A 144,179-nucleotide genomic window follows, 5' to 3' on the forward strand; every position below is an offset into this window, starting at 1 on the left:
TGAAGCTGGATTTTCCCTAACTAGAACAGTGTGTAATTGCCTTTGGATTCTTGCCATTGTTTTCAGTACATGCAGTAGTTATCTCACATGAGGAAACTAAAGCTCTCTATGCCATTGATCCTATTTATAAGAGTCTTGATCCTGCAGTGAAATGAATTCAGACACATACAGATCTGCAACTAAGTAGCTGGTATAAAAGCTCCTGATTAATAAGCACTGGGTTGCATTTCTGTTCCTTTACATTGTTTCTGAGATAAGTTAAAAATAGGCCAAATTGCATTCAAATGTCTACAACAAAACCAAATTACTATCCAAATTCATATCACAACACTACATTTTGTGTTTGCCACTAAGTTTAGCTTGCCTGTTACAAAGCACCCAGTTCCACTCTTTTGCACTTAAGGAGAAATGGAGCATCTCACGTTTCATTGAAACGCACACAAATGTTGGTCACACAAAATTTCCAACACCCCATTTACAGCATGTGAGATTATTTGGGCACTATGCTCAAAAAGCACAGAATATATCCTATCTCCTCCCTGTGGCATAGAGAGAAGTGATCAATCAAAAGGTGCTTGGAGTCAGACAAAATGGCCATATGGTGCTTCAGTGTTCAAATTATGTGTGTTCTTTAAAAAAATGAATGCTGGATAATGATTTGCCACACCACTATGCTACAGGTAAGTTCAAAAGCAGTCATTGTCAGTATGCTGATTGATGTAAAGCTTTCAGTCTCTGGGGGGAAGAGTATAGCACTTCCTACTGCTTGATCCATAAAGCAGCATTTACTGCAGCCCACCTTCCTGGTCTGTGCTGCATAATACATTGCCAGATTATGAGAGTTAGGGAATTAAAAGGAAAAGAAAAGAATGGATGAAAAAGCCGTGACCCCCTCCTCCACAGGTGAAATGTTTGAGTCCCTGCCTCAGGTTATTGGAAGTAGATACTAATTGCCATCCAGATACCCACTACTCAGTTGCACCTAAATATTTCCCACTTCTGGCTGATCACCCAACCTGAAATTTAATTGACAAAGTTTTCATTTAATGGTTGCATCCTGTGATGACTGGCTGGGACTGGAAGCATTCACTATCAGAACTACAGTATAAAAAGGGAGAATAGCACTATGTGAAGGAGCCCAAGTGAAAGGCAAGGAATGAGAAGAAAAAAAAATAGCTCTTCAGGATCCACACTTCAAGTTTCTCTTATTGAGAACCAACAACTTGTACTTCAAGTGGTACTTCATGTGCCAGGTACTGTGCCAGCTGTTTGATTCTGTATTTGCTACTTAGTGATTGCTATCTGGATTTTTGTAGATATTCTCTCATGGCTGTTGAACAGAAACCTGCAACACTATCCACAGACAGGAAGGTGAAAGTGTTATTGATCTGTGTCTGCTTTGATGTGCTGCTTTCTGGGAGTGAAAACCAATTCTGTTACAATCAGATGCTGCACAGCCTGAATTATATTGAGGTTCCCATCAATATATAGAATATGTGGGAGCAAATAAACAATAGCCACAAAAGAAAAACTTGACCAGATTATTAACCATCTCTGGGTGTTGAAAAAGGAAATTCACGTGGGATCCACACAGGTCTCCTTCTTAAAGACCTGTGGAGACAAAAATACAAGAAAGGAAGCATTTGATATTGGAGACCATGCAGAGAAGGCAAAGAAGAAGATTTGAGCTTTATGGAGCATTAAAGTGCCTTCTGTAATAATATCCTATTTGGAACAGAAATGCCCCATTTTAAAAGAAGGAATGAGAGCAGCTGAGATTCAGAACTTGCAGACTTTGTTGGTAGGCTTACAGATATTTTCTATATTAGAGTTCTACCCAAAAAGACATAACACAGAACACCAAAACCCAAAATCTCTGCTGCAAAGTGTTTACAATCTGAGGAAAAGAACATAAACACAAAGTGATTGTCAGAAAGGAAGATTCAAAGATGATGATTACAATCAAGAGGAACAGGATCTGAGAAACAGAAGAGTAAAGCAATTTACAGTGTTGAGACAATATTCTTTTTTACCTTAGAGCTTACTGCCTATCATGATCTGCCTATGATCCTCCATGCAGGGCAGGCAGTGAAAGGGGAATTATGGGTTACAAATGGTGACAGGTGCCAAAATGAGATTGGCCAAAGGCAGGAATGAGTGACAGTGTGGAACTTGTTCAGAAATAAAGTCCTTACAATGATTAAAAGTATAAGAATACAGATAAAACACTGATGTTTGGTTTAAAATATGTTTGCATGTGGGTATCTGCTGTTTTCATCTTCCTTGCTTCCTTAAACGTGGAAATCACCTGCAAATCAAAACAACACCAATTTTGCAGAGACATAAACAATTACATAAAGTGCAAGTGCTAGGCTTTTATGAAAAGCAACTTCCAGCTGCCTTTTCATATTATGATTTCTTGCAGCTATCCCTCTGTGAATGAAGAGATGGTAGTGCTTTTCCAAGCCAAAAGTATTTCATAGCAGTGGCATGAATGCTGAATTCACCAGCGGAGCTGCCAAAATGGCCAAATATATGTTAATGATGATGGTTGAATAGAGGCAGTATTACGTAGGCCTAAGGGAAATGTGCAAAACATTTGAGGAAAGAGTCAAATGGAGGTTAGGAGTAGATTATAGCATGACAAGTGTATGTATTAGAATGATAAAGTAATAGAAGGAAGGTCCTTTCATTTTGCTGAACTTATCTGATATGTCTTTTCAGCATGCAAAGGTACAAAACAGAGATATATCAAAACAAAGCACTAAAGGTAGGATTCAGTTGCCTAAACATGGACACTGAAATGCCTTAGAATATTTGAGAAACATTCACAGGGCTGCCAGATATGACACACAACTCACAGAGGACCCAAAACCCTGTGAAGCCAAGCAGAATAACCTAGGACATAGTAAATGGTACTTGATGCCTACACTGAGGCACCTGAACTGTTCTCAAAGAGCCAGAAAAATATTTTCTCTACAAAAGTACTGGATAAACACTCCCCCTAAACAGCAACCAACACAAGATTTCTTTAATCTTTTTATCCCACTTAACTAATTCTATTGAAATCTGTTTAGTTGGAGTTCTTAAAGAAAAAGACAGTTTTCACAGTGTCAGAGAGAAGTGAGGACCACTGGACTGACACCTGTGGACGTTGGTTCTTTCTCTTGTCAATTTAAATGGCCATGACCTGATGAATTAGATGCAGAACAATGTGCTGCATAATAAAGGCAGAAGACTCTGAAGCTGGGACTTAACTTTAATTATTTGGAGATTTTATGAGATTCTTCTGTTCTTGAGGTTTCCATTTCTCTTTGGAAGAGTAAATAAAATTAACTCAATTTCCAGCTGTGGACAGATTGTGGGCAGACAGATAATTACCCTGCCATACCCGTGGGTAGCCAACTTCCCCCACTGTTCAGTAGCATTTGAAATGTTTGCCTTATCTCTCACTGGTTTTGACTTTGTTGGGAAGGACAGAGGTGACATTTATCTCTTAACACAAACATATATTAGTAAGCCATTCTTAGAGATGTGGTTTAAGAGAAGGACTGTAATGCACACATATGGTCAGATATATTACAGCAATTTTAGTGGCAACAAAGACCAGAAATGAATTGTTAGATTTGGAGAGAGTGTGAATGAAAGTTAAAGGATAAATTCAGGTATGTGTCACTATTCTCTCAATGCTAAAAGAAAGCAGAAAAATAATGACCTGTAATTCCAACAGGGAGCAAAGAATCAGACCTTCTACAGACAATAGGGGTGTTTCACCCCATACTCCTCTTTTGATTTCTACATGAAGCCACGCGCTGAATAAGTTCCTGGCACAGTTCTGTCAAATTTCCTGTCATTGTAGCCATTTATTAAATATCTAGGTTTGACAAGAGAAGTGACAAATGAGTATTACATAAAAAGAATGCATTTTGGTATTTTTGGTAGCTTCTTGATACAGCTGCTATGAAATCAACAGGAGATGGTTTCAGCCAGATGGCAATGACTTAAGGATAAGATAACACCACTAGTAAGTAGACACCTATGTGCTACAAAGAGCAGGTGCCTGACCCCAGTCAGGAGATCCAGAACATGTTCTCCCTGGCACCAAGCCACCCTATACAATCAACATATAGAGGGAGGCTACTTTGAAGAGAGATCACAAAAGTCTAAAGTTGGCAAATAGGAAATACTAGGAACAGGGCTGTGCTGGAACTCCTGCCCCTCTCAGAAGCTCAAGTACTGCTCTCCCTTTGGGCTTCAGTCCCAGAGATGGCTGCAGCATGATTAAGCATGGCCTTTTTGTATAATAGCCTAGTGACCAGAGCAGTCAGGGAATAGAAACCTGCATTCCAGCTTCTCCTCAGCCTAAGGAGATTTGATCCCAAAACTTCCATACCCAGCAAGAGTCTCCTATTCAAACCGTAGCTAAGTGTGAAAGGAAAAGAGAGGATAGCAAGAAGATGCTATCTAGCCTTTCTTTTAAAGCTGGGTCACTGCAATCAAAAAGGCAAAAAGCTTGAAGTCAAAGGACAACACAGAAGAGAGCTCTGTGGGGAGAGGGAGAAGTGGAGTCCAGTCCCAGGCTGTTTGTTGTTGTTTTTTAAATTTATTTAATATACAGCAATCACCAGATTAAAAACAGCAACATCTTGTAAGCCTCATTTTATGCAACTAATTACCATTCTTGTAGCTTGCAATATTCTGCATTATAGAAAATGACAGAGAGAGATACATATAATTAGAAAACTGGCCAAACTGACATATTTTGGGATATTTTGGATCATAAGGAGTAACAGAAACTAGTGAGGAAAATAAAATGTGGTTTGCTTTTAAAAAAAAAAAACTGTGAAAATCATCATAAAAATTTTCAATGTTAAAACATTTTCAAAAATTGTGAAATAATACAAAGATTTCTTAATGTGCAAACCACTATGGAATGCTGCTTTAACAATTTGGGATTAGAATAGAAAGAACATATCTGACATGTTAATGCCCAGAAAATTTTGGACAAGCTCTTCTAACAGATTACATTTGATTGCAGTAGAAATTAGTAGCATTCTGTAAGTACAAGTAAAATGTTTAAAAATGTATAAAACTACGTAAAACTGCAGCATGATATCAGTACATTATTTTATTATTATTATCAAGTGATAAATAATGGGAAGGCAGTAAAAATCACTTCACTCTCAATTCTTGACAAGAATACGCAGGTAGTCAAGAAGAATGGAATGGGAAACGCTGTGGTGTCTGAGAGCTGCTTCTGACAGAACGAATTCCAGCACCAAGAGTAGCATTGTAAGTAAAATGTGGAAGACTTTATACAGATTCACAGCCAGTGCAGCAGTAATAATCCTTGACAAGCATTATTTTCTGAACCACTGCTGCCCCTATGCAATGTGTTAAGACAACGAACTTCCAAAACCAATCAGAAGATGTCACAGACGTTACCACTCCACTCCATAACGTGCAGTGCTGAATCAAGGCAGGCCTCAGGGAGACGTTAAACAAGTGGTGGAATACAGCACCCATGCAAAAGAAGCCCTCAGAGGTTTAAACTCTCCCACTTCTGCCCCTGTGACTTGGTCTGACACACAGCCAGCAAGTACTGCAGCTGCTCTTTCTCATACTGTTTGCAAACAAATATGCCCTGTGCATTTAGCGGTTTCTTGTTGCAAAAAAAAAAAAAAAAAAAATTACATTTTCCTCCTGATTAGTAAAAACCTATCCATTGCCTACATTGTAACTAGACATTTTACTTCACCAAGCTTTTTTTTTAACTGTCTTTCAGTGTTGTACACCATTTCAGATTAAAAGAAAGTGAAATTAATATATGTATGTGACATACCTGAGCTTCAGAATTTCTCTGCATTTGTTCCTACTACATAGCTTACATGGGCAACAATGATAATATAATTTACACTGCTTTTTCACCTTTCACACCCATACAGGGTTCTTTAAAGGGCTCTTAGGAACTGATTTTAACCATAAGGGCCCACAGAAAATACAAATCCACTAATCTGATTTTTTGAAAAAAATCCATTCACTTTGGTACATGAAGTTATTTTAAAAGTATTATTTACCAGAAATATGTATGTTATTATTGCAAATGATCACAGGGAATTTGAACAATACAATTTTAAGATGTCTGCTGTATGCCACTCCTGCATAGATGGAGCCAGATATTGCTCCTTGGAAATATTTAGAGTTACCATTAACATAAACATAAGTTAAATATTTTCAACCCCATTTTTTTTTCAATTCCAGAGGGATCCATTCTCCACTAGGACATGACTGCATTGCATACAAGTACATTAAAATGTTGAATGGTTGAGGATGTCAAGAGGTGAGATTCAAGTCTGCACTGAATCTGAAGGCTGAAAGCTTACATTATCTCTAATGTACACTCAGTTTCAAATACATATTTATTGTGAAAAAGGTTCCAGAGCATCATATTCTACATGTACAGTGATAACTTTTAGGATGCATTGGTTTTGTCTTAGCCGTCTTTTTGAAGACTTTGACAGTATTCCTCAACAGACAGGAGTTTGTAGAGCTTGAACCATTGTTTTGATTATAGTTGCAAAGCTTAGAGTGCCGTAATTGAAGGCCAGGAAACGCGAGACTGAGTAAAGGTCTGAATACATTTTACCAAGTGGTATCAGGCATCATTTCAATTGGGCATTTATTACACAATATTACTTATCTCTAGTGCAGTATTTCCTGTGTTTAAAGTAAGAAAATAAGAAACATTACAAACACTGTAGTAAACAAAACCACACACTACACAGACTCTGCTGTTTACATACACAACCATGTCCTAACAAATTAAATCTTTTACATTTCATTAAACCTAAACAAAAAAATTACTTCCTCAAGCAAACCTTCCTCTGCGACCTAAATTATGCAGTAGTTAAAGGCCCAGTGAGTTTACCACTCGCTGTTTCATCTGAGACTGAAAAAATAATGATCAAGTGACTCAGTCTTCTGCTGGTCTCTCTATAACTATACCTGGGAGAAACAATAAATCAGTTATATACATATTAAAAAAAAATGAACATCCTCACGGGTCCAAACCCTCCCAGCCAGCGCACATAGTAACTCTTCTGACCTATTGACTTTAATGACAGTCACAGGCCAGGGCCTAACTGAGGACGTAAACTCATGTATTTATGGTTCAGATCAATGCCATTCTTTGCTTCATAGAGTAAAATTTAGCCAGAAAGGGTTTTATTCAAAACAAATCTGATAAAAGGGAGAATGACAGGAGTGAGACATGGCTCCTCCTCCTCCTGCCACAAAGGATCCTTCCTCACTAGCAGAATCCTCCTCTCCTTCTCCCTCCCTTGGTTTGACAATCGCAGAGTGCCAAGATGTGGAAATCATCCTTCCACTGGTGACATCTGTCTCCCCAAAGAGCTCCGGAGGCAGTTACTGTGATAGCTTTGGAATCTGTCACATGATTAGGTGAATATCGAACAGTCTGGGACGCTACGTTCTCTTAATACTAGTTTCTGTGACTCACATTTTCTTGGCTGGAATTAATGCAATGTATCTTTCTGTTTTGATTCTTTTTGCTAAGAAAGGGAGGAAAAATGTTTAAATAAATTTATGCATGGGACCTGCAGGTTAGGAATGCCTTCTCTTTCATTTACTATCATATATCCATAACTAACAGACAGCAATGTCCAACTATGCATCTGCTGGAATTCATCGTGAAAAGGTTGATGCTTGTAAACATGTAAGAAAGCTTTATGTGCCATTTCTTTGCAGAGGCTTCAGAACACTCACATTAATGAACCATAAAGGAGAAAGATTTTTAAAGACAACAACTCTCCTAAAAAATGACATTTTAAAGGAGTACTGATTAATATCAGAAACAAGCCAGAAGAGTTAAAGAAGTTTTAAATATTATTCTTTTCAGTACAGCTATCAATAGGAAGCTGACAATAGTATTATTGCTATTTACATATTGGTAACACGCTGGTATGAATTTGCATAACGTATTGTGGTTCTATGCTCTAGGGAGTTGCATTGTAACATATTGGTGCTTAATGAACTCTGAAAAAATTGATTTTCCACAGAGTAAATTAAGGAATGCATTATAGCTGTTAAAGCAATCTTAAGGGAAATCTGAGGCTTCCACTGCAGCACCATGCTTAGTAAGTAATAAATTACATGTTATACTTATTTGCCTTAATTCATGCTAATTTTGTCCAATTAATGTATCACAGTAATTCAGAAGCCTGTCACAGGAGAGCTAATTATTTATTGGATTTTTGTGTTCAGCTCCCTAGGAGTCTACTAGCAAACAAACTTGTGACTGTCTTTCTGTTAGGTCCACAATGACATTCTTATGTCTTACTGTGGAAAGAAAAAGAATGCTATTATTTTCTGCTTTAAGTTATAAAAATGGATCATTATTCATGTAAGTTAGTTTTTTGTTTACAAACTGGTGTCACACAGTGACAGACTGCCATACTGTTAGGATGAGAGCCAATGTTTTTCCTCTGCCTGTAAATGCCTGAACATGACATAATTCTTATTAAGGACCATGGTGATACTTTTCAAAACCTGAAAGGTTCTGTTGAGTATGTGTGTAGATTTCAAGAAAAAAACCTTCTAATTCTTTTCATTGGAACCTATGTTTTTCAAAATGCATTGGCTTGAAAAATCAAACATAACATGCCCATAGCAATTGATATCCTTTTACAAAAAATAGATTTTTAACTGTGGCAGAATGTTAATTCACAGCAAAAAATGAATTATTTATGAGATTAATTTGTGCAATTCATACCTATAAATAATATGGCAGTTGCTAAATAATTTGCGGAGTGATGAGATGCAGACATCACAGTTAAACAATAAGAGAGCCACCAGCTGTGAAATACCCACTATCTGCTAGCATTCTGCCATGCACAAGCATTTACAGAAAATTATGTGTTGGGGGTGGAAAGTATTAGATCTGATACTCCGCTTCTTCTCATGGATAGCAGGAGAATACTTGTCAGTTGATTACTGTCTTCTACCCTATGTGAAAAGAAGTGATATTTCTTTAAATGTATAATGCAAAGTGACGTTACCAGCAGGCTACATAAAATCATGTGATGTAACCTGCCAAAATATGATGCACATGACCGACTGTGTCACAAATTTAGAGAGATTTATTCTAGAAGAACTAGTGAGAAAAAAACATATTACCCCTCCTCCTTTTCAGTCAGTTGCCACTGATCTGTGTTTGCCTATAGCCAAGTGAATACTTGGTAGTTCAATAAATGTCTCTGAGCAATATACCATCTTACACTTACTGTAGCTATTATTATCACTTAAAAAGCTTCTGTGAAGTAGTTCATAGTTTTCTACCAACATTCTTCAATCGCTTCATTTCTAACAAGCTCACGAAAACTTGACAAAAAAATTATTTTCCAATCCTTGTGTCTTGGAAAACAGTTGTTTAATTGTTTATGGCATTTAGAATTTGTTCTTTTTTCCTTTTTTCCCCTCTTGATTTATCCAGTCCAGAAAACATCGAGCATATACTTTATTTTAAGCATGTCTTAAATCCCATCAAAGTCAATAGGGGTGATGTCTGAGTATGCCCCAGAGCTTTATATTAAAACCTGGACATTCTGTTCATGGGCAGGGAAATATTAGCACCCCTTCGAAGAATAGCATTGTGTGCGGCAAATCATACCCTGCAGACGTGGTAACTGTTTTATGCACAGTTTGGAAAAAGTGGCAGCTATGCAGAAGAGTAACAAACAACAAAGAAAACCCAAGAATCAAGAAGAAAAGACCTTATGACAATGTCAGGAAATTCTTCCTGGCAGCTAATACATCAGTTTTGAAAGCCCACTTGCCTGGAAACATTGAAAACTTTTTCCACCTCCCAGTCCTTTCTTCCTGTAAGTAGTCTGCATCATTGCCTATATGGAGAAGTTTAAATAGCCTCATGTGCCAAAATCTGCACAACCTGACACCAAAAATCTTCTAAAACACTAATCATATAGAACAGCTGACAGAGGGTTTGCACTGTAAAGTTGTCACACTATGGATATACAGAATAGGAAAAAGTCTAGAAAGTTAAAACACGATTTGGAATCCCTAGTTGAAATGAATGTTTTAAAGTGCCCATGTTTACTTTCTTGTTAAGCTAATATGTTTGCTTCTGCTAGACGTAGCAGAAACTTATACGCTAACTTTTTTGTTACTCTAATATAATATAGGAACTTTAAAACAAAACAAAACAAAACAAAACTTGGAGATGGAAGCCTGGCTGTAAGGAAATGGCTGTTCATTAGAGTCTCCATTTGTAAAAGGGCCTTGACTACACTTGCTCCTTCCTTGTCCTAACCTGCACGGCTGCACAAGGAAGGTAGAGAGGAAGGAGTAATGTACTTTTCTTTCACTTCTCTCTGATTGTTTCAGCTAATAAATGCCCTCCTTTTAAATCCTCTTCTTCCCATTGAAACAGCTGTTTTTCCACTGGTTATTTCTTTGGTGTCTTCCCAAACCATTCAGAGTATGACAAAAGAAATTAAATTTCAAACACCTTTTCCTATCACTGAAATGTATGGAAATCATGAGTCATGCAGCAGTAGGTGGCAAGACTCCTATGAGCATCAACAACCCAAGATTTCATCACAGTCTCCTGTTGCACCAAACATATGTTGATGACAATTTTGGAAATACAGCTTTCCCAAAATCTGTGGTTTTCATCATTCTGTCTGATATCTGACATGTTCTGACACTCTAGGTCTTTGCAACTTGCAGACTTCTCTGCACCTTGAAGACGAGTCTTCATCTCCCTTCTTTCCCCTCCAACATCATTTCCTCCCCAGCAAAGATCAACTGGCGAAGAGTTTCACATCACCCTTTTCAGACTGATGAGATTTTACTGGTCCTTCATCTCCCAGCAAATGGAGAAAGGCCCTTTACCAAGACAGAGACATGTATTTAAGATTACATTTAAAGTGCAGATAATCTGAGTAATCAATGTTTATACAATGTTTCGTGCCATACAGAATGAAGATGATCTGTTATGACAAAAGACCTTCTTTGCCAGACCATGCAAGATATTAACATAGGTGTAATTTTAAGGTACCATTTTTGGAGTAGAGGTAGGAGAAAGATGCACAGAAATGACAGCACATTAAAAAAAAATCTTTCTTTCTTAATTCATTTTTCCTGGTTATAAGAAATAAGCTATAACAAGAATTCTCATCAGAAAAGCAGAGATGGAGCAACTTCATGATGGATGCGTATTTCAGAAGTGTAATGGACAGGACTCTAACTGGAGCGTATAAGAAGTTTAAGCCAGTTGTAACACATTTTTAATGAATTTGGGGAAAGTGCGTTGATGTCATAATCACAATAGTGATATAAAAAGAGAAACTGAGACAACATAAATAACTGAGATTGCAGAAAAAGTGACAGAGAGCAGGGTGGAATTTGAGAGAAGAAGATTCCCCCTGGTAGCAGCCTCTTCCTTCTTTCCTCCCTCAAAGAACCAACAAAAAAGCATTCTATAGATTACAAAGATTCCCAAACCTATCCTCAGAAAACAGTGCTGCTCAAATAACTGGATTCTTTTTAGTCACAGCTGGATGAATGGAGCCCACACAGGTGTCCTTCTTGCAATTCATATTATCATGAACAAAATCAGTGCAGATACCACTAATGAGAGGGAGAGAGAGAGAGAGAGAGAGAAAGATGTGGATACACTCATAAAACTGCATGCTTATACAAATAGCATTAATCTACTTACTGAGTTTAGAAATAGATTATTTGAAAAAATAGAAGGCAAAGATAGCAAGACTTTGAGATGGTAACTAAGTGGCACCTTGGCTTCAATTACATCACTAAATTAAAGCAGAAATCATATAAGGAAAAACCTGACCCATCTCAACATTTTAATTATAAAATCACAAAATCATGCAGATTGGGGAGGAGCTCCAGAGGTCATCTAGTCCAACCTCCTGCTCAAAGCAGATCCAGTTAGATCAGGCTGCTCAGCATCTTATCCAATTGAATTTCAAGTAGCTCCAAGGCAGAGAGTCCACCATCTCCCTGGGCAGCCTGTTCCAATTTTTGACAGCTGTCATGGTGAAAAAAAACATATATCTGTATATCCAATTGAAATTTCCCATGTTCCCAGTTATGTCTGTTGCCTCTTGTCCTATCGCTGTGCACCTCTGGGTAGAGTCTGAGTTCATATTCTCTATATCCTCACGTTCAGTAATTGAAAACATAAATCGTATCCTCACTGTCCCTTGTCACAACCTTTTCCCAGGAATCCCAGACTGATAGGTAATACAAGAAAGAGAGGTAAGGCAGTGGTGTCAATAAACGGTGGATGAAAAAACTGGAAGAAGCTGGTTAGTATCTGAAAAAGTGGTGAGCAAGATTTGGATGCTCTAGTGATGAATGTTCAGCCTGCTGGGGCAGAGCAGAGATTGGAAATGGACAGTCATGACGAGGAAGGAGGTCCTAAGTAGTTTGTTAGAGAGTGAATTGTAACAATAGGGAAGAAAAGGGCAAGGAAACTCCAAGTGTTCATAAAAATGAGGCAGATTATGGCTACAGATAAAAGTTGCACGTAACTACACACCTTGCCTCTTGCTCGCATTTTGTCTTACAACACGCCTGGGTTGTTCTAATGGATACACACCACAGATCTTTTTCCTGATTGACAGTGGTCAGGCAAGGCTAAAAATTCCTGTGACTGCTTCCAGGACTCACCGATGAATACTGTTTCCTCATAAGCGGGTCATAAGTTCAGCCTCATAAGTGGGTCATAAGGTCCTATAGTGTGCATGTGACACCTATATTTCTTTTCCTGCTTCCCTTCTCCCAAGCCCTACCAAAATGACTTAGAACTATTTTTCTTCAATTTGAAAGGTGACTCTCCAATTTTATCCAGAATTTGCAAACAAATAGATTTGCTGGTTGTGATATTATCTAGAAGTATGGCAGAAATAGCGAGGATAGGAAGAGATCTGCTTACTTACCAGTACCCATATTTTTGTAATTTTACTTTTTTTCCATTTAGGAATTCCGGTATATATTTACATGCTTTAGTAGGAAATGGAAAACACAGTAATTGCTTATATACTGTTTGCTGCCACATCGGCACTTGCTGACCTTCTCCAAAAACTCTGTTTCTTGAAAATGATCGTTACATATGTAAATACAGGATCTACAGTAGTCAGCTTCAAAACTTCAGCTCAACAAAATTACTTGTGAATATTCCCACTACAGAAGTTATTTTATATGATGTGTGATTGGCCAGTGGTTTATCGAGGGGTTGCCCCTCTTGTGCTGCTCACACAAATCTCCTTTGTTCAGCATACTGCTGCAGTTCACTGTTCTATTTTCTGTTTCCTATTGTTCTGCTAGGATTAACTGAGGGAGTGCTTTGAGATCTTCCACTGAAATGTATTGCAGAAATGCAAATAAACTACTACCTTACTATTAGATGTAGAGGCTGCTGTATAGCTCTTCCTAGCCATTACATTTACTTTCCATGCCTATCAGTATGCACCCAGAGATTGATAGATGATGGTTTTATAATTCTTAAATAGTTTTTGATATCCTAAACCTATAGAGCCTTCAGACATTTTGTTCAGGAGATTTGGAATACTTAGCCACTTGAAATAAAAAGAGCTTCAATTGGCAGCATTTTAAATCCAAACATTTAAGGCACTGATTTTATTTAGTTTTTCTAAAGTAACTCCTTTAGGAAATTGACTGCTACATTGCTAATTTTAACTTTATTCATTTTAAAGTGCTTCAGGATCCTAGCACAAAGGGCACTGTAAAAATTGCATTGTGCAGTATTAGGTTTGAATAGGATGAGTTACAGAACTGTTTGAGACTTTGAATTTCCAGAATTTAGTTATTACAGAGCTTATAATACTAAAGGTTTCCTAGGTGTGCATTTTATGTTTAGGATTTTTTTTTCTTATTAATCATACTTTTTAAAGAAATATCTATCTACATAATCTGTGACCATAAACTTTAAAATATTTTCTATAGCAAATAATACAGATGTACAGAAAGATTTTACAGAGTGGCTATTCACATCTATATAAATATCATTTAAAAATCAATTTTTCATCACCTTTATCACAGTGGAAATTCAGTTCTTATGCAATAACTCTTTAAAATATTTCCAATGTTAATTATTTTGCAATAGGATACTTCTTTTGCAATAGGATAAATATGCTCCCCTTGTATAGCTCTGTGTACAGAATGTAAAAATCCATGTGAGCTTTATACAGTGAGAGTAAATGGTTGGGTACTCGGAGTAACCAATGCAAAATGAAATAATTTGTATATATTTTGGATTTTAGAACATTTTTAATCTAAGCCATTTGGAGCTTCATGCCCTGCTACAGCACTATTAAACATAAAAATACCACAAAGATTGCAAACACTTTCCTTTGATGAGATTTAAAAATTATTCAGGACTATATCATTACTGAATTCTGTAAAAACTTGATTCGTAATACTTTAAATTTTAAAATAATAATACGGTTCCATGGGTGTCTTTTTCCCATAAATACCCTTTCAAAAATTAGATGGCATAAGTGCACAAATGTGAAAGATATTAAAAAGACTTTGACTTTTCCTCTATATTTTCCAATGGTTTGTCTCAGTCTCATACATAATCTAGCATTCACGGAAAGTGATAAATATCTAACACAAGCAGGCATAGAATTACTTTAAAAGCAGTAAGCAAAACTTGAAAAATATTATGAGTTGAGAGGGAAAAGTAATCAAAAGTATTCAAAAAGGTAAACATTAGCTTTGGAAGAATAAATGGAACTTTCCTTAATTGCTTTTTGAAAACCAGTGGAAAATATTCCTCACTCACCCAGTGGGGTTTTTTTCCTACTTCTCAACAAGGGATAATTTGTGAAGGGATAAGTTAGTGTAGGGAGAACAAGGTGGATGAACTTTAAGCAACATTTTAATAGATATACCACCAAACTTCAGCAGGTCATTGGGGAGGTAGATCGATAGAATGTATGTTATCGCTAACATCAAAAAGAATATATCTATCACAGAAAAAAACCAAACTATTTAAAAATTTAAAGCATTATCTATAGCATTTTTATTCAAAGCCTTTTTTTTTCTTTTTCTTTTTTTTTTTTTTTTTTTGAACAATCGTGTTTGCTTGCACGCTTCTTTGACAACAGTAAGTTTGGACTTTAATCCCACAACCCTTAGTCTCACCATCAAAGTACTGCATGGACTTTTTAAATTCCATGTGTAAATGGATTTGATATGCACTTCAGTTCTCTTTAAAATATATATGCATTAAAATAAAGATACTTTAGCTCTAAAAAAGAGGGATGAGCACAGCCACCCTAAAGCCAAACACAAGACGGAGAAGTCAAACAATAGTATACATTTTTACTCTTATGCTCTGTACATAAAAATGCATGATTATCACACACACAAAAAAAACCACTGCATAACATTTATCATATCCTATATGCCTGAGCCAGACCTAAAAGAAATTGAAATCAATAGGTATCTTCCCATTGGTCTCAATATTTCTTGGAGCAGGTCCTTTCTATATTTCCAGTGTCCTTCATTCTTATACTATAGGTCCACCTTTTTCCTTCCTCACTGAGACCAAGGAAAACAGCAGTTTTATCATCGCTCACTTGTTCAGTGCCAAAGTACAGTAGGCACTTCACTGCTGAACAGAAAGAGCAGAGTTTGTCCTAAGATACCCATTGACTTGAACAGCACAGGGCCTATAAAGACTTTTCTAGCCTGTGAGCGTATTGCAAAACAAGGCCTCTGTGCCAGAAAAAATATAGGTGAGATCAGTCAATAATAGGGAGGTAACACAAACCAAAAGCATCGCCTAAAGTTGTGAATTACTCTGTTTGTAACATTCACATCCTGGTGTTCGTCAAGAGACCATAAGACAGGGAGATGAGACATTCTGAGTGAAAAAAAAACCCTGCAAATTTGTGACAATTCTGTGATAACCACTAGAGGTAATTAAGACCTGTGATGTGTTCTACAGCTTTAACTGTATAATAGTCTGATTAATCTAAATTAACTTAATCTAATAAACTAATTAAGCTTCCAGTAGTGAAATTTGCAGTGGTTTAGAAAAGAAGAAAACTGTTTCTCCCTTCTTGTAAGCTGTACAATAGCTGCTCTTTTCATTTAATAAATTAAAATTTAAATATAAGTGAGAATGTTTTTCATACCTGTGGGGAAAATCTTTCATAAAATATAATCTTATTTTTCAATGAAAAGTCAAATTTTGTATGGGAAGCAGACACTTTGAAAATAAAATGATTTAATTGATGCCTTGATTTTTCTATCAAAATAGTTTTGGTTTAGTATATCGGGTTTTGTGTATATCAGTGTTGCTTTTCCTGCATGTATTTACACAAAACAATTAACATTTACAATAAAATCATTTATGTTCATTGCATTTAGCATTTTAAGGGTGAACTTGGCTAGAAGTTTTATTTGTCGTGGTTATTTAGGACTGGATTACAAAACTTACCATTTTTTTCCCCTTGAAGTTGGGATACAAGGTAGAATACTCTAATAAATTCATTGAAACACATTTACAATCAGAATTAGTCAGAAAATTTCTTCCATGGAAAACTTCTCAATTTGGAGGCAAAATATAAGAAATAGAACAATTTTTATATGGACATCCTGCCATGGTGTCTGCTAGGAGTTGTGCTCCAACTCTCCTTTGCTGGGGGTTGCATGCTCGAAATATTGAATGTACAATACTAGTCTTTCTCAGATAATCTGCCTAAAGAAAATCCCTGAAGGACGTAATGTAGTTAGGGAATGCAACCCATTCACTAGTAAAAAGAGATGGGGAAAAATGACTTACAGTTCTCCTAATCACCATGCCAAAAGTACCAGTATGGAAGCATTCCAGTTTTCTGATACTTGGTTTTGAAACTATTTCGTAATACAAAAAGCAGATACCTCACATGAATAAAGAAATGGGTTTAGCTCAAAACCCAGTTAGCAACTGAAAACAAAAAACAGTGGAATATGTAACTCCTGACACTCCTCTGACCCAAGATTCTCCTCTTCTAAGACACAATTCATCTAAAACAGGTCAAGTGAATTGCATCCAAAAGGCATCTGTCACTCTCCACTGATTGCCAGCAATCTTGAGGTAATTCATTGAGATGTAGATCTCTGATACTAGATGAGATCAATCCCAACCCCGGTCTTTAGTCACATATATTATAGAATATTGTTCTAGTGGCAAGGAAGAAGAAAAGGGAAAGAAAGCCTGTTGTTCCATTCTTCTAAGCTGTACAATAGTTCTCAGAAATCTTCTACAGCAGGATATGGCTCATTGCTATGCTACAGTCAGGTACAACTGATGATAGACTCCTGTTCTTGTTCTGCAGTGATAACATGCAGCTCCTGGAGCATTGCACTGACGGGTCACAGAGCATCAGCTGCAGCAGCAGCATTGTATGTGGTACAAGCCATTGATAGCTGAATGAGTTTGAGCCAGTTTAAGGTTATATTTCACATAAATTGTCAGTTCTCTCTTTAGCAAATTACTGGCATCTGTCATTTGACTAGGTGCTCAGATTTCAACTATGTCCAAAAAAAAGCACCTTAGAAATGAGGAGAGTTCTGGAAGGGCTGCAAAGAAAACAACAGCCTTTTGTGTTGCCATAGAGGAAGAGAAGCACGATAAAAGCAGTCATCAGCCAGCATTGCTTTTGTCTAACACATTTAGGTAAGACAGTGTAATCACCTTAAGTATAGACCTATTGGTGCCATTCCTTCAAGGACATAGTCAAATGAGGGGCTCCAGCTGCTACGAATTCAGATTAGGCAGTTTTTTTCCCCTCTCTCTCCTGAGCTCTTTTCATCCACACCTTGAGGCTATTTCACAGTATGACTGTTGAGTCTCCGTTAGGAGACTTTCACACTATTTTCCGAAGAATGGTGAAACAGAAATCTCCAGTCACATTTCTTCTCTGTACTTTCCTCTCCCTCCCACAAAAATTTCATCAAAGTCACGCTTACATATTATAAAAGATCACAACACAGTAGTCTTGTTCTGAATAGGATTTTTGGCTCAATATTCTTGTTCAGCTCAGTGAAGTAAATATTAATATTATGTATGTACCTTTTGATATATTCCTGTAATTCTAATTAACTAAACTGAAATTGTGAGTTTCAAAAAATATCAGCCTGTGGTCTGTATTCACATCTCAGCTACAACACTTTAAATCTACAGTGACTTCTTTGAAGTCAGTGGCTTCAGTCCAGTGTAAATGAGATCAGAGTCTACTCTGTGACCCTAAAGATTCTTCTAGCTAGAAGGACTCCATCTGTAATTGTACTTTGTGGCACATTACAGTGCAGGCATTCAATTTTGCTGCAAAAACTCGTTCTCAGAGCAGGAGTAGAACACCCACTGTTCAGGTTCTTCACACCTAAACCACTAGCATAAACTCTACTACTTTTCCCCCTGTTGAACTTTGCATTCCTTTCTTTAAACCAATATTTTAGTAAAAGAATTTAGAGATATTTTGATATCAAAATATGTAAAAAAGAGACATATGAATCAAGCTTCTGACGCACAGCAGATACTTGTAAAGACAAGCATTAGTAAATAAGTATATTTTAAACCCTTTCAACACCACCAATCAGCTGTTCTCATGCCTATACAATTCAAATCATAGAAAACAGGGCTGCAAAGACCTGGAGAGATGATTCAGTTTGTCCCTCACTACAAAGGAGAGTTCGCCTCTATATTAGACCATTTCTGACCATACCTAGGAGGATCAACCAAGACATTTAAGACAGCTTTCTTAATATAGCTTGTCTTTACCACAGCATGAAGGTATGCAGAAAGTCTCATTTTTAATATTGCCAGGAGCCCAGTCCTACCATAAAATGATAGGGTCAATAAACATATATGTGGCACATAAAATGCTAGATTTATGAATGCAAATAAAATATTAGATGCCTAAAAGATCGTGTATGTGTGCAAATTCCAGTTTGAAAATTTCTATATCTGCACATAAGGCCTGATTCAGCACCCACTGAAAGAGCAGGAATCTTCCCATTAACATTCATGGACTTTGGAGCAAGCCCTTAACCAGCCCCTGTGTGGAATAATTGTATGCACAATTGTAAGCGTGTAATATTTCATACAAATTTGAAAACATAAAGTTCATTTATTTGAAAATCTGGTCCACAAATGAACACAAACCAGCATAAATATTAGAAGAAAATTTCTCCAGCTGAATTAAACCAGCTTTCTTAAGAAACCTATTAATTAAAATCATCACTGATGAACGTAAGAGTGTTTTTCCCTCTTCTCTCACACAATTTCATTGCATAGTATTTCATACACCTGAATAACTAGCAGTTTCTTCATGCAGCTCTAATAACAGCTCTTAAGGCTACAAGGACAACTCACATAAAAAATTTAGACATCTTCAGAGAACCTCTAAAAACACTCAATCTTTGTTTTACTTGTTGTTTCTTAACCAACAACCTTTTACCATTCTGAATATTTACTGTACAATAGAGATATTATTAGTTACCCCTCAGACTCTACCTTATCTTTTACTGTAAACCTCTTAGGCAGTGCATTCACGTTTCATGTCTTTTCACAGTGCAGTTCACTTGGAGACAAAAGCAAGAGGAATTTGTTTCACTTGAGCTATTTCTTTTTAACGGACACTTTCCAGCTCACTTGCAGAAGTTGCCAAAAGAAATCAAGAGTTGAGATTAGTATTTTTTTCCAAGATCTTAAACATCAGCAAGGTTGTGGGGATTTTTAAATTTATTTATCCTTGATCAAAGTATCATTAAAATATTTGCTAATTGAGGGGCTGTGTTCAATCGGACAAACTTAATAAACACCTCTAAATCCAAGATGTCATCGTCAGACCTTAAATTTGTCCTGCTGGAAACTGCTTCCAAGTTTGACACTTATCCAACCACTGCTATTGAATTAATTCATTTGTTTTGCTAGAAAAACAATAAAAGACCAACTATGCAAGACTAATTATTGGTCTCAGGTTAGGCATTCTAGACACATAGCTGAAATTTCATCTGTTTACATGCTACCCAAATCTAGTGTTATTGCAGAGGCAACATACTATATAATATATGATTAGGAAATGTTTTATCCAAATATTTTTAAATACACTACTAAAAATATCGATGCTAAATATTTCTTTAAACCTTTCATATGTATGTTGCTTACACATAATAAAACATGAAATCCCACCCAGTCAGAATTTAACCAATTTAAAATTGTACATAGACTTTTAAGTATTTATTATACATTATATACCATATAATGCCTAAATTATACACTATCTAAAGGACTCAAAGATGATTACTGCCTTGCTATACAAAACAATGTATAAGCAGAGGTGGACCCAGTAACTGATTAAAACCTCAGTATTAGAGGCCTGTTTCATTAAGAACTTGTAATGCACCATTTGGCTGTGGCTTTCCATTACAGAACCACTGAAAACATATGACAATTATTCTATGCCTCATTCTACCCTATCTGTAGCCCTTGCACAAAATCTGGTCACAAAGGGACTTCTTGTACTCATGAAGCCCAAAGATTCAATTGTTCCTCTTGTCTCCAAATGGGGAAGAAGTGAAGGCACTCTCCAATGTAGGTCTTAGCACTGTATAAGCAGAGAACAGAAAAAGCACTGTACCAACTCCAAAGGTGGTGCTACAGCTATTTTCACAACACATTCTCCAAAGCTCCAAGAGATAATCACCTACCTCCAGGCACTCTTGTTAGCAAGAGCTGATCCACTGGCTAAAAACTGTTATCAAGGTCATAATTTGCAAAAGCACTTTGATATTTTCTGGGTTAAAACATTCTATATAAATGTACAATATTTTCAGAATTGTCAAGCAACAACAGGAGCAGAGCTAGAAAATTACTTAAAGGTCAAATACACAACCCTGTTGTGCCTCTGTCATGTTCTGTCAGAAGAGAGTGAAATAACCATTCGTTCTGCACATTTTACAGTTACTGAACCTTTCTTTCAAGAGTAAACCACTATGAACTGGTTTTGGATATATATTACTGTGAATATGTAGATCAAAAAAATTCTATAGAACATAATAGTTACAATATTTGAAAATATAATGTATTCTTTGAAAAAGAGTGTAAGTACTTAACACAATAGGTTTCCATAATTTATTTTAAGATTTGAGACCAGATTGTGCAAGATGGATTTCAGCAGTGGAAAGTATTATCACTGGCATTTCTTCCAAACTGGGATGATGGATTTTCTCTGGTAGAGGTCTGCACTGAGCAGTATTGTCAACATTCCCACCATGAAAAATACTTCCCAAACTGGCTTCGATCATCTAAGACCTACACAAGGGACAAGGCCACCTATGGGAGTTTTTACCTTAATACTGGCATTGGCCCAGGCCTTGATTTAAATTCCCAGGCAACAGATCTATTAAAGCTATATTACTAAGGTTCACACTGCCCCTGAAAGCTTTATTAAATGATTATTTGACAGCATGGAGTGAAATCTATTGAAAATTAATATGCAGCATCACACAATCCTGGCTTATAGCTGAGATATGCTCTTTATGTCAAAAAGTAGAATTTTCCAAATAAGAAAGTATAAGTGAAATTCCTCTCATTAAATTTACTCATCTAACCTGACTTCTAGGGCTATAGTCAATGCAGAGAAAGAGGCATTTCCAGAGTTGATTTCGTCTTCCTTGTATCATAAGAGAGAAGTCTTGGATAGGATGGATTGCCCTCCGGAAATGCCCTTGTGTTTCTGCTGACAATAGAAGGAACCTGGCTGACTAGCCAAAGCGGCTGAAGTTAAATAAGATGAACCCTACTTTATGCCAATGGAATTGGACTAGATGTATCCATTCGACCCATGAGATTCTGAAAGACTAAATGAGACATCTCAAGCATGTGCAGAATTTAATCAATTAGATTATTCTGTTTGAAGAAAGCAATTTAAGGCAAATAGTATCAAGTGAAACCATTCCCACAGTTATTTCATCAGAAGAATTGTTCAAAAAACAATTAATTAGCTAAAATTCTACAGTATTGCTGCAGTCATACATTTTTTTTCTATAAAAACACAATTACATGTTTTATGGAGGTGATCTTTAATGAACAGTTAAGACCTTTAAATAATTTAAAGATATAATTTAATCTTCACAAAATTTGTCACTTTTCCATTGCTAAGCAATGTAATAATTTGGATCATACAGTCCTAAAGTTATGAACGATTCAATGAATGGGCCAAGTCTCTTGCTTATTCAATTAATTTGAGAGGTTAACAGAGGAACGGCAGGAGTAGTGGCTGTTCCCCTACAGATCACCAGGTGGCATTCCACTGTTTACTGAGAATTTTCTCCTTTACTCCCCACTTCTTGATATATTTCTAGACCTGAAACTCTACTTGTGACAGTACTTGTGATAACTCATGACTACCCCAGTTCTGAAAGTCTTCTATACTTTTCCATCTGGTGAGTAACATGCATTTACTCTAGATTTTTAAAGGCAAAAATACATTCTGTAGTAAATAAGATTCCCCTTTTCTCAGAAACTCATCCATACCATCTTACTGATGCTGAAATGCCAGGGAATTTCCCTTACACAAAGCTCATTTACATTAATTAAGCAGACTTTTTCAGGTAGGCAAGACAATAACAGGCCCCAAAAGTCTGAATAATCTACAAAACCATACACAGGAAAAATCTGTCTTATCAATCTTTTATCTACTTAGTGACAAAGTATTTTGTAGAGTATTTAGCTTGGATTGGTTCAGATCTCTGCTACTCAAAATGAAGAATGACAATCTTCAGTTTCTAGATTGATAGTGGAAAAATACTGGATAGGAACAGGTTACAAAGTTTTTGAGACAGGTTGAACTAGTGTAAAATAAGTATCTCTGTTAGGAAACTTGATGGTCTGAAGGGTCAAGTTTTTGTTATGTAAGATACATAGAACATGTTACAGTCTGACAATTTGGATTGATTGTATAGCTTTCCTTCACAACCTTTTGAAGAAAAATAAATTTTGTTATACATAAAAGAAGATGCTAAGACATACACCTAATCTGTCAAACATCCATGTAAAATATCTTACTTTATTTGTTACTAATCATTCCTTCATTTTAACTAGTCTGGGGACCCATCTAATTAAGATATTTTGTTAATGAAGTAGGTTAACAAAAATGAAAAATAGAACAGTTAAAATTCGTAGCCTGCCACATAATGACAAAGTATATTTTTTCTACTATCAAAAAAGTAATTTTTATTAACAAATACAGATTTTTTCACTCAAAATTCCTGCTCATTCTAGTCTATCTAAACATGCAAGTCATTTTTATTCACTGGAGCTTTCCTAACCCAAGCAGTCACTGTTTCCAACTTGCAAAAATTTGCCCACATGTATAGAGAACTCAAAAAGTTTCTAAAACAGACCAATAATAATAATTACATAATTTACAATGTTGAATTATTGTTTATTTGGCAGTTTTGGTAAACTGCTTTATGATTTAAATTGGCATTGCCTGATTGTCTGCTTACTGAAAATAAATTTGAACTGCATCTCGCTCCCTGTTCTCAACCTAATATGACCAGCAAGGAAATTCTTGTATCTTCTCCAGAAAATACTTGATGTAGTTTTGCAGCTGAGAAAGCTGCATTTTTATAAGAGATTTTGTTACTGAAAATTGCTAGAAAACATTAAAATGTATGAATTCAGAACCTGTGACAGTATTTATGAAAGTAAAGCACTGAACAAATGCCTTTAAAAAGCAGAGCTAGTAAAAATGGTGGGAAAACTCTTTTAAATGGTGTTTTCTTTCACCAAAGAAATTCAACAGGTTTGGGCAGGGTTTGTCATGTTTATCAAGATATTAAAGCTGTTAGGTTTGCAGAAGTTTAATTTAGTAAGCAAATATTATTTTAATAAGTTATCACTAATAAACAGCTCAAACTGGAAGTAACTTCCAGTTACTTGCAAAAAAGCTAGAAGCCAGTGTCCTTCACCTTGACTGAAGAACTAAAGAAGAAAATTAGGTTTTAATTTTAAAACAGCTTAAAATATCATAACGGCAAATAAGTGAAAGAAAAGCAAAAATATGTTTAAAAAGAGGCAAGATGTAATACTGATGTAACATTGATGTTTCATGACATCTGCCTAATAAAAAGCTGATATTTGCCTACTGGAAGATAATGGATAGCAACTTACTTAATCTGAAAACCTGAAGGACCTTCAGGCCAATTTTCAGCAATGACTTACTCTTACCAATCCATGCGCTATATCCACAGAGGCTTCAAAAAGAATCTTCATAAATGGTATGGGGCATTATTCAGGTGCCCTCCTATGACAAAACACTGAAATAACTTTGAGTTATGAGAGACACTGGTTGATGACTTCCGCTTTAAACAATTTATTGACGATTAAGGTGAAATTATGTTCTATCTTTAACAATGCACAGCTTTCAACCCAGAGTGAGGGGGGCTGAAAAAGACTTTAAGACACCATACAAATGACAGAATACTAGAAAAGAAATGTCATCTCTTCTTTGATAATTAGTCTGCTGTGACTTTTGGTGAGCATCTCTTCTGCTTACCTATTGTTTGGTAAACAAACTTTTAATATACTTTTTAATAAGTATCGAACCTTCACTCTTAAACAACAAATTCTTACATCTTTATTCTTCTTTAGGAAAAACTTAAAGCATGACCAGAAAAATTGTCAGATGAACTGCCCTAAATGGAATACAACATGGAAAGCAGAAGAATTTACTAGTCTTCTACCATATGTACATTCATTTGGTTGCAGCAGATATATCAAGATTTTTAAGCTATTTTTCTGGTACACTCTTTCTAAATTCTTCTTGTATTATGATTCTCATGAGATTCTACCCAAAGTGTGCATACAAAATACTTTTATTATTACAAATTACACACAATTTGGCTGACAAAGAAACAAATAGTTTCTTCCAGAACTCTCTCACATTCATAGCAGCGGTGTTTAAAAATTATAGATGAGGTACAATTTTGCTCACAATTACCATGTTTTATTCTGTCTTGCAAATACACCTGTATTTTCAATTACATTTCAATTACATTACTCTCTTGAAAATACACCTGTATTTCCATTTCCAATGTATGCAGACTATTCTCATCTCCTTATGCTGACACTTTCATTTTTGTGACCATCTGGACAGTCATATGCCTAGAGCATCACAATCACATGACAAAGTCAGAGTTATAGTGTGATTTTCTGGGACTTTTGAGTCTTTGACTTTGTAGACTTTGCCTACCCTGTTTCGAGGAAAGATCCTTATCAGAGCTGTAAAATTACTCTCTATGCACATTTAAGTGTCGTGTTTCACTTATCTACTTTCAGGGATTGCCAGCTTTCTGTGGAGTAATTACAGTTTATCATCTTAAAAGTATAAATATCTGAGGAGCAGGTGGCATGAAAAAGACCCCAAAGTTAACTGATGTCAAAATATACATTACTTTATAAAACAGAAATCAGAAAAGCAAACATCTGCACAAATAAAAGCAATTAAAGCCAAATAGAATAGAAAAGATAGCTACTGCTGACCAAAAGAATAGGCATTTGACAAACTCTACACTAGCTAACATCAATAAGCCATTTGTAAAACAGAGCAGTCTCCCATTTCTTTAAAATCTTTTTTTCCCCCTAAACTGAAGAGTTACCATGTCTGAGTAATAATAACATGGCTTTATTCCACAGAGCCAGTCCTTTTGAGTATTCCGAACTGGATATGCTGACTTCAGTAAGGGGGAAAAAAAAGTTCTAATGCTTTTTATTGCAGCTAGACCTGCAAAACCAGCACAGCTGAGAAAGATGGATTCTCTTCCTTCTTGTTCATCTTCAGAAGAATTCTTTAAAATGCCAATGAAAAAAATGCCTACTTGTCATAGGTCATTAAGTGTAGAAGTTCCCAGGCATGAACTGTGCTAAATAAGCAGGATTCTCTGCCTGTATTGGACAGGTGCCTCGTAAATGACTTGGGAGCAAGACATACCTTCCATGAATCAAACATAGAAGGGGACACACATCATGTACTGAGAAATAGCTCACATCCTCAAAAATCACTTCAGTGGAGTTGTACACTTGGCTTTCTCAGTCCAAACCCCAGAGGCCCTGAAGCAGCTGTGGCATCCCCAAAATCATGTCTGTTATGGGCGACTCTAGGCCAGGCCTCGGTGTTCAAGCTGCTCCTTCCCATCTCCACACCATCCTGTGTCCACATCATCAGCAGTGCTGAACACGGACTCCCCTTGGTATCAGAGAGAGAGAACTGTTGACAAAACACTTTTTCCTGAGGTACATTGTTGACATGGGAAATTGCTTTCCCCACTGATTTGCCACAGCTTTGATTTGCTAGATTTCAGTATTCTCTGGGGTCATTTTTAGCACCACTCTGAGCTTCAGTTAGAGGGGTGTATATTCATTATGGATTACTGTCTATTATATTTGTTGCTGAATTTTTATCCATGGTATAAATTGAGACGATGATTATTAATGTTAAGATGGTTACGGAGCAAGCAGTGCCTGGAATGGGCACCTATTGAGATTTTTATTAATCAAAAATAAATATTTTTCAAACCACACATGCACCTCCATACAATATGTGATTTGCTCTGCCTTTTATAACATGAACTACTTACTTGTCATTTTAAAAACTTGCTTTAATTGATTTTCAGATTTCAAGCATCATCTACAAAGGCCTATTTTTATTTTATTGCTCTGGCTCCTACTTTATTGTTTCGTTTTATGTTAGTCTGTTGAGATCTCTTTATATGAGGTATTTTCTTCTTAGCCATATTTTATTGAAATGTCAACTAGCACTAGAACTCTTTCCATGTGTTTTTGAAACTTAGAAATAGCTTGGCTCTTACATAATACTTTAATAATGTTGCCAACCCTCTGATAAGTTGTTCACATCAGATATTTAGCCCCAATACCTAATGCTTGAGAATCTACATTGATTCTCTTCATGTTCTGCCTGTGCATTCCAAGACTTATGAATATTAAGTTGTGCTTGCCCCAAAGCAAAAGTATACTCACTGAGATATTTGCTGAGATCAGGAGTCTCTCTGCCTCATTTTTAAAACAAAGGCATTAATAAGGAAGTGCTATAAATTGTACAACACTGAAAAAATAGGAAAATTCAGTATTCTTAATAAAGTGAGGAAAAAAAATCCTCCGGTTCAAAGAACCCCATCTGAGCTACCCTAAATAATGCAAAAAATTAACAACTTATGACACTTGTAGAGAACTATGTCTTCTAAGAAGGGTGAATAAACCTTGAGTTCTGAAATTGTGATCCTTATTGTTAAAAACAGTAGTTACCTAGCGTAAAAAGATGATCATTCTCTATAATTTTAGCCCTTACGAACACATGAGCAGTTATAACGCGCAGCATCTACCAAGTTCAGGCAGCCACAATCATAATGGTTGTGTTGTTGCTTAGTGAGCACATGATTAACTAGTTTTCAAAGCACAAAATGCAGGAAGTAGAAGACTTATGCAGAGGGTTCTTTCCATGAGCACTGAAGATTTGTGAAATTCATCTCCAAAACTGAGTGTATAACTTTAAGGCACTATATTGAGCAACCACATGACCCAAAACAATGAATTGTTTTGAATTTTGCACCAAGCCAACAACTGTTATGAAATAAATGACCAGAGTAGTCAAGTGTGCACTGTAATCCTGAACAGGTATTTACACAGGTACATCTTTCAATGGTAAAAGTACTTTCAGAATGATTAACTGAGCTTTTTAATTTTAAATGCATGCATAAAAACATTTTATTTTAAAATTCAAAAAATGACATTTTTTAATGGTTACCTTTCTTAAACTCTATTCCAAGTGCTTTCATTTTCCTTAGATATTTGGTCCACTTTTATGCAGGTATTAAAAGAAGGCACTTATTTCAAAAAAGCTGAAATTGATACAAATGAGAAGGAAAGAAATCATAGAAAAAATATAAGTAGGGGTGGATTACTGATTTATCAACAGGTGGAATAAACATGCTATGACAAAAGCATTTCTTTGAGAGAATTACTTAACCAAAATAATACTAATCATTCATGTAGGCTTATATTAAGTTATTCAAAGCTCATGTTATAAAATGTGACTACATAATATTATTTCTGCCCCTCTGTTTGTAATTACATCACATTCAGTTTTATATATTAAATAGTCCCCTGGCTGCTCCTTAGAAAATAATAAATTGCTTAATTTTAAGAGCAGCCCCACATGGCTAAGGTAATTCAAGAGGTACAACTGAGAAATATAATTCTTTTTCTTTTTTTTTTTTTTTTTTTTTACTCAGACCTTTATAGTAAGCTAAAAATAGAGTTCTACTGTGTTTATTACAGTAAATATTCTTATTGAAATCAGTGATATATGAGATACTCCCAGCAGGTTTTGTATAGTCATTGCTGAAATATCTCATTGTGATTATATCTGAGCAATTTCTTCCTCCTGTGATGCATATTGTTATTCTATATATCCTAATACATTGTGCATGAAATACGATGTTGGTATCTCTCTGTGCAGGCTCAATATTGCTTCTATTGGACTAAAATTAAGATGGTGGAGAAACACAAAAATCCAAGGCATCCCTTGGATACAGAAAGCTCACTTTGTGTGGTAGAGACCTCACTTCACCACCAGCATCAGGGCTGACATGAGGGACATTTCAGGATAATAGTCTTTTCGCCATGCTGGCAGAAAGAAGAAACTGCCTTGTTTGAACAAGTGGCAGAGAAATTTATTCTTCTGTTTACTGGCAATAGCTATCTAGGGCATTATATGGCTTCCCTGATAGCATTAATCATTTTCTGCATTCCTCAGGCCACAGGGCTGTGATTGATTTTCACTTTCAAGATTCCTCATCCTTCACAGTGCTTTGATCATTTTCAGACTGGATTACTACATTGTAGCCTACCTATGGTAGCACTTGGAAGTTTCTGTGAGGTTTTCATGCCATACAGAACACAAACAAAATCAAAGTTCAGGTCCCTTTTTTCCCCTTTACTCTCTCTCTACAAGGATGTCACTCCCTGTTCCAATCAGCAGTCCAACCATTACAGTAGCAACCAGAAATCCTGCCCTTCCTTATTTAACGCAAAACCAAAAAACCCACCCAAAAACAAAACAAAACAAAACAAAACCCACCCTTTTTTCCAGGACCTTGTAATGTTATTTCTTATTTATATTACCCTTAAATTCTTTCTGAATATTCATGCAAATACATGTAAGTTCACTCTACACGCATTCCTGATAAAAACTGAGTCTCAAATCACCAGCCTGAATGATCAGAAACAAACTTTATCAGTCCCCAATCCCAAAACTCAGCTAATAGATGCAAAGAGGAGACAATCTGTGGTGGCCACCCCCAATCACAGAGAAACAGATACTGCCGCTGAGACCTCACACTTGTTCCTCCCTCCTTAGCATTTTTCATTTCAGTGAAACTTATAACTTGTTTAATTGTCCTCTGCCAATGTAACAAGCACACTTTCAGTTTCAAAAGATCTGTAAGAAAACAGCCATTGTGCAGAGATGCCGAAATGTAACACAAAGTGCATAAGACAGTGAATATTGTTGACAACAGTAAAATAATTTTCCCACTATCATTAGCGTAACAGACACCATATTATTCACCAATGTAAATACTAAATACAATGTAAATATTTACCAATGTAGTAAAATCATGTTAGTGAAGTGGGTGAGGGGGGCAACTGAAAAGATTTAGTGACAGTATTCTGTGCATATGCGTTTCTTATTATTCAGAAAAGAAAGAACAGAAAGTTGGAGGAAATGTATTTATGAAAATCCCTGGTGAATAATATATTAATTATCAAAAAGGGCTCAGCCAAAACACTCAGACAATTTACATAGCACATCAGACAAAATATGCCAGCTATTCAAAAACCAAGGCAGATGAGATTAGGCTTGTGCAGGTTGTCTCACTGACATGCAGCGTTCTAGACAAGCAAGCGAACATGCTACTAGACAAGCCAGTGAACATATTACACAAGAACCTACGCAAACTACAAAATGATCAAAGACTGCTTCAATATCATAATGTAAAATTGTAATGGGAAGGCAGACAGTATGATAAAAAGAAGCAGATCTCTTTGAAATGCAAGTCAAGAGAAGAAAAGTGACAGGCTCATAACATTTTCAGATGAGGATTTAAGATTATGGCACCTTCCACAAGATCAACGCAAGAAGTGAACACAAGTATACATAGCATTTAAGACAACAAGATTAGCATAATTTTGACAAACTATATTGCTTCACTACTACAGAGCTCAGCTAGTTCCAGAAAAGAAGACATCCAAGCACAGAGGGAGGTAAGGCCTAATTAAATAGAGAACAATAAGTCAGGAGTGGTTTTCTATCCCCAGTAGAGAAATTGCAGAGAAAATCTCCTATAAAATCACAAGATTGGGCTCTACTGATTTCCCAGCAGTCTTTCCAAAAGGCTGCTGCAAAAGTTCATTCTCTTTTGGTAGTTTTGTGATGAGCAGTCATTAACTCAAGTTTAAGTGAAAAGAGAGTTTCACAATTGCAAAACCAACAGCTGCAGTACCACCAGCTTTTAAAAGCCACCACTTGCAGCACTGACTGTGGGAAGTCTCATGCAAGATTAAGACTCTAGCTGCAGGAAACCATGTGTTTTTATTTAATGTTGACTACAAAACTTCTCTTACTCATTGCTGAATTACAGGTTGCGGGAAGAACAGTTTTGTCCTTCAACTGGAAAAGTATCCAAGTTCCAGTCAACTCCTGCTGGAGAGACTGGCTGACCAGCCATGCTGTGAAAAATAAAGGCAGAAGCTCTGTACGGATAGACAAGAGACAGTCATGGACAGCCACAAAGACGACAGGCCAAAACACTTCACAGTGTGATAAAGGGGGGGGGGAAGACAAATACAACAAAGAGACACAGCCAAGTTATACTGGAAAGAGCAAAATCAAACACACTGTTAAACCATCCGTGGGCAAAACACACTTTTCATATGATGGGGAAATGGTGGGTGCCCCACAAGCCTTACAATTTCTCTATTTTTGAAATAGCACCTGTCTTCTTGTCAAAAATCATCAGTAAAATCAAAGAAGAATTGGGGAAATTGTTGTATTCTCAGTTTGGCTACTGCCTACAGTACTTCTGTAATGTAAGTCTCCATTCTGAGAAGTAACAAAACACTAAGTAGCAGGTTTAAAAATGCTTCTAGAAGTATAAAGCAGTTCTCTGGTCCCACTGAGTTAAGACAGTCTAGTATATAAATACAGCACTATACACCATAAAGAGCCGTAGGTATCGTATACACCTACAAAGTCGTAGCTTCAGTATTAGGATCTGCTTAGTCCCATGGTAAGCAACAGACATTTTGAATTAAGCAGAAAACAGAAAGTGAAAAAATTACTTTATGGCCAACCTTCTGCAGATAGACTGGCAGACAGACTTCAGAGTACAAGCTTCTGCACATAGTCATTCGTGTCCACAAGCACATGATACAAATACTTCAGGATAATCCTTAGTTAGCAAGATTTTTTTTCTCAAGATGAAATATTATCTCTTTGACTCTTAGCTCCAATTCACTTTAGTGAACACTACTAGCTCAAGCCCAAAATAACTAAAACAAAAAAATCAAAGGAAGAGAAAGATTAAATATTTACAAGCATGTGCACTGATGAAGCTAAAGCGGGAGAAGAAAATAAGATGTAGCGGGTTTTCTCTTAGTACCAGCTGGTGGGATAGAGGGTGTAAGCCACATGATGAGGAAGGCCACTGAGCCCACATGAGCTCCAGCATTCACAACTCTGATTTATGGCAGGGAGCAAAACTACAAGCAAATTTAGACAAGAAGCTCAATTTAAGCCAGTCATATACCACTGCAAGCTGACTGAAAAACTGAGAAAAACAAACAAGTAGAATCTACATAGTTATTTGAAAGGAAATATTCTTTGTTTCAGGGAGAACAGAGATTTACTTCTGCTGTGTATTTGCTTTGTATGAATTTGCTAGTGCATATCGGGACGGGGGAGGGGAGGGAAGAAAAGGTGTTCAGGTTTTTAAAACGTATTTATGAGAAAATGCTTGGCTTTGGTCCAATAGCCTTTTCGTTTACTCAGCATGATCTTAATACAGTCCTAAACAAAGCTGTTCCTACAGAAGAATGTTGTATCTCTAATGGCTAAGGCTTTTGCATTTATTGTTGGGTTTTTCAGGTGAAGGGGAAGGGCTATTTGGATGATTGCGGGATCTTCATTTTTCCTCATTTTAAGCACAAGAAAGGCTCAATGTTCATAATTCTTCATTTCTGTGAAATCCTAAAAAATGCTTTTCTTCAGTTTAGCAGATATTGTGAATGATTCTTTTGCATAGCTCCACAAGCTACTCCTCTACTAGGAACAGAAGAACAAGTTAAGAAAATGATAAGAGAAGTGCCTAGGGAAGACAGCACTACACTTTACATTATAAAGATCAGAGAGAGCCCAGAAGCAGAACTAGAAAAAAATCCACTCACAACATGCACCGTAGTGCAGAAATTCCCAGAAAACTCAAATACCACCATTGACATTTTTCAAATAAAGAAAGTTGAGGGAAAAATTACAAAAGGGAACTGTTAAACTACAACATTTGACCTTAAACAACAAACACAGTAGATTTTAAGTCCGATCAAGGTACTATCAGCCCTTGAATCCAATACTTAGTCAGGAACATTCTCCATGTATGATGAACAAAGCTATTACATAAGAATATTATTTTCCTTTTGTGGAAGGAATTCAATGAAACAAAAGCATAAAAGAGCTTTAAACCTAAGCCAACAAACGGAAATTAGGTTAGGAAGAGTTTGGAGAAACATATTCTTCCCAAAATGTTTATTGTCATTGAGGAGTACATATTATGGGAGAGAAGTTAGGGATGTGTCCAAACCACAGAACATTACAGGAAACAACCCTTAATGTTTGTAAATATTAAATATAAATCCCCCTCTTGGGGGGAGAGCATTGCTCTCTTTTCTTTCACTGATATCCTTAGTTAATATAAGAAGTAATATAACATGATTTCTTGAGTTGTATATTATAGCTATGACTGTAGGAGATGGCACCAAAAACAGAAACCAAGTGATTAGTTCCTTAGAAATAGAAACCAAATTGAGAAAAATGGTATTAGTGCTTTTAATAACTAACTGGAAGAAAACATGGAACAAATAAAAAATATACCTGGAAATAGACAAAAAATAGAAATGTTCAAGAGCAGTCAGTAGATTGAATAACTTTTAAGACCATTTAGAAAACCTGAAACAGACTTCTACAATGAGCCTGGTTCTACTGTATATAAATTACTGATCAATAATCTGAGATCCAGTATGCTGAGGTTTATTTAAATTCTTCTAGGATTGCTTCAAGATGACACTCCTTTGAGCAGCATGCTGTGAGTTGGTGCAAAATTTGGTCATCAGCATACCAAGAAGAAGTAGGCCTCAGACAGTGTAAACACTACAAACGAAATAAAGATAAGCCTTTGTGCTGATGTCTGGCATATCATTGTAAGTGTCACAGTGTCTTGTATTGCTTTTTAAATGTCAGCTATTGGAATTCTTATTGGAATTCATAAGAGAGTCTTTGTTTTCTCATTTTTTCCTCTAAGTTATTTTGTTGCTGCTTTTTAAAGAAGTGTTTAGCCTATATGATTCCAAAGAAAAGCTTTAAAATAACAAAAAAAGTGTTGTCAGCCACCAAAGTACTGGTCTGGCATCCAAATTCTAAATAGTTGTAGATCACACAGCAGTAGGTCAATGACCTCCATGGGTGAAGATATTCTAAAATATAGACATTCATAAGTAAGTACATGTTAGTTTTTATTTGTCTATAAAGCAAATCTAGACATCACTCTAATTTATGATATTATGACATTAAGTTTATTTGATGAAGGAAGATGACTCAAAATCAAACATAAATTATGCTATGGCTAGGTTGAGAATTACATGGTCTGCAAGAAGGATGACGAGGCTTGTGTTTTACTGCATCACTTGGGAAGCTCACATCAGAATAGATTTTGCTCTTTCCTGGATGGTTTGACTTATGACTTTACCATCCAAAGTCCAACTTCTACATACTTACACGTGATGTTCCCTTGATGCATCCTCTTCCACTAATCTTCTAAGTGTAGAATGTGATTCCTTCTGTGTGCCAAAGCTACAGAGCAAACTGTTATCAATGTGTAATTTGACTTGATGCCCTTTGAGTTTTCCAGTACTCAGAAACAGGCAAAATTGTTAGGAGTAGCTGATTCAATCTGTCAGTAGCACAGTGTGTGACATGTGTATCAGCCCTAATTCAGCTGTAGCAGAATTGGGTGTCTCGTCAGTCATTCAGTATACTGGGTTATTCACAAGAGCACTGCAGAGTGGGATGTGAACCATGAACACTTCAAGCAAAAATATTTATTTGGAGTTATAAGGCACATCCATAGGAACCCATGCACATGCACAAATATTAATACTTACAATGAAATAAGAGTACCTTTTATAGAGATACATTCAGTGATTGACAATATTGAAGGAAAGTTCATGGGACAGGAGCTTTCCCAGATATCTCACCAGTGCTAAGCTCTAATATTGCACCACATAAAACAAAGTAATGCTTTCTGCTATCTCTACTAATGCTTTCTACTCTCTCTCATTCCTCAGAAACATCATCACATCCAGGGGAGTGGACAAAGAAAACTTACTTATACATAGTCTCCCTCCAGCTGAACTATTATGTATTGGGCATGAAGCCATCAGTCCACAGGACATCACTAGGATAAACGCTTTCTCCTCAGCAATATGAACTGCAAAAAGCACAGGAAAATTGTTCCTCGCTCTTTATTCTGTCTTCCTGTAGAGTTCAAGTTTTTTCAGACTGTATGTTGAAATCACTCAATGTCCTGGGCCCGCCAGATATTAAAAAGGAACTTTCTTCTTCAGGCATAAAAGAGCTTCATTTCTCAAGGATAAAATTCATCTGTAAAGCTTTCTAAGGAGACAAATCAATGTAGCTGAGCAAACCTTTCCAAAGGAAGCTAAGATAATGCTCTGGTCTGAGTGGAAAGCATGCTTTTCTTATCTTCTCTTCTCTGTAATGCACAGGCAGAATCTTTTACAGTCTAACACAGAAACAAAATGCTGTAAAAATAGAACATACTGAATGTACAGAATAAATTCATGTGGTAGAAGTAGTATATCTTGCCTATTTGAAAGACATTCAGGCATTATGTTGCCAAAAGCACTGTAGGAAAACAGAACAGAACAGGACATGATTGTTCATTCTAGAGTAGATGCAGACACCGGTGTCTACAAACTATATTTTAAAATACCTAGAATGTTGATTCATGAGACCTGTTTGATCAGTGAAGAAGTACCAGAAGATCTCAACTTCTGAAGAGCCACCTATCGCATTCACATAGCCTGAAATTTCTAGCAGCTTAACAAGAAGATAAACTATTATCCTGTGGCTAACAAAATTCAAACGGCTTTAGATTTTATTCATTTTGTTTTCAGTGCCTGCAGGGAGCCAGCTGGAAGACCAGGCAGAGATATGACGTTACTAACTACATTTGCTAAGAGACACATTGCTATTGACTGTATTTATTAGCAAAGTGCATCATAAGCAACCAAGAAAGTGTCTTCAGTACATTAGATACTCTGCAAACTTAAAATAGTAGATTGTCCCTGCAAGAAAAACATAGGATGAGGGGAAGGATATTAATATCAAAGCAGCATGTGCAATGCCATAGCGAATGTGAATCTCATGTCAGTTCCAAACTTTTGAGGAGAAGGTTAATTTATTTTAGAGAAGACTAGATAAATTAAAGGTAAGGAGGAAGCAACAGAGTTAAGGGAAACAGAACTGGAGAAAAAGGTAAGAGAGAAGTACAAGGAGTGAAGCTGATATACAAGTACACATGGAGGAAGAGGGGAAAAATTAGAGCTGTCAATGAAAGGACAAAGAAAGTCTGGCCAAATCAGTAGAAAGTTCTCTGATGGAAGAAAGGAATCCTCCCTTTGGCTGTTTTCAACATGTTTTTGAGTTTTCCAAGCTATTTCAGCTGGTTTCATGGGTTTTTGTTTTGTTCTTCTTTCGTTTCACTCTGGAGTTTTTTGCCCTTAAACAACCAGATAGAGGGGTGAGTGTACACCACCTGGCCAAGCACTCTGGGGTGCATTTGTGAGAAAGGAGAGATGCAGGCTCCTCTGTTTAATACTGGATTCAATCATTCAAGCTTCTTAGGCAGATCAACAAAGGCAGAAGCTTCCCATGCCATAAAACACTGCCACTCTGTTGTCAGACTTTTATATATAGTGTTAAAAATTAGTGTAACAATAGACTATTATATTGAACAACTGACTTGTATGTCCATTGCTTAATCTATTAATGTTGTAAAATAAGCATTTACAACAAATATATCTAAAAGCGAGCAGTCAGTTCAGCTGCTTATGGTTTAAAAGTCATTTAAAGCAGATTGCATATTGATAGGATACCCTTGATTCCAGGGTTTACCTGAAGGATATGGAAATACTCATAGAGGTAGGCAGAAAATGGGCCTATGCAGAGGCACATGCATATTTGTAATTCCTTTACATAAATAATAGTTTTATAAAATATAAAAATCTAGTGTTTGAGTTACATCCCAGGATCATATCTTATCTTCTGTTTGAAATATGCTGGAATACCTTTGGCTTCTATTGAAAATATAAAAATGATCTAACCTGTGAAAAAAGTCCTACATTTATTTAAACCACATACCACACTGAAGAATCTTATATCAAAGATGCAGAAGGAGTACTTACCTTTCCTATTACACTATTTCTTGAAATGTCAGGATCCTAGAGAATTACCATTAAGCCTCCAGACAGTATGTGCTTTCCCAGATCCTGTCTTTTCTATCATTTATCTGAGCTCAGAATTGGGCCCCCAGTAATTCAGACAAGGATTCAACAAGCATATTAACCCAAGCAGCACTGCCTACAGTGTTTCATGCATAATTAGAACAAAATCAAGCAGCTGTGTTACAGTCGCCACAGAAGACTGCTGAAAATACAAACTGTGCACTTCACATTTTAATTTTTATAAAAGGCTTCAAGGAGGCTCATTGTGCTTCAAAAAGTCTTTGCACTTTTGTGTAAATTGCATGCCCTTTGTGTCCTAGAATCCTTGCTGGACTGCTGCTGGCCTCCTTGTATCACCCACAGTCAACAGAATCTTTTTTTCACTGCACTGATTAACTAAGTAATGTTCACTACTGGGGAATCCCCCATGGAGCAGCAGAGTTCCTGTGCACCCAGCCATAATGCCAGTAATGACTGGATTCTGAGAGAATTTGAAAACCTTCCTCAATACTTCTTTTTCTATTTTTCAACCTATATTCAAAGCAATTCTTTGGCATTGTTATGTGATTTTTGACAGGGTTATGGTAAATTCATCATGCTAAACTGAAACATTTCTGGCAGATGTCTACTCCGCAACAATCAAACTATGGGTACAGTAATATGTGACAACCACAGTGCTACTTCTAATTGTAAAAATTACACATATAATACTTTATTAATGTTAACTGGGAACATAATTATGCAGCATATTATGTATTTTTTCCATTAGGAGTTTTTTGTTGCCAAAAGTTGCTTCAGTATTACATATGGGATTCAGTTTTAAAACTTAATCTGGAGGCAAAAGCTGTTATTAGCACAAAGAAAATAAACAAGAACCTCTGCTAATAAAATACAGTTTCTTTTAGAACTCTTTAAAAGTTTGAGATATATATTTTTTCTTAGTCCCTATCAGATAATCTTCTCAGCCCTTTCTAGTTTGCTACTGGAAAGCTACCCTGAAACAACAGATTCAAAAAGCTATTGGTGGGGGGGGGGGGGACTGAATCACTAAAGGAGAATACTATCACTATTGCAAAAACAAGCATTACAAAACAGGAGACAAAGTAGTTATTTTTAAAGCAATTTAAACTATTCACAGTTATGGAAATCATGTTTAAATCACATAAAACAACTTGTTCCATGAGTAGTGGAATTAATTAAACCTCGTTTCATTTCATTTGTATGATTTGAGTCTCTCAGTTTGATGCCCTTATGTTTAATAAAGTGTGAGCTTCAACTGTAGGTTTTTCCACAATTAGACTCTTTTAGGAAGTCTCCCTTGTGTGAATTCTCTGACAGCTTATAAGAGCTGAGCAAATTCTGCAAACTATACCTCAGTGGGGTAATAATGGGCCTTTTCTTTATCTTGTTATGTTTGTTTATGAAACGTGCAAATTTTTTTGTTGTTGCTGTCATTTTTCATTTGGTTGAAATTGGCCAACAGGCTTAAAATATATTAGCTGGAATAGGAAAATGGATGAACAAACACACAAACATACAAACATACACAGCACAGTAGATCATTAAGCCCTTTTCTCTCAGGAAACCAGCCCAAGAATAGGGGCAAAAATATTTTTGTCATTGAAGAAATTCCCATATGTTTCAAAATATGGTCTAACAAACTACTTATGATTTCCATAGGGGTCAGTTTTCATTTTCTCATTTGACTCACTCACAGAACACCACAGAACCAAAGAAGAGCCTGAGGGGCGGGAAAAAAAAAAAAAAAAGAAAAAGAAAAAAGTTAATTGCATAGTTTTCAAGTTAACTTTCTCCTGGAGTAGGGGAATGTTAAACTATTGTTGTATCAACGTAACACAGCATTGTACTAACCTCTAACTGAGGAGCAGGGAAGTGAAATACGCAGGAGAGTCTCCACACACTCCTAACCTTTCCACCCTCTCTATAATTTCCTGCATGGCACCGTGTGGAAGGAGAACTCACAAAAAAGCCAGGAGTCACCTTTCACCCGCTTCTTTTATGGGCCCATAGGCATTGGACCTTCTAGCTCCATAGTTTTATAATATTTCAGAGTAGATTTGTAACAGTTACGATAAACCTACTGACAGCTCGCAGCACCCAGACCCCAGTGGTCCTCTGTTTAATACACTGGACTGTATTTTGTTTTGCAAATTTTTAATAAACTTCTACAGAATAAATTAACTTTCACATTTTATTTCAGTGCGAGTGGACTATTTATCTTAACACTGCTGCTCCTCTTCCTTTCACAGCCCATTTTATTAACTTTTTTATATTAAGTAAATTCACTTTTTATCTATGATGTTTGTTTTACAGGTAATTCATCTAATTTAAAGTATTTTCTTAGGGACTTCAATTTAGCTTTGCCCTTGAAATTAACATTTAATGTGTTTTACATTTTTGCAATAGAAATTAATCTTTATTTGAATTATTAGTCCAGAACTATAACCTACACTCTCCATATTTGAATATTGGTATTGAAAACACCCGTGACCACCCTGTTATCCCAGACAGCCGCAAGAAAGGACATATGTCTTTGTGTTGTGGTGATCATACACTAGAGGAAAAAGCACCGTTTCAAGTCTATTTCAATATATTATTAATCCTTATTATAATAATAATCAACAATACTATTACTTTTATTATTAGACCTAGAATACAGAGAAATATTATGCCCATGAAAGTTTAATGGAATTCTGAAGAATTCTACAAAATCCATTCAAATAATCAAAATATATTTTTCAGTGCTGCTAGACAACAAATTTACGATGTGCTACTTTATTACCTCATTTAAACACTTGACTATCAAAGGAAACTCAATTCCATCCAATTCACCTTTTACTGATTACACATATAAAGTTCTATTTTCTATACATAGTATATATTTTTATATATGTATATTCACACACACACACATTTAAAGGCAAGCATACCTTTCAGAAAGGTATTCAGCCTTGACTTAAGAACATCAGGAGATGGATAATCCAATGCTGATTTTGGTAGTTTGTTCTGCTCACTACTACCTTCACAGTTAAATTTGGGTAAGGAACTGGACACCAATTTTTCTGTGCTTTCAAATTTTAGCTCTTTTTGCATCTTTCTGGTAGAATAAGAAAAGTAGTAGTACACATTATTTTTTTTCCTGTGAAGATACCTGTATAGTGTAACGAAGTAACATCTCAATCTTCTGTTTGATAAACTGAACAGATTAAGCTCTGCAATTCTCTCCTTTTAAAGCAATTTTGTGGTTCCAAATCATTCCAATGGCTCTTTTTTGGACTATGTCCGTTTTTCAAAACACAAACTTCAGAAAGCAGTGTTCTGAAACCGGTTTCCTAAGCACACATTCTTCCCTGCTTCCATTCATTGCATTACCCATTTAAAAATTTAAAGGTCACTATTAAAGGCCACAGCATTTCAACTGAAAATCATTGTTCAGTTCCTTCTTCATCATGATCCTCAAGTCTTTTCAAAGCATTTAAAATAATTCCTCTTTCTATAAAGTAAATCCTAAATTCTTCCTTTCCCTTTCAAAGCATGGAAATATGTTTTCTTAGAATAGGCTCAGCTTACCATATCCAGATAATACTAAATAAAGTGCCTTACAGCAAAGCATGTATTTAATTTACTCGTCTGCCAACTACTGTTCCATCTACAAATTCTACTAGCAGTGTTTCAGAACTCTGATGAAAACATAGGATAGTCAGGCACAGTACTAGTTTCTCAAGAACCTCTCTACAGTCATGCTATTCAACAATGATTTCCCTTTGACAACTATTTTTTGAGACCATCAGTTACTCAGTCTACAGCATCTGCACGTACTACAGTCAAATCTTGCAGTTCAGGATATCACATGGGCTCTAAGTCAGATACCTGAAGATCTCAAGTAAATTATGGATATACAATTAACTTCTATCAGCCAAACTTTTAATCAGGGAATTATAACAAAGCGGTTTTTCCCAAAAAACATTAGTACTTTTTCCATAATTAATTTGCCATGATTTCCAGATTAAGCTTAGCATTGTTTTGCTTGGGAATGGAATTAGCTTTCCTCAAATTCTCTTAATTATAATTTGTGAACACTGAAAGGCAGCATTAGTCTTTTGAACTGCAACTTCTTCATGTTAAAATACACGCTCAAGTAAAAGGTTGCTGAACAGAAATGGCAAGAAGCTCAATGTTGAGACTAAGCAAAAACACAAGCGACAAATGTGGACAAGCTGGAAGGATATGCTAGATTCATTTTCTCCTTTCCTTTGCTGAGACAACACTGTAGGTCTTTGTCCTGGAAATTTCAAAATTTTCTACGAAGCTCATGAAAATCTTTCAAGAGCTGTATGTAGAAAATCATAATGTTATTGATTCTTTGGATTATTTCTTTTATCGAAGTTAAGGTCCAATTGAAGTACTGTCAGATTTCTTGCCACAGACAGCTATGCATGTTAGGAATCCATGCATGTAAGGAATATATTCCTTACTTCAACACAGAGTGCAACACCTACACTTCTCATCACCAGAAGAAGCCCCTGCACAATTCCTTTTCTCAGGCTTGTGATACTTTGAAATAAGAAGCACAATTCATACCATATATATTGCCTGAAATGAATGTCGTGCTCAAGAAGAAAGGCTGAAGAAGCTGCACTGTAATTCTTTGGACAAGGTAAGAGAAAACTAGGCAGGAGCACACAGCCTTCAAATATATGAAAGGTTATGCCAAGAGAATGGTGATTGGTTCTACACGTCTACTGGGAAAAGAACATGAATAGATCAGTCTTACTTGCAAAAATAAAATTAAGATTAAATGTAATTTTAGAAAAAAGCTTTCTAGTAAACACTAGAGCAGGCTATCTCTGGAGTGTCCAGAATTCCCTTCCTCAGAGGTTTTCAAGAACACACCTTTAGATACTGTTTCAGTTTAGATTGTGAGAGTTCTCTAGAAGTTCCTTCTAACCATGTATTTCTGTGTTTCCATAATATTAGTGTGTGCATTTTGGAATTAATGTATTTCAGTTTCAGCCTTATCAAATGATTCTGTAAAGTAACTTGCAATGGAAGCTGCAAGTTAGTGTTACTCAGAAACACAGCATATTTTTCTTCTTTCCAAACAAACACATGGGATACAAACTCAGTATTATATAGTCTGTTTTCATATGTGTGCATATAAAAATATTACGGTTGTAGTTACAGATGCTATAAAAATTAATATGAGCTTTAAAAAGGATATGAAACATGTAAAAATATAATTTCAACACAAAAAAATACATTTTCATCAAAGGTTTTTGTAACAAGACTTGCATATGCAATACATGGAACAAGTTAAAAATCATTTTGATGTATTATGAATCACCTGTAAAAAAATAAATAACTAAGTGAAGACATTCTCAATTTTGGTAAATATTTATAGAGCCAAACAATATGAAGTATATGTAACAATCACATTTCTAGAGAAAATGTGTGCAAGTAGGTTTATTTTGAAAGGAAAATTCCTACTCCCAGTGTCATACCCAATTAAATTCTCCAGGTAATGACCCCATTTGCATAGAGAGCTGAACCCACAAGTGGGAATTTTAATGGGCACACCACCTGAGTACATTAATTGAGAGTGACACTACTTGAACTAGTTTTGTGCTTACCCCACTGAAAATTCTACTCATATTATTTTTAATGTCAAGCTACAAGTCAAATTTCAAGATGATGGATTTGTTCTTTTTTAAGCATTGAATTTGAATAAAAGAAAGCTTTAATTCTGTTATGCATTGCATAGCTTTAACTAATCTGTAGTTCTGATTCTCACCATTGCTTCATTTTTTCAGTGATTGGAATTTAATTTTATTCATTAATTTGTGAATAATTAGATAGAAAATAATGCCTTCTGCAGCTAAATTGCTTTTGGATTGCTGTTTAATGTACTTTTACTAGAATATTTGTTACAGTTAAGTTGGCATAATAGTTTACTACCTTGTAATTGTGTAAATACGTCTAATTATTCTTTTTCAAGAAATGAGACTGAATATGAAATTTGTCATGGATACCTTAATTTTCTTAAACTTAACCCCATGAAAGCTTGGTAGTTGCAAAGCAAATTACTGATGCAGAGACAGCAGTTCTCAACAGTGTTGGAATCCTTGCATAGTGTTTCTCTTTATCCTTCACACAGTACCCATAACGACCTTGACAATATTGTGGATTCTAAGCCATTGCTGTTAGTCCACATTAAATATGTAATCAAGGTGTCTCCTCATCACATCAAGAAACAGAAAAATGGAGCTACATTTCCTAGGGAGGAAAGCAAACCCATGTTGTTTAATACATTACTGTTTGCAAGCTTATTCTTATTAGTCTTCAGTAACTGAAAGCAGCACAGAATCCAAAAGCCAGCATAAACTATTCCACAGTACAATCTATTAATTTTAGAATAATGTACTAATCTCAGTCTGTGAGGAGAACTGTATCAAAGACTGCCAGTTTGCAAGACTTCATAAAGTCTGTCTCAACTAGGAGAAATTTCAGTTATTTCAATGAATGAGACTGGCCTATTCTTGATAAATGCAAGCTTTGTGTAATACAGAACATGTGCATCTCCAAAATGCTTTATAAAGGAGTCCACATCATTATCTACCTTGTGGTGATGAGGGAAAGTTGCAGAAACACTACAGATATTAGAAGTTCTGTTTTATAAAAAAATTACAATGGATAAAGATGGGTTTCGCTATTTTGAATGAAACTATATTAACATAGCAAAAAATCTTAAGCAAGATCATTTTGCCCCACTGTGTAGACTTGGACCCAGAGCACAGAGTCCCTCGACTCTATTGTACATCTGTGAACAGGTACCACATTATTTGGTGGCAAATGTCATTGATTTCAACTATATTACTCTACATTCAGAGTAGTAGTTCTAGTGTAGTAAGAGTACTGGATACTCTTGTAATTTTACACAAACATGTAAAGTAATTGAAGTGCACAAGTTCAGAGGCTCCAATCCTTCAAAATATCTTCCGCATACATTCTAAAGAATCAATACATTTTGAACTTTATATATTCTGAACTTTATATATTCCAGAAGTAAAACACTGTTGAGTTACAGTTACTTAGATATATTCCAAAGTTCCAAACTTATCACTTTCACAAGCCTATTTGACATGGAGTTTCATATAGTAGTGAACATAAAAAAGATGAAGAAATAACTTACAACAGGACATATACCTGGGCAGGGTCCTAGACCTCTGTAATAACAGCCATCGCTGTTCTCTTCTTTGAAAAACAAAACAAAAAAAAACAAACAAAAAATGGGAGATAAAGCTAAACAAACAAAGGCAGTCAGTGTGGAAAATGATTGTAGTGTGAAGCACATGCAAGTTGGAATACAGCATAGTCACAGTGTGGTCACTTTGTGCAAACCGGGGATGAGGCAAATTGCAGAAGCCTACACTACTGATTGAAGAGCAATTGTATAGTGCTTGGGCACCAATCACATCTCCTACTGAAATCATATGAAGAGTCTCAATTATAGTGAAGTATTTTAGGAGTTAAAATACCATATGCATATCAGAATAAAAATTAGTAAAATACTATTAAAGGTATAACAGGTAGTACACACCCTTTCATCTGACATCAGTATTTTATGAGTATTGAGAGGTAATGTACTAACAACTGCTACAATGTATATACATAAAGGAGGCAAACTGGATTGTACTTAGCATTCTACTAAATTATTCTCAAGTGACATGAACTGATATACTGAAAACCATATAGAGATTAATGTCATCTACATCTGCCTGTCTTGCAAAATGATTATTTAGAAAAATTTATCTTTCCAACTATAGTAGAAATAGCCCCTCATATCAAAGATTTATAAAGAAGAGAAAGACCATCCTTTTATGTCACTACACCAAATCACTGGCATATACCATAAGCAAGCGCATATGAGGAAACTGTTAGATCAACAGCTTGAATTTTGTACAAAGTAATCAACTTCATATTCAAGTAGGTTCAGCACAGTGAAAAAGCACATCTTGGAAGTGGGTGCAGAGTATTATTTTTACTGAACTTTTTCCAATTTCCTAATACCAAAATGGAGCTAAAATTCCCTTGCTCTCTTTGGAAGTGAAAAAAACTGTCAGAACTTTTAGAAGGTTAAAAGAAAAAAACATAATTCCTGTGGGACTCTAAAGCTACTACTGTCATTGTCAACATTACCTGAAGGCTTTCAACAGATGGTGTACAAACTCACACATACAGAGAGAGGAGATATCAGAGAGATATTTCCCAAATACTGAAACATTTTGGGGTTAAGATAAAATTTCGGATATATCTGTTGTCTTTCAGAAAGATACTGAGTTGCTGCCGAAAGGAGCCTTACTGTGGAAATACACCAGTACAATTGGCATTGCTCTCCAAGAACACACATCAAGTACTGCAATCATTAACAAAATTTTTAATAAAATGAGACAACAGCTCAGAAAAGCTGTTCATACAGAAGATTATTTTATAAAAGCCATGATTCACTAAACTTAACAAATAGTTCTTAACATGAATACTGTAGTTAAAATAGTCACTATTCAATCGAAAAGCCCCCAAAATGCCACTTTTTTCTTGACATACTGTGTATACTAGCTAGAATACCTACAATAAGTCTCAAATGGTGCTATTTGTCTATGTTTTTATTAGTTCTCTGATGCAAACAATTTTCTAGTAGAATTTTAGTATACAGTCCCAAAGGCAAGACTTCATGGTACACAATCTCAAGCACAGAATTTTGGTAGTTTAAACCTGCCTACTACCTGTATAACATCTTGAGGAGACTCTAAGATCTCAGTTATCAGAATTATTTTAGATCCTTTAAGGGCACATATATATACAGGCATAGTAAAATACTTAGAAATTTTTAATCAGATGGAGGAAAAGCAATGCAAGAACCAGTAAACATGAAGTTCCTGAAGTTTTAGATACAAACTTCACACTCAGCTTAAATCAACATGAAAAAAATCTCTGCTTAAATCGCAGATGAAATGGTGTACTGCATCTGTGTTTAAACAGACTTTAAAGGTATATCTTTATTTAAAATAATGGTATTGTGTATAAGCTTTCAGTTTTATTAAAACCCATTACACCTTTATCTGTCTATTGCAACACTACAAACTATCTACACTCTATGTTCAGCTTGTTTTTTTCGTAAATTGAAGACTACTGCAGCAGGTGTATTAAAGTAATTTTCATTTTGATCAAAATTCATCATTACTGGAATTCCACTTAAATAGCAGAACTACACTAAGGAATGAATCTTCCCTGTTAATAACGAACTTATTACTGTTGGTCCACGTGGTGGAGACTCATGCTAGCACAACTTTCAATGCTTGAGGTGGTATAGCTCCACCCATAAGACAACTCACCTATATTGTCTCACCCTCTCTGTGCTAATCACCCAAAGGCCAAAGTCTTCAATAAATATTGTAACACAAAAATCACAAGTAAGACACAAAATCATCAAAATAGTAACAGGGCAAGACTAGAAGAAGAAGAAATACCAAAGTTTCAAAATAAAGATCTTTATTTCAAAATAGTGTTTGAGAATAGCACTTCTAGTTAATATAAAATACAAATAGCAAGTTACCATTTTTAATGGGCCAGTTTGCAGAACTATATACTGAAACACTGTACAAGTTCACAAGAACGTTTATAAAATAAACAAGTTGTCATTTTTAATTTTATTTAAACTAGATTTTCACATTTGTCTCTTTCTAATTCTGCTTGTTTTAATTACACAAGGTGCTTATAAGATTAGCTAGAGTGAACATTACAACACAGAATTTATGAATAAAAACATAGAAAGGAACTCCTTAAACTATATACTAATAATCTCTGCTACGAAAATACATTTTACAAAAGTGCTAATATTTCTATGACAAATAGTAGCAGACTATAGTTAAACGTCAAACAAATCACACAATTAACATTTTATTTTTTTAATTAAGTCTGTAATAATTTGATACTCCTAATCACTATAAGGGTTAATAAGCACAGAATTTTCACTTCCTAGTATCTCACAAATGAAGTGGGAAAAGAAATAATATACCTCTGTGTGTGTGTGTCTGTGCATGCATGTGTGTGTGTGCACGCACGAGAGTCTGTGTACGTATGTATATATGCAGAAACAGAGCTGCTCTTGTATTTAGTTTAACAGTACTAGAAAGAAATGTTTACTATTAAATACATCTCCCTAGTTTTCATAAGTTCAATCAAAAAAAATCTGGGTTCCTGTAAGTAGATACAATGCTTTGCGTATGCTAAACTGTACTGACAAACATTTACAAAGAAAAAGGACTTCCTAGATTGACATCTTCTTTTTTTATACTATATTGTCCTGTGCTAAAAGTAATCTTTACTAACATCCACTATTCACTAAAAGCTTGAAATAGGAATGTGCAGTTTTCCAAACACAGAACTGGAACTGCTCAGGCACAGATGTCCTAGAAGGACGGGAGACAGGAAGTCCTTTTCCTCGGCCTCCAAAAGCAGAGCTGAAACAAGACACAGCCGAAAGTCATCTCTGTGGCAAGAGGGACACCAGGAAGGAGAGCTAATGGGGTTGCCCAGCCCCGGAGAGCGTGTCCTCACCACCACTGTGGCATCCATAGACGTACACTGGGCAAAGCACTGTCTACACTTTCTCCAAGGTACGTCAAGTCCCAGTGCTCACTCTGATGCCCCCAATTTCCCCAGAGGCATTATGCCTTACAAAGGCAAAATGCCTCCAGGCACTGCCACTCAACCAATGCACTCTTCCCCCTTCCCAGTGTGGTTCAGACTTTTAGGAGTCATAATTGAGCCCCACGGGCCTGATTCTGAGCTCAGTGAATTTATCAGTTTAACTATATCATTCCTTATTAGTGTGCCTATTACCATAATATCTTTGTGTTCTCTATCTCAAGCTTAACCAATGGAAAATTCTGACATTAATGGAAATGCACTTAGTTTATGCAACTGAGAGATCTGAATCTGGCCCAGTAAGTAGGAAAAAAAAAAAAAAAAGACATGATAAGAATCATGCCTTGTAGTAACTACCAAAAAACAGGTAAGACGCCCTCTGAGTAAATCCGCATTGCATTAAAGTATACCACAATATTGCAGATGCTAACACAAAATGTTCCACCTCCCAGCTCCCTAGCATAGTTGAGGATATAGCTATTTTACCTTCAGTGGTAACTTGCAGTAGTTTGCACTACTAGTCAGTGTTCATAGGAAGAAGCTTTTGGTTAATAGCAGACAATATGTTGACTTAGCTTCACATTCCTGTGATCTTTAGTTTGTCACATTTATATAAACTGAATTCACTACAGTGGAAAGAGACATTTACGGTCAATTCACTTAGCAGGGATATAGTATTAGCTATCAATGACTCTTGTAACAAGGCCTACATTTACTAGATCCAACAATCTATAAAGGAAATCTAGAGTGTAGATAGAAAAGTTTAAGTCTGTGAGATCAAGACATACAGGTGGTTTACACAGAAAAGTTAATGAGCTACAGAGATGGAGGGGAGAAACTAGCATATGGTAAAGAAAATGGGTGCCATTTTTCCCTAAATCCGGAAACACTATAAATCTCTTTTTGTGTTGGACCAGATTCATCTCCCAATTACAACGACAAAAAAGATATTTTCTGAGAAAATCTGTAATGGTATCATAGGGAAAAAAATGCCCACTGAAACGTAAACATGTATTTTCAGCATATTACCATATTCCTTCTATTTTAAAAGGATATCAAACATTATTTTAAAATAACCTTTTTAAGTAGTTATTTTAAAATAACACTTAAAAGAAGTATTTGAGAATAAACATTTTTACATTTACTTTTTGCATTTGATGGCAGAATTCCTTAATTAGTCAACTTAATTTGGTTGGTATATCCTGTTTCATTTCTGCCATCCTCTGTGGATCTTTTTTACACAGTGAAGAACAAAATATTAAGTTAGGTGATACTGGTTATAAAACCACAAAAATTGACAGGGCCACTAATACACAGCTTTAGAGTCTTGAGTTAATCTTTGATAATTTCCCTTTTCTAGCCAAATTTTGAAGGGTTTGTTAGTCCAAACGCAAGGATACATTTTATGTCCACCCAGATTTCCCAGAAGTGTCTTTCTAAAAACAAACATTTCAAGTAATACTGAAGCAAAATGTAAGTTCTCTAGTCTGTCTTGTCTCAACGAAATCTTGTTACTGTAATAGGTGGCAAAACTCAGATTGACTTTAATTATCCAAATCTTCACCTATTATCAGTATTAACTATGGAAAATAGCAGGAATCCCTCTCAAACCTACGGGAAATATAAAACAAAAGAAATATTTCTGATGTGACCTCTGTAGCAAAACAAACTAGATTCCTGCTGCAGACTTTTTAATTAAGTTTAAAATTAAAGAACAAGGTTACTTTCAACCCACAGAGATTGAAATAAAGACATTTTGCTTTTAAGAACTCCTCTAAGGGTATGTTATATATGGTGGCATTCGAGCGTTTAAGCATTAAAGTAGGTAAAGGCAAATACTTAAGGCTTCACCCTGCAGTCTTTTCTCTGACCAAAACCTGTCACTAAACTCAAATGGCAATTTTGCCCTGTTATAACCTGCAGTATCAGGCCTATAATTCAGTTCCAGTAAATTCTCCCATTTGCAAAGCCAAAAGGAAGCTGGAATGTAGCTTGAATTTCACATATAAAACTATACAACTTGTGTTAGAATACAGGTTTCAGGGAATGCTTTTTTTTTAAAAAAAAAAATTCATATATAGGAACTAACAGTGCAATACCAGTCGGTTGTGTGAGAATCTTACCTTGTCTTTCTTCAAATGTATTTAAAGAAAAGCTCTCCAGTTTTTAACAGAATAAAATAAAGAGGGATAAATATTTCATGATGGGAAGCAAATCCCACAGCATTCCATGCAGATCTCCAAACAATCTGAAGATTCACAACAGGCGTCCATTATGCCACAGTCCATATCACATGGGCAGTTACAGTCATCCCCCATCTCATCCCCGCAGCAACAACAGCAGGCCTCCGATGTGCAGATGCCACAGGATGCTTGTCCCAGAACAATATTACAGAGGGTGAGAAATTCACAGAACAAGCAAGCCAGGATACAGTGAACACAGCAATCTTCATATGTACCAGATCAGTAGAATGTCACATATTAACAAAGAAAAAAGGGAAAGAAAAAAAAGAAAAAAATTATTATGTCATTCTAAATACAAATGTATCATAATGTCAAAAAAGTAGTATATGAAAGACAACGATTCCAAGTAGACATTATGTGACTCCATAAAAACCATCTTTCTCATCTTCAAGCTCATTCATGGAACAAAATTCAGACTAAATTGTCTCCAGCTCAGTATCAGCTTTAGTGCAAGTTTCCTTTCATCACTCTTGACTTCCTGCAACTCCCAAATACTACATGATCACTTAGATCTACTTCTCCAGTCTATAATTTATTAATTAAACACCAAAAATGTTATCTTGAGTCATAACCCCCTCCAACAGGCCCACAAGAGAAACAAAGTTCTAGCTTATGAAGAAAACGACTTCCAGCCTCTCCCAGGGCATCTTGCCTTTTCAAAACTGTTTTGCTGGCTTGATGATTATGAAGAAAAACAAGGGAGTTACCACAAAACAACATTTTTGCTTTCTTTATGGTATTATGCACACCTTAAAAACAGTATAACAGCATGTTATATGTATTTCTGTACTTTCAACAAGATATGAGCTATTCAGTTGAAATGCATACTTTGCTTTTGTTTTTCCACACAAATATCTTGGTAATCCTTTTTATGCATTACGTCAAGCTTCAGTAGAGTTTATACCTACACCTGATTTCATCTGTCATAAATACTACTAAACTATACCAAGGAATTGAGGAAGCATCCTACAAACTATCAACAAAAAATATGGCATCCAAGCAATAAACATATTGAATAACTTCAAACAATTAACATGTCCACGAGACATGTTAGGAAAAGAAACACCAGAACTAAACACGGGCCAGTGAAAAGAAAATTGCAGGAGGGAAGGGTACATTCAACTGCTTTCAGTGTCCACACATAGTAAGCACATAACACATATAAAGCATATTTAATTTGTGAGAACATATACTTTGTTCACTACAGGGCTGAACAGTCCAGAAATAAAATGAAAAATTAAAAATGCAAGAAATATTCAGGCTAGAAAATACAGTTCTTTCTTAGCCTCAGCTTTCATTCTTGTTTTTACTGCTTGCAAGACTCAAATTTCTTTAGCAACAAATTGTCAAAGGTTGAGAAAATCATCTGTGGTGAACATTCCTCAGAATGGGGTTCTGGGATGTGACTCTGCCTCATCACATCCTTTCCCTGTCTCTATACCTTGTCTTAAGTACCTGCTATGAGAAGCCACTATGAGGCAGGATTTTGAGCTATATGGACCTTTCAACTGACCAAGTAACGATGTTATGTTCTTACAATTCACGGGCTGGAGACTGTTACTGTAGGGGAAAGCTTGCAATTATTTGCAATAGTAATACAATTACCATGCCTCCTAAACATTTTTGTTATACTAAAACTGATGGAGTAAGCTTGGCAAACATCTTGGTTGACGCAAAGTACAACTAGCGCTGTACAGATTCTGACTGGATGGTAGGGTAGCCTTAGAGCTGACTTGCCACTAGCAACTAGCAGGCATGGGTACTCACAGCAATGCTGTGATAGAAGCACACAGTTCAACACTGCTTGCAAAATCTGTCCCAGGAAGCAAAGTAACTACTTGAGCTCTTAGCCCACCCCAAGCTCCATAATGCTGCAGATGGATTTCTCCCAGTTACTGTGCTAGTTAGAGTCAGATGTAGCTTGGGAGTACCTGTACTGCAATGTGGTCACAGTCATCATATACATAATGAAAACATATGCCCAAAAGAAAAAAAAAAAAAAGGAACAATAGGAAAAACAAGAAAAAATAACCCTCAGAAACACCGTATCACTGAGCAGGAAGCAAAACTGTGAGAGGAAAACAGATAAGATTGAGCTGTTTTTAAAGAAAGTAGTTGCCTGTGTTAAAAGGCGGCTTTTCCTGAACAAGAACTGTAGCTATACAAATGACCTTCATCGAAAGCCCAGAAGATATGTGAAATAAAGCTAGTGAGTATCAGTTCACTGAAGAGGACCAAAGCCAGACCGATAGCAATTAATTAGCTGGTTGTCATGGAGACGGTGTTAAATTTGTTCAGGTACAATCTCCTTTCAGATTTTCTTTTAATATGAAGGAAAAAGATAAAGAAGCTAAGAGTTGTATCTAAGAAGCCTCCATATTTCAGAAACTGAGCTTTTTACTATTGCATCTTTAAAAGAAGTTGCTGAAGGATGCTAGAAAAATAAACAAATTAAAAAATGTAAGCAAATTTTGTTCTATGAATGCCTTCTTAAACAAAACATTGTAAAAAAAACTTTATGACCATCAGTAGTGAAAATAAAATTGCCTGCCTAATGCAGGGATATGTAAAATTACAGGAGAGCAAAATAAACACTCACAGAAACTATACCATACATACATATTGATGGGCAAGGGACACAATTTTTAGGTTAAACAAGGGACGGCACTCAAAGTACTTTCTGGTCCCACAAAAAACTTTTCCTCCAAATCTACAAACCTTTATACTAAGTTGACACTTAGAGGTTCTTTCTTTCCATCTCTTTTTCACTGGCTGAAATACTGAAAGGATTTATTTACCTACTGTTTACTCTGATTTGCTTCCATCTGGATCGCAAAACTCATTTTCCACTCAGAAAATCTTTACATAACATTTTTTTCCCAATGAATTTTACTTAACATACATAAACACTTTATAAAAAAAGTTGAGATACCCTTTACTGCTCTCTTCATTCTTTCAATGATTCGTTCGTACAATGAACACAAACTCTGATCCGTAATTCAAGGACATATGTGAAATAATCACATTTTTATTTTTTTCATGTTAATGGCTTTTAATAGTTAGGCAGACAGAAATTATTCAATGCATAGAAAGCATGCTGTTACCTAACCCTACCTAATCTGCTGAATTCAGAATTGTGACTCTGAAGATTTGGAATATATACTGGACGAAATAAATGGGTAGAATAATTTCTTCCATGTATTACTCCTACTTCTTAACTTCTTATCCACAGATGCAATTATAAGACAAAGTAAAAGATAGAGCAAAGTGGTTTCTGTAATGGCAGTAAGAAACCTTAAGGTCTTATAGCAAATCAACATGCTAAAGAAAACTCACATATCCTTCTCTGGTACCCATATTCATACCCTAAACTGCAGTTTTGAGGTTAAATTTATAGAGCTAAAAAGTACTTCCTTTGGTTGCTGTTTTAGGGTCTCATGTTCAGTGAAATTCAGCCATGGAGAAGTTAGTACGTACATGAAACTGACTCCCAAGGAGATAATGTCAGGTTTTTCAGTACCATGTTTGAGACCGCTAAAATATATTCTACTTCCTAATAATACTTCACTGGTTCCAAGACCAAAGAGACTATTTTAAATTACTGATTATTTTATTTTTCAAAACAATTCTAACATGTTAAAAATAAGGACTAGGCTTAAAAAATTTCCAACTTAGTTTTCAGTGGAGTTAACTTCCACTCTTTGACCTTACTACATTAAAATACTAATAGACTTTGCAGATGAGTGAGTAGTGCAACACATTAAGTTTAGTTCCACTTGGATTAATTTATATATTTGGGATAGTTACGGAAAAAAAAGTAAATTCAGTGATCTTAATTTCTAAGACCATTTTGAAACTGAAGACATTCTAGTCTTTTATGCTGGTGAAATGATATACAGTATCAGTCACAACTTAGCACCTCTATTTACATTAAACAGAGGCTAGCGTAAAAATATCTATTTCTTTACTTCTATCATTTTTGGTCTGAATTAAAGGTTTTCTAAATACACTATGGCATCTGAAGAAAGACTACAACAACAGTTCTTCATTTCCTATTAGATATACTACTGCAGTGAAGGATCAGGGGTGTCCCTTTACCAAGAACAAAACTCTGTCTGCCTTGATATTCATGATGCGTTACTGTGGACAAATAGTTACCTTCCAAGTTTTTTGAGGTTTAAATTTTCACTTGAGTATTTTCACATAAAGAGAAGAAATCATCCTATGTCTCATTACAGAAGCCTATCATTAAGGAAGATAAGCCTTCATCTTTGCAGTTCCTTTCCTCAGGACTTCCACACTACACCATACAGTCTCAAATTTCCATTGCTTTTCAATACTTTCAATACAAAAATGAAAATGTGGTCATTTTATAGAGGCATATTTTGTATACATAAAACAAAAGAGTGTGTCTGTGCTAGTTCTTTAATCAATTGCATTTGTGATCTCAATTTATAGCCGAGGAAAAAAAAGAGAGAAACTTTCAGACATGCAAGCTCATCCTCAATTATCCTTTTGTTTTGCCTGGGATGAGTTAGGCTTGCCACCCTGAAGTTAAAAGGGTCATCCCGTTTAGCATTTTTAAACACCAGGATAAGTAAAGCTGTTTCCTTAGTCCTTTGGAACTTGCCCAAAAGTTAAAGATATGTTAGGGAATTTTCTGAAAACCGTTAGACAATGCCAATGCAAACAGGAACCCAACAAATGCATCCAAGTTTTGTTGCTTAGATCATATGAGCGCATTCAGCTACTTTGTGCTGACTTAACCAAAGAGTGTAAAAGGTATATATAATATCTATTTTAACTGGGTTATAAATGAGACCTCAGACAACCCAAGAAGAAGCTTAAAATCCCTTAAAACTGTTTATCCACTGTTATTCAAAGCCCAAAGGGTCTCACAATATATCTACTTTCAGTTATAACAGCAATGCTCATTAAAGGCAAAGAATATAACAACCAAACAACATGAATTTAATTTTTATACGTGAAAATGTCTTGAAACATCTGCACTTGCTCAGGATTTTTTATTTCTAATACCTTTGCACACAGGCATTGCTCTCATGTCTAATTGCTTTTAAATCCAGAAATATGTATTTCTTTTAGTTCAGCTTCCCTTTTATGGCCTCCCCTTCATTTTTGAAAGAATGTGCAGCTCTACTTACGAAACAGATTTTAAGAGAACTATCATCTGACCATCTAAACTGAACAAGATCAGCAAAAGTTAAACTGCAAAATGTACAGAAAACACACATGCAGGCTGATCTGTGCTGCTTTTGTAATATTTGACACTAACTTGTCACAAACTGACCCAATAAGCTTTCATGCCAGGCAGGCAGGTCACATATGATAAAAGGTTTTCATGTCTATAATGGTAAATAAGCTCACTTACAGAACACTGACCTTGGTCAGCTTTTTACTAACTATATTCACACAGTTCAGACAACTCCAAACAAATCTCCAGGCACTCTGCTGTCTCGCAGCAAGAATCAAAAAGGGCAGAACCGCAATCAAAGTGGCAGCCGAGGTCTGCAGCGGGGGTCCGCTCCCAGCCCACGCGGAGCGAGGAACGGCAGTCTCGGCAGGCGCCGCAGGCCCCCTGCAGACAGCAGGAGCCAGCCTCCAGACGCCCCTCACGACAAACAGGGCATGAGCTGAAGAGGAGCCAGCTGAGCAGAAGTTTCTAGGAAGTGCACGTTAAATCGAGGCGTGGTGTAAACCTACAGAGCTGCAGCACGCCGGCAGCCACTGCACAATTTCCTGTAATAAGTAATTTGCGCGCAGCCTCCCTGCTGCTGGTCCCCTTAAAAAAAGCCTCTTTGCCCAGCAGAATTTGGGAATAGAAATACAAAATCCAGAAAGAACAAACTGGCATGTCACATGTACTGTAGTTATCCCTAAATAACAGACCTACATTTAGAAGGGGGAAAATACAATTATGAATCATAAGATACATGATATTTCAACATCTTAAAATTCAAAAGGATCATTTCTCTCGATCAAGAAAATTAAAGGGGTGCCTGAACAGGCAAATTACACCGTAAAATGAAAGGAAACTTTCACCAGCTCCTGTATTCTAAACTCTTAACACAGATATAACCTGAGGAGAAAATGATCCTGTTTTAAATACACAGAAATACTAAGAAAAATGCCAATTTAAAATATTTAAGGCTTCCTTAGTATCTGTAGCTTTCATTCCCATTGCTCATCACTGCACATCCTATGCAAAATTGCATACCCCAAATGTAAAGTTGACTGAAAACTACCTATTTTTCAGTATATATAAAGTAATGTAAACCCAAATAAGACTCTGGTACTGCAAGTAGAGGTCAGTTATACTGTTAAGAGAAGTACTCTCTACTTTTCATATATATGTGCACATACTGCTTCTTAAGACCTTGGCTCAACACAAAGGTTATTTGATGGATTTGTTTTCTCTTCAATTAAGACATCGATATCACTTTGGATACTCTAACAGATTAATGTAGTCAGCAACATGAGCCAAATAGCTGCCCACCACTTCTATGCTTGGATTCAACATCTAGAACAAGATGATGAAGTTCTTTATATCAAAAAAAGAAAAAGAAACAAGAAACAAAACAAAAAAGGCTGATTCAAATCAAGCTTGAAATATTTAATTTTAAAGATCCAATTTTCAAAAGATATGGTGGATGAAACTTGTGCACTGCATCTCTAAGGTCAGTAGCACAGGCTACACAATCCAGAAGGTCAAAAAGATGCTTCTGGCCTTGCTCCTGGAAAAGCACCAGTAGTGACTTAAATCTGGCCATGGCCTTCCTTGCCTCTGTCATTCACCCACGTACTGCAGGCTTTCTTCATATGCCTCACTCCTCCATCTAGCATGGTTACACTTCCTGCAACCGATCTTGAAAAAATATCCTTGGAAAGATGTCTTACAGTGCCTATACTAGGACGTTCCCACACATGCTAGATTAAAGTTTTTCACAGTTTGTGGTATCCTCCAGCAGTCATTTGATCCAGTTTAGAGAGCCTGGGGAGGAATGAAGTAAAGGTCTCACCATACAAAAAGGAGTCAGGCTCATGGTCCACGCTCCATAGCTTAACAAGCTACCATTACGATTAAAATAGTAGTTGCGTACATGTATGCTCTCACCCTTTTGCATACGTGAAGTACTGCCCTAACTTCAAATTATTACACAAGTTAACTGAGATGTGGTAACTAGCCAGGCAAGTATAGTAACTTGTGAGGCCACAGCAACTTGACCGCAAGTGCAAGCTCCATTTCAATACTGAATTCCCTCCCTCCACCATTACTTTTTGTAAATTATCACTAGGATTAAAAAAATGCACATGATGAAGCTTCACAAGGAAAACACCAAGCTGAATGGAAAAAGGCAAAATTCTCAAGCTTAGCTTTTCATTATCAGAGATAGCTAAAACCTCTGTCACTGCACCAATCATTTTTAGCTTACAGGTACAATTCTTCAAATTTCCCTAATAACAGTGTGAAAATAACAGGAAAATATTGTTAGGTTGTTTTTGGTAGGAAAGCTTTTTGTTTGTTTTTTACAAAATAATTCTTGTCTACTTCATTTTGTCTCCCTTTCCATTAATTCAGTTCCTATTCCATCCCTTCTGCTACCCAGTTTCTTCTTCCGCTTCCTCCTCCAACCCTGTATATGTCATTATTACTTATATACTACCATTCTGATACATATATATACATGTATTCAGCTAGCTGTTTCTCCTCATTTTCTAAAATCTAGATTTACTGTCCAGCTCTGTGATTGCTCTCTCCTTTAGACTTCCTTCCTTCTTTTGGTTGCTTTGGACATGTACCACTTTCTCCTCTTCCTTGTCGATAGGTAAAAAAAAAAGCTTTTGAAACCAGCAGCTAGACTGCCATCTTTTTAGTCAGTTACGATTGCTTTTTCAGGTTTCCAAGGTGTTTCTCTGCATTACATATAATAGGTGCAAGAGAGTGACGATTCAGACCACTATGCCAGTGTTCTACAGACCACAGTTTTGGAGGAACTGTGACACCTCTGACATAAATCATTTTAAATCTTATTAATATATTTTTGAATAAAAAAATCTGCACAGTGTTTAGAAATGAGTTTTTAACAACCACAGTGTTACTATTTCATAATTCCCTTGTTTTTGCAATATAAAATATAAAGTCAAGTTTTCTTTGGGGACAATATGGATTAATAATAGATGGAGAGGAAGAACATAACTAGTGAGTGGACTTACATCCTCCTAAGCCTCACTGGATATAAAAGTGTTTCTACACAGTATTTCTGGAATTCTGACATGACTCCACAGCATACGTGATCGTTTAAGGCGGCAGATTTTACAGGTTCTCTACTATTGCTACTACCAAAATGTTTGATGCATTTTAAGCATTTCCAGCACAATCCCAATTCCTAAAGCTCACAAGGTACAATATACAATGCAAATGGAATTTGCAGGTGGAACAATAAGTAAATAAGTTGTGAACTTCTTGGGGGAGCTTCTTTTCTTTTTTTTTTCTTTTTTTTTTTTTTATAGTTGCATTAGGGCTGTCTAGTACTTTGAAGAACAATAGCGGCAGTTCTGACCTTCTTCATCAAAAGGTGTGATCTCCTAGGTAAAATAACATTGGACTTCAGTTTTCTAGTATATATAATGAAGTCTGCAGTACATGAAGCAGCATACAGCATTTGCTAACTTTTTAAATAAATGCCCAAATACTCTTATGCACAGCTTGGATCTTTCTTGACTCTACCCTCTTTCAAAGCACTACCAGGTTTTCCGTTCTGTCAATAGATATTACTTTCTAGGCCAAAATAACTACCAGACATGACCAGATTGACTTATTCAGCATTACGAATAGGTGTGGTGCTGCAAAAATAATCACATCTTGTCTTTTAAGAAGAAGCAAGAAAAAATGAAGCTTTTGGGAAGGAGGAAAAACCTGGGCAAAGTATTTTCTCTTTCCTATGGTTTAAACTCAGCTTGATAACCAGATATCTCACTTCACTGCTGTAAAAGCATATCTTCTTCAGTGCAGTGTCACAATAAGATATGTATCTTCTGAAAACTACTGCACACACAATTTACCTTTGCATTCCTCCCAGTCTGTGCTTCATTTGGATTATCACCCTAAAGCTCACGTGTATATTCTCCTTTACTACAGAAACCCTCTGGGCTTCTTACTCCCTTTTATTTCTTTCTAAGTTTCTCCTCATCACCAATCCTATTTTGATATTCCTGACTGTATCCTTGCAACTATTTCCACTTTTTTCCCCAGCTATCTGTTCTCAAGTCATGTTTGTTCTCAGATATTCTCATTTCTGCATCTTACACACCCATTCTGATGTCCTTCTCATTCATGTGGGACACCCTTCTTTGCAGGCTAAATAACTGTACTATTCTGAAATACAGGCTTTTAAGTTCTGTAAAGAAGCACTTCTGAGAACATACTCAATTTCTTTTCTCTGGCCACTTTGCTTCACTTAAAAACAAACAAACAAACAAACAAAAACAGTTCTCCTGACCAGCAATACAGCAGCAGCACTCAAGCTGGAAGACAGAGCAGACAAAAAAAGCTGTGAACTATAATATAAATTTCGAAGTCACCCGTAAGGAATCACAAAATTTTTGCATTATAGTGATTTGGAACATCTGAAAGCATGCAAGTTTATATATCTTTCTTTCTACTCAAATTATCTGTGCACTACAGCAAATTCAAGTAGCTGAGTTAACTTCAGGTGATTATTCAATATTCACAACACAAAAATTAATTTGTCTCTCTCTGTATAAGTTTACATACAAATTAACATACAAGTTATATTACTATCCTAGATAGATGTGCATAAAGACAAACACAGACACCTTCAGATAAAATGGCTTGTGAGGTTAACACAACACAAGTTAAAGCAAAGGCAAGCAGATAAACAATATTTATAAATAATTACAAATAATCTCTTTCATCTTTCTGTAAACCTTTTCTACAAAAGCTTCTACAAAAATGTTATTTGATTCGAAGCAAGAGAGAACTGTTCACAAAAATACCTCTGTGCCCAGAAAGATATGAACCAGGATATAAAAATGCTGTAGAGGTTCACTTCAAAATAATTTGTATATAATATTTTGGGTGGATGTCTATACAATGCTCAGTTGCAGAATTTACTAGTGTCATCTTCTGGTTTGTATAGTTAGATGTATTCATCAAGGATATTTATTAGTTTAAATGGAATTGAAATCCTTTGAATAAATAACCTGTCTAATTATAATAAGTTTTTCTAAGGATAACCTTCTAGTAGTCAAAAGGCGTTAATATTTGCCTAAGCATATAAACACAATTATTTTTAAATGATGGATAAATTAGCTTTCTTTAAATAGCGATCTGTTCTTTGTGTTATTGTATAAAAGTCAACTGACCATTGCTAGGGTCTCTACTTGTGCATCTTATCAAACAATTCAGTGATAATAGAACAAATCAAGTATATACTGATATTTTGTGCAAGGTAACAGCTTGATACAAATACTCCTAATAGCCTATGGTTCCTCAATGCAGCCCCACAGAGTGAATTACGGACAAGCTGAAGAAGCTGTCAGAAGGTTTGTTCATGAGTACAAGCAGATGAATGAACTCAAATATAAAAGTCTGCCAGAGAACTGTAAAGCAAAATAAAATTGCAAAAAGAAAACAATTAAAAAAAATATTCCGTTGTAGGCAACTTTTGTACCCCAGATACACTTTAATCACTACACAATAAAACTTGTACATCACTCAGACTGGTAACAGAAAACTTAAAGCAGCAGACTTTAGCAGCACAGGCCATGCTATTCAGAACACATATTTGAGATCCCACATTCAAAAGGAGAATATTAAAAAATTAGTTGTATAATGTTGAATATATTTAACCTTAGGTACTAGATGACTCAAGAGATTACATGTGATAGTAAGGATTACCCTGTATTTCTGTACTTTGCAAGTATGTATATGAGGTAGCTTGAAAACATAATGTAGTTATCTATTGTAATCAGTTATATCTTTAAAAATATCCACACTTCTGACTGTACATAAAAAACTGCAATTTGCAATTTCATGCAACTAACACTCACAATCATGTGCTGGATACTAAAATCTGAGATTAGAATTTACAGCTAAATCTGAAGGTATCTTAATATATTTTTCTTCAGTTATTCAGTCATTTGATATAATCATTGCCAAGGTCATAAAAAAAACCTGACTGAACTTATACTGATATAATTTTATAAGAAAAAGGAAGGGTTTACCACAAAAAATTGAATGAGGAATGAACAGGACACGCACTGTCTCTTTAGAACTCTAGAATTTCTTTTTTGGAGGCTGAAATTCTTGAATTCAGAGGCCTGCACTTTATATCAGTTAGGTAAACAGCTCCCGTTTTCTTGATTAATAGCTTTTCAATATTGTACAAAGGAACTAAGAAAAATATCAGGGTTAAGGGTGAAGTGGATTTCACATAATAGAAAGAGACAAGGGGATATAGCAAAGTACAAATTCTGAATTTGCAAAGAAATTTTAGAGGACTAAAAGCACAACAGAAAAATAGCAGTAGGTTGTTGAAGGTATATATGAAAATAAACCTCAGCAAGGAGGACCAGCGCATGGCACAGAACAAATGAAGCTGTTCCTGATATTATTACACAGATTCACTCAATAAGTTTGATTGAAGTAGTTCAAGTCAAGAGAAGTCACGCGACTGACATCTGTGTGCTTGATTCAGGCCTGCTATATACAGTCCTTCTGATCCTTCTGCTTTCATCCAGGCTGAAAATTTTCCTCGTTTCACTGCACAGTATGGTTTCCCATTTCTCTAAGAACACATGTCTTTGCCAGCATCCCCAGAGCTTTTTAACCAGTCCCATCTACGCATCTTACCTACATGCTGAAAGAAAGCCTGCCTCAAACCAGTAAAATTTAGAGAGCTTCTGCACCCTTGCTGTTATGGGCAGCAGCAAAGACTTCAAGTATATTAGTGCTAATGGGAAGGCAGTGGCTTGAGGACAGGCTCAGGAACTCTGGGACCATTAGAGTAATTGCAAGCAGTGAAAACACACAGCTAAAACGTAAGGAAAATTATTTACTTTTACTTATTTAAGTTGTGCATAGGGAGTATGAAGCTTTTTCACGCAAATTATTTACAGCCTAAATACAACATAAGGCACATTCATCGTTAAAGCACAATTCCAAATTTTATTATTTAGTGGTCATATCATGGCTAGTCAGAATATCTGTTAACAGAACATTTTCAAAAGCAAATTCTACCCTCATGGAAACTACCATTAGTGGAATTAAGCAATTACTATCTTTTGAACTAGTGCTTTAGCATTATTTCTAGTATATCTGTGATGGTGTTGACAGGAGTTTCTGACAGTTAAGGATACTAACTTAGAGATACTAAAACATTATCTTATCAGACTATGGTGGCCAAATGTTTGAAAGCAAGAAATCTCCCACTGCTTCAATTTCCCTCAAATACTTAATATTTTCCTTTGGGGAAGTAACTTGTGTTTTATCATAATGATTTCTATTTGCTTCTGGAGCATGAGTCATGCTCTTCAATTATTTTCAGTTGATTGTGTAATTATTAGTGTGAATGGGGTTTGGCTAGACTTTATTCAGCTTGTTTTTTTCTTTTTATAAGAATTTCTGCTTACCTTCAGGTGAAGTACCTGGTTTTTGAGAAAACGCAGAGCTTATTTTACTCTTCTTGCTGCTGTCGCTGTTGACAGACAAGGTGGACTGAATTTTTCTGTGCATTTTTTCTGAAACAGGAGCTGAAAGTTTTTTGTTGTCTGCCGATACATGCTTGACCCCGTTGTGAATTCCACTTCCATTGCTCAGACCCACATGACCATTTTGTATTTTGCCAGTTTCTTCCTCACCCCTTTCCAGTGCTGAAGTATTCGGCTGAGGCAAACGTTGAGGTTGTGCTAAAAATGAAAGGGAAAGAAAGGGTTAATTTAAATTGTAAATCGATAACTGAACACATTAAGGCTAGACTGGCAAGGTAACTTTCATTGTTCTTATTCAGTGACCAGAGAATAAACTGAAAAATGAACATCTCCCCATCAAAATGAGAAAACAAAAAATATCTCTGGATTAAAAATAACAATAAACAGATATTCAGAAAGTGCCTCATGTATATGTGAGGCCTGAAACACTCATTAGGCACAGCACCAAACAGTTCGTAATTCTCCGCAAATTAGACAGAGAGAGCAAGGCAAGCAACCTGAACAATGAAAACTCAGGAATGGGAGAAAAAGAAGAAAAACTGAGATAAACTTGGACACAATGAAGAATGGGGGAAATGTGACAGAATAGGAGGAAGAGAAGATGCCGGCTGCAGAGAGGGAAGTGACACCGCAGGCAGGCCAGCCTGCAGGCTTCAGAAAGTGTCCTCACCGACAATGGGAGGGGGCACACAGCCCGCCAAGACCAAGCTGTTAGAGAAGAACATTACTGTTGAAGTAGCTAACAACACTTTGACCTTAAACTCATAAGGATCATGGATTTCTAGGAAGAAAAAAAACAGTCAAAATCTTCAGGAAGTGGAGGAGGTGATCCAATAAACAGCAGGAACATATATTCAAATACCACTAAACTGTTACCTATGGCAACCCACAATCCCCTACCATATTTCTCGATTCAAAAGCACAATTTGAAAAATGACCATAATGGACCACTCAGGGTTTTTAATGACTGCAAACCGAAATGGTCCAAGGAAAAATTTTAAAGCACTGTCAGGCTAGGAATTTGCAGTGGTCTGGCTAAGACTCAAAGAGTGCTTGTTATAAATTCATTCTAATGAGATGGCATGAAACCCGATCATTCGTTGTTCGTTAAAGGAGAGTATTTTTAACAACATGGGAAATATATTTTCTATGCATTTTGAAGTCTATATCAAAAGAAAAGGAAAGATACAGCTTTTATGTAATGTTTTGTAGTAAGGAGACTGGTTTACAATTTAGGATTCATGTTTTAAACAAATGAAGATTTAGGTCTAAAACTAATTAAGATATACACATAATAATATAACAAGATTTCATAGTCAAAAAGTATCAGCCCAATCACTAATCAAAATACTATGGCATCATGCTTGGACTTGCGGAGGTCTTCACACAGTCCAATATTCAACTATCTATATATTTAATGCTAAGGAAAAAGCCTATGTTTTACCGAACTCTGAGCTGAAGAGAGATTAGAGAGCATCTGTAGGAAAGGGAAACAGTGCTCAGGACTGCAACTCCTTCTCTTTTCAGAAGATTCACCTGAGTTTTCAGATGATTTCACAGTATAGCTTCCTATGTAGACCACAACATTATATCCTAGAATCAAATGCATAGATAATCATAGTTAATTTCCTTTAAAAGAAACAGCTACGCTAATCACTTCAGCTACAGGTGACCAAACATTTGGACAAATACTACCAGGACACCCAGACCAACACGGACTCTAAAAAGACTCCTCAGTTCTTAATTTGCCTAACAAACCCTCAACACTCTTCTTTTATCAAGGACACTGATACATACCGTCCTCAGATTACTTTCTCCAACTATCATAATCTTGTCCAGATTAAACTTCAAATAAGTCTTAAACTAAGTCCTGGTTATATTCACAGACTGAGAGAGAGATTTTTCATTTAAGATAGCTCCAGCTAGCGTTTAAATACTGGAACAAATGTAATTGTTCATTCTTCTTGCCATTGGATTTTCTTAGTCACTGCAGTTAAGATATGAAGAAGACACCTAGACTGCCCACGTATTTATCTAGGTCAGAGTAACCCTAATTGTACTTGCTTTACGAAAGTGAAAATTTCTTGTTGTACTAAGAAAGGGCTGGGTGAAATATTTATGACATTAGCCTCTGTAACAATTTTACAGGAAAGACAAAGATGATTCCTTCCCACTACCAGCAGTAACTGCTCATGAATTTCCAGGCCAACACAGCAGGAGCACGAAACTATCCTGCCACCTGATAAAGTAACTGTTGCCCATAAAGTTTTGGATGGCAATACTGAAACTGCTGTTCCTTTCAATCTTGCATTAGTGCTTGCCAAACATATGAATAGAAAGATAAGCAAAGGTATTTACTTGACTCTGGAATTCGGTTTGTATCATATATTCCATTAACATTTGCAGGCTACCATAAAAGCCCTGAAGCAAGTTTTGGGGAAGTTTGCTCCTACCTGAAACAGGAACAGGCACAATAAAAGTATACTACCAGGAACCATTTGCACAAGGCATCTTTCCGTGCATGTACAAAGCAGATTTTGTTGTAACTAATCAAAAGGCATTCTTCCCTTTTAAAAATGGTCAACGTCAGTCAAAAATATTAATTACAGTCAAAAATAAAACCATTAGCAACATCAGGAATCAAAAATTGCACTCCCTAAAATTCAGTGTTCATACCCATAACTCCCACAGCTTTATTTTCTTTATCCTGTATTCTTAAGAAATGTTTTTCATGCTCCACATAAGGATGCTTTCCTCACATTGTGCAGCCTAAGATTCCAAACTGTAGAGCATTATCGTTCACCACTAACCTAGAATTACTTGGGAGGGGTTAACCTTCCTCAATAAATAAAAGTAATAGACTATGCTAAAAATTCTGTACGTCTAGACACACAGTTTCTAAAACTGACAGATATGACCTTTTTCGAGCCAGCTAATTTGGTGATGGGAGCTTACAATTGTTTGTATATGTTTGGTGCTTTATTACAATACAATAACTTCACAAATTATCCAATCTTCAATCTTCAAAGTTATGTTTGTTTCTGTCAAATTATAGGTGAATAGTTAAATCTTGGGGAATCTAAACAAACAGTTATTTGTTTTAACTTTTGTAATTATTTTTACTAAGGTTTCTTTTTCTTTTTTTAATAATCCTGTTCCCAAAGTACTCTTACTTCAGTCTTTTAACATTAACATACAACTTTTTAGCTGACTGGCTTTAGAGTATTCACATGTGATACACAGGTCAAATCAAAATGGAATAAACCCCCAAATGTATTAGTTATCTCAATTTAAATTTATTTTAACTTTATTGATAATTTTGCACTAGGGAGACTTGAATCTTATGGTTAAAACACACTTGAAACCAATTAGGAACCATATGACCGCATTCTAGCATAAAGAAAAGCAATTGACAGTTCCAAGATTAAGCCACAATCGCTCAGTTTAAAACAGAAATATTTTTACCTTAGTTTTTAAAGGTTGTGTGTATCTTAAAAAAAAGTGTAATATGGGGAACGACACAGTGCTTCTTAAAACACAGTGATACCCAGGGACTCTCACTCTCTCTTTAATGATCCACTGCTCTCATTCAGCTGTCTTTCTTTTTTCAAATCTTTACATATGTGACAGCTCTCAAAAGTAGACCATAGACCATCTGGCATTTTCAGAGGTGTAACTTGTGCAAATTCAGCTCTACTGGGAACACAATGCTATCTTCTGCCTGCGTTATAAAAGATACAATAGAATGTAGAACTTATGACTTGTTTTGAATTATTCATTTTTTGCCTGTATATTCAAGAAATTTTACAAACTCTGCATTTTGTACTACATAATCACATGCGTTAAAGGTACAAAGAAACTTTTTGACACCTCTTTTCTACAGAAAGATGGCATTTTGTTTGATATGTGAACATTCAGCGCCTGTTATATCATTCTAAACAGGCCATGTGCTGCTACAAAAGATCCCATTTTACACTCTATGTATGAGCAAAAATTTTATTCTTGATATTCAGTAACTAATGCAATACACATCAAAATTTCAAATGTGAGTTGTATGAACATTCAGCATCTTCAAATTAGGATGGCATTGGTCACTTACTATATGTTAAAGATTTAAAAAAAAAAATCATTCCTCACACAACATAGAAATATTGTCATTTTAAACATCCACAATGAACAGTTTCAAATGTCCTAAGAAATACTGTTCTTTTTAGGTTAATATGTTTTTAATCTTTAGCAAAACCAGTAGATTTAAGTCAATATTTTATACAGTGTTAACACTAGTGGATTTTCAATAAGAATGATAAATATTGGATTAATGATTCAATAGAGTGAATCTTTTTTGATAGAAAACTAGCAGATAATGTAGCTAGTAATAACTATACATGAATCTGCTGCCTGTGGAAAAGCAATAAAAAAAGGCAATATATTTCTATAGCATATAATCTATTAGTGTATTTCACTGCTTCCTTGTCATTGGTTTCCTTGCAAAGTGGGCCTTAATACAATAACTTCTGCTGTTACTTAACTGACTTTACAAAATAATTTAATTGTGAGGTTACTAGATGGTGAATAAATATTCAACTACTAAACACTTACAATGATTTTGATGGCTTTGGATGCAGTAACTGTGCACATTTTCATTTACACTGTGAAATGCATAACAGTTAAAATAAACATGCACATACATATGCACACCGATAATACTTTGTTTATACCTCCCAAACTATTCTTATAAGAAAAAATCCTGATGCATGCATTTAACAGAAAAATGTATGTAAACAGAGGGAAACTCTTTCAACAAAAACAGGACAGTTTAAGATATCATTGGAGATTTTAGACAAAACACAAAAACAAACATACACAGAGAATACAGACTCCGTGGAGTCAAAGTGAGTCAAAAGAAAACATCAGGAGGAAGAAAAAAAACCCGAGACGGCTAATTAGTAGCCTCACAGTTCAATCACATTTCAAAACCTTTTCCAAGGCTGCTAATACAAATGCCCATGGAGTTTACTATGCAGGCCAACGCCACCGACGGAAAAAATATTTTGCAGGTTATAGCCTTGGTCATCTGAGTATACACCCAGACAGGCAAGAATACTATTTTTCTCAGTTTATAACAGTACATCAGAACACATCGTAGAAGCAACGTTTTTGCAGGTGGGCCATGGAGGAATAAAAATCCACAACTTCAAAATGTAAGAAAGCATAATCTCTGGCATTTTCAAATATTGAGAAAATATTAAATACCATTTCAGTTTAAAATACCCTTGACACTTCTCTACCTCCCAAACTGTTTTTGACTAAAATAAGAAGATAAACTCTTTTTAGGAAATAGAGAGGTCCTGCTTTGGTTTACTAATGCTGAAAGCCCAGCTCTACATGCTAATTGGAGCTCTGGTAATCATTTAATCTCAACAGTGGCTGTTCCTACTCATTCTGCATGGATTACACTGGAGAGACCACATGCAAGGTAGATAAGAATCAGGCCTCTGTTTTTTACCAGTACTCCTTCATAACACAAACCTAAGCTTGAGAGGAAAAATAAAGCACATGACAGATAGTTAGGATTGTAGAGTAAAACCAGGAGCTGTCTGCATTTTAGAGTAAAATTAGGGTGATTCCAAACTGCTTCTGGAAAACACATAATTCCTGAGATATAAAAGGCAACATTTCAAACTGACTGCAGCAAAAAATCCTACCTTTTCAAAAATATTACAAATCGTATGCATCCATATGCCTTATAAGCATAAAATTTCAGCGAAGCTGGGACAACTCAAGTATCTCAACATCTCTCCCTCCCCACTTCTGTAACTAAAATCTTGACTAGTCTCTACATGAATCTTCAAACTACATCAATAGTTTTCTCTGCTTAGCTATTCAGAATATTAACATTCAGATTACAAGATGTACCTCTGAGTCAATGTGTGAAGTGGCTTTTGTCAGCAATTATTTTTGAATATTTTCTAGGACATAAATAGCATATACTGCAGCTTCCATATCACAGAAAGCATACATTAACTAAATAACAAGGTACCATCAAGGTACAATCTATCTTTCAAAATCAATTTTTTACACTGAATTTTTTATACCATGCTGACTTTACAAGGAAAACAAAGTACCAGCTAATAGCAACAACTACCTTTTTAGAATTGCTTCTTGTAAGACATGAGAACATCTTCAAAATGAATACAATATACTATTATGAAACAGGATATCCTTTGTAATGAAAACACCTTAGTAAAATTGCTGGTACAAGTTTTACAAGACCCACACTGAGAACTATATGTTAAAATCTGTCTGAAAACACATCCATGGAACAGCAAGCATAACAGAAATGGGGCTGGAGGGACAAAAGAAAAATACATTTTATCCCATCAGGTTTCAAACTGTGAAGGGGTGACTAGAATACCAAATGTACATGCACATATGTTTATGGCTTGAGAAGGTGACACAAGTACACAGGAAGGTGCCAAGAGTACTCCTAAATCTGTGCAAAGACACCTGCAGTTTCTTCCTCTGGAAGCACTGCAGAACCTTACGCATTGTTTGAATGGTGGCAGACATTGTATACAGATGTCTTTGACATACCCAAAAAGAAGCACAGGGAAGTGTGAAAAGGACTGGTAGCCATAAGTTTACAAAGTTGATAGGCATTCCCACATTCCCACTGATAATGTAAAGTGAATTGCTCCATTTATAAATCCTATTTCTTGAAGTGTTTTTCCAAAATGAAGAAACGCCTGTTGAATTTTTTTAATGATAGCAACAGCAATTTCTTAATCACTGCTGAATTAGGTAAAGCCTTAACTTCTTTTAACTACTTTTAACTTCTTAGCTTCTAATAGTTATCTCAGAATCCAAATATCATTTTGTCTTCTAAATACCGTTAGATGGCAAGAAAATTCTCCTTCTGTATCTTGCCATCATTAGCAATGTCCTTTGTGAGACTGAAACTATACATATATTGGCATCTGTGATGAACTTTGCAGGTGACCTGGAAATTCTTGCTAGAACACAAAGTTAGAAATAAAGATGATTCACATACAACTATTTCGCAATGGATGTTAAGCAACATCAAAATAAACTTGAATATGGTTCTTATTGTAACATGGCTTTTCACTTCTGGAAAAAAGCTGTAGCTTGTCATGAAAAATCCAAGAGGCGACTCCATACACAGAAACAGGACATTGTCGATAGCCAGCACTCAGACTCCCTGGAAATGAATGTGTATACAAACCTGTGTATAAAAGTGGGGAATTTTACTGCTAGCTTTCCATTTATAAATTTATCTATCCAGTATTCTCTCCATACATTCTGCTAGAGGACTGGAAAAGAACTGCAGTGTATTTGCTCTTATATTTGGCAGTGTTACAAGTACTTACAACAGTGGCAAACATCACATAGAGATATGCAGCGCTAGATTAATTTATGGTCACCATTCCAACATTCACTGTTCATATTTATTATATTTTACACACTAATTGATTGCTTTTGAAGGTTTTTTTTTCTTAAACAGTATTTGAGGTGAAATGCATAGTTGTTTCTTCCCACATTTTCCACAAATGTTACTTACTATCTAAGAAGCACAATGATCTACTTGATTCTTTTCTGTTTGTTAATCTTGCTTTATAATGCAAACAGGCTTGTAGAAATTGGGTATTAGGAAAAAGTAATACACAAATTAAGAAGAATTAGGTTTTTTAATTTTTCAAGTGCTGATAGTGATCTATTTCTGAAACACAAATAATTGATAACTTTATAAATGTGAAGATTGTCCCCAAAACCATAAAGGATTCAAACGGATGCAAAATCAGTATGATCCCATTTCACTAGGAAACAGAATGCTTTGCTTCTGGAGTTCTAATTTTAAAAGGAAGGTTAACTAACCACTAGACACAAAAAAGTAATCCAAGTTCTTGATGTTACAATTACAGCAGTTACACAACTAGTACATATTACAACATATGGTTATACCATTGCATAAAGACACACTGGTGTCCTATGAAACTAAGACATTAAATCAAATATTTAGCATAGTTTAGTCGCCTCTCCCATTGCGTTATTTGTTCCCAAATCAGATAATAAGCATCAAAGAGAAGCTAGAAATAACAGGATACTCCTTGCTGGGTATTGCCTCATAGGCAGCACAACAGGATGTAGCAAACAGGAGTGATAACCTCAGCCCAACAGAATGGAGCTCTCCATGTCATTAACACTCGTAACCTGTGCAAGTTCACAGCCGGGTCCTCTGGCTCCAGCGTCTCCTTCTCCCTTCCCAAAACCTGAAAACAACACGGGACAAACACTGTTTCATTCTCTGCAAGGAAAGGACATAGGATGATGAAGCCAGGCAAACAGCAGTCCTGGCTTCGCAGCCTGACCATTAACCCAGAAAACATTCAAAGGTCTGGCTTATTCTCCACCAATCCTATATACTGGGCTTTCAGATGACAAGACCACAGAAACTCACCGCACTTGGTTTTAAAAAGAACAAAAAGGCAAATGACTGAAATGATCAATTTCCTTAAAATTGACTGCTCCCTGGATTTCCTTTCCTCCACTCTCACAAGTGACAGAATTTCAGAGGACTTCAAAAAGTGTTACACTGCAAGAACAAATCTGACCCACTGTTCTTATTTCTCTGTCTTCTGTCATCTCTGTAACACTAAGTATTACCCAATGCTATTATTAACAAAACTAACAATGCAGAAAGAAATAGAAGTAAAAACAGGACAGCGGCAAAAAAAGTATAATATCAACAGAGAGCAGAAGAAAAAACAGAAGATCAGTAGGAAAATAGCTGTATATACATAGGTATCTGAGTACTTTTGGCACCTTTGCTGCATTTTTTTTCTCCCTGCTATTCTTTCTAGAAAGCTAGAGCTGATGTGAAGTTTGGCATCAGCTGATACCAAGTATCAGAGAACAATAGGAAAAAAGAGGTAAAGCACAGCTGTAACGAAAATGGAACAACAGGAGAAGCAAATGGGTAGGAACCACAAGGAACAGACTAAAACTTGGGATTTTTTGTTATTAAAGCAACAGTGGAGCAAAAACATCAAAAGAAAAAAAGCAGATAGCATCCACCCAGAAGACGACAGCACTGAAAGGGAACGAGATAGAAAAGGAAAAAATATATAGTGGGCTAAGCCATTTTAGTTCATGAGAGCAGAGAAGAAGAAACAACAAAATTTAAAACAAGTGAAATCTCACTGTAGCTTATGTATTTGCTATAATTTTACATCTAAGGAAAGAATTAAATGATAAATCAGTAGTCAATGAAATGAAAGATATGATCGGTTTATCTTCATTTTATAGTACACTGACCTAGAGTTAATATAACGCTCACCCTCCTGCTCGGGGTCAGAGAGGCTCCAGGAGCCCCAGCCAAAAATCAGCCACATTCAGCAACAGTAGAATGATGTAAAACGGAAATTCTGTGTCACAAAGTAGGGGAAGAATTTGAGGCGCACAGCACCTCATAATCCAGTTTGTCTTTCCTGCAGACCACATAGTTAGTAGAGTGACTGCCAGTGGAAGAAAAAAGAAGTGCAAACATAGCAGACAGTGAAGCAGGTATCCGTCCATCTCCTAGCCCTGAAAAACCAAGGTGTGAGGAGAGAGAGAAGCAATATATATTTGCATGGACAACATTAAGCACACTGAAAGGTTTATTCTCTCTGCTACCACACTGATATGCCCCTAACGTCCTCCAGCTACAGGAATCCCCTCAGAGCAAGCACTGCATCGGAGATCCACATAGCACCCCCTTCACCTCTCTCACGCTGCTGAGATACTTGAGAGTGGGTTGAGCAGAGTTTCCCTATCATAAAGCACTCCAGGGATTCCAGGGCACTAAAGGATTTTGAATCACACACAAAGCCTAGGTAGAGCTAACACAACCAAAACTAGCTTTTATTAAAATAAGAGTGCAATAGCTTGGCATTGAGATAATCCAGAAATGACAGCTCTTTTTCCTTAGTTTGAACCAATCATTTTGGTGTGCCTCAAAGAGAGACGACACGATCTCACCCAAAATGTTTTTGCGTGTAAACTGTACAAATCAGATTCTTGAGAATATACCTAGAAAAGTCCTCTTATCAGAGTCGTTAAGATGCTTGAATTTTCTCTGCCTTCTCCCTCACATACAAACTAGATATCAAAACTGCAAGCAGCCATAGAATAGACTGCATCTCTGCATCAGTGTTCACTGCCCTTTTTCTCCTAGACAGTTTGACTGTTTTACACTGACACAGCTAAACAGTAATGTTTCAAATGCTAAAGGGAAAGGCAATGTTATGTTTCAGAAAGTAAAAATTTATTAACTAAGAGATTTGTGTGTGTCCAATTCAAAGCTGAATGTGCTCAACACATGACCACGGTCACAAATACTTGGCACAAAGGAAAATGTTTTTCTACTTACTTGTTTGCCATTTTCTACCAAAATGATGTAGGAAGTCTGCTTTCTGACTCACTTGGACAATCATCCTGGCAAAGCTTTCATACATGATATCCATTCTATCAAGTTGATATTAAAAAAGTATACTAAATGAGGTTTTGCCTGCTGATCAAGCACACACCCCTTAAAAGAGTGCAAAAGTCAGATTGCTGACCATTTCTGGTGAAGACCAAACTTCCCATAAAAATGATGCACTTAGTTTCCTGAAAGGAAGTAAAGCATAAGCTGCTCAAACAATTCACATAAAAACCCTGATATCTGAGCCACACAGTTACAAATTTTGGCTGCTGCAGAATTACAGTGTCACATCAGTGATCAATAGTGACAAGTACAAAAAAATTCTGGGAAACAAATGCATTAATGCAAAGGGGAAAATACTGAAGTATCTGAAGGAATAGGTAAATTGTCTTAATAGGATGAAATTATCTACACAACTTTTTTCTTCCTCCCCACAAATGAGCTGAAATTCTGATTCTTCTCTCTGTTCACAAAATAAGATATCAAATCTATACGAAATGATTATGCTCACACCATTTCAATCAGTCCAGCAGCACTTGCAAGTCCTTATCCAGCAAAATTTACTGAATAGCAGCAGAATACTGTGTTTTGTCTCAAACAAACAGAAATGGACTATAATTTCAACATGTTTAAAAGCATTCAAAATTACATATGGATTCATTTCATTCTAAATTAGAAATACTTCTTTTAACCCATAAAGCTACATAATTTTGCCCATGAAGCTTGTTTAGTTCACCTTTCATTTAGAAATATTTTTAAGCAATGTTTAAATTTGGATGATGTTTGTCCTTTGAATTGTTTTCAAGTGCTTATTGCAACAAGGACCTTTTTCTGAAAGCTTCTGTTTTGTATTTTATTCAGATTTAGACATTTCCCCTTATCTGCAGGGAAAAGAGATTCTTCTGTACACGAACCACGATTATTTTATTAAAATTGAGTGCAGATATAGCAATGAAATCTTTGTTTTATCAGCATTATTCACAATACAGAAAAGTGTCAGTTTTTCCACTCAACTCTTGCTAATGGAACTTAACTTCCACTCCACTCTTGCTTATAAGGTTTTGCAACTAAGCCGAAGCATTTCACGGGGAAGAAACAACGTTTTAAGTGACAGCATTAAAGTTACACTCATCTTTTGCCCTTTACCAATTGAGGAGCTCTATAAAGTCATAGCTGAAGCAGCAGTTCCCACATACCCAAGAGATTTAAAAACGCAGAGGCAACCCTTGTCTCAGAGCAAAGGCAGCAACTATACCACATGCAAACAACCTTCCTTCGGCGGTTATAAATGCCGTTAGCCCAACAAAAGCATTCATGTCATCACCAGTAACAGCAGCACAACCAGGTGATGGATCGGCAAGCCAACACACTGCCACCACCCCTTTGTGCTGCGCAGCTGTTTAGTCCTTAGGGAACATCTCAGCCTCCCTTCTCGCATTTCTTGGCCCCAAACAGAGCAGCTCTCAGGTAACCACCTAACTGCCAAAAGGACAGAACTCAAGAAAAGAACTGCACTGTTTTTGATACTTTCTTATCCACTTTAGTAAAGCCTCATGCCATCTGTGATTTTATTTGCACTGCTGCCATACTCCTGCCATTTGGAATTAATTTCAGCATCCTTATTTTATACTGTTCCTTCAGCGTAACCAGTTTCACTTCATTGTGCCATACTATTTTCTTAGGCTGCTGGAATTAACAACTCACAACGGAAACCCCTCTGTACAACCTTATATTTAATTTGTGTTATGCTATTTCAGACAAAATTCCTGGTTTCGGTACAATGCAGTACTGCCAGCCCAAATTACTCAAAAAGCATGAATCATTTTATTTTTAAATCATTTCTTTGTATTGGCATTCTCAATTTTGAGTCTTTAATCTTTTGTCAGTAGCTATCAAGACTAATGCCAAGTTATTTTGTTGGTTTTTTAATGAAAATTTAAATCTCGCATAATCACATGACTCCAGAAGCTGACTTTCATAATGTGTTGTAGTATTTAACAGTTTTTCTACCTGAATGCACAGTAGCTTTTCATAATTTTTAATTTACTGTCAATTACCCTATAGTCAAATCAGTCATTCTAATAGGAAGGCCCATTGCTACTTACAAAACAGATTAAATGCTGATGGTAACAACATACTGAACAGGTAACATTGAACAGGCCTTTATACTGAAGCACTTTTAAAGAATTTCCAGTCACCCTCTAAGCACAATCTTCCTGTCATTGCTTACAATTACATAATCGCAATAGAGAAAGACATGGGGAAACAGGGAAAAGAACTGTCAAATCAAGAAAAAAGGAGGTGTAGGGGGGTGGCTAAAGAAAATTATGTAAACAGAACATAAAAATGGGCTAGAGACAGTAACTGTAATAGGTATGGGTCAGTCTTTTCTATCTCATTTTCCTTTACAAAATTAAATATGGGAAGGAGGATACTGAGAAGGTTTGGCTTGAGTTTGTCTTCATTAAAATGCTTTAAAAATACAAACATTCGTACACAGTATTTAGGTAGAGAAATATTTTATAAGAAGATCAGAGTTACAAAGGGAATAGCTAGGAAATACTAAATCGTTAAATGAGCTGGCATACATTATTAAATTGCATACACGAAAACTACACATGCATTACCCAGACTTACCTCCATATCCTGCCTTACCATGTGGGTATTTGTTATATGACTTCTACAAAAAACTTGTGTTGTCTCTCGGGGGCCAAAGCTTGCCCTGAAGGTCAACTTTGACTCACAGGCCACATATTTGAAAGGCTTGCCTAACAGTCTGCTATACTTGACTTGTGTCAAAAGCAAACTTTAAAACATTTTATGAAAACATTATACAACCTTGAGTCTAATAAATCAGTAAAACTCCCTTAAACTTGAGCAACCTCTGCATCAGGAAGTAGTCTCTTACTTGAAATTTCTACTGTAATTAATATTAGCATTACTAAATCTTACAATTTTCTTTTTAAAAGTGTCATAATATTTATAGCTTCAGATTAAAAGTAAAAATATTTAATCAAGGTACTGCATAGAATTTGAGGAGTGTAGTTTTTAATATAAAGTCTCTAATTTCCATGTATTCAGACAGAAAAGTTAGAATTTGAAAACCATTTTTTTAGAATGATGTTGGTTTATATTTCATCAGCACAAATTTCATGAGCAGTTTCCATACAAAAATATATTTCTTACATGCTAGCAGAATACATCTCATTTAAGAATAGTTAACGGTGGCAAATAAGAATCTAAGCATCATTCTCTCCAACCAAGGCTCATTTCTGGAGGCCTACCTCATCAATACAATGAGTTAACACGGATCAATATTAGAAATAGCCTGAGTAACCACAGCTATTTGACATTTTAATGTTTTTGAAAAGGGATCCTTTGAGTTTGAGTCATGAAGAAATTAAATAAAAAAGAAAAACCAACAACAACACACAAATAGGTCACAGGCCCCTGTTTTTCCCTGGAAGTATTTTTGTAAAGGGCAAGGAAAGGTATTTGTAGGTACTTTCACACTGCAGATAATACCAGAATGCAGAATAAATAACTAGTTTTCTGACCCTTCCTTTCTCTGGATAGCTATTTAAAGAAGAAAAATGTCTAACCATAATTACTTAGATAAGCCTTCTGATGGGACCTTAAGCCATTCAAATCTTTCCTTTTTTATCAGTAAGTACAAAATTCAAAAGAACCTATTTTGGCTCTCTGAATTTTCAAGAATTAATGTAATTGTTTTCACTGAATCACAGACTGGTTGAGGTTGGAAGGGATCTCTGGAGATCATCTAGTCCAACCTCCCTGCTCAAGCAGGGTCATCTACAGCATGTCGCCCAGGATTGTGTCTGGATGTCTTCTATCTCCAAGGATGGAGACTCCACAGTCTCTCTGGGACCTGTGCCAGTGCTCAGTCACCCTCACAGTAAAGAAGTTTTTCCTCATGTTCAGACGGACCTTCCTGTGTTTCAGTTTGTGCCTGTTGACTCTTGTCCTATTGCTGGGCACTACTGAAAAAAGTCTGGCCCCATCTTCTTGACACCCTCCCTTCAGATATTTATACACATTGATGACATCCTACCCTCAGTCTTCTCTTCTCCAGGCTAAACAGTCCCAGCTTTCTCAGCCTTTGCTCATATGAGAGAAGCTCCAGTCCTTTAACCACTTTAGTAGCCTTCTTCTGGACTCACTCCAGTAGCTCCATCTCTCTCTTGTATTGGGGAGCCCAAAACTGGACACAGTACTCCAGATGTGGCCTCAACAGGGCTGAGTAGAGGGGAAGAATCACCTCCCTTGACCTGCTGGCAACGCTCTTCCTAATGCACCCCAGGATACCATTGGCCTTCTTGGCCACAAGGGCACACTGCTGGCTCATGGTCACCTTGTCCCCCAGGACTCCCAAGTCCTTCTCTGCAGAGCTGCCTTCCAGCAGGTCAACCCACAACCAGTACTGGTGCATGGGGTTATTCCTGCCTAGTGTAGGACTCTCCACTTCCCTTTGTTGAACTTCATGAGGTTCCCCTCTGCCAATCTCTCCAGCCTGTCGAGGTCCCTTGGAATGGCAGCACAGCCCTTCCTCCCAGTTTTGCATCATCAGCAAACTTGCTAAGGGGACACTCTCTCCCTTCATCCAGGTCATTGATGAGTAAGCTGAACCAGACTGGACCCAGTATTGACTCCTGGGGGACACTGCTAGCCACAAGCCTCCAACTAGACTTTGCACTGCTGAGCACAACCCTCTGAGTTCTGCCTTTCAGCCAGTTCTCTATCCACCTCACTGTCCACTCACTTATCCTTCACTTCCTAAGCTTGCCTATGAGGATGTTATGGGAGACACTTGAAAGCCTTACTGAAGTCAAGGTAGACAACATCTACTGCTCTCCCTTCATCTATGCAGCCAGTCATCCCATCACAGAAGGCTATCAGATTGGTTAAACATGATTTCACCTTGGTGAAGCCATTCTGACTACTCCTGACCACCTTCTTATCCTTCACATGCTTAGAGACAGCATCCAGAATAAGCTGTTCTATCACCTTTCCAGGGATTGAGGTGAGACTGACTGGCCTGTATTTCCCTGGGTCCTCCTTCTTGCCCTTTTGAACACTGGAGTGGCATTTGCTTTCTTCCAGTCCTCAGGCACCTCTCCTGTTTTCCACATCCTTTAAAGATGATTGAGAGTGGCCTAGCAATGACGTCCGCCAGCTCCCTCAGCACTCGTGGGTGCATCCCATCAGGAGCATTTTGACATACAAACAGTATGTATTACCACTCTTTAGCTGTACAAACTTACTCCAAGTTTTCCATATATAGGATAACACAAATAAAAGAGAAATTAAAAAGAGAAAGACTAACAGAATTTTTGCCATGATTTAAGTTCAAGACATTTTTTGCCAGAAAACAGGTTCCTAAAAGTACAACTTGCATGATGATGCTTTCATACAGTTTGTAATTTGGTGTTTTCTTTGCTAAAAATGGCCAACTGAATACCGTTATTACTGAAAATAGCAGACTGAAACCACACTGACTCATTGGCTTTGTAGTATAATATTTTACATAAAACACAGTCAGAGTTTTATTCCTCTTCCTCTTTAAGGAACCACTACAAAAATACTGTATGGTTTTCCTATATGCAAAACTAAGCAAGAAAAGAATATAAATATTCTTTCCCATCTAGGCATAACAGCACATTAATTCTGAGACAGTACCAATACAACAAAGGAAAATATTCTGAAATTAAGATACAATTTACTTCAGGCTCAAACACAGCAAGCACAGTAATCTTTACATTATTTGAAGAATTTCACCTTTGTCTGGTACTGATGATTACTGCCATCCAAACTTCCCCCGCCTCAGACCATAAATTTAGATGATGTTCTGAGAGTCAGAAGAATGGTAAAACAGTAAATGAAAGGCTCCAGGTAATTCTGGCTACTGGTGATATGCAGAATACATGCAACTATCTTATGGTCATCTGGTGCAGTTTAAAGTTCTCACTGAAGTTTAACTACTGTTCTGTATATGTAACAACAAAAGCAAGAAGTTTCTTTCCACACACAGGGTCAGCCATTCAGTTTGCAAATTCCTCCCATCTGACAGCCACTGCAATCTATCATTAACATCACTTCAGAACATTCTTCTAGGGTCAAAGGTGAGGCGTTCCATAGAAAATAAAACATATTAATCCCACAGCAACTCTCTCTGTAAGTAAGGGACTACTAACAGCACATCAACGGCACTTAAAGGCATTTGAGAGGCATGGGCACAAACTGCAACACAGAAAATTCCTCCTGAATGTAGGAAAACACTTTCACTGTGAGGGTGGCTGAATACTGAAACAGACTGCCCAAGAGGTTCTGGAGTTGCCATCCTCCAAGACAGTCAAACCTGACTGGACATGGTCCTGGGCAGCCTGCTCTAGCTGACCCTGCGTGAGCAGGGGGTTGGACCAGACAACCTCCAGAGGTGCCGTCCAACCCCAACTATTGTGTGACTCTGTGATCCCATTGATTCTACAGACTTACATTAATGCTGAAGACTCAGTCTTACGTTAAAGACTGTAATTGTAAGGGTTTGACTATCTGAGAAAAAGCCCCTCTGCCCAGGACAAGGTTAAATGAAAGTGCTATGGTTGTGAAACAATGAAGTGTGAAATCCTCTGGATATAAGATCTTCTCAGCTGAGAGACTTTGATCCTAGAAATTCTTACGAGAAATCAAAATGGTAAGAAGATGGATACACTTTCAGGAGCAAAAAATGCCTATCTTTCTACAGAAGTCTTCCAACCAAATACTAGGAACAGCCCATCTTCATTGTCCATTAAAAAGTGGGGGAGGAGACTCAAAATAACTCCAGTTGAATCACCAAGACTCAGGTGAGCAGTAGTGAACATGAGACCCAGTCGCATATGTGCATGCACCAGATCAAAACTCCACTTACTTTATTTGGAATGCTGAAAATCATTGTTCTCTTGGTATACTGATAGTAGTTACTTATGATTTCTCTCTTGTATTTACCAGCTTATTGCAAGAGCACTATTATTCATTCTTCTCCTCAGCTATAACTGATGCATCTTCAGCAGGATTAGATTCGAGAGGCTTTCACAGGCCCTACTAGGAATCTAATTGCAGAACAATTGCCTGCTTTCAACCTGACTAAATTCAAAAACATTACTAAAGGGCTTAATTTGCACAATCACATTCATGAGGTGCTTTATCTTGGGTAGCATGAATACTTTGTGTAGCATATGCTGTACAACTTACTGTGTAGCCTTCTTCCAGTTTATATAATCAAAGGCTGAAAACTATTATAATAAATCATATTTTACCTCCTGTGTTGTGCTAAAAGAACTAGCTGATGTCTTTTCAAGTAATGTTTTCAAAAATACATGCTCTGTCAGGATACTTGCAACTGGTTGTGAAAAGGTTAAAAAAACATCAGGCCAATCAGTATGTATGGGAGAAGTTTTGCAATGACTTTGAGAACAGGAATAGTAAGAGATCTCCCACGTTAATAGGAGATACAGAAGATACGTGTCTGCTGGAGAAAGGATTAGAAAATCTCCCTGGGGGAGGAGTTTTCTGGGAGGTCCTTCACACCTCCATTATTTCTTCCACTGGCTAAATTCCTCAAAGACTGATCTTCTCTAAAGACAGCTCTAAACACCCAATATGCCATTCCTGTATTTCAATGTTTAAGTATTGAACTGACTAAGTTTTATTCATTCATAGGGCCACAATTTTTGTCGCAGATAGATGGAGTGGGTATACTTGGAACATTATGCAATCACTGCTTTCAGTGAAACAATACACCTTTTAGACTCAGCAAGATATTTTGAATAATTTCCATTAATCAATTCTTCGAGATTTCTATGCCCACACACTGAGTCACACTGAAAGAAGACTGTATGTGTTATACCTCCTAACTTTGAAAAGAACTATTTAAGTTATCTAGTACTTGCATTATTTTTTAAATAGAATGAAAATATTCATCTGAATTCACAATATTTGTAAGATTAGTGTGCACTATATGGTATCCAATAAAAGATATTTTGGATCAAGACCAAACAAAAAGACAGTTTAACATCTTCTTGCTATTAGCAAAAAAAGTCCGAAACCCAAACTGCATCATTTAAACTATGGGGGAAAAAAAACCTCACTGCTTAGCCAATAAGAAAAGGGAGTCTGCAGACAACATTGTGATCAAATAGTCATGTAAAGTAAAAATATTAACATGAAAATATATAAAAACAGATAAAAAGCATCTAATTTTATATTTCACTACAACAAAAAGCAATAAATAAGAATGTGCTAAATAAAATAGGGCATACAACAACAAACATAATTGTTTAATCCCTGCAGAGTCAAATGAACCATCCCTTTCTCTGAAGAACACTTATCAGGAGAGTGTTTCATGGAGGAGAGAGAGCCAATTGAAGCTAGGAAATGATGGATAGCAATGACCTTTCCATCTGTAAAACGTAGGCATATTTTAGGTATTTAATCTTGAGAATTGGATTATTATTAATCAATTATTCATGACAATTTGAATCTATGGTAGATGTTTTTTGTTTTCTTGAATATCACAAAGCTAAGGTCCTGCCTGAGAACCAGAAAGGAGATTAAATCCTCACAAGCAAACAGTGTTCAAGACACTGGCATTTTCTTCCGCCTCCTAAACATTCCTTCCCCCACATAACAACACACACTAATGATAGCTATCTGTAAACCTTCAGCCTAAATATTCTGAAATCCACCTTCACAGCCATTTCACCTTAAAAAAAAAAAAAAAAAAAAAAAAAAAGCTTTCCCAAAGAACAAGACAGGCCTTTGTGGCAATGCAGAACAGCAGAAACTCTTTGACTTTGCAGGAATGAAGCATAGCCACAACCTGACGACAGAAGCAGAACACCTCCATTACAGGCCACCAGATCATACAGTGAAAATAAGCAGAAGGTGCTTGCAGGTATTTAAAATGCACTACTGAAGAAGGAGGAAAAACAAATGAAGCTATTCTACGGCTAAGCTCTTTTTAAAACCTGAACCTCTATAGGCTGAAATAAAATGCAAATGATGTGCGCATGTCTGTGAGGGGAAAGCGATGGATCTCAATGTTGCCTTGAAATATACCTGAGATAAAAAACCTAAGATTACCCCAGCTTTGAGAAAAGAGGATGTCCCTTACTCAGTGCTAAAATTCAAGAATCTGGATAGCTATGGTAACCTTCTGAAAAGTAAAGCCTAACTAGCGCATCTAGAAACCAAATGGTTGGCAATTCTTCATATTCTCAAATACTCCTGCTATTAAAAGTGTATACCTTATTTCTAACCTAATTATGTTAGCTTCAGCTTCCAGACATTAGCTGCAAGTTCTCCCTTTGTTCACTATAGTGAAGAATTATCAAATTTCTGTTCCTCATGGTATCAGGCTTCTTAGGGACTAAGCAAGCCACTCTTTAACCTCCTCCCTGTTAAGACTGAACTGATTGAACTGCATGAGTTTTTCACAATAAGACATGTTTTCAAATACTCAATGACTCCTGAGGTATTTGTGGTTCATCCCTGACTGTTCTCCAGCTGAACACAGTATTCCAGTAACAGTTAGGCAACTGCATTAACAGTAATACAGAAAGGTAATACAACCATTTTCCTCTTACTTAGCTCTCCCCTGTTTATATGTCCAAAGATTACAGTAACCTTTTCAGGCACAGTGTTGCTCTGAAAGTTAATATTCACCTCCTCATCTACCATGACTCAAGTTCTTTTCAGAACCAATTAATTCCTTGGCAAGAGCTTCCTGCAAGATTAGCCATTTCCCTGGGATATTATGAAAGTCTTCATTCTGGGAAGAAGGATGCTCCAAAGGAGGTTGGGAGGGGGAGAATCTGGGGGAAATCTCCTCATCTAAAGATTAAAAAAGGGGGCTTGAGAAAAGGACTGCAAGGTAAAGGTGAACCAAAAACATCTTACTGTGGAAAATGGGTGCAGCATTTTAGTTTATTGATGTTGCCTGGTAAACTGAGTTTACAAGTGCAAATGAGAAATCATACATAATGAAGTCATTACAGAGCCTCTAACACTGGACTTCGTTGTTGGTGTGCCAATAAAACTGACTTATTAATTTACTTCCATATAACAGCAGGATAAAACAGCTGCAAACAAGGAAAACCTAGGAAATTAACAGCTGGAAACATTTATAAAGTGAAAGCTAAGGCTAGGACAAATGGACTATGCATCAACTGTGGGGGTGGAAAGCAATCTGTATGGGAAAAAAAAGAAATTGAGTCATTAGGATAGTGGTAAATAGATGTCAATACTAGAGAAAATTAAAGTGGGCCCTGTCTAAAGCAATTTAAAGAAACAGTTTTAAAATAAACCTGAATAGTCAAAACACTGTTTACTTCTAATCTCAAGCTTCTTCTAATATGGAGTATTCTGTGAACTTTGGTCTAATGGGGTGATAGATTTGGTTGAATCACTGTCATTCTGAGCTACAGTACTTGTTATTTAAGATGAAATACCTGAACAATCTTTGATATAAACAAGCTCCTCTTTGTTCTACTTGTTCTATTATTCAAACTTTTACATGTTGCAGGAGTTATCTGTAATTGAGTCGCTGCTCCTCAGTTTTAAAAAGACTTCTTTACTCATGGCCACACCTGGCAAAAATTTTCATTTCTTCTTTCTGGAAGACTTTATTTGGCAATAGGAATATTAAAGGTAAAAAAGAAACAATGAAATAGAAACAGAGAGATGACTGCATCACAGCAGCTACTCAAGCACATATAATAATAAAGCCACTATCCCAGCTTTCACCAAAGCCCGCTTTCAACAGCGCAAAGGGTAAAACTGCTACTGACTTCCACAGCAGCACATTTATTCAGTGAAGCACTACAATCTACCTCAGATTTTTATCATATCTTTACCCTTTTTCCTGTCACTTTTTTAATTCAAAGATAGATAACCTTCCCATCACAGAGACATATATAACTGCATGTAACTGTCATGCCACTTTACACTTCCCCTACTGCTAGGAACTTGCAAAATCTGCTGCAATTTCTACCATACATTAAAAAAATTTACCTTTTCTTCTCCCACTTCCCCAGTTCAGCTGCTACAATATGTCCTTGCAGTGAACAGGTTAGAGGAACCATGGCACCACCTTATTATATTTTGTCATCTCCACCATAGTTGAGACATTCTGCAAAACTGCTACCAAATAATTCTGCTTTCCCAGAGGTCTAGGAATTAGGAAGCCTCTAGGAAGAGGCAATGAGAAAGATGCCACTCCAAAAGTAGCAGGTGTCATGCCCACCTTCACATTTCTCAAAAAAAGCACAGACAGATTGTTTGGCATGCCAGGGACAAATAGAAGTAAGTAAACTCTCAAACTGTTCAGGACAATTCTCCCCTTTTATAGGGCATTAAGAATTACTTTTCAATTGTCAGATGCTTTGCTAAATTCAAATTCTCCTGTACAGGATCTAGACTAACTATACAATGCATTAAGGATATTAGAAAGTATTTACAGGGATTCATTATTTAGAAAAATAAGATTTGAAAAGAACTATTCAAATGCTCACACAAAGTTCAGGAAAAGACAATCACATAGATAAGATACCAAAAAAAACAAAACAAAACAAAAAAAAACCACACATAACTCCAAAGAGAATAACCAACTATGACAACAGTGGGCTCAGAAATACGAATTTAGTCTGCTCTGTATGATATAGTAGATGTGCAGTGTAAAGAAAAACTGACCGTGGAGTGCATGGTCAGGCAAGGATCTCAGAAGGAAAGCTGAAACACCACTTAGCATTTAGTCCATTTGCTTTTTGAATACACCCTAAAACTAATGAGCAGTTTCTCATACTGCCCCTCCCTTAAGCATCTAACATTCAAATATTCACAGAATGTTAAAGTAGCATTAGCTCTGACAGTTAATATTTAGCCTTAGGAGACTGCAAATGTGGACGATCTTTTGGGGACCGTATGTTTTTCAATTCAAGAGAAAAATAGCAATAACCTTACATACTTTTTTATATTTTAAAAGATCCAAAACATAAACCAGGATTCTGGACTTGTAAGAACCAATTTAAAAAACATAATTCCATAGCACATTAGGTTAGAACTGTGTCTTACAGCATTATTCCAATTTTGCACGTGAAAGGACTATATTTTGTTATGTAGGCTTTCCAGCACTTATGCTACTTTAGGACTCAAAACTCCTTATCAATTTTCACCTCACTAGCGCTCAGCGTATCTGGAAGAAACTGTTCTCAACATACTTTACTGTGCCACTTAAAAGTATAACCTGAGAAATCTAAGATGATGATATCTAGCACAGCAGCACACTGCAGTTCATCAGCTTTCTGCTTTCCCATTATGAACAATAAGGAAGGAATATAACCTTAAGGCTTTAAAACGTAAATGCTACAGAGTTCCTGAACGCACTGCAGCAGGAAGACACTTACATCACACCCCTTTTCAACTCTTTGCTGATACGTGCTAAGAGTAGGAGCCATTCCAGAAAAGAAACTCTGTAGGCATGCGTTATAGTTGCAACACAATGCATCTGACGTGTTTAACCGAGTCAACTTGCAGTATCCCGGTACACGACTAAAGCAAACCTAAATAGCAGCAATCTATTCTGGAAATACTTACTTCTGATGAGGTCACCATCGGTGTGATTTCCCCAGGCAGCCTGCTCCTGTATCTCTGGTTGTATACCTTGGTTATTGGAAGGCTGTATTATGTCTTTACCTCCTGCAGCAGTATTCTCTTGGTCAGATTTTTCTAAGTCAAAAGAAATTTTAAGATATTAGTTTCTGAAATATTTTTCCTGAATATGAGCAAAACTCGTCTTTTAAAGTTAAAAACTAGAGAACATAAAATATAACTTGTATTAACATCTTATAAACTTTCCTTAGAAATAATTCCTAATACAGTCAATTTTAATTTTTTCTTCTCATGATCAAAATAATTTCTCTTTAAGAAAGTCTTTCAGTGATTATATGCTTAGTCATATAGCTTATGATTTTGTAAGCTTACTTTCCACATCATTTTCATATAAAAACTTGAATCTATTGAAACACAGAAAACATCATTTTTTGCCCATGTAGATGTTTCTCTGGCATATAAAAGCCACAGAAATTCCACAAGTCTTTTTTCTTTTATTTACAATTCAACATATGATTAAAGACTTCAAATCTGATTAATAATAAAATTTTATTATGACACAAATTCCTTTTCTTTCATTAAGCCTTTTAAAAGCCATTCTTGAATAAAAGTCAACTTGTAGCCTATGATGAAAGGAAAAATGATTTCCTCCCTCCAGGTATATACAAGATGCATAGAAGTTTACACAGTAAAGTTGTTTGAGGGATTCTTAAGCTTATTTCACAAGATAGCAGATCCTGTTGTTTTGATTTTGTTAACATAGGCAGACCTGTATTTTCTCAAACCAAGATGATAAGTGACAGCTTTCCCTTTCGCTATGGTTATTGTTTTAATGCGGATATTCACACACACAAAATCTTTCTGTTCTTGACTGCAATAAGATTTTCCTACTAGCATTCAAGAAAACATTTCCAAATCTGTAATTACTTTGTTCATTATTCACTGTCAATGATTATCAATTATATCTCACACTGGAGGGATCTGTAAAATACTAAATATTTTTAGACTGAAGTATTTTTTGAATGTAGGTACAAAATTTTATATTTACAGTTAATCTACAGTAAATGAGCAATTGTTGAAAAGTTTGTTAGCTCTATTTACTTGTTTCAAACTAGAACATGTTTTTAAACCACTTATCACAATGTAATAATATCATATTCACAGCTAAAGCAACGATTCTCCAGTCTTGAAACACAGAGAAATCATTTACTACTACTGCAGCATTCTAAAGGTAGGTTTCTTTATGTAACTAACAGCAGTTTGATTTTAAATCCTAACTTTCTGTCTTTGTTATCCACCCTATTAAACTGAGCCATTCACTTCACTTGAAATAATGCATGCTATATTGTATGTATAGTAGTAGCATGTACCTTCAAGCACTGCTGTTCTATTAAAGTCCACCTCTGAAATGTCTGGCCAAGCTACCTACATGGTACTTATCTCTCAACTCTCCCTCACAACCCCATTTCTTTAACAAATAGGTCAGTGTTTCCTCAAGCCCATCTGGAGATGAACTGTTTCACTGGGATTGACATAAAGTTCCTGAAGTAATCAGAAAGACATACGCTGACTTCAATGAGTTTCGCATCTTGCCCCATATGATTTAATCTCACCTAGATTCTCATCCTAGCCAAAAAAACCCAAATTTTCCAACGCCTATGGCAGATGTCAATCACAAATTATTTCTACCAGATATCTATCAGATACAAATACAACTATATCAAAGTGTGATGATTTTTTCTGTGCAGTTAGGAATTAGTTGCAAATGTGTTTCAAAAGTGCCCTTAAACAGACTGAATGAAAATAAGTAGCGTCCTGGAGAGAGCTAGTATAAAAGAACTCCAAGCACTGTACACTCTTCTTCTCATATAGAAGCTAAGCCTAAATGAATTATTTTAAAAGATTTAAAAGATTTTACTCTTTAATTACCTTGCTGCAATAACAACACTAAGATTACAATGATATCAACCCTGCACTGGTAGTACAAAACTGGAGAGCCACTCTACACAATTGTCTTGTACAGGATACAACTTTGCAGAGCCCTACTATTTGATGTAGCAAACAATGAACAACTGTAAAGAAAGATTAACAGTAATACTATTGGCCTCTCAGTGTTCTAGATTACATTTTTACCTAATAAATTGGAAGATGTTCAGAATGCAATCAAATATCATTATTTATAGCTACTTAGTTTTCATTCCTCTACTTGTTTTCTGTCCAGTATCTTTTTTTGCTTAGTAAGTTTTATGTGTATTTTCTGACATTTATTTCTATTATTCCAGCTGGATATGGTAAACGATCTGTCAAAACCATATAAACAGTATCAACAGTTGACAACAAAAAGGGAAGGTGCACTGTTAAAAAGAAAAACAATGTGGTTATTGAATAACAAACAATCTTGATAGAAAATTTACTACAATTAACATTAATTGAATATCTAGTCTTTGATCTATTGAATTCATCTGAAGACTTCCCCATCAATGTCCAAAACAAAAGCCTACACCAGTGACATTAACAGTTTACTTGATATCTCACTAGAAAGACTAAATTAAACGCAGATTCTATAATATGGTGCTTTATAAAGAGTAGGTCTTATGTTATATCTATTTATGATTCTTTCATATATCCACACTATTAAAAAAACAAGGCACCAGAACAGAGAAAATAAACAAAACATGGTATCCTGATTATTTGTTATTGTTTCATGAATGTGCACCAAGTCTCAGTTTTAGTACAAAGGAAATTCTTCCTTTATTCCCTTAAAATAAACAACTGATGATGAGATCATAGCATCTCAATATTTTTTTTATTCCAGAAGTGTAAATACAACATACCAACCAATCACACATGAAAACAAACAGCCTTAAGAACGCTTCTGAGTTAAAAAGTCCGTGTTTTCTTGACACCATTATTTTTAAGTGCACAGAAATAGTTATGACAGTAGTTTATGAAAAATAATACATTTAAAAATTACAAGACCAGTAAGAATCCACACAAAGTAAAGACTTTAATCTTCTCTGATGTGCTATGCTTGTTGCAAAGTAGTTTTAATAGAGCCTACAGCTGACACAAGTAGTAATGGCAGGATCTAGGCATAAAGTCCTTTTTCCACTGCATTTGTAAAGAAATTTGTAACACTTCTCTGTTTTAATCAAGCTTAACCTTAAGAAATTTTATGTACTATTTTCCTGGTATGTTAGTTTCTGCTTCCTTTAGTACACCTTTCCACTCTCATGTGATTAACCTCCAAAACTGACAGCCAATAAGTAAAAGGCATGCTCTTCCTAACAGTTTAAATAATGAGAAGAAAAGAATCATTATCTTCCGAGTCCAGCTGCCAAATACTCCAGCAGGAATGTTTGACGCTACATAAACAAACATATTTTATCCAGTGCTGCTTCCTTCCAAAAATCTAACATCATCTTTGCATTTAATAATAAAATCACGTTGAAGTAGAAATCCAGTCTCTCTTCAGAACCATTGTAAGTTACTCTACGTCGTGTCACAAAAGCAACATAGTCCTCTTATCCTGGTGCTCGGTACTACTCATGCATACCACATTCCGGTCTCCAGATCAGCAACCTAATTGGCTATATACCACTTCAAAAATAAATGGTAATCCCATACAGTGTTTTATCCTGGAGGTCAGCATGGGCACAAACTCTACTTGTATAAAGATTAATGCAAGTTTAAGATTTAAACAAGGAAGAGAGATATCATGCAGGCAAAGTACAGAACTGAGATGGTTAACAACCTAAATCATATCTATATTATAGTCAACTATGAAGCTCTTTAGTTAAAAAAAAAACAAAAAAAAAAACCCAATCACTTCTGAAATTGATTGTTTAATGAAATAAGTGAACTAACTGAACTCCTAATCTTTGATTATTTGGGACTGTTATTTTAAAGCATATAAAAATCTCTTTTATAGTACATTCTTCATTCTACCATAATCTTTTTATGTTTATTTTTAAAACTACACAGCAATACACATATTTCACAGCACCAGTATTTGTTTTCACAGTTGAGACAACTGTAACATCGATTCTTTACTCCTGTTTTGGTCTGTAGCATGTGCCTCTGGTTACACACATTTCTTTCCCTCATGACAAATACATTTTACAAGACTCCACCAACAGAATACTGGCAGCAGTCTCAGAAATATAACTGTTATAATAGCCTTATCAAAAACAAAATTTGATAAATAGTTTGAATTGTCAAAAAAGACTTATGTATAGCTGCGCAAGAAGGGTATACAACACAGTCTCTCAAGATCCCTTCCATTCCTGTCTGTTATAAATTACTGGTATACAGGTCAAACTAAAATCTCTTAAATTTCTTAAATTTTAAAACTTCTTAAAATCCTAAAAATTCCTTAGAGGTTCCCAGTGAAGTATTCCACTTTTCAAAGTGATATTTACTTCACCTTTGTCTATGACAATGCAAAGCATATTGAGTGGAGTTCCCATTAATATGCAAAACTCTGATAGACAATACAAAAAAGACAGGTAATGGATGTACATTGAGAAGACACACCTCAAAGAATTCAAGCCTTTGACAAATAATCCCTTTTTCTTTTTCACATGCTTGTCCATTTGTATGTTCACACCCTAGCTGTCCCCACCACCCATGTCTCTTGAGTTTACTCAGAAACAGGTCTTAGGAGTGTTCAAACATGGCTACTGCAAGACCAATCTATCTAACATGGCATCATACCTTAATGCATCAGTAATTATGTAATATTCGATCCCTGAACATGCAGAAAAGGGAAGCAAAAGCCCACATAAGCAGGTTAGACATCCTCAGACCATTATGGGCAGCTGATTCTATTCATTAGATGGCATATGAGACTATAATGATTCAGCCTTCTCTTCCAAGAAAGTGAATTTTAAGTATGGCAACATGAGAAACTGGACTTGAGAAACAGGTTCAGCATTTGTATATCAACACAGGGACACTACATAATCTACAATGAGCTAAAAAAAAGTGCTGCTGCAACAACAAATAGAAAGTAAAGCAAAGGCAATTGCTAGGCACCTTAAACTGCATCATTCTCCTTAAGGAGACAGAGACAAGCACAAAGGACTGGCCCAGTGGAGGGCCCAAAAGCCACTGGCCACAAAAAATGCAGCAACTGGAACAGTTCAGCAGTTGCACTGTCTAAGGGCAGAGGAATGACGGTAGCATGGCAAAGCAACAGTACTTAGGCACCTGAATTTGGTAGAGCTGCTGGGGCCTAAATGTGAATCCTCCAGCTTCCTCAGTGGTTATCTCCAAAGAGGCATGTGCAGATTTCAACACACATGGTGCTAGGACATAAGCTATCACAATTGGAATTTTATCCTTCAAAGGGAGAAATTATAAAGTGGAAAAAACACCCAAAAAGTAGAAGGACTATAAGGAACAAAAAAGTTTAAGAAAGTTCCCAAAAGGAAAGATAACAAAAGGGTTCTCTTGTCTCAAGCCTACAGCAGTTGAGAGGGATTGAAGAACATGTAGCTAACACTGCATTTTTAACATTTCCTTCATTCATTAATACTCCAGTTGGCAAGAAACATCTGAGGATACTATCTCCCACAGAAAATTCCACTTTTCACAATAATAATGCAGTGGAACATCCATAATACCAGGTTTCACAATGCAACTATTATCAGTTGCACCAGTTATTTCATGAAATGCCTAAAACTTTTATGCATTCCAACAAGTTCAACTATGCTATCTGCATAACAGAATGCCTACTCCAGTGCGTGATTTGCCTGAAATGCTCTTATTTCATAAATGGCTGGTTCTATAATGTAAGTGAAACATTAACATCAAAAAATCTAAAAATTTGAGTTGGAGGCTTCCATTTAGATGCTTGATTGTTTTAAAACTAACTATCTAATTTGATTTTGTCATTTCGTGCCTTTCACTGAAATGTCTCCTTACAACCTTCAATGGCTCCAAAAGATGCCATAGAAGCAATCTCTTAAAAATTAGAAGTCTCTTAAAATTAGACCAATTCAACTGAATTTCTTGGAAAGCTCTTACACAGAATTTTCCAGGCACAAGCAAGGTAACAATTATTGATATACTACAGGTTTGATATCACTTGGCAGAGTTCAGGAATGATGATTTAACAATAAATATCAAAGCACAAATAGGTACTCTATACTATTAAAAGCATTTAAAAGTTCAAATACATAAGTCAAAACTTCTTTCTACATTTAGTCATACAAATTGCCAAACGATGAGTTACAAATTTTTGTCATTCATACAATATTTTGCATATGTATACAAAAATTAAGATTCATGAAAGTGCTGAGCAGTACTGAACTCAGCGGCTTTGCCTACATTAGAAAGTATCTTGGTCCAATAAAACTGAACCTGTACAGTGAAAGAGTCGATGTTAAGGACATTTCTTCCACACTGTACTTCTTCTTGGAGCATTCTACATTGGACAAGCTCTCTAGTGTAGTCTCAAAGACTGAAGACTCATTAGTAGCTGGAGTACATTAGGCACATTCCCAATGTGCATCTTCCAGTTTATTTTGTCCAGAAGGAATCCAGTCCAGGTGCCCCAAGATCATTCCACAGTGCAAACCAAAGCATAGTAAGGGAGGGTGAAGAGGAGATTCTGCATTGCTGATCCAAATGAAAACACTAGTATAGACACACTCATGTTTGGATGCTACTTATTAGGGAAAAAACTGACTGTTTAAAACAAAGAGAAGTCTAAGTTGTTAAAGTCTGGAATGAAATCTGAGAAGAATAACTGTGATATAAAATTAACCTATGAGAATGGAGCAAAATAATTCAAATCTGGTGCAAGATCTTTACATTCAACTCCATGAAGCCTAAGTGTATCACACCCATGTGGAGATGAGTCACTTTACTGGAACTACATGAAACTGAAAGCAGAAGTGCATTTTTATGACAAACTAGAGTTAAACACTTACGAAAGTTGTATTTTAGTCAGTAACGTTCAATAAATGCTTTAGTACTGACAGACAAATATAAAGCAAATTAACACAGATTCACTAAACTACTGTCAGATTTTAAGTGGAAACACAAATATAGAGGAGGTACTTGGTAAGTTTGAACTATCTGAGTGTATTGGTTAACCGTTAAAAAGAAATTCCATTACTCATAACACCAAGGCATTGCTGGTAAAGGACAGCTATTACAGCGATAGTAATAGTTGTCACCTTAAGAATTTCCAGACATTCCCTTCAAGGAAGACTTCTGTCATCCATATCTAATCTAGTTAGAAAGTTCCTTTAGTATTCCTATTCATGAAAACACTTAAGCACATAAAACATTAACGGACTTAAAGCACATCCTTGAAGGGGAGCACATGCTTTTTGTACTCTCCTGAATTAATTGCTGAATACTGTTTCTTCAGACACTGAATCAGAATCATATCTCCATCCAGCAACAGTGACGTGATTTGTACTGGAGGGTCACTCCAGTAAAGTAACAAGAAGGGTCACTTACAGAATTTGACTCTAACTATTTCTTCTAGACTTCTCCATCTTCTTCCCCCACCCCACAAAAATATATTCAAGTGGATTTCCATCATCTAAATAGTTATTAGAAAGCTCTTATACTTGAAATGCAATTATCAGTCTTGTTTTCATAATAAAGATACCTTTTTCTTTATTTTATTTATTTTCTTTCTAAATTGAGAAAGTTAAGTACTTTTCACTAGCTTTTTTTCTAGGTTACTTTTAGTTAATAATGAGCAATGGTAAAAGCATTCTAAACACTTTTTAGATGATACTCCTAAGTTTTCTAAAATGTGGCCCGATTCTTTAAACATGGATCCATGTTTGCATGATTAATCTCTTCTATTACCTGGTTTATTCAAATGCAGAATATTTAATGGAAAAAGTCTACCCACAGGTACCAGCAATAAATGATTTGGTCATGACCACATGACTACTAACATCTGAAATATTCTACTTAAAGCAGAGAGGCTGATGGTCACGAATTGTCAGATTCCTTGTTTAGGGACGTTATTTTAGTACCTACCAATGCAGAAAACACTTCATAAGAGCCAAAGTAAAGTCATTTTAGGACACATGTGACACTATTCACTCTGACTACATTGCGCAGCTTACAGATAGAAGTAGTCATAATTTGATTCAAAGCCTATGCAGCTATAGGGGAAGAGAGACATTATGAACAGGATCTTGAACAGCAACACGCTAATAGAGTTACACTTTTGGAAGGATGTGGCAAAAATGAACTAAACATGTAGAAATTAGGTTAAAACTTTCATAGTAGTCTGTACCCAAAAATAGCAGATTCCATTGGCACAGGTAAAGGTTTGAAGACTGAAATAGAGTATTGACATTGCTACAAGAAAAGACACTATCATTTGCTATCATTTGCTGTAACATTTGCTCTCTCTCATAGTATACAAATTATGGAGAGGCAAGTTCCAATTATCTCACACAAATATTTATGCATTAATTCAAAAATGAGCTAACAAGGAAGAACAGTGACTGAGATGATGTTCAGAGAGCATGTTGTTTAAAGTAATATAAAAAATTATTTTAAGCTGCAAAAGTCAGGGCATGCCACATCTGTAGACCAAACCATCTCTCGACCTTATGCATATCCCTGAAACCTGCCTAAGTTTTATTTTTTGTTTGTTTTTCCTTAGGTTGCGGGATAGCTATTTGTTAAATATTTAAAATTCAACTGAAATTTCTTTGCCTTTTATGGAAGAGAACAACTAGCTTCAGCATCTGAATGTATACAATACCAAGCAAAGGCAGCATCTTGAATATTTGGATTTTTTGATAATATCCCACAGAACCCCAGAAGTTAAGAGCAGGAGTTTGTTCTCATGAAATAAGGTATCTATACTAGTTCAACAAATAGAAAAAGCATGTTAAAGTATGTTGTTACTGATCAAAACTTCTTTCCCACTGGAATGTGTTGAATAGTTTATTATACAAACAACACAAGCTAGTTATTTCTGATCGAGGAAGCTTTGTTCTAGGCAGACACAGAATTAAGTATCTCATTGTAAACATATGGAATCATCACTTAAATATGAAGAGATGCTTCTAAGTAAAATAAGGAGTACTTACATTTATTACAGATTTTCCAAATACTTGTAGCCTATTTCCAGAAATAATTTCAACCAAAGGTTTTAAAGTATCTACAAATTCCAGACAAGTCAGTGTAGTTTTAGATGTCCTATAAAATTTAACAGGTTTAGAGGGGTTTGTTGATTTGTGTGTAAAAATGCATTTTGCTATAAAATGTATGTAACGTCTGCTCGTTGTTATTTTTTCACAATTTCCCACCTACGGGCCTCAGTCCAGGTCTTAAAAATACCTGCCTCTTTCCTATGTACGCACCTAACGCCTTAGAGCTCAGTGTTATTCTGGCACTTTAGGGTCTCAGTTATTCACCCTGACAATGTACAGTAACTTACAGAACCACAAGGAAATAATGGCTGCGGGGGAGGGGCTGTTGAAAGTCCCAGAAACATGTTCTTAGCTCTTCAGTCCAGGAATATCTGGACTACCTTACTCTGTAACCACACACTGCAAAGCTGACAACAGGAATGCTGGAATACAGACTGGAAATGTTATGAACTCACCTCTTCCTCTTTCCACCCCCATTTCCCCAACAGACTTAGGCTAGAAAAAAGCAACAAATATCCACAGTTATCTTTAGATCTAAGTTCAGTAGAACAAAAAGTATGCATTTGAAAGCTGAATTCAGTAAAAAAAGGCCTCCTTTCTCTGTGAACTATACATATACTTAAGCACATGCTCAGTTTTAAAGTGCCCCAAAAGGTTTGGCTAGTGAGCAAACCTGAATCAATATAACCCTTGTTTGTACCTTACTGATCTGTCAGGAAGTAACTCTATAATCCTTCACTCAACAGCTGTGAACTATGATTGTGTCATTCAGATTTTCTGCACATAACTTTTCTGCGGACAGATCAGTGTTCCCTTCCTTATTTTTCATAAAAGAACAGCATATATTTACAACATGGAATCACACATGACTTTTTTCATAGTAAAAACATAACTCAAAGTGGTACTGTAAAAAAGACTACATTCCAGACTAGGCTAGTTAGCTCACTGACTTGCCACTTCAGTAATTTTGATGTATGGCCTACATGCAAAACTTAACCAGCATGGCCACTTGATCACATGACAGATAAAAATATGTTGAAAATAAACATGTATTACAGATACTGACTTTTCTGGCAAAAACATGATTCTAACAGTTCAGTTGTGCATGCTTGATCTTCTGTATCTAATCTTTTTTATTATTTTTTACTGTTTAGAAGTTATGAGTCATACTCTAGGACAAAAAAAATAAAAAACAATAAGATAAGTATAAGCCAATTTAGCATGTCTCCCTGCCAAGACATTTCTTACTTAGCTACGGATACTTTCTGGTTTCTCAAATGAGTCTTCAACTTTGATTTCACATAGCTATTGATTTTCCAAGTTACCAAAGCAGAGACTTCATCTTTAATCTACAGTTGCACAACTGTGTTACCAGGCTCTGCTCCAGCTAACTGGCTATGTATAAAGTTACAATTTTTGAACCATTTCATTTCTCTGTTCTACAAAGAAGTTTTTATACCACTGTCAGAATTCTGGACAACAAAACTGTAGCTGTAGAGAAAAGAAAAAAAGTTTCATCTTCACAGACCAGAACTATGTTCAGTAGGCAAACATAATTCTCTATTTTGAGGATAACCTAAAACATACCTTGTCAAACTTATCTGCATAAGATTAATCAGGATATCCTGATAATATAAGCAAATATATAAAATATAATTTATTTTGTGCAAATGTAAATAAGGTGTAGCTCAAAGAATTTCTCAGCAGGATGACTGCACTTTTAAAAGACCTTTTGAAGAGCAGATATAAAACAAGCTAATACTCGCAGAAAGTAGTTTTAGCTGCAGCATCACAGAGTATACCCTAAGAAAAAAAAAGAGCAAAGTGACCTCCAACCTGAATAACACTCCTGCCCTCAGATCTACATTTCTCAATTTACTGTAAGAAATGGAAGGAGGGAAGCTGTACAGTGAAGAGCTTCTAAACACAAACACAAAGCTTAGAAACAGAACCAGCACTTTTGAGAAACAGCATCGTCTGCCTCTGAATGACTCCAGTTTTTCAGGTAGTGAAAACTGGTGCTGACTTCAGTGCATCTTTTTTTCTTCTTCTTCTTTTCTGTACATAGGAAATTCTGGTTAAAACAATAAAGACGTGGAAGTGAACGTGTTACAGAGTTACACCAAAGTGGGGGGGCGGGGAAAGAAGAGAGGGGTTAAAACCCACAAAATAAATCAGTAAATGTATCATTCAAATAAAAGGCGCAACAATTACAGAGAAACTTTAAAGCAACTTACCTCGAGGGAGTGAGATCAAAGCGCTGTTTTCAGTCGGAGCTTGCTCTGGCCCTTCAGGCCCTGGAGGAAGAGGTTCTCTCACTTGGGACATCTGCCAGCTCTCTCACCGAGTAATAAAGAGCCTGCACCCCCCTCCAACAAAACTAACACACGACCCTGAAGGAACAAACAAACGAAAGGACTTTTTAACGTATTTTATGCAGAAAACTCACGGCTCGGGGGCGAGGAACCGAGGAGGGGCAGCAATAAAGCAGAGGCAACTTTGCGGCTGGGCGGCGGGCACGCCGCCCGCCCCCCGCAGCGAGCACCGCGGGGCCGGGGGCGGCTCCGCGCCCCGCCGCCGCCCCCCACAGCCCCCCGCAGCCGCGCGCCTACCTCGGCATTTCCTGCCGCTCCGCCCTGCTCCGCGGGGCCCCGCGCGCCCGGCAGCGGCGACCTCAGCGCCTCTCCCCGCGCCGCCGCCGCCTCCCCGCGCCGCGCCGCCCCTCGCTGCGCCGCGCCGGCGGGGGCTTTCCCCCGCGCACGCACACTCACACTCACACTCACCGACACACTCACACCCCGCCGCCCCAGTCACTCCTTTTCCATCATTTCCGGACAACGAAACATCCCACTGCGGCTGGCTGCCGCCGCGGCTCGGGGGCGGTGGTTGCGCAGCTCCCGCCGCCCGCCAGCGCCGAGCCGCGGGCTGAGCGCGCCGGGCCCCGGGGGCGCCTCGCTGCCCCCCGCCCCAGCCGGGCCTCCCGCCGCGGAAATGCCCCAGGAGGTCGAAACCCGCCAAGCAGAAATAGGGAAGAAGGGGGAAAAAAAAAAAAAAAACCAAACTACACGCACAAATCTGAAAGGGAGGCTTTCATGCCTGGACAGGGCTCGCAGCTGTAGCACTTGGCAGCGGCGCAGGGACACTTTTTATAGTGCAGCTGCTGGCTCAGAAGTTGTGTGCTGCGGTTACTGTTCGCCTTCAACCAGTTGCACCTCACCAGCTGGGGGGAGCAGGCACCTGAGCCCACGCAGGCCTCCGCGCAGCCCGTCCTTCGTCCCAGCTTAAAGTTCAGTTCCAGCACACTGTAATGCTCTCAAATTCTTTAACCAATAACACACATGTATGTATATAGAAAGGGTTTTAAAGCACCGAAACAAAAACATTTAAAAGAAGGGGAGAACAAAGATTTCACAGAAGTCAAACCCTAGAGAGCAAACCACTGCCTCCACTAGCACCTGCCAAGCAGTCTTATTTGTGCTTGTCTGTATAAGAAATACCTTTCTTTCTCATTACATGGATTCATTGATCATCAGCCTTAAACTCTGCTCCTGCCCACACCATGGAGTACTGCAGTTGCTCATGTGCGCACTTGCATCCATAAAGTGAGTGTCTTACCTAGCTCACACTGTCACAGCATACCACATTTCTCTAATGAAGACAGCGTGTTCACATTAAACTGCAATTTCTGTAAAATGTACACAGTGTTTATTATAGTATGTCTCATCACAGTGATCACATCACATCAGATCTGAGAAACTAAGTAGAAAAAATAATGAAGTTATAAACAAGCTGTGTCCTAACATAAGAGAAGAGAACTGATGGATATTCATTTTGATACCATAAATGCTAAGGAAGGTGCTCAGGTATTAGAAGTTCCCTTCTTAAAGGTTAGCTTTTCCCTGCAATGTTTGCTAACCATCTAGTACAGAGGTAAATTCCTAAGTAGGAACCATTTCTGTGTGAGACACCATACATTTTAGGTCCTCATCTTACTCAGAAGTCATCAATAATTTTGCACCATTGTATAGCTTTACTATTGGTCACTACTGATGACAAATATAGCATTTCTCATCAGTTGCATCACACTACTTTTTAAGGTGTATATATTTTCCTCTGAGAAATACCATCATTTTAAAAGTATTTCAGTAACCTGAGATGCTTTTTGGTACAGCATAATCTTTATTTACACTTTTTTGTGATAAAATGAAAAAAAATGTATGCTCTGCGTGGAAGAACTAAGTATAAAAATTCCATTTCTGGTACACAAAATTATGTATTCTACTGCATAGTAATACAGCAATATTGGTATCTACACTTTTCATCTAAGAAAGCATTGCATAAAGTTCTGGTCGTTCCAGTATACTCGTTTCTTCTCTCTTCTGGGGACAGAGCAACAGAGACATAAGATATAATGACTTACCTAAAACTCCCAAGTGACTCAGTAGCAGAAGAGAGGTTATGACTCATACTCCTCAACTTACAAGCTTGTGTTTTTCCCTCTGAAACTGGAAACACAGCCCAGAGCAGTGGGAGGAGCAAAAATTGAGCCAACCACACCCTGTCTTCAAAAAGTTTCATTGGATAATAAATGCCTATGCAGAGCAGATAAGTTTTGGCTTTTTTTTTTTTTTTTTTTTTTTTTGAGCCTTATCTATGAAAGACACATAGTAAACCTCATAGTATTCAGTTTATCTTCCTCAGAAAGACGATGGGATGAGCTCACCCAGCTAAGGTTCAAATTTATAGCTGCTGGGAGCCTACATAGTTTTTAAAAGTTTTTAAATAGTTTTTAAAACAACTAAATAAAAGGAAGAAAATCTTCAGCTGATAGTGCCATATTCCAGCTGATGGAGTGTGAGATAACCCTAAGCAAAATCAATCAAAATAAGAGAATTCAATATACAAAAAAGTGCAATTCACTGAAATGACTTATTAAATATATTGTGCAACAAGTAATGCACTGAATACCAAGAATTGCAATTATTGTAAGCTGATGGATCCGGATGTGGTCACTGTTGATGAGATACCACAGATAGACAACATTCATCAAAATAAGCCTACAATAGAGCACTTTCCTGATAGTACAAAATAGTTCTAACAAATACACAGCTGATCTAAAGTAAGCTAATTGTTTTATTCTTTTCCTTAAAAAGAATTACCCTTCTAAAATGTTATCATTGAAATTTTCAGGAAGTGGGCAGTTAAGACTTTAACATCAGCAGCCCTTCAAGTACGCTACAAATATAAGGTATGATGAATACTGCTACAGCAACCTAGTTATGGGATGTCGCACATATGTATTCGAATATATTCTTTCATTACCAGATGATAAAACTCAAGTATGCTCTCCTAGACCATAATGACAGATTATGGAATGGTTATGAAGGGAAGCTCAGAACACATGTAAGAGGCAGTAAGTATAGGTTGCAGGCAGCTAAAAGATTTCCAGAAACCTCCACCAAGTTTCTTTTTCTATTAAAATTTTTGTAAAACAGACTCCTGCTAAAAGTGCACAAACTGCAGAATTATTTCTTGATGGTTGTAGGTCTCTGGACAAAATGGGTCATCACCATTTTCTAATCTGAGCTCTTACACAAGCCCTAACATAAATATTACCTCCAGCCAAAAAAGAGTTGTCACTGAACTAGAGAAGTATTTTGGAAAGACACAAGTTGTTGATTTAAAGTAAATCCACAATATCCCAAAATAAACTGTTCCAATGGTTATTTTTTTATATTATTAAAAACTTGAGCTGTATTTCTGTCTTGAATTTTCCAAGTCAAACTTTTAGTCTTTGAATTTTTTTTGGATATAGTTTCTTGTGAAGGAAGTTTTGGATAGCAATATTGCTGTAGAAAATTTATGCTCATCTTGTGCATGAATTTATATTTTTAGAAAACATTGCTGTTTACACAGTGAGGTGATCAAAAACTATAATTTATTGATCAGTGCAGCTGTGGCAACCCAGATATTCTCCCTTATACTTACCTTTCCCTCCTCAGGGCTACTCTTAAACTGAGGCTGACTTCCTTCTGTCAGCAGGAACAGTGGAAACTGGAAACATTTTACACCTTTCTCAACACCTTACATAACTTACTTATGTGTGAGAGAAGGCCAAAAAAATTTAGTAAAACTTTCTGTGATTGACTGCTTGTGCTTTAGTATCTGTGAGTTCAAGTCATCCTTCTGGTGTATCTAAGAACATGATTTTCAATTTTGTAACACGTATTTTTAACATATGTTTATAACTCTAAACTTCATAGCTTTTTTCAGGAATAGGATCAGGGCAGGATCTCTGTCCTAAATTTTAATAAGGTAGCAACACTGAAATGGAAAAACTTTTATGGATTAAAAGGATAAAAAAGAGAACTGAGGTTAAAAACAAATTATGTTGTATTATCAAATAGTGGTATTACAAGTGAAGCTTGCAAGTTGGTTTTTAATTTAGAGTGAAAGAAGGACTACATGAAAAATGAGAAGTTCAGCAGTGAAAAACACAGTGGGGAAATTTGCAAGACAATGGCATGCGTGGATTGGAATATTTTTGGTTCTTGATTTTCATGGCCTAGTTTGCTTATTAGCCTTTTCCTGAACATCCCATTTAAAAGCCGTGTAACTGTCATACGCCAGAACAGAGCATCTGTGATGTAGATTAGTATTTTTACTCCATAAAACACAACTACTGAAGTGTTGTGGGATTGACAGTGCCTTAGACACCAGCTGGGCACCAGGGCAACCAATCCCTCTTAGTCCCAGGAAATCTACCTCCAAAGAGCAAAAAAATCGAGAGAAATTAACAGCAGGATGCCTAAAATGAAATTAAAGACACACAAATTTAACTCCTTCCATAACCAGAAACTAGTGTTCTCCTGCTATATCACAGATAACTCTGTACATTGCTCAAGGAGCCAGAAGAAGTCTTTATACTGTAAATGGTTCTTGTTCAGGTTTTATGTTTTTCTGCCACAGGATGTATTCAACAGTGGGGAGAAAGGGAATATAAAGCTTACTGGCTGCTTTGTGCTGGCTCAGACTAGGAGTAGAGAATTAAACTCCATATAAGTATGAATTTAAAATAGGAAAAGGTATTTTTCTCCATTTCCTTTTTTTTTTTTTTGTTTATAATAAGCTATTTTGTTTCAGTGAAATATTTCTGAGACCTTTTGTTTTCTAACACTGTCAGCAAAGATTTCATTAAAATCAGTAAATCATAATGTAAAGCAAAATAAAATACTCTGAGATGAATTAACTCTGATGTTACTCCAACGAAGTCAAAGGAGCTGCATGAAAGAAGAATTCAGCTCAACAAGCTTTATCCTACTTAAGGCAAAACACATCACATGGCATGGTTTATGGTAGTTTCAGCTATTCCTTAGCAAGCTCAAGCAAGTAGTTCACTCAACCAGGTAATAGAACTCATATGAAAAAGTAACAGATCATATATTGAGGCATGCAAACTGACGTTTCATCACAACAAAATGTCCACTGGTAATTCATTATATTCCTACAAATAAGAAGAATTATTCAATATTCAAGTACAACTAAGTTTGCTGGATTGCAACAGTTAGTTTATTTGCATATATTCTTTTTGCTAATTCAGGTTTTCACATTGCAGTGTAACATTAATAAAAAACATTTAAGATTTCAGAAAATACTTGAAAGTCAACAAAAATGAATATTTCAGACACTTCAAAGGATATAGCAATTTTTTAATGAATTCAAGATTATTTGGAACTTATCTTGACACTAAAGATCATGTCAGCACAGACAAGCAGATGGGCAACAGCATCTTTCTAATAAATGGGACAGGAGGTTTAAGAGAATATTGATAAAAAAGTGCGGCTAACTGAACACAATTCTGTAACATGAACTATACAGAGACTTTTAAATAACTTCTTAATTTACCTAATCCATTTAGTCATAATAATTCCAGAGGTCGTATAGTAAATAAATGAAAACTGAGACAAATATTTCTGTTGCTTTTCAAGTTAACAGGGCTCCTTTTGTTTCTGCAGCTTGGACAGTACCTGGATCTAGCATTATTCTACATTAGTATTTTATGCACGTTCTTAACAATTGTCAGTATCCAGGAAATTTACGTTACTATTTCTCAGCAATATCAAACTAACTGCTGATATCAAATGAAATTTGTAAAATACATATCTTTAATTCTACAAAAATAAAAATATTTCCATGTAAAAAGAAAATCTAGTCAATTCTCCCAAAAAATATTACAATGAATAATAGTAAAGCAAGTTTATTTTACAGATAGAATAAATAATACAGTGGAACATAAGACTGTATGTTATATTGTTGTGTGACATCATGGTATCACAATCAGGGATCCATAAAAATTTAGTTAATTTGGTGTGTGTTATCTCTACTTTGAATTCATAATAGCACAATTGCTCCTTTTGAGCTGTCATAGAGTATACTGTGAATGGGTATTAAAATATTGGGCATTCTGTACTATGGTTTTATGATACAGAATGCTCTTAGTTACATATTGCATATTATTCCTAATACATATTCACAGCATATTTTGCAACAGCTCCTTTGGCACCACTAACTTGTATGCTGTGAATGTGTATTAACAGCAGAATGCATTTGCATATTATGAGTCCATAATGCTGAATGCACAGTAAAATCTTTGATAAAAAGTAGTCACTATACATAAAAACAGAAGTCTTTTACTCATCCTTCTCACTCATACCTTTGCGATCTTGCACAGTCATTTCTCGCCATGTCTGTACAACTCATAAAGGAAAAAAATTCTGGTACTGCAACAATTCTGTGAACTACAGTTTTCTTACAGTAAAATATTTCATGAGGTCATTTTTCCCTCTATTTGGTCTAGCTGATAATTAAAATTAAGATTTTTTTTTAAATTACCTAAATATCTGTTCCTGATTTTTCATTTTGGCACTCATGTAAGTGCTTAGGTTAAGGTCTTTGTAAAAACACCATATCTAGAATTCCACAAAAATAAAAATATTGCCATATAAAAAGAAAATCTAGTCAATCTTTCTTAAAAATATTAAAATGAAAAATATTAAAGCAAGCCTATTTTACAAATAGAATAAATAAGGCAGTGGAACAGTAATGCTTATTTAGATATCACATGTAAAATAGAGTTCATTGGAACAATCCTTAAAAACAAAGAAGAAGAAAGACAAATATATAAAAATGAACCTCAGTCAGTTGTAAAAGCATTTTTTTTACTCTCTTGTATTTTTGTTATGCTATTTATTTTTTTCCAGCCAGAAACATGCAATTCTTCTGTTATCGCAGTCGGCTCTCTTGATTGTACAAAATTATCCTTTTGCATTACAAAACCACATAATTACAAAACTTCACTTGGATCAAAAAGCAGTTGTTTTTCTATATTGACAGATAAGCATCTTGGCAACCCATGTGAATAAAGATGGAAAAAGGCACCATTACTTGTCTAAACCAGGGCATTAAAGAAAAATAGCCTTCTGCCTCAGTTTCTTGCTTAGATAAATAAAAGTAAGGCAAATCTTTGGTCCAAGTTTGATATAATTTTGTGCCTATGCTCACTATAGGAAGATTTTCCCCAGGAAGCAAAAGGAGAGCTAGGGAAGGCCTGGCTTTTTCCTCTTTCCGCACTCTATAGACTAGCTGAAATAACTAGAAAGACACAAGAGGAAATTATCTACACTATTTTGCATTGTGATCACACTGCCAACCATTAGTTTTAAAATATATTCAGTTGTATCACTTTAATAAGCAGTCATGAAAAGTATTTTATATTTCTGATATTATTCAGGCATTACTTCTGACATTAGCTCCACAATATGTCCAAATAGACATTTGGGCAATTAATAGCAAATATAAACTACCAATCATACAAGAACAAAATATTTATGCACATGTGGATGAATATAATAACACCTCAGCTAAAAAATTTTAAATGTCAGAAGACACAAATCGGGTTCAAAGAGTTCCCCCGCAGAGCTGGCACTTTTGGATCACAAGGGATGTAATACTGCCCATTGAATGATTGCATTAATGTCTGTCACATCATTATTTATGAAAGTTAGAGAGAGAGAGAATATGTAAAATCAGTGGACTTTTAATGTTTTCCCTTTAAAAGAAATGGTTATATTATAGTTTAGTGAGGAAGGCTATTATATTGTACAAATTCCTTCATTTCTCTTTTCCTTTTTTGGTGGTTTATTTCAACTGTTGTAAAGTATTAATGAAAATGCTGTAAAAGTCATAATGTTAAAGTATAATTTTATTTAACATTGTTTTACATTATAAGAGCTATAAACAGGCTCATGTAAACTTATACAAGCAGTTATTTTGAGGTCTGAGCTACTTTTTTTCTTTTATGGCTATAAATAAAAGTAAGACAGTATGTATGCAATTATTTTATAATTCTAACGTACTAGCTGCTCTCTCTCAGATCTTCTTTATGGTTTAAATACCAGTGGTTTGCATACTACCTTGATCATCAATGATTAACAAAAACAAATTAAAATACTCTGTTTTTTCAGAGTGAGCTTTAGGTCTTCTCCATATCTGCATTTTGAATTTAATACAATTTATTATAATTATAATTATAATAAAAGTAAGGTTCTGTTAAACATGATCTACAGCCAAGTAAGATTTAAGCAACCACATCACGGTATCTTTCATTGTAGAATCTCTGGTATTCCAGTCCTAGATCACTGATGAGTTTCCTAATTTTTAAAAATTGTATTATTTTAGTAAAATAGAAAAAAAATCGTCTTTTTAAATTTAATAGTGTTAGACCAGTCCTGAGCTTGATCCACTACTCTTTACACCTTTTTACCACCTACCACCTTTTACTCATCGTAAAAGCTTCAGGCACATTTTTATTGTGGGCTTGAAGAAGATTTTATGCCTATTTTTTAGGGCGGAAGGTAAAAAAATTAACCGACACACAGGTAATTCAGTCTTTTCAAACTCATCATCTTAACTTCTGGGCAGGTACCTGGGCTTGCCTGTGTAATGTTGAATGTAGGTAGAATTCAAACAGGAGCTCTATGGATTGACCCAGACCTACCTTGATTGAAGGTCTGGTCTCAGGAGCACTGGTTTTCTAGTCAGCCTCCTGACTCTACAACTATGGAAGTAGTTCTTTAAATGGATTTATCCAGCCCTCCGAAATTGAAGATCACTATCAACTGCAAGATACGCAGTCAGTCTCAGGTAACAAAGCTGAAGATACATTTCAACAGCATGGTCCCAGTATCCAGGTAGTCTTTGGTTTAATTTTATAAACATGGAAGATTGTGATGGGTACAAGAACGTATTATGCTTTGGTAGTTTTAATCAGTTTGTACTGTATATATAATTAGGAAGTAAATCAAGGGAGATTTTTCTGCAGAAATGCTACTACCATTTTTTCTCAGCTATTTGTTGCTAGAAGATGGGACATGAGGCTTTCCAGCCTTCTCCATTTTTCCTTCACTTCAGTTTCGGAATGTCCTCGTGTTGTGAGCAGCAGTGCTCCTTCTGCGGTCACCCGCTTGCATTCAGCCTAAAACAGTAAATGCTTCTCACCAGAATGGTATCTTTTATTCTTTTATTACCATTTATGGATATTTCTGTAAAGAGTAATATAAAATTTAGAAAAGGATTTTTGAAATGTTCGCTCGAAGTTCTGTAACATCACCAAGGTTTCATTTTCTTGAAAAAATATTACAGTTTATATCTAGAAATTTCTGTAATGGAGCACTCAGACTAACAAGAACTCTCCTAGTCTTCAGAGGCATGGAGTTCCAAAACACAGTCCTAGGCTAGGAATGAATGCACAATGCTTTCCCAAATCTCAAGCTTAGCCATTGACTAAAATGGCAGTCAGATTTTGCAGCAAAGAAAGACACTTTGACCCAGAAATGTGTCAAGGACTATATTCCATAAGGAAGATCTTCTGCTAACCATTGCAATGGAATTAAATAGACTAATTTTTTTTTAAAGCACCTTAAATACTTTGTGAAAACCTATAAAAAATTACCTATACAAGTGATGCTGTAAAAGCTTAATGCCATATATGAAGAACTATTACACAAAAACTAAGTCTTCAGAAACATGTAATTTAACAACCATAAATTTTCTTTTTATAAATCTGTACTTGAAAAGACATAACAAGAGAGCAAAGAAAACACAAAGGCGTGCTATTTTTCCTTTATAAATTCCAAAAAAGTACTGTCTCTTATACCCACAGCTTCTAACATCCTGCCAGGAAAGTAACACTTTAAAATATTCTCCTCTGTGAGATTTGATATGGTGTGCAAAGTGGTGAATAGTACCAACAGGCTCCCATGACAAAGGAGGCAGTATAATACTTTTTAAAATAAAGCAGAACATATCTGATCGCATTTACTCTACATAAATGAGTAAACTCCGAAAACAGTGGAGTGACTTTGGCTTTACACTGAGGCAAATGAAATCAGACTCTTGACCCATGGAAAGACTAGTCTTTAGAATATTGTATTAATTTGCTCTGCAGTTTGCAAAGTCATATACAGTTTTGGAATCTGGTAAATTAAAGTGAAGGTTTTGAGAAATACATAACAGAATTCTGTATGTATACATAAATGTTTATCTAAGTATATATCTAGACACCCATAGTTAGCTACACTCAGAATGTGCATGTACAAAGGACATGCTACAGTAGACCATGAGATTATACATTTATCCTCATTTGTGAAGGTGGATGCCTAGAGCTCATGAATGGCAAAAGATATATTATAAAGCATTTAATCCTAATCAATATTTATTAAAAGAGACAAAGTAACAGTAAGGCAAACCTACACTACTTAAGAAGAAAATCAGAAAAGCTGGAGTTCTTATCATGCAATAGTTAATGAAGTTCTGTAATTTATCTTAACCCTGGAGTGGGTTTAAAAATCCTAATTGTATTAATGTACTAAAAGAAATACAATTGTCACTTAGTTTCATTAAGCATGACAGGTGACAGTTCCAAAGACAAATGCTGAAACTATCGTAACTTGTGAAAATTGCACGTTCAGTTTGAAGTGGCAATAACATGGTAGCAATGGGATGGAATTGGGCTGATCACTGCATTAATCAATACTACAATTTATTTTTTTAATGCACAAGCAATATTTAATTTCATTAAGTTATGACTAGCTTGCTTCTACTCAAGTCTTCGATTTTGCCTTTGGTGTTTGTTTGCATTTTAAAACATTCTGGCCATTTATTAATCCAAAGCCAAACTCATAAAATATCACTATCAGGAGAGAATCAGTTTTCTGCGCACCATGTGCAGTCTGGGGGATTGATAATATATCTGAAACAATTAAAGGGAACACAGCTCTATTAAGATTAGTAAAGTTGTACTACTGTCACTCTGTGAAAAATCAGAAGAGTTAAACTTGTTCAATTTGTTATGTCTCACTTATCTTTCAGAAACACAGGCTACCCCTTCAGCCACTTAGCAAAATCCAGCTTTTTTTATTTCCAGTTGTTAACAAGCACAGAACTGTACCAAGTCAGACCTATATTTAGATTAGCTCTTCCTGTATCACAGTGTCACAAACCTGAAGCTCTTGAACTAGGACTGAGAGGATCCTACCATAAAATATTTTCATTACAGGCCCTTCAACTTTACGATTCAAAACACAAACACACACGCTCCATTCTGCTCTGTTCTGCCAAGCACAGAGGTGGTTTGCTTGTACTGTACTTTGTGAAAGCCCACGTAGTTGAGTTTTAGTACACTGAGAGATGCAAGCAGTAAAAACTTTAATTTCTATTATGGTTTATGACCGGTGGTGGGATGTATACAGTAGACATTTATGGACAGCTATCGGCAAGAATGCTTACAGCCCCTAGAATAAGGACGTATTTGGGATATTTTCTTCAAATGTGGCTTAACAACACAGTAGTTGAAACACACCTTTAAACTTCAAAAATGGCAGTAATGTAATCTTTTTAGCAAGCTCCTGGAGAGAACTATTCTCATGACCCACCAAAATCCACATATAAGTGGCTGTCCCGATCCAATATCGGGAGGGTTTCGTTACGATCCCAAGGACGAGATTAAGACGCTAAAACCGGTCAAATATCGTACAACCTTTTACCTTTATTTTCCACGAAGTGGGGAGAAAAGGCGTGGGGGGGGGGGGGGAGGGCGAAGGGGAGGCGAAGGGAAAAAGGGAACAAGGGCAAGGGGAAAAGATAGAGAAAAGTTGGAAAAGGAGAGAGGAAGCTAGCTACCACCACTCCGAGGCCGATGAAGTTCCTCTGACTCCGCTCGAATCACAGCTCAAGCTGGGTGCCTCCGACGAGGGACGAGGAGCGAGGGCCGAGAGAGGGAGTGAGAAAGAGGGGGGCCAAACAAAGAAATCCCTCGGCAATTATAGCTTTTTTAAATTAAGTTTTCCCACCCCTCACGTGGTAGTTCAGACCAATAGTAATATTTGGGTCTGGGGTCTCCTGCCCCTTACTGGGTCTCATCACTGTCCCTAGGTAGGCCGTTTACTGTTGCCGTTTCTGCTGACAGGTGTGTCTCCATTCTTGGGTCCAGCCATTAGCTCTCAAGGTCCTGACAAAGAAGGTGATAACTCCAGCAATTAGCACTGTTTCAGCAGTGCACAGGAATGCAAATTGCTGGTAACGCCCTTATCATTCCCGCCTGCACCAGCTCTGGGGCCTTTCTCACTGTACTAGGGAGTGCGGCCTAAGGCTTCAGCAAATTTAGCCACTCATGCCAAGCAGGTTTTATAGAAGTTGTGCTAAAAACGTACAATAATTTACAGTCCAGATCCCAAAGTCTCTGCCCGATTGTGGTCTCGTTCAGTGCAGGCTTGGTGTGTCCCGGGTGGTTGCAGGGAGACCATCTCAGGTGTCGCAGCAGCCCAGTCCTGTTTCTGCCAGGGACAGATGGCTTGTTCGGGGTTGTGGCCTGCCTGCACCCCATGCACCAAGAAATGTTTAAGGCAAAAAATTCATTCATCAGTCCTCCACAGTGGGTAATGTATCTTAAACTTATTAATCCAGTTTGATTAAGAGACAGTGTTCATAGTGGAGGAGTATACGAGGCAGTTCATGGCTTTTAAGGGTGATTAAATGCTGAAGTGGAGCTGAGGCATTTGATAATGACAGGAACTATGTATTGCTAGAGTACTCCTGCTCCATGGACATTTTTCCCGTGAGCCAATAAGAGAGGCACATTTAACAAACCCCATTAAAAAGACAGACTTTTCTAGATACGTGAAAGTTTGAAAGCTCTTGCAAGCTTTCTGCATTTAACTGCAGCTTGGGAGCCCTCTCATGTCACGTGAAGAGCAAGGACACATAAAGCTTATATAGAATTCAGAAGGAATACGTTCATCTGCCTAAGAGCAGGGCTAAAGACAAATAATTGCATGAGGGTGTTACCTGTGTGGGAACAGGCCTTTCTCTTTTACACCTCCAAAAATATAAATGAGGTAAGGAGTCATGCCTTAGGAAGAGGGCACTATGGGGTTAGGAGAAGGGCAGTTCTGGTGGAAAATCTGTATAACAGTTTGGAGACGAAGTTGGATCCAAGATGTTCTTTTGTTTTGTTTTGTTTCATTTTTTGGTTATGCTGTGAGTCACAAGTAAAAGGCCAGTGCAGGGATACTACTTCATATTTATTTAGACGATATTTATTTGAATATCAAGAGATTTAAATCATTCAGAGATCTTATACAATAGTTTTCTATACACAAAATAACCATGTTTACCTGGTTATTTTGTTTTTTAAAAAGAAGGTGCCGTGGGTACTCTTGTTAAAATTAGACAACATCTTCTGCAGCAGAACTACTAAACTCAAGAATATTAGACTATAATCTAGTGGAATCTAAAGTGGTAGCAATCAATTTGTACACTTCAAGTGAAACTTCTGATCCTGGTTGTCCTTCGTCCTATTCCCTGAACTCATATACATCAATCTGAAGTGGCATAAATTCAACCATCTTTTCATTTTGTAGAATTGAAAAAGAAAGGTGGAAGGAAGATGCTGGAGAGTCAGGCAGGCAGGCTTGGAGAGTTGGTTCAAGTAGAGGACACAAGAAGCAGTTAACAGTGCTGTTAGTGGCAAGCTGAAATTTCCTTATCTGTTAGCCAAAAGAAAAAAACAAAAACAAAAACAAAAAAAACAAAAAAACCAAAAAACCATAAAGGACCTGTCCTTATTATTGACCATTGTGGAGAAAAAGAGAAGGCTTCATTTGCCCCAACAGTTTTCTGTTTCCGTTTTCTTACTTCTCACTTTATATCCACTAGCAATGATTTACAGAGATAAAAGGGAAGAAAAGTGGTAGGAACTGGAATTTCTCACAGTTTGAATTGCTGAACATATCTGATATAAGATCTAAGATCTAATAAGATCACCAGATCACATCTAAGATGCTTTTTTAACAGCACGTTAGCAAAGACTGGAGATAGACTACTACTACATAGTAGAATATATGAGTATTTTTATTTATGTTTGCTAGAGGTCTAATTTCTACTCCATAGGTAATATCAGAAGGGAGAGAGGAAAGAGGCAGGAACACAGAAAAATGCAGCATAGCACAGGGGCACTGATTTTCACTTAAGTTTGCTTGTAGATGCTCTGCAATTCCTATGTGGTGAGAGGGTAGAACCAAAGAATTGCCATGCTGAGTCACTCCGGAGACTGTCCTAGAGCAGGTTCTGTCGCAGGGAGTGGTCAACATCAGCAATTTCAGGGAAAAGTGCAAGAAGTCAGTGATAAGTGTGTGGAATAATCCCCTCACATCTACACACAATGAGACATGCCAATCTGTAGTGAGCCGCTGCTTCTTTACCACATGCATGGGACTTTGTCCCTTCAAGAGACTGCCCCCATGTATTAATGGTCTATCCCATTCAATCATGACAGTCTGTTCCTCACAAAGCAATGGATAAAATCCATCCCTAGTGTGATGAGGGGTTGCGTGTTTTTTTTTAACCTCTAAAAAGGGCTCAAGCCTCAAACTGAATATGGCCTCAGTGCATCCAAATTCAGAGCTCCAGCTGCATTTTTTTTAAAACACACAGTTTCTTCTGCATCTTCCATTGCCTTTTTTTTTAATTGTAGGAAACCTCAGTTCTCTTCTAAAATCTACCACAAGCTTTCATTCTATCTACAAGCAAAACACTTAATCTTTGCATGCCTTCTTTTTCTTTTGTAAGAAATAAGGTTGGCAGTATTTATTTCCAAGAAAGGTTATATCCATGCTCCTTTACCTGAGATCCTTGGATGGAAGATGCCAATGAATTCCAAACAGTAATTACTGATTAAAAAGCGCAAGACAAGATTTTGGGAAATCAGCAAATATACCTGTCAATCTCTTTCAACGGGATGATGTCAGGAGGATCCATTAGGAGGCACCTTTACCAGATTTTCAGTTTTGTTTGACTACCAGTGTTAAAGTTTGGCCTATCTAACCTGTGGTATCATTGACAGAGATCACATTACCCACTTTCACTTTCCTGAAAGAGTTAGAAAGGGTGTGATGACAAAATAAGAGCTGCCACTGAGATGGCAGGATAGTTATCTCTGAAAGCACACTGGGACACAGTTTCAGAACAATCCCACAACACTATTTAGAAGTCGACTGGCTTCTTGTTAAGGACATAACAAATCAGTTTGTTCATTCTTGGGATAGTAATGCCGTTTCACTGAAGTACAACTAAGTTCCTTTTACATTTTCTGTGTGCAGCAAGAAAAACCATAACAATACTGTTGAGCCTTCTGAAATGAATACCTCTTGAAGCAATAAACCTGTTAAAGGAAAAATGGTTTCTGGGCACCAAGGCTATGTGTTTAAGGATTTGAACTTTCTTAATGCCTAAAACCTGGAAAAAAGTCCAAAAAGGACACCCAATTAGAAAGACATTGACTCATCCTGACAAAGAGGGGGGAAGAAGGGAGGAAGGAAGGAAGAGATCAAGGCTCACGACAAAAGACCTATTCATTTATACCAGCTCACCTGTGGAACCGTTCCAGCATGCTTAAAAATACTCTATCCATTAGCTGGGAACTATTTTCTAAATGACAACTTGCTGCCCACATTTGACCACAACCAGCTCACTTTTCATATTGAACAGTGAAGTTCGTGTTGTGAAAAGCAGCCTACCGCTCTTCTGGACGCTGTGCGAGAGTGAGGAAATGTAAAGCAGAGGTGCCCTGTGTGAAACAAAAATGCCTGACCTCCAACATATATAGAGGGAAAGTACAATAGTGCTCAGTTCCTCCCAGGCTATTTTAGGAAAAGAGGACAAATGAACACAATATTTAACTGTGAGTTTTCATGTGAATTTTCCTCACATGAAAAACAGGAAGATCATTTTAGGTTAATCAAGTTATTAAAAACAAGGTCACTTAATGCCTCAGCATATGAGCTCAACAATAATCCTTTGCAATTTTATATTAGGCTCCCTTATATTAATCTCTGATCACACACCTCAGTAAAATCATCAAACATATATCGCTAATATTCTTACCTATTGGTCAACAGATAAACATTTTTAATTGCAATATTATATACTTGTTGAACAGCGCAATTTTTTAAATTGAATTTATTACTCTTTTATGAACAACACTTCTTTCTCAGTTATTAAGTGATATAGCTGGAACTATTAATATTTTATGCTAGAGTCTGTGGGTTAAAGCTTTTCTTTATCTGAAAAGTGGCTGTTGCTGTAAAGTTGGCACTCCTACCCTTTCCCAGGATTTTTGTTGCCTATGCTTTCAGTGCTTAGGCTGAGGAAAAAGAATCTCTGGTTTAATGTGTGTTTATTTCTCTTGATATATACATAGCATTCTTATGTTAGTGAACGGTAGTTTGAACCGAGGCTTCTGAGGAGAATGTGGGGAGAATGCTGTGCAGCTGATCTTCTCATCAAAGTATCAGCTTTTCTAAACCTGTCTCAGAGAGCTACAGCATGAAGTGCACTGTATTACAATATATGTTATCTGGTTCACATTCTTACAGGGAACATTTCTGTAACATTTTCTCATGTGGATATTGCTAGTAACACCAACCCTATGTAAATGCAAAAAGACTACATTTGTATCTACACTGTCTGTTCAAAGTAAAAAATCAGTGAACAAATGCTAAGCTCTTAAAACAAAGTATTCAGTAATTTATATTTGGTGTTTAGATTTTAACAACTGGTGTAGGATATAACAAGGTTTGTTAGAATGCCTCTCTTTCTTTTCTTAGTTTTGTTGATTATTTTCAAGGTAAGCAAAAGATGAGGAAGCAGTGAAGAAAGTGGACACTGTAAATAAATATTCATCTGTGTCCAGTTGCAAATGCACATGGTTATAATGTATATAACTCAGTAAATACACTGTAGCTGCTTTTTCATGAGACATGATAGCTATTAACCAAGGTTTGCAGGTACATTGAAATGTTTATGAATAACACAGTACGGATTCCAAAATATAATCTCCTTTTATGAATACTGACACATTGTAACCCAGCTCTGCAGAAGATCTAAGAAAAATGGCAGGGCAGGGTCAAACATTTGTTTACATCTCACCTCCAACAAAATATAATTTTACTTTGGCTGACCTTTAAGAAGATGCAATGGTTATGTAACAAAGTAAACTGAAAGCCAAACACAGAGAGACAGTATGTCATACAGTTCAGAATCTCCTAAAACCAAAACCTGGTTATCGCTTTTATCACGAGAGATGCTAAGTTTTATGTGCAAATCAGGATTTGTAAATGTTTCTAATTTAATGGGGAAATGTATCCAGATTTTAATAGTTCATTTCATTTTCTAAAGTGCATCAGACAGCCAGATGACCTCAACGCAATACCAGGAATGAAATGAATTTCTGTTCTAATCCTTGCCACAACATCATTTCAGATGCCTTACTGTCACTGCCTGGCTTCTGTAGTCTTAGAATCTTTTTATTTAAGGGCAGTGTTTACTTTCTGCATAGGAACACTGTGAAGATTAATTTGTGTACCATGTGAAATATGAAATGTGCTAGGAAATTGATTCTTAGAAGTGCAAAGGGCAGTTAAGGTGCTGTTGGGAAGCTGTCCAGGAGAAAGTGCACGGTGAGTTCTGTTGACTTGAAGCTCCTTGCTCTGTCGCTCCTTAGCAGTACAGAAAATCAGAGGTCTCAGGAACTGTCACCTCTCTGGAATCCACAGTGGAAAATGCCCTGGGGTCTCCAGCTCAAACTGGGGCAGCCAGCTTCCATGGCCTTACTGGAAGCCATGTGTTGAGCCTTGCATAAATTCTTCTGTAATTTATGCCTGGGCTTCTCTGCCAAAGAACCAGTGCTTTCGGTTCATGTTGGAGCAAAACAGAGAGTAATCAACTTGGCCACATAGATATAACCTATGTATCATGTACCACTTGATTATTAAATCCTAATCTGTGTGGCTAGTGCAATCCTTAAAATGGAGGAAGGCTTAGAGATGCTCTGCCTCCGCAAACCCAAGCAGCCTTGAGCAAGAGTTTAGCATAACAAAAGCTAATTATTAATAGCACTATAATACTTCTACAATGCACCCCTCAAAAATAAAATGCTGCTATTCTTCGCAGCTACAGTCACAGTGTCCTGTGCTCCATCAATAGCATTAAAATAGAGTTTGAACTGATATTTGAATATCTTAATAAATAAAACTGGTCTACCAAGAAAAATACAGCCAATACTACATGAAGTAGAATAAAGCAATTGTTAATTCTGTTTCTAGGGTTAAATAGGGTAAAGGGAATGCTTGCTGAATGGATCATAAAAAAATAAGTAGAGGATGCAATAAAACACTCTTCTCCAGGCCAAGTAAGACCAAGTTCCAACTAGCTCGTTATCCTGTCTCTGACATTAGCCAGCAGCAGATGCCTATGGAAAAACAATTATACTTCCTGGGTCTACTCTTCCAGGCCACTGAGATTTGCAGTTCAAGAACTTCCTGAACTAGACAATTCTTCCTTTTCAATAGCCTTTCTGAGTGGTTCATGGATTTTTTTTTCCAATTCTTTTTCAAGCCCATAGATACAAATGCCCTGTAGTAACTTTATACATTTCACGAGCAAGTAATTCTTCTTTGTTTTGGACTTGCCATATTTTAATTTCAGCTAATAGTCACTTCTCCTGAGAAAAGACAGTGCACAGTCATTCCATATTTAACTCTTCCATAACCTTGATAAATTCATAAACCACTGTGACATCCCCCTTCAGTTGTCCTTTTTGCTAGGCTGAAAGTCTTATGTTGCTTAATTGAGGATTATATTGAAACTATTTCATAATTTTGATTATCCTTGTTGCCTTCTCTGTATCTTTTTGATCTGAGGTAGGGAGGTGGCAAATTGGACTTAAAGTGTACACAGTGTTCAAGATATGGACACACTGTGAAATTAGAGGGGCATAACAATATTTTCTGGTTTGAGTTGACAGTTTCCTAAAATTGTTTATCTACACTTATCAACTATTTACAATTTGAAGATCTCATTCCTGAGTGATAGATTGTGTATGTTAAGTTAGGTTTTATAGATAATTAAAGCTGAGGTTACTTTTCCCTGTGGACATCACTTAACATTTATTTATATTTCATTTGATTTTTTTATTAACAAGTATCATATTCTGCAACTCTTCTCAGTCAGTCCTCATCTTTCTTGTCCTGCATAATTTTATAGTATTGGCAGACATCGCCATCTTACCCTTCACCTATTTTTCCATCTCATTTTTCACTATGTTGAAAAGCACAGACCTAGCACGCACTCTTGTAGGACTTCACTAGTAGCCTTCCTCAATTGAGAAAACTGACTGTATAATCTTACCATTTTTTCTCTACATTTTGAGCAACTATTCATCCATTCAGAGACCTTGTCTCTTACTCAATGGCAGCTTAGTCTGTCTTAGAGGTTCCTGGTAAGGACCACTGTGAAAAACCTTTTGGAATTTCAAGAAAACTTTGCCAGGTGGATTACCCTTGTTCTTGTGCCTGCTGACTTCTCCAGCAACCCATAGTCACTTTGTAAGATGTGACTTCTCTTTAAAAAAGCCACACTGCTTCTCCCTTCCCAATATATCATATTAATTCTTGTGTCTGAGAATTCTGTTCTTCTATTCTACTCTTATTTGCCCTGTTCAAATAGGAACAAGTCATTTCCTTGGCCCTTCTTGGGATATTTTCTTAAAAGATCAGGATCACTTTTGTGCCTTCCATTCCTCAGACACCAAAGCAGTTTAAAGCCAAAGCTTACATATAGTAAATTGCTTAGATACCTCATACTTAAATTGCTCTAAAATTATTTCATAAGTGGCAATTGATTTTTTGTGCTTCATTTTGTATCTTCTTTCCATTAACTCTTTTGTTGAACCTTCAATTTGAAGCAGATGCTCTGTTGTTAGAACTCCTTAGAAAGGATTCTGACATGGGATCCAAGTTTCTCCACAGTAAGCACTGAGACAAAAAATGCTTGTAGTTTCAGCTACATCTTCATCTTCCCTAAGTCTTTTTTTGCATACCCTGACCATCTAATGTCTCCAGAAACTCTCTGGCAGCCTCCTTGTTTTTAATATGTTTGAAAAAAGTTTTATGCCTTTCTGTCTTTTTCAAGTTTTTCCTTAATTCATGTTTTTCCATTCTGGCTGCCTTTTTCAGTTTCTTCCTTAAGAAGTTTCTTCATTCTAATGTAGTTCCCTTTTTCAAAATTAATGGACTTGTTGGCTTTGTTGTTCTGGCATTAGTTTTGAAATTAAGTACATTATGGCTACTCTCTTATTCTAAGCTTCCTGTGTGGATTGCAAACCAAAATGATTAAAAAAAATAAGCCTGCTATAGCCCTGCTTGCAATAACATTTACATTAATACCTTTTATTTTAGTGTAGGAAAAATGAAATGAACTCCTGATGTCCCCAGAAGTGAACACTCTGCCTTTAAAGAAATGGTAATAGATCATGGTACATGGCCATAATGAAAGCATCCTGGAATTTAAAATGTTTCTCCATCATCCCGGCTCTTGGGAAAGGCAGAAGCCAAAAATGAGCATGACCCAATGCACCTGACCTTAGCATCCACTGCAGCCTGAAGGCAGCTGAACAATTCCTGTGTATTGTTGAGCTGAGGACCAGTGTCAGGATCGGTTTGTAAATCACGGGCCGAGACGGACTACGTGGTTGCTCCCAGAGCAAGCACTGCAATATTGACTCACATGACAACACATTCACCTCTCTTCTTGCCCAGAGCTTCAGTTCTTTAAAACTTCCTCCAACTAGTATTACCTTGCTGCAGTATACTGACACAGCAAGGTCACTGTGGTTCCTGAAGAACAGTAACAGACAGGGCCCTTGCATAGAGCTATTTGCTGAGGTGATGGGACGTACATGGTGCATAAAAGACAAGTATTAACATGAAATAAAAGGTGGCATGTTAGGGCTGCATCAAATACATCGGGCCCTCCATAAGCACCTGATGGCAAGCCAAAGTTCTGCAGTCTGGATGTCAAGAGGGACCTTCAACCTAGACAGTGTGGATGTGGCCTTTGAGCCTCACAGATGTGGCTTTAGATTACCTGGAAAAAAAATGAAACCAAGATATAAGACAGATTACAACAGGCAACACTAAATACAAAAAGAAAATTTGGATAAAATTGCAAAAACATTACATAACATTGCAATAATGTTACACGGGACAGAGAGACTGAGACTGATTTTTATGCAAAATGGTGAGAGAAAAGTAAGGAGTACCACGGTACTCAGTAAATGACATAGTGATATCTTTTATTCCCTTAAAGGATAATGAAGAGTTTGAACACAGACATTTGGATAATGTGATACCTTTCAATGCTCTCTGCTAGCAAGTCGTTCCATGTTTAGGAGGACTGCCAAAGCACAGGTCAGAATTTAGTCAATCATTTAAAGTGTGTTTAATGTTTGGCTTAGAATTTGAAGGATCCCAGCTAGACCTGCAACAATAGGCTCTCAATGACTTATCGTTGTTGCTGTTACCTGCAGCGTTTGTAATCTCAATCAGCTCTTAATGCTTTTCTTGTAAGATTATGAAATAATTACAGGTAGCTCAGATTAGGAAGTGTGAATGTCACTTAAACCTCGTTTTGTTTCATATGCTTTCCAGCATTCTCTGTAGGCAGCACATGAACGTCCACAGAAAAATGGGAGCAGAGAAACAAACAATAATAACAAGCACTAATCAGAGTGTAATAGTCTTTTGAGTTGCACTTATGTTAAAAGGTAATCACTGATATTCACACAGCCCTGAATAAGTAGCAATCCATATAGACTTCATAGTTACCAAAAAAAATAAAGAATTTGATTTCTTAAAGAACATCAGTAACAAAATATGAAGAAAACATAGTTTTATACTTCTGTTGCTGGCTTTCAGGAGATTGCATTTCCTCAGTTATGGCATAAACCCCTGGGTAAGCTTATGCAAATCTTGTATCTGTTCTATATTAACACTATGCTTGAACACACATCTGTTCAGTTGTGATATTGCAGCAGATTGGTGTCCACTAGTTCAGACTTGAGCATTTCTAGGCATACTTGAAAGCAGTCGTCAGATAGGTACCTAAGTAACTCAGCTGGTAGAAACTTCTTTTAAAAAGATGCCATGGTTAGATGGCAGATGATGGTATGGTTTCACAACAAAGGGTCAAGAGGCAACAGTAATGTAAGGACTTCCAGTCCCTGTCTCCCCTGTTCCAGAAGCAGTGGGAACATGCCCCAAGGACTGGAGAGCTGTTATTGCAGTGACCTCCATATGGTGAGCCTGTGACCTGAGAGGGTTTTCAACTCATCCGCTTAGAGACCAAGTTAGTCATCTGAATCTGTGGATCCAACTATTAGCCTTTCTTTCTCACACCTTTCTCATTTTCGAAGTACAGTAATAAAATCTATCTCACCATTGTATGCAAACACTAATTCCCAATGTACATAAAGTACTTTGAGATCCTTGAAGAAAAGGTATTGTTGAGTAGTTTATTTCTGTATCAAACACAAGAAAGATAATATTCTTCTGAGCACTATTAAAATTTCTTCACTTCATTGAGAAGGCTGAATAAAATAAAGCATGAAGAGCAGAAAACTCAGCACTAATTCCAAAAATGCATAAACACTATTTTTCACATGACCAATATAGAAAGCAAATAAATTTCAATATCCTACTTTATGTTTTATATACATATACACTAAAAATGTACACATTATATGCATGCATATGCATGAAGCCTGTGCCCTAGACACCTGAAAGATTTTTATCTGCTTGAAAAAAATTGTATCTGCAATATGATACTGAATGAATATATTTCTCACAGTTTTCTCTATTTGTTTGATTAAAATTTAAAAAATATATATTTGGGGTTTAATATATAATAATTATGAATGTATGAAAGACAAATATACCCAGCAAATTGTTTATATCTTTATCATGTTGTATCACATTATCTTTGCAATCATAAATATGGTAATCAAGAAATGTGGACTTTAAAATGAACAATATGCTAGCATGTGAAGAAGTAGTACAGTTGTTCTTCATGATAACAACCTGTTAGTGATATGAGATTTTTTTATATACACAGATATGATCTTTAAAATGGCCTCTATCAGCTTTAAAAATGGACAATATCATGAAACTTGTTAAAGCCAAGGTGAATTGTGGCACAATACCCAAATGCAGAAAAAGACAATCACATCTTTCGACATTTCTACAGTTGATGGCATTGAAATGTCAGCAAAGCTCAAAGCAAAAGTACACAATAAATTGGATATTACACCACATGTTTGATTAAGCCCAAGGGTGAAATTGTAGCCTGCAATTTTATTCTGAGTCAGTAGATTTCTGACACATTTTGATTTTTAACAAAGGGAAATTCAGTCTTAAGGCTTCACAGATTTCAGCAGCACTGTCATTGTTTTATTCAGACTCTCCTAGAAATTGGTCTTACAAACCCAGTGGACACAAATACATTAATCAATTATATTACTGTAAAAACTGTTCCCAAAGAATTGTGTCAAATAGCAAGTCTATGACTATATTCAAAACACAGACTATTAATTAATGGCAAAAATAGTGGCAAAAATGTTGTAATTTTCATCAAAAATTATTGTTACTGTTTTCTACTTCAGGTTTTAAAAATATTAAAAATATTTTTATGCATGTTGCTGGAGTTGCTCATGTTTAAAATGCAAGAGCATTGACTATTAAATCTCAAGGAATTTCTGACCATACTTATTTCCACAAATCCATTTATACTCCTAAAAAACACAGGATATGTGTTTTATGTTTTATAATGATAGTTTAAAAAAAGTCTGCCTCAGGATGAAGACACAGTGAAACTGTATCAGTTATTGTGACAGGTGTCTGAGAAGAAACACTTGACTACAGATGAAAGAAATACAAATGGTGAAATCCACTCAGGTTTATGACCATTAAGGATGGTAATTAACCGACACATATTCAAACACCTTTTAAGAAATAGCCAATTCAAAAATCCTATGTTGTTTCTGTTATTTCCTAATTTTGATCACAGCGCGGGATCACTCAGAAGTGGTGCTGTCAAAGCGGCAGTCAAGGACTGAAGTAATTGGAACTGTTAGGTGGAAAGACAAGCTCCATATAGGAATTTCCTGCTATTCCAGTAGCTGTGACAGAAAAGCTCTGAGAAATGCTGGTAGAGATTTAGAATGATGAATAGCTGCTACAGTTAGTGAGAAATCTTGGAAGTTCAGTTTTGTTTTATTTGCTGAGATACTACCAAAGAGGGCTTGAAGCTTGTGACTTGTAAAATGTGACTCCAGAATGACCTCTGACAGCTGGGGTTGCTGTGGATGTTATGCTTCTATTTATCTGTGAATATTGTCAGGTCCTTTGTCTCATTTCTCGAAATAAAAGCACAACCTTTGTTCCACTGTTTGTCATTATTTATATACTGCAAGGTCAATTCTTTCATTTTGAGCCCTCCTAATTTTCCTGACATTATTTCTTGGGGTTGTCTTTTCTACCATTCTTGATAATTATCCCTATATTCCATTCTGCAGTTTTCAGAGATAAACTAATAAGGCTATGTCCACGTAATGGACTTCAAAGTAAATTGTTGCAATGTTGAACCTAATTACTCTGCTGCTCAGTGGAATCTGTAACTCTGCAACAGACAGACAGGCTCCTGCTGCCTTGAAGGGGGAGAGTTAGGCTTTTAAGAGAAACAGCCACTGAAGCCAGGGAACTGACACAAAGTAGGAAATGTGAAGAATGACATCTATCAGCACGCCCAGGCAGACAGCCACCCATCCCCTGGCTGGACATTGGCTCTTACCTCTGCTGAGAGCCTCAGATGTGAACTCATTAACACAGGTTAATCCTCACCACCACAGCACAGAGCCTGGAGTACTTATATACCACAAGTAGATAGGGAGTATATTACACCCAGTAGATCCAGATGGAGCACTTGCCTGGGATGTGGGAGACCTGCATTCAAATCTCACCTCTGAGGATGTAAACTCTTCAGTCTCTCCACTCTTTGGAAAGTGCTCCCTGTAGTGCAGGGGGTGGAACAACTGTGAGCAAAACCAGCCTTCTCGTACGTCTCTTTCATGCACGGAATTGTGTGATTTGAGCAGATCTACATGATTAGATGCAAGAGGTAAAAAGACAAATACTTAATCTGTGAAATCTTCAGGTATTCAACTGTTGGTCTGTTTGGCACCACCAGGACCATAGTTGTGGTAAAAAAAAGGGATGTCAGGTACTTTACAGATAGCATCTTAGACACCCACAACAGCAGGTGAGCAATGGTTTCAAAGATCCAAATTTTGACCTGGAAACATTAGGCATCTGTAAGTTAATTGAAGGGAAGAGGCCTTCACATGATTTCACCCAAGTGGATCTAATTGCAGTACCAGGCCCTAATGGCTTGTCTGGAGAGCATCTTCTGGAAGCATTAAAGCTTAAAATTGATGAAAAATCTGTTGTTCTGCTAGACACTCTAGATATAAAACCAACACCCAGTGTAAGTGCTAACATAATTTTATTTTTTATATGAAGTTCCAAGATAGCTACAAAACATTGCATGAAGCAGGCAAAATAAAAGCAATAATCTTCAAAGCCTAAACCACATCCTTTTCCTTCCTGGCATAAGTACTATACTGCAAGCTAAAAGAAGATAACTTCTTACTGAATGAAACAGCTTTCACAGACACTGGAGCTAAACTGCTTTCCTCTTGTCTCCTAAAGTCTCTTTAAAAACCAGGAATAAACTAATCTGGAGAAGTGGGGGAGAGGGTCTCAAGGAAAGCTAATACACAGGAAAGAAACACATTACATGGACAATATGAATTTATTGGTATATTTGAATGTGAAGTTCTCTCATAACTTGTTTGTAAGAATTAGTACAGTTGAACACTTCTAAAAGGAAAAGTTCCCTTCAAAGTTATAAATGCAAATATATACAGTTGATAAAGTTAATTGTCAAATATGTAGGCTCTCACTTTTTCTCTCAATTATAAAATGCAGAATCCCCCCAAAATATACACTTTTCACGAAACAGTCATGAATTTGTGGACATCTAAAAATACTTTACTTGTATTCTCTTGTAATATGCATATTCTTTTCTCTATACAACTTCTCTTTTGCAATCCTACTTTTGAGTACCTTTTCCTGTTGCTTTATATAAACTAACTTTTAGAAGACTACAGAAAGCCTCAAAAAATATCTACTCAATATATCACAAAGAAAAATATGAAATTATTACCTATTTTTATTTATTTATAATTATTATCTTGGCTTAATTTACCAAATTATAGTGGGTGCTGTGCTATACAACCAAGGGAAAAACCTTCACTGTTGCCCATCATTAATGCCACAACCAACTCACCTGATGTAAGAAAAAATAGTTACAAGGATTAATTCAGTCCCTCTTCCCCAGCCCCAGCTTATCTGACTAAAAATCCTTTCTAAATTTGGGATGTGATAAATAATGAGAAGATATGAATTGAACAGTCGGCTTAGTGCTACCTCCAGGACACTTTCACTACGGCAATGTTCAGTTACTTATCAAAACACCAAATAAACAGTTGAGGACAGAAAACATTTGAATACAAGCCTGATGCCACTCTTCAAACTATTAGCTCGGGCCCTGGAGATAACCTCCCAGTGTTAGCACTGCTTTCTTTGAGACCCATGTCCTCACTCCTCCAATGCTACCAAACTGACCCAGCATTTTCTCTTGAGTACGCTGAAATCATACACAGCAATCCCTTTCCAACCTTGGAAGAGTTACTCTTATTAGGAACAAAGGTCTTACTTTGAGCTAGAGCAATATTTTCACATAGCCTGTACATTGCATAGTATTTGCTGCACAGTAATCTGTGAGCTGTACATTTGACTGTGTTTGCCCAATCTGACTGACTATTTAGGATTAAAACAATGCTGTGATCAAATATTCTCATCTTTTTTCTCTACTCTCAGATCCACTGGAGAAGCATTTTGGAGAGAAAGAGCCACAAAAACACCCTGGTACTCTTTTTAAGGTAAATCCTCTTTGGCCAGTGGAAGAACAATAGGCAGCTTTCCATTACATTCATATAATGGCTGTAAGTTATTAAAAAAGCTCTAAGGCATCCAAGTCCCAGGAGATGTGCCAATTTAAGGGAATATCATTTATATTATGCCTATTTAAAATATGTTCAAAAACATTAAAGTTGAATAACCAATGCTTTAGACAGGATTCAGATATTAGGGACTGCTAGATGAAAGGCCATCTACCCAAATTTCATGTGTATCTGAATATCCTTGGTTACTTGATTGCGCATTGTTTTCCATTTCACAGATCATCAGCAGGACTTTAGGTAAAGCCTTTAGACCACCAAAAAAAGAAGACTTTATAAAGGTAAAAACTCTCCTTGCCAGTTGTAAGGCAAACTATGGAACAAGAGTGAAATGCTGGTCAATTCTAATCTGTCTTTCAGGAAGGGGATGATCTATTGTCCACAGCCATTATTAGCTAATAAAGCCAACCACACTGATTTGGCACATTCATCCTGAAATGCATTATGGCAAGAGCCCTTTAGGCCTTGGCTCTTTCGTATTAGAAATCAGAAGTCTACTCCCTTTGCTAGATTCCAACTAGAATGATACTAGCTGTCTCAGATCCATGAAAGCTTATTTCATCCGCACCTTTGTGATTTTGATGATCAAATATTCAGTCAGATATTCAGATGTGCTCACTCCTGCCATTTCTTGTCCTCTTTGACCATAAGGACTATGGACAACCCAAAAACCTTCTTCCAGGTTTAAAGGAAAGATAGAGCCCTAGACATTCTTCAATTACTTTTCATTTTCTTCAAACAATTCTCTGGTTTTTTTTTCCCTTTCTCAGAGAAAAGGAAATTCACATGTAGATAATTCTGAAGGATACAAAATATTGTCTGAGGGATACAAATATTGGCACAGAATATATATGAACTTTCCACACAGAAGTTACTTAACAATTTTGTTAGATTTTCCCCAAATCATGCTTGGGCTGTAAATAGACTCAAAATCAAAAGGGAAATATTTAGAGAGACACAGGAGTCATTAATTTGGTGATTTTTAATTAATATATATCACCAAGTATCATTATCACTTAATGGCTTTATACTGTGGTCCTGTAATCGGTCACTACAGAATACTGACAAGCCCGTGACCATAGACACATCTATGTCATTTCCAAAAGTAGGCAGATGCCATACATCTTTATGTGACTGTATAGACCACACAGTGTGAAAATGAGAAGAGCCTTTAAAATATGCTACTGTACATTTTCTCAGGTTGTGAAAAAGTGAAGGGAAATGAAATATTCATATGATATGAAGCTTCTTAGGTTGGAAATAGGGTTTCTCATGCCAAAGGAAGCAAGCACCTTCTATAGAATATTTTGCTTGCCAGAAGTATGGAATAAGCATTACCTGACATTTTAAATCACTCTTTTATTTGATTTCTTACCAGACTGAAGTGAAATGTGAACTGTAGCTTTAAGGACTCTCCCAGACTTAATAAGCTCTAGGTGTACTCCAACCAGCCAATTGCTTCAGGAGAGAGCTAAGAGAATATTGTTCCAAGAGGCTGTTATTTCTGCAAAGACACCAAGTTCAGAGTTTGCTGCCTCAGTGAGTTCCTATGGTGAAAGTTATTCACGTGCATGAACTCTCAAGCTTGAAGGAAACAGCTTTTATGAAAAAGCTCTTTGTGGAAGGATGAATGCACTGAAGATTCTCTACAGAAGGCTAGTTGAATTACACACATCTTAAACACTGTATAGAACTAAACGTCTCTGAGTTTTATGGAAATGGGCCCAAAGTGTGAAGCTGGGCTTGTGATCCAGGTTTCCTCCTACCAGAGGAGGCTAGATTACGTTTCTCACTCAAGGATCCCCTTCAATTACATTAGCAATAAACTCTAGATGGATCTTTTGACTACCGGACTGAAATCTCTTGGGGTAACTAACTTTCTTCTGAGAAAAATAAAACGCTCCTTAGTAACAATTCTGCAGTTCTATCATGTTCTCACACAGTTTCTGCTTTTCCAACTTGCACAGCTGAAAATACATTGTTTTCATTTATGGTAATTAATAATAATGAAATGTGCAGGAAGAAAAAATCTTAAAGATCTATTCCTTTCTTTCCAGACTGCACATTATTAGGTCTTGATAACTAGCAACTTACTACTGCCAAGAGATACTGTAGGAACCCCTTAGTCATGCTCCTTTTGCAATTTTATGTAGCTATCCTGTTAAAATTGGAGGGGGGGGGGGTTAATATAAACCGATACCTTTGGAAAGTGCTTCCCTCCAGGGAAACAACTTTTTAGTATATCACAATTAATTATGAAACATACATATCATATTGATTTGCAAAGAAGAGCTACCTCGTGACTGAGATACTATACTACAATTTCTAAGATCCAGGCTTGGTTCCTCTCTTTCAATTTTCTTGTGTGGCCCTGGATAAGTCATTAAATTTTTCATTCTAATCTTGTTCTTGGAAGAAACTTCTATTGGTATTGAATTTTTCCAAAAACTCAGTCTGCATGGGAAATTTCAGAGCAGATGTTTCAGGCTTGGCAAAATTACCAGTAATGAAAACAGGATTTTATATTGGGAAGTGTTAAACAATTTTAATGATTGATAAGCCCTCTCTATCAGAATGTAAACAGGTTGTACATGAAAAACTGAGAGTCCTGCTCCTTTTCTTTCTAAAAATAATTAACCTATTTTTTTACATCCCACATACTTATCTTAGCCTACTATCTTTATTTTTTCTGGACTCACTTCTTTACTTATAATTTCAAGATCTCTAATACTTTCAGAAGACATGAAAATGTGATCTTAAAATCTGGTGTGACTCAAGTACTATAATATTTGTGTCATTTTCTTCTTATTTAAACTTTCTAAAGACCTTTTCCAGGCACAAGGTGAAAAATTTCAAAGAAACAGTATCTCCATATCTAGCTACACTTCAACTCAATTTCTTCACACTTCTTGTCATCTAAACTTAAACATTTCTGTCCTAATAATGTAACTGTGTTTCTGGATTATTATATATACGGCCCTTCTACACCTTTCCTTTCCTCAGCTTTCGACATTACTTGAATTTCCATCAAGTCAGAAATCTGTTCATAATTCCAGGAAGGTATAAACAATCTCTTGTTTTTTCTGGCAGTCTTTCTCAGGGGTTATTCATTGTTTGCAGGAGGTTGGTGGCTGAAACATTATTTCTAAATCCAGGCTACTCTTGAGTGTGATTAGCGTGTCATTAAATATTTTTTAATGTACATAAAGTGCTGGCTATAAAACCTAACCATTTGGCATTGCTATGTTCTGGTGGTTGGTGAGACAGTAAAAGAATACATTCAACTCATTTGGTCCCTAAAAGAACAGTAATAATCCAACAGAAGCCCAGAATTTGTTGGCCAAAGAAGGAGCATTTTATGCTGCTGAATATCATTTTTAAATCTTCATTATCATGCAATCTAAATATACCTGCATCTTGGAAGTCCTCAGTATCAAGATACCTGAGACACATACTGTGTAGGATCACTGGTTTAATACGGCACACCCTGCACTCAAGATGATACTACAGTTAAGAACCTGGAACACACTGGATTTCCAGTAAATTTATAAGAACCCTCATTCTTTGCTTATTTAGTTTAACAACTAGTAAAATACAAATATAGTCAAGATGCAGGCACAGTGCAGATGACAAGGAGGTGTGTGTGGTTGGAGGGGACACATTGGGATATCACAGCAACACAGCCATGCCACTGTACATGATCCAGGGTACACACCTTACCAAAGCGCACTAAAGATGGAGAGAGGGCTACAGCCACCTTACACTCTCCACCTTCAATATATTCACCTTAAATATGTTATGGGGCCTCATCTGCCTTAAACATCATCTTTTTTGTTTTGTACTTGAAAAAAATATTTTAGATGCTTCCTCCAAAGCAGCTATAAGAAAGTCAATTAATGTCATACTATAAAAAATGAAGAAACTCACAAAAACCACATTCCTACCAGTTTTCCATCACACTCTTCCCTAGAACTTATATAAAGGTCTGGGTCTTCTTGTGTTTCCTGTAAATTAGTCTATACGAACTATTTCCGATCAAGGCAACAGACCAGTTTGAAGAACTGAAGACCTACTTTGGAGAACACAGAGTAACAGATACCTTGTCTGTACAAAGAAACTTTAGTTTAAACATCCCTTCAGATTGCAGTTTTTGGTACTGCATTTCACAGAGGGACAAAATACTGACAATTAAGCAGTTTTCAGACTGTTTAGGGTTGCATAACTCAAAGCTGTAAATTTTACCCAGGACCAAATAGGAACCACAGACCATTTCATCTCCTACTTTACTTAACAGCTTGATTTAAAGTGTAACTCCACAAAGAGATTCTGCAATGTTCAGGTGCTGAGTCAATGGAAGTATGGGTTTCGGTAACATCTGAAACAAAACAAGACATGTTGCCTTTCCAGGTACTCAACAAAGCTGCATTAACCCAACTCATGGACAACCATCCTGGCACTTTTAATTTAAATGACAAGTAGTGTGCCCTTTCTCTCTTCCTTATACCCTCACATTACGACAGGAGGTTGAAATCTTAAGATGCAGTAGCTCTGTCCTCGTCATAGGATTCCTTAGTATGTCTAAAATTATGCCAGCTCAAATTAGTCATGAAGCCATGAATGTGCCACCCAGGAGACTTTTTTTTTTTTTTAGATAGTCATCTTGTTTTACTAAGATATTTTAAGCCCTCCAGCAAATTATTCAAAATCTCATTGCCTTTCCACTCTGCCTAGGCTCTATTTAAATGTGAATAACCGAACTGAGGCAAAACGGTGTGCCCAGTGGAGTCAGGCTATGAGTTCTAGCAACAGCACTGACCAGATGTGTTACAGGGATTTTACAATATAATGTTTGAAACATGCGTTACTACTCAACCTGCTCTGTCAGTGCTTGAATCCTGCTGAACAGTGTCTGCTCCAATCATGAATCTTTTTCCTACATGTCCCGTAGTGGGGAACGGCAAGGAAAAGAACACTGTCTGTGATGCTAATGCTATTGCACATATAATAAAGGACAGCCTGCTTGCCAAGTTGGATGGGTAAGAGCCTTTGCACAGCACATGAGGCAGGCTCAGAAAGTGCTTTACAGTAGTAAAATTTGTGATTTTCTCATTTCCATCCATGAAAGTGGCTAGTAACACTTAGGGATTCCCTGTGGGTTACCAGGTGGTGTGAATGAAAATCTGGCCTGACACAAAGCAATAATTTTTGGGGGTGAGGTGGTTCATAGGTAAATTTCTTAGCATTCATTAAGGGTCATTTTGTTCTTTAATTCCAGGGCCCACATTATAAAAATAAAGGTTTCATTAATGCATTGGAAGTGTAGAGTTATCCTTCCAAATAAACAACAAAAACTATTTTCTGTGACAGAAATCATATCCTAAAACCCAGTGCAAAAAGGCAAATTCAATGCTTGCATTTGTTCCTTTTTTTTTTTTTTTTTTTTTTTTTTGATGTAGAAGGTACACTGAAAAGATGCATCTTCCAGTCCCAAACCTGACTGTTGTCCAGTTTACAGGTCTGATGACTAACTGTCTATTCTAATACCAGTTCCATCGTTATCCAATTAGGTAGAGCTGGGAAACACACATCAAACATTCACATCCACATCTGTATGTGACAGACAGAACTTCTGATAGTCAGTGAAGCACACGGAAAGTGGCTGATTAAATTCTTCCATCTGAATTTGTAGGCTGAAAATCTGATCTCAAGTTTTTCCACTCTTTCTGAAATCTGACAGTTCGACATCCACCTCCCCAACTTCAACTGATTCTTAATGTGATTAAGAATGACATGAGGCTGCATTTTTACTCGATGAAATGTGCACTGTAATTTGTTCTAAATGTTAAAGGAGGAAGATTAGTTAGATTTCTATATTAATAACCACTCAAACTAAGCAAAAAATCAGGACTTCTGTCTATTTAGACTTAGTTAAACTATGGAGGGATTTTTTTCCTATAATAAAAGCATTATAATTAATCTTTCTTTTAACAAAAGTTAAATTAATAAGCATAATTAATATACATCATCTTTCACGTGTCTTGTTATGAGAATGTACACCCCTATCCTCTTATTGTTTTTGTTGAAGAAAACTGAGGAAGCCTTTAAGAGGATTAATACATGCAATGTGCTTTTAAATGATAAAAAACAACATTTGAAACATTTCTGAGCAGAAAGTACTTAATAAAATCTATTAGTAGTAGTCACAAAATATTCAAAAAGTCAACTTGTAAAGCATTTACTTATATTTCCTATGTGCAAATCGTTTTGTATGGACTACAAGGATCAGCGAATGAAGTGTCAGCAAATAACTTCTGAAATACAAGATACCCTTGTAGTTAAATATTTCATTTCTGCATGAGTGGTCATGAACATCTATGGATTTACCAGCCTTTTGTAGCCTATATAGCAGGAAAATATGAGAATACCTTCTACAAGTGAAATTGAATTTTAAGATATTCAGATAAAGTGGGTCAGAATAGTATGGAATTATCAACAAACTTAAAACACTTCATGTCAATTTTTATTACATTCAGTAGAACAGAGCTCTCAAAAATGATATAATCTAACCTTTTCAATAATAAAAAAAGAATACTTCTTCTTTAAAAATCTGATCTCACAAGTATTTTTCTTGAGGGAAATACAGCTCATCTCAGAAATATCCCTCTCTTCCTTTCACTGTCATTTATCATTGAATTCAACTGAATCTCTTTTACTGAGACTTTATAATTTCATCTTTAATAGCCCCCACTAATCTCCCTCATGGTGGCCTTCAGCCAACAAATGTTCTTTACATTACAATACCCTCATTTATTCAATTCCCAAGAAACAGATCTGTGAAAGGGTTAACCATTTGATTGTCAAAAGCTTTGGGTTCTGCTGAGCTACTAAATTTCATGTGCACTTATTACCTAGGTTAGGTTCAAGCCATTGCTGGGCTGGCGCAGCATTTGCCTAACAGGGATAGACCCCTGTGGGGAAAACTAGACAATTAGATGATACTCTGCACACCTAGCATTTACTTAGCCTAAGCCACACTGGTATAAACTGAAAGGTAAACCATCTTTCTCTGATTACTCACTGGGAGTGCAGGTTCCACAATAAGCAGTTGCAACTAAATCTAAATTAGAGGAAGGAAATTAGTCATGATCTCTGCCATCTTTACCAGAGTCCAGCTCCTGCTGCCCCTCCATGAGATACTAAAATAACATTGCACTTTGTTTCAGAAAGGGGGTGGGGAGGAATCATTTCCAGTTTAAATGGGTAATATGAAAATACTTATTTTTCCAGCATTTTTTTTTTTTGTCAGAAGGAAATTGCCTACCAAACAAACAAACTCAATATCACAGGGTGTGAAGTGGCAATGGGAATGTGTTCAACTCTTGCTCAAGTGTCCCAATAATTGATGTATTTATGTGACAGTTATTAGGTGAAACTTAAAGGTCTCTCTATGAAGTGACCTGCATTTCATATAAATAATTAAGCATTCTTTGGAACAGGCACTTGGATATAAGTTTCCTGTGTCCCTGAAGAATGTCCTTCCTTCCCCCCCCCCCCCATCCTTTCTCCTGATTCACATTCAGTTATTTAATACAGCATGTAATAGCTTTAACAGGATATACCGAAGGAGCTCTACCTCCTTTCTGAGTAGTCCAGTGATTAGGACCTTCCGACATTAGATGTGGAGGATTTGGCTTCAAATCCCCGTTTCAAGTTATGCTAATTACAGGATCCTAAGGAGGTCATGCACTGGATATTGAGACATATACCGAGTCAGTGTCTCTTTTCAGCTACTTTCTGGTACACATTCAATTCCTGTAAGGCCTGAGAACACCTTTGAGATCTGAGCCAATTCCTCATACTCAAGCCAGAAAATTTTGTTGGTATTTAGGTGGGTGGCAAACTTCTGGACTCAGGAGCTTCAGCACTCTGGGCACTGGCTCAAACTTAGATGCTTGCACAGCTAGGGGAGAGCTAGCAGGGGACTAAGGATCCACATAGTGCAAAATGTTTCTGTAAGAAGTGGATTCAAGTAGGCAGGTGCCTCACTCTCCCTATTTCTTTCATTCAAAGACAGGTCTTCATAATTGGCCACCCACAGCCAAATGAAAAAAATAGGTGTTACTTTTATCTTCATGAAGAAACAGTCAGAAAAATCTTCTTAACCCCTTTGCAAAGTCTCTTTACTGAGTTTCTGATGATCTGGTCACTTTAAAATAGAAAAAAAGCATCCTGTGCTTTATTTGCCAGTCTATATCACAGTATTATGAAAACCTGAGTACACTGTCTAATTTTACTAGAACAGAAGAAATAATTGAGTTACTTGGAAATACAAGGGATAAAGTTCAGGCATTATTACACCCCATTCTGTGGTATGGTCCACCCACTCATTCAGTGAAAATGAAGCAGAAAAAAACAGAGGAAAGGGATAAAATTCCCTTTCTTCTACCAAAAGAGACTGGATAAATTCTGGGTATAAAGAAAACTACTGCTTGTGATACCAAATGGCAGATAAAGGTTGTTTGATTGCAAGAAAAAGGGACTAACAGCTTTTCCAATCTTAAAAATGATCCTATTAGAGACAAATGAAGGAGTTCTAATCATCATTGAAACAACTCTTTTTGATTAAGTCAGACAGAAGAATCATTTAAGATATAGGACACAATCAACCATGTTCAGATTTGAAGAGAGTATGTAACTGACATAGCACAGAACAAAAGAAAGACATTCAAATAATTTTATTTATGAAATATACCTTACTTATAAAGTGCACATTCATATGAAACCATGGCATAATAATAATTGATATTTAGGCCAAGATGGGTAGGAATTAAGATCTTTATAATATAGATGGTGGGTGAAGTAAGACAGAGTGTAGGGAAATGATCTACTTAAAGTCATACAGAGAGCTGTTGAAAATAACAGGAAGAAGCACCAGATGTACTGTTTCTGAAATCTCTGCTATAATCATTAGATCAGTAATTCCCAGTCTGGCAGCCTGTAAGATCTTCTGGTATGCTTCATGCCAGCATATATAAAAAAGTTAAAATCGAAGCCAACAGCAGAATGTTGCCCATAGCACATTACTTGCTTACTATCTGGCCTATGAACTAGAGACAACTCAGGGCCACTGTCTGAATTAACTAAATTAGTTTTACGTAAGATGCATTACGTGTACAGTCATGTTTTGTCCAGTCTCTAAGCCTGCCTTTTTTGACTTACTAGGGGAAAAAGAAATGGCATAAAACATTTTGCCAGCAAAGACACAAATAAGAAGATAACTGCAGCCAGTGTATTCCCCACCGGCACCAGAGAAGCAGAAGAAAGCAGCTGTGATCATGTGCACGTGCACAGCAGTGGTAAGAGATGGCAGCGCTGATGAGCTACAGTTTAAACACAGTCCTGGAGCAGACACTGTGCCTGTTTCAGCAACAGAGAATCCTGAGAAAGCTGACATATAACAAGCAAGTTACTCATAAAGGTTGTCAAATAAATATTTGCCAAATATAGGTTGTATTGAGGTAAATATGGTTGACCACTGCACACTCCAAATGCTGTTTGCCACCACCTAAACTTACTTTTCTCAGCCTGGACTGACCGCATGATACTCACTCTTCTCATTTAGTGCAGTACCACTGCGTTAACACAGCTAACACGTTACAGGCTTTTCCTTAAGAAATAACAACTTTCCACAACTGATTGTTGTGGTCAGTCCAGAAATATCAAGCAGAATTAATTGCAAAAGAGTACTCAAGTACTCAAAAGAGTACTCAAGAGTGCTCAAGAGATGTAGAAGTGAGTCTTACTTTCAAGCTCTTCATTGACCATTCTCAATATATATGGAAAGTCCCATATCACAATATCTTTGCTTTATAGATTTTCATCTGTCCTAGCTGGAAATCATGGGTAATGAACCCTCTAGTGTTCTTTCCATCACAAGTGTGCATATTTCTTTTATTTTTGCTATTTAAAAATGAATCTGAATTATAAGTTGTGAGAGCAGCTGAGAGTAACAAAACATATTAGGAAAACAGACAGACTTTTGGCTTGCTTTTGACCAGAAATACGAGAGGGAAAAAGTTAAACTTAGAGACAACATTTTTTCAACTGTTTAGTACGGAGAAGTTTAAAAAAACCAACCAAACAAGGCAATATATGTTAATTTCCTATATAAAGGTAATTGCTTTTTAAAAATAACACAAGCTTTAAACAATGCACATTATCCTCAAACTTAATCTCATGCAGTATATTTTTTTCTTTGGAGAGTATTTGCCAAGAAACATTCAGAACCAGCCTTGATGGTTTCACTATATTCATAAAAATTGCAAATGTAAGTATCTTTTGGCATCTTAGTACTCACTGAGATCTGTTGAAGACAAAATCAGTGATTTTTATGTTAAGCATTTCCTGTCATTTTCTTGCAGTTCTTCAGGCCTGTACTGGATTTGAATCTCTCCATGTTTCTCCACCTAATTTATGGTGTAATAGAAAGGGTTGTAATCAGATTGGTTGGCTTTTAGGCCAGAAAACATTAGTAAATACAGTCTCCTTGAATTCTAATTAGTATATTTCAGAAACTTCCTGGATTTGATGCAATGTAATTTTTTTAATAAATGTAGGTCATCAGCAGCATTCACTGATAGCACTGGCACAAAATATATCCTGTAACTTGGACATTCATGTCTGTATTTTTGTCGGCCTTGTCACGTTTCCTTGATGAGGAACTACAATGCCAATTACTTGTATTTTTTGAACTGCTATTAAAAGTGCTTTTTGTCTTGCTACTTGCTCAGCTATCTTTTTGTTTATTTATTACAGAGCCTGAGCGTAGCTTCTGTAAAGGTAAAGGTAAGGAATAGTAATTTCAGTCTTGCATCCCTTGCCAACATTTTAGTGGTTGGCTTCAGCTGAACTGCTAAATTGCTTTACAAAAGGTTATGGGAATCATTCCACCAATAAGGACTTCTGTACCACCCGTGCTGTATCTTGAATGACCAGATACTTGCGGAAGCACTTAGGGCCAAAATGTTTTCTCAGAATATAGAAAGGCTTTGAAGAGCAAGGGTCCGCCTTCTCCATCTAGTATCATACCCAACATCCACTTACCCCTATGTGCTTTGTGTGAAGTCCAGAGACATGGCATAGTCACAGTACTCCTTCAGCTCCTTTTTTCTCTCTTACTATTTGTGCCAAAGCGGGGGTTCAGCTATGTGAGAGGTTCAGCTTCTCCTGCCGTTCTACCTAAAAATTTTCCTTGGCTGTAAAAACTTTGTCATTAATAAGGCTACTGTATGCCTGGATTTCCCTGGTCTTGGTGCGTTTCCCACTAGAAGTTTTACTTGGGCAGGATTCATCCTACTTCATCCAAGATTACAGATGCTTGGAAATATCAAACAGGTTGAAAGGTCTTGGAGAATCCTAAGTGCCTAACAAAAGCACACAGATCAACACCCGCATACAGAGGAGAAAATTAGACTCACTGCACATAAGATAACTTGATCATGGGCCCATTCTTCTGTGAAAAAATCCCCCCAGAAAGATGGCATGCCTATACCTTAATGTCCAAAAATTGCCCCAAATGACTGCTCTGAAACTGACATCATCTAGCTTTTTTTCCCTCTTATTTGACAGATACAACATTTATTTGCCTCTGCAAGTTTACGCACATTACCCTGCCAACATGCCTTAAATCTCAATTGAAAACAGACTTATTTTGCCTCTAAGTTCATTCATTTTTATATCTTTCCACCAACACTGCCAGTACAGGTAGTGATCAGAAATGCCTGTAATTGCATGGTTTACATGATGTGGACACAAACATAGGAAGAAAATGATACCAAAGAATGATGTTCATTTCATATAGTCTTTCCTTTAAGATAAACACAGTATAAACCATTCTCAGTTTCTGAATCATACTTTCCCTTTGTCAATAGAGATTTTATATTAGACAAAAGACAGTAATAATGAAGAACCCTGAGATAAACGTACTTACCCCTTATACTTGTTCTGCCCTCCAAATACTAATGCAATATTAACAGGTAATTGAAATTATCTAAGTTAAAATGGATTTCCAATTATCTGAAAATAGCTTGAGACTGCCAGTAGGTTTGTTTTCCCCATTTACATAGAAAATTATACTTTTACCTACATAAAATACTGCAGTTACAACACAAGAAGTGACTTCTATACATTCCAAACTTTCTGGTAAGTGAATATTACATACAAAGACTACTCCCTTTTCATGTTTTAAACTATCCACATTTTGAGCCCATTCTGTTTTCTTATATCAGCAACTATTTCAGTGCTGCAAGCTTTTTAAAATTGGCACTGAAAGAATACAAGCAGGTGGAAGATGAATATTGTCAATACTTCTAAAAACAGTTAGTAGATTTAATATTAGTATATATAGTAGTAGAGAGAAAAAGGATAACCAACACGAAGTCTTCGTTGAATTTCTACCTGTTTTACTTTGCTTTAGTATGTTTAAAGACAGAAGGCCAGATCTAAAAAAGGGCTGCAAACATACCAGAAGTGCACAAAAACTGTCTTGATGTGAATGTCCTTGTTCGAGTTACCTGTCTATCTAATTTTTGCACTTTAAAAATAGATATATCTATCTACAGCCTTACAGATAATAAAAGATGTGGCTTGGTCATTTACTTTCAGGCACCTGAAATATACAGCAAAATAGTGCAGAAGACATAAAACATTTCAAAATATTATTGGAGCTGATGTGAAGCAATGCAGCAAGTGCTGGAGTTAGATAAGAAATTATCCTTAGCAAGTCAGACACAGAGAATCTTTTTGCAAGATCTCCAAGGAACAGTCTGTGCCTGTCAGAAGCACTGAATCTCCACATTTTGTTAGGTTAGATATCTTTAATATTCACAGAAATAAATGTTCACATATCCTTTTCAAACAAGCCCCGGGTTGACCCAATTGCATGGAAATGTCTACATTTCCTTCAAGGTAAATCATCTAAACTTACTTTTTGCTGCTTTGAAACAAAAACAAATTTATCATTTCCCTACTTAGGATACAGACAAATACCTACTGCACATGCATGTAACAAAGATTTTACTAGCTTAAATCTTTTGCATCAAAAGCAACATGTAGATGTAGGCCCTCATACGAGATGCTTATGAAACCAGCTTCTTAAAACCGGGATCTTACCACTAAGCACAGGGAAGTTTAGCAGGGCCTTGGTCCAGCTGTGCAAAGTAATTCTGAACCACAAAAGCCAGCTCTGATAACTTTATTTGCTTGCCATTTAGTAATTATATATTTCAGTCACCCAAAGATGTTCAAATGCTGGAAACTGGAAAGAAGTATCAGACACTTTTATAAATACAGTGACTGATTCCATGATTTATTCATGAGGTTATAAGGTACTGTTGGGTTTAGCAATCACTCCATAAATAGGGCAATAAAAGCACAGACCAACACCTTTCACTTACGCTAGTAACTTACTTCATGGTCAGATTTGTATGGTATACTGAGCAGAAAGCCATTTTCTATCAGATAATGAAAATATTTAGAAAAACCTCTAGAGCAGTGAGGGTTATAGAACTGCTAAAATTGTAATTGTTTTACTCCATTATTAGAAATGAAAATATTGGGAAATTATTGAAGTTTCACAGTAAATAGGGTGTTACACCAAGTAACCCTCAGGCTGCTAAGAAAAGCATTATTGAACTTCATTAAAAAAAAAGAGTGAGAGAGAGAGAGAGAGGATACTTTTTCATCTATTATTATTGTATGACAACAACTATATAATAGTATAATAGTATCCTAGTTGTCATTTATCTTGTTTTATAAACAAAATAGCTGTTCTTGTGAGTACAGTGTATTCTACACAATTTAAAATGAAAAAAGTTAAAATATTTTTTAACAAATATGATTGCATGAGGCTCACCAAATGCAACTGCACATATTCTGCAATAACTCTTTAGTACATTATCTCAATTCTAAAAAAAGTTAAAATCAAATCATAAAAATCATTATATAAGAAAGAATAATATGTTTGAGTTCACTTAAGAATCAGACCTGTTCTAAACTGGTATTTTTGTCCAATGTGTTAAAGAAATCTTTTCTGTAGGGTAAGATCTATGTCTAAATCTTTCCCCTCCCCATATGGAGAAGAGAGAAACATGCATAAAATACATCATTCTGATTTGGCCCATCTGTACTTTGAAGTAAGAATTTGAGTGGACTCTTCTTGATCAGTACTGGAGAGATCCCCAAGGAAAACCTGCGGGGGGGGGGGACAGGGGGCACAAGTGATAGCAACAGCTGAGCTGGGTATGACAGTCTCACCAAACTTCTTTAAGCCCTTCATAGTCATTACACATTATAATCTTATAAACAGCTAGATTTTAACTTGTAACAAAAAGTGCAACAGGAACTCCAGCTCTCAAGGAAGCCAAATAAAAACTGAAGGAGGAAAAGTATATTCCTATGGGCAAAATGTTTCTAAATCAGCTGAAAAACAAGCATCCAAATTTTCATACTGTACTTTAGTGTACTAAAAATACATTCTCAGAAAGTCTACTAAAGCTGTCCTAAAAGATTTTGAGTAGATGTAATATTCTTGTCATATAAAGGAAACCATCCAACATTATTAAAAACAAATATACTCTGTAATAATTTATTTTACCAATGCATTAGATCATATTTCTTTGTGCAATATTTCTGTATAAAGGACGAGCAAGTGATATTAAAGTAACTGGTAGATTCACCAGGAGGTATGTTAATGATGGTAAATCACGCTTAGGTGATGTGGTTCAATTAAGTCCATGCAATGAGGTAGAGTTAGGCCTGGTAAGTCACACCTGGTAAGTCATCAGTGCTCAGGAGATTTGGCTTCCCAAGAAGCACTTCATTGGCTTTTGAGTGCGGTAGGGAATTATTTAGTCGGTATTTACTTGTGGTTCAGCTATTTTGTTGGGATCTAAAGCAGTGATCCTGACTACACTTAAAGCAATTATAGCTTTAAATAATACCAGCACCAACCAGTCCATTACACATATATGTAGAGAGCAAGAGAATTTCCCTAAGATTACCAGATTGGCTGGGTCAGACAGATTTCTCACCTCTCTTATAATCACTAGGGCTTGAGAGCTAATTTCCAGCCTGTTGTAACAAATCAAAATATTTTAAAGTGTGTAAAACATTCTCAGTGATGAGATCCAGTGTGATTCCAGGGCTAAGGGATAATCTTAAAAAAAGAACAAAGTGGGAGTAAGTCGGTCGTTCTGGAACTACAGTCAAGGGCTAGTCTTACAACGGTGTATCTTGGACAGTAGAGAGGTATGAATAAACCTGTTAAAGGTTTTATTTATTTATTTTTTAAAGACCTGTACCTGCCAGAACTTCTTTCTTTCTTCTAGCTATAATTATTATTTTTTAAATCAGCCAATGCCTTCCTAATTCTCCTTAGCAATTTTACAACAGGCAAAACTAAGGACGTTACACATGACTAGCCTAAAACCACAAGGCAGCCTGTGCTGAGCAGAATTTAGAGCCGAAATAAATAAAATAATTCCTCATTGCCAGTCCTCTCACATGACTGCCTTCATAAATCATAGTGTTTTGATACCAACATAGGAGAAAGTTACCATTTATACTTTATGTTCAACTTATTTATGCCCTTCATATTCCTGTGCCAAAAATAGTTCAGTCACATTTTAGGAGCTTGTTTGGGATTTTTTCCACTATTGTCTGTATCTGCACTTCCTGTTTTTAAGGATGATTCATTTCAGGAAGCACTGAGACCACAAAAAATACACAAATTCATCAAAATAAAATAAACCTGACTGAACTTATGTTTTCAACATTAAAAAACACAAGAAAGTTCTTGTGACAATGCTCTAAGCAGCTTGAACTTTGTGAAATTTCAATAATTATTTTCCACTGTATTTAGAAGCTCACCATTTCCTTTATTTCTCAGCTACAAAGTTGGTGCTGAATTTGCTAAGTTTAAAAGAATGTATTCAAAGGGGGAAAGATAAAGTTATTATGCACAAAGAAAAAGAAACTAAGAAACTCATCCCTGGTCTGCACCAGCTTTTTCCAGGAATCAAAGAATATAACAAGAAATACTTCATTTATTGTAATTTAATTTGTATAAGGACTTTGCAAAGTAAAATACAGCGGCATTTTTCTATAGCTGCAGTATACTTAGCTTTACACAAAATAATCTACTTCTGCATTAGTAGCCTGATCCAACTTCCATGAAAACAACAAAGCTGTGCTTTCAGAATTTATGCGAACTTTCCTTTTAAAAGATTCAGAAAGAGTCAAAGATTTCTTGTATTGTAATGTTATAGATGTGATCAGACAACATCCTGACTGTGCTCACTTCTCAAGAGTAAACAGTTTGTCCATTTTTTAGGGCAACCAACAAAAATCATCAGTTCGGCAATTTACCAGCCTTTTAACTGTTGTCCTAACTAGCTCATCCTTACTATCCTGCTCATAAGACTGCCAGAAGAATCACAGAATTGCTGAAAAAAAAATTATTTTTACAGTGCAGTAGGATTGCTAAGCTTTTGCCTCGTTTTTGATTAATTTCATGCCTGACTCAGTCAGAGATTAGGCCCTGACACAGGTTATAATTAAATATTGAAATCATGAAGTGCAAGAATGTTTAATTTTTAAAATATGAGTTTTAATTTACCTCATACAGAGAATAGCTCTGGTCACCTGCAGAGATGCATTACACACTACATTGCCTAATGTAGGATGCCTGAATAAGGCTGAGCATACAGTTAAAGTAAACTAATGCAATTTACTGAACAGCAGTCAAATATTTATCCAGTTGATGAAGCAGACTTTATGTGAAACTCAGACAATAATTAAAGAGAAGCCTTGCTTAAAACATGCTTATTCCAGTTTTCACAAATATGTTATACCAAAGCAGCATCTTCCTTTTCTCAAATATTGATGTTCACTTAACATATTATACAGTGAGCTTGTCCTTGGCATTCTCTTGACTATTTAATGAATAAATTTCCTGGCATTTGCCTTATCTTTGTTATGTTGTTCTTTGGAGAGCTAAAACTATTAGTTAGCCCTTGACAGGAAAACATCAAAGCAAGCTAGTAAAACGTCTTACAGTATCAGAGTTATTAACATGGTATTTGATTAAACCATAGAAAGATGGAGAATAGATACTACAGAATATGTCCACTGTACATAGACTTTCAAAACCTTGGATGCTTTTTCATAGAACTTTCACATTTGTTTTTGTCATTTTATCCAAGCCATAGCCTGAATAGTCACAGACTGAATACTAATCCTATAATTATTTTGTAGTGCTGAATCTCTATCATTTCAAATAGAATTGAATATGTCAAATATTTCCAGTTCTTAGGAACAACTATTTTTATATCAAGTTTTAATTTTCATAATAAAAAATACTCTAAATATTTCTAATATTTTAAAAGTTAGAAATATATTTTTACATCTTGAGAAACTCATTAAGATACACCTATTACATTTTTCTGTTTTACACAATATAGAACAAAACCAGACATTTAGCATGCAGATATTTATAAAGATGTAAAGGCCTCAACCCTGAATTGATAACTTTGAAGTTCATGTGTCCTGCATAATTTAAAAACATTATTAAATCTTCTTATTTCAAAGCACTACCTAGAATCAAGAAGCCTAGGTAGCTGTTTATTGTAACACCTCAAGCTGACCTCAGTAACCGATAGGACAGAGCTTTGACCTAAACTATTATAACAATTTCTATATACCCAAAACCAATGACAACATATTTGAATAATACATGACCAGTAGGTAATGATGAATATATACTTACTATCTATTAACAAGGCCCAAAGTTTTCAGTAATACAATGCTGATAAAGCATTCCTATGCATCACCTTCAAAATACACCATGCTTCAAAATGCACTCTGAAAATAACACTTCACTTATTCTAAACAATATTCTTTTTTGCATCAGCTGAATAATTCAATAAAAAATAACTGCATAAGGTTTCTCCTCTAGTTAATTGGCATTTTTTATTTTGATAATATCAGCAGTACAAATGTCCCCTACACTGGGGAGGCTAATATTACATTTCTATGAAATCACTATTACCTTAAATAGATCAGAAGAGCAATAAAGACAAACTTCAACAACACCAAGTTAGCACATCAGAAAAGCTATTGAGCAAGAGCCTAACCGGCATAAGCTAACATAACTCTACTTCAGCTGAGCTGTGCCAATACACATCAGCTGGGGTTCTGGCACAATATTTAGAATCTGCATCCAGCCACACTTCATTTTCAGCTTCAGCCTCCAACTCAAACCAGCTGTATCTGCAAGCAGCTAGGAGGCTGCCTTGCAAACTCTGTTTCTGGACTATTTCTAGTCTTGAAGGTGCAGTATCACCTTGGTCCTTGCATCCTTAAAGGCATTATAGCTACAGATTTTTAAAATCTGCTGTTCTTACATGCCTTAAGAGTCAGTAAAATCTACAGTACTTCTGTGTGTGCAAGCTCTGTAAAATCAGAAAATTAATGTTTTTTAACAATAGGACATTACAGCAACTAGTTTGAACTGCAGAGGATTTGGCAATGAATTCTGCCATTCTGACTCTGGTTTATAACATTCACGTTATTGTTCAAAGTGTGCAAGGAAAATGGCAAATCACAAAGTTTAATTGAGAAACTACTTCATCAATTAACTCATCTGGTGACTGTCAGTCAACAGTTTTGGGGTAAGGCAACAAGCGTGCCTACCTTGCTCCCCCCTCACCTGAATGGGGAAGGCTGCTATCAGCCCATCTTTCTATCAACCTCCCTTCTGATAATTAAGGATCAGGAAAAAGGTAGCTGTTTTAATATTAAATCAGACACTAACATACTCAGTTCTATTTGATAGCTTTGTTATTGCTCATATGATTATTTAAAGAACTTACTTGCTAAAACAGATTCAAAGCATAAGAAGACCTGAAGCATCAGAAGTAGAACCACCAGTGCTGTTGCACTGTATCAGATTTTGTGGTGATTTTGCAACCTGCAGTTGTGGTAAATAAGTATGGGATCATCAGATTCATTCTACTGTGACTTAAACTTGGTTCTGACTCTCAGCCACCTAGGATTTAAAGACTAATGTAGTAACCTCTGTAATGTTACAAAGGTGGGGATTTTTTATTACACTGTTTGTTTGTTTGTTTGTTTGTTTAAGCAGATGCCTAATTAAGCAATGAAAATATAGATTAAGCTAAGAAACATGTCACTAAAATCATAACTAATTTGGCTACAGTATTTTATACATGACTGTGTTGAGCAATTTTAAATGCTTTTCAAAATCATTGAGTTTGTGTTATTCACTCCAAAAGGTTTCTGAGCCAGTAAAAATATTTGAGTAACTATTGTGCACTACCAAAGAGACAAAAAAACCTGACCTTTTAGCTGAAAGTAAAACAGGATCAGATTATAGGACATCTGCCATTTTCTGAAGATCACCTTGGTTTGTCCACAAACACTGTTGAATGTCTACAAGCTCTGGGCCCTATTCAGAGCAAGCTCTGTTGTGGCTCATATGGGACCTTATTACACTTTTTTTTATTATTACATTCAGTTATTTCCTCCTAAAGCTCCCATT

General features: G+C 36.3%; 1 protein-coding gene across 10 annotated transcripts; it reads right to left on the minus strand.

The window, feature by feature from the left end:
• Window positions 1-46,511: 46,511 nt before the first annotated feature.
• MDFIC (MyoD family inhibitor domain containing) lies at window positions 46,512-99,496 on the minus strand. 10 transcript variants are annotated; one of them, XM_064507525.1, is made up of 9 exons: window positions 99,395-99,473; window positions 98,590-98,659; window positions 98,046-98,294; window positions 97,212-97,367; window positions 85,814-85,945; window positions 64,216-64,272; window positions 63,350-63,460; window positions 62,602-62,877; window positions 46,512-50,132 (listed from the first exon to the last, which is right to left on the minus strand). In XM_064507525.1, exons 4-9 carry the CDS (start codon window positions 97,300-97,302, stop codon window positions 49,885-49,887), a joined length of 915 nt encoding a protein of 304 aa, XP_064363595.1. In that variant the 5' UTR covers window positions 97,303-97,367; window positions 98,046-98,294; window positions 98,590-98,659; window positions 99,395-99,473; the 3' UTR covers window positions 46,512-49,884. The 10 variants fall into 10 exon arrangements, 9 of the variants coding, with proteins under 9 accessions (XP_064363595.1, XP_064363592.1, XP_064363609.1 ...); XR_010387973.1 differs by lacking the exons at window positions 98,046-98,294; window positions 98,590-98,659; window positions 99,395-99,473 and adding an exon at window positions 97,587-97,751 and having other exon boundaries at window positions 46,512-47,499; window positions 49,810-50,132; XM_064507522.1 differs by lacking the exon at window positions 98,590-98,659 and having other exon boundaries at window positions 99,395-99,496.
• Window positions 99,497-144,179: the final 44,683 nt, after the last annotated feature.

Source organism: Dromaius novaehollandiae, chromosome 1 (genome assembly GCF_036370855.1).
Source record: "Dromaius novaehollandiae isolate bDroNov1 chromosome 1, bDroNov1.hap1, whole genome shotgun sequence".
Taxonomy (NCBI): Eukaryota; Metazoa; Chordata; class Aves; order Casuariiformes; family Dromaiidae; genus Dromaius; species Dromaius novaehollandiae.

Bases quoted from the DNA above. Each gene is read 5' to 3' on its own strand.
- MDFIC (XM_064507522.1), bottom strand. From the start codon at position 97,302: ATGTCCCAAGTGAGAGAACCTCTTCCTCCAGGGCCTGAAGGGCCAGAG. The intron at 85,946-97,211 runs GTAAGTTGCTTT...CTTTTGACTTAG, and splicing joins TTTGATCTCACTCCCTCGAG to AAAAATCTGACCAAGAGAAT. The intron at 62,878-63,349 runs GTGAGGACACTT...TTTCATTTTTAG, and splicing joins TGTGCCCCCTCCCATTGTCG to CACAACCTCAACGTTTGCCT.